Genomic DNA, 136,667 nt, shown 5'->3' on the forward strand with positions numbered 1-136,667 from the left:
GTTGCTGAGGTTGGACATCCCCTGAACTTTTAAGGCAATGCTGGCAATCCTGCTTCTGCAAACGTCCACCAATGAATCTGGATTAAATTTGGAAATCCCAATCCGTAGGAAATATCGGCGTTTTTCATCAAGGAGGGATTTTTTTTCTTTCTTTCGACAAAGCTCAACTTTATCCACAACTCCGAATGTTTCATTTCCTATTTTTTTTTTTTTAAATCAAATGCCAATAGTTCGCCGTTAGGGAAAAAAACCCATCCAAGACGGGTGAGATTTGCAACGGAGCTGTACGATTTTAAATAGCTGCTAATGCAATCCGGGCTGAATTTTAAGAATGGATCATTTTTTGATTTCCTGGAACTTTATTATATATATATATAACATATATATATATATGTATATTTTCCTGATCTCGGATGAAAATCAAACTCCTTGTATGTTGATTTTTTCAAATAAAAGAGCTATATTTATCGAGTTGTTTGGCTACCGGTCCTTCTTCTTTGGATTGGATTCATATCCTTGCTGGATTAGAAGCTGAACAGGATTTCTTTCCTTCCTTTCCTTTGAGGCTAATTACAAATATTTTCACATATTTTCACGGCATTGTGCAAAAACCGCCTCTGTTTCTACATCTCTATCCCACAATGTCTCTTCTATATTTCCATATTTGGCGTCTTTCCTTTCCCACCTTCGTACAATCCTAGGTTTATGCCACATAATTCGATTCCAAAGAATGATTTCTGCCTTTAAAACTTTTCTTTCTCTTCGCAATCTCCAGACATTTATCCCAGTTCCCAACCCTGCGCCTGATCTCTGGAAAATCCACTTTATTCTCCGCCACAAATATTTTTTTATCCGCCGGTCTTTTTTTATTGCTCGCAGGTGGCTTTTCCCCGTTTACCGCCTCCCTTTGCAGCATCTGGCCAAGCCTCGCAGTGACCACAAGAAAAGTATTAAAATCCCCATTTTCCCACCCGATTTCTCGGTGGGTGCTTCTCAGAGCAAAATGGATGACGTAAAATTCGCCTTCCCAGAAAACAGCACCCAACTTTGCCAAGATCCCAAAATAAGGGTGCCATTTTGTATCGTTGAGATGATTTTCATTCAGAAAATAAGATTTTAAAAAAAGAGTTGCATTTATACCCAGAACAAAATCATCCTCAATTCGACTGGTGCCTTTAGTTTGATGTCTCAAACTCTGGAATAATAACAATAACAATAATAACAACAGTAACAATAACAGTAATATTTTAATGCCACCTTTATCATTAGGTGTGATCTTCCCAAGCGTTTAATCCAGATTTTGGCTTATTTCGAGGTTCAATCTGGTTTATTAACCATGGTTTATGGGCCAGGCACTGCGGGGGCCCAGAATGTGGAAATCTCTTTCACCAAACTCTCATCAAGCCATCTTTGACCTTAGCTAACATCTCAAGCCAGCTTCTGCCTCTGAGAATATGCAGAGTACTTGTGCTGGATGGGGAAGGGGGGAGGGAGAGAGAAAGGGGTTGCCTTGTCTTGAAAGGGGTGGATTGAGGCAAGATAACAGAATAGGGACCTTGGAAGGTCATTTAGTCCAACCCACTGCTCAGGCAGGAGACCCTATCCCATTTCAGTCAAACGGTTGCCCGCTGTCTTCTTAAAAAACCTCCAGCCTTGGAGCACCCTACGACGCTTCTGGAGGGAAGCCTGATGCCCTCGAGGGTTCCCACTTCCCATTCCCGGCCCCTGACTCACAACAGTGGCTACACGAGACCCGTGGCCTCAGTTTCCCTTCTGTGGAAGACAAACAAAAGTGAGTCACCCTGGAGTGCATTCCTTCCCGGATACGTTGGTGAACTTTTGGGCTGGGTGTCAAGACGCTTAAAATGCCAGCTTTAATCTACGCGGGTGAGAATTGGAGATTTTTCCCCCCCTTCCTTTGCTTCTTTTCCTAAGCCGCTTATTAGGATGAAACCATCATCCAGCAGCTGGTGGGGAAGGAAGATCGACACCTTTTTTTATTTCCCCCTTGGGCAGGGAAGAGGAAAAATAAAACACATCCTTCTTCATTTTTGGCTTTAATGAATTAAAGACAGGGGGAAAAACCCCTGCAGAAAAATGACACACACAAATATTTTTTTCACCTATGTGTGTCATTGAAACTTTTAAACCAGGAGATTAAAAAACAATTGCAAACTAATATAAAGAAAGGAGAGGGGAGAAAACTCCCCCAAATCAAAAGCCTTCTATGTTGATTTTATAAAAAAAATAAATAATATTTTATAATAAAGGGGGAAAGAAAGAAAGTTGGAATGGGAGCGAAAGAAAACAGGTAGAAAATGGCTTCCCATCCCCTTCGCAGCAGTTATAAGTAGAAAAAAAAATTTAATCTTTCTTTTTTAAAGTTATGTCCCTCTTCTTTCCATCCTCTCTCCTGTCTAACTGCCCAATAATAATAAGCTCTTTATTTATTTTTATGCAAAAAAAGTGATGCAAGGAATTCCAAAGGAAAATGGCATTTATTCCTAGAATCTGGAGTTGTTGCACCCAAAGAAATTGGGGCCAAAAATAAAAAAAAAGGATCCAAAGCTATTATTCTCTGCCCCTTCCAATTCATCTCCAATCATAAAATTAATAAATGAATTAAAATGATACATTCATTAATTAAATAATCATAATAAAACTTGCTGCTTTAAGAAGGGGCCGAAAGATCTATCTGGAATTCAAAAATTCTAAAAGCTATCCGCCCCATGAAACGGAGCCTCCGTGTAAAGGAGCAGTGTACCTTTACGGGTTCAGAGCGCAAACAAAAGGCCATTGTTGCTCGCGTTTCCCAATTAGCCATTTCTCGTCATCGATGAGATCACTTCGTTCTTTTGTTTTAGAACCGAAGCACCATGTAAGTTTTGTGACAATGTTTTAACAACTTTCTTACGCAAATGCAACCTGTTGGGGATGTGACCTTGTCAGTTTCTCCATCTGGAATATTCCCCCAAGGCTTACAACCTGCGGCAGCCCAGGTGAATCGCAGCTCAGCTTAGACAAGGCAGGATAAGACATTGGAGGGGGTCATTGTCCTCCTTTCACCTGCTTACACAAGTGTGTGTCTCTGTGTGTGTGTGTGTGTGTTAAGACACACAGGTTGTCCCTGCGTCAAGGTTGGGAACTTTAGGGCGGCTCGGGTGCCAGCCCCTGCTGTGAAAACTCAGGCCCGGCATTTGTGTCTTTCTCTTGTTTGTGCAATAACTATGTGTGACGTCTGGCTAGAAAATCGTATTTTGGAAGAAGGAGGAGCAGGAGAAGAAGAAGAGAGGATGAAGGAGAAAGAAGGCGAGATGAAGGAGAAATAGAATGAGGAGGAAAAGGAGGAGGAGAGATGATAGAGAAGGGAAAACAGAATGAGGAGGAAGAGGAAGAAGGGATGAAAAAAAGGAGAGATGAAGGGGAGGAGGAAGAAAAGGAAGAGGAAGAAGAAGCGGAAAGAAGGAAGAGGAGGAGAAGGAGGAAGAATTGGAAGAGGAACGGGAAAGAGGAGGAGGAGGAAGAAGAGGAAGAGGAAAAAGGCGAAGAAGGAAGGAAGAAGGGAAGGAGAGAAGGAGGAAGGAAGAGAAAGAAAGAAAAGAAAAAGAAAGAAAGATCAAACAAGTTACAGATAAATTGCACTCTGCCAATGGAAACTGCCAATTCTCTCCTCCTTTTAGACCTCTGATCCTTTCCACTTTTCTACCAATTCTTTGTGATAATCAGATGCCCAGATTTCAGGGGGTGGGTGAGGGTGGGGCTCCTTCCTTTCCTGGTGGTTGGAGAAGAGCCACCTTAGCTTCAAAGAAAAGAAAAGAAAAAAAGGGGGGGAAAAAAGGCATCCTTGGCCCAGCCCCAGTTTTTATTTTAAGCTTTTAATCTCCTTGCTTTTCCCCAGACGGGTCGTTCAGCCAAGGTGTTCCCGGGCGCTTCCCGGGTTTCCCTTCTCTGCCAGCCCCGCCCAGGTGGTGATAAGAGAGAAAAACTCTCCTTCAATTGCTCAGCAAAATCGGCTCCTTCCTCCACTAACCCGGTTATCAGTCGCGGTGACTCAGCCGAAGGAGAAGCCGCCCGGAGGGTTCAAATCACCCCTTTTAATTCTCTTCTCCTCCTTCCCGGTCGCTTCCTCCCTCTCTCCGCAGCCACCCTGTTTCCTTCTCCCCATCCCTCCTTTCCCCCAAAGCCTCCAGATCCAACCGGGGGTGACACGTCAGGACAGAAGAGCTTCCCCTGGGAGACTTCAGCCTGTCGAGTCCTGATGGACTCTTTGGGCTCCGTTCAACCGAGTTCAGAAAAGCATAAAAGGACGCGAAGGATTTCCTCCCCTCCCGCTCCGGTGCCAGTGGTGGGTTGCTACCGGTTTGCCTGATAGCGGTAGCGACGTGAGGCTCCGCCCACCCGCATGAGCGAACCGCTAGCAAACGAAATTGAAACCCACCACTGCCTGGCGCTATGCCGTCCCATTTCGCCACGTTTTCTAAGTCACGTGCGTGCATGCAGGCCACGCGCGCTCACATTTTTGGTGCGTGGAGAACCGGTGGTAAAATTATGTGGAAACCCGCTCCTGCTTTGAGCCCAAGGTGGGAAAAAATTGGGGGAGACCGCATCTTTCTTGACTTGAGCGGAGCCCCCATGGGCAGGAGCAGTCTACAGTAGTCCTTGACTCGTGACAGAGCCCAAAATCTCTGTCGTTAAACCAAGACAGCTAAGTGATTCCCCCCCCCCCACACACAATTTTACAACCTTCCTCGCCGCAGTGAACCACAGCAGCTGTTAATTGAGTTACATGGCTGTTAAGCGAATCCGGCTTCCCCCTCCCCCCAGCCCCCCATTGACTCTGCTTATCAGAAGGCCACGAATCACGTGACACGTCATAAATGTGAGTCAGTTGCCAAAGCGTCTTGAGTTTTGATCACGTTGACCCCCGGGGGAAGCGGCGATGGTCGTAAATGTGAAAAATGGCCGTAAGTCACTTTTTTGAGGTGGTTAAGTGTGAAAAATGGTCCTAAGTCTCTTGTTTCAGCTCCGTTAATAACTTCGAACGGTCACTAAATGGACCGTTGTAAGTCGAGGACTACTTTCATAGGGAATTAGCCCCCAAAAAACAAGCTATTTGTCATGTTTTAGGATGGAAACACAACCCCCAGTGCTCGATTCCACCTCCGGGCACTTCACAGATACTCTGCCCTTGTACAGGGAGGCTCCATTTAACCCTTGAAATGCCCTGCCATTCTATACTTGGACAGTTCTCCCCACCACCCACTCCCCGCTCTGCTGAGAGGACAACCCCACATTGGCTTGGCTTGCAACAAGCCAGGTTGGCCATCCTTTCTTGCAAATCAGTTGCGTGTTATTGTGCTCCTTCCTTAATTCCCCGGAGAAAGGAGGGGGGCATCTCTGCCCAGTTTGGGGAGCCCAACTAGCTGCTCCAGCCACTGCTGGGCAAACAGGTGCTGGAGGAGGAGGAGGAGGAGGAGGAGGGCAGCTGCGCTGCTGCGGACGGGATGAGCTCACCGCTCAGGAACGTAGCAATTACGGCATCCTCAAGAAGAGGAGGAGGAGGAGGCCGAGCGACACACCTTGACGTGCAGGGATGGAGAGGTGGCGGAAGGACCGGCTGGGGAGCTTCGGCGGGCAGGTGAGACGATGGTGGTGCACGGAGGGCCTGAATCCCGGAGAAGCCCAGGAGCTCTGGGCACGGTCCAGGAGATTCTCCCTGCCGGCTGCGGCCTTGGGGAATCCACCTGGGCCCCCCCTCGCCGGTCCCGCCAGGGAAGAGAACAACAAGTGGTGGTGTATCCAGGTGAGTTTCAAGCACAGCATCCATGGAGAAAGAGAAAGTGTCTGTGTGTGTGTGTGTGTTTTGGAAGGGAGGCATGGACATTTCTGCCAATTTCTGGCACCAAGGTTGGCAGCTGGCAGCCTCTCTGCCCAGCCTGGCATGTATGGGGCCAAGACGGAAAAAAAAATATGGAATTATTCAAATAATTACGCTGCATCTCATTTCTTGTGTTGTTGTGCTTTTTGTTGGTCTCCAAACGGGCTTGTTCTTCCCTTGCTTTCCCGGATGGGAGTTTGATCCTAAACAGAGCCTCCTCCAGCAGTGCAGTCTATCCCCAAAAGTCCCGACCCTGCAGAGTTTCTCGCTCCGTATCTTTTGATTTCCAAATCCTTCTGGCTGTTTTCCCAAAATGTGTCTCCCTGGCTGTCGATTGGACGCTCGGTGAGAAAAATACCCTGCTCGTTGCATTCCCCCATCTGGCTGGAGAAACGACACCCCAGGCAGGTTGGACAGCCTAACTTGACGAAAATACCTTCCGTAAATGAAATTAACGAGTTTTCAAACTCTTCCCGGCTACTGTTACAACATCTTTGAAAGGAAAATAAACGACACAACTGCCTTTCAGTTGTTGTTGCGCTACGATTGTCACAACAACCCATGTTTTTCCAGAGAGAAAACAGATGCTGGCTGTTATTCACATCCGCTACCGTGTGAGAGGAGCCGATTTAAACGTTTGTAGCGGGCTCATTTGCCTGACATTTATTCCATTCCTCCTCGGTTAATGCAAATAAATTTGCATTTTGGCAGAACTGCCAGGCTGTTTTTCAAGTATCCAGGGAAAAGGCCAGAAGAGTTTAGACAACCATTTGTGTGAAATAACACCGGGACTCCTGCTTGAGCAGAGGGTTGGACTAGAAGACCTCTGAGGTCCCTTCCGAGTCTGTTATTTTTATGCTTATTTGGCTAAAATCCCAACGATTGAAGGAAAAATACTGTCTAGCATCCCTTGATTGTACGTCTGCTTTGCTCACAAGGCTCCATTAATGAGTGGGTAGGTATGTAGGTAGGTAGATAGAGAGGATGGATAGATAAATCGATAGAGAGAGATATGATAGATATAGAGGATGGATAGATGATAGATAGATAGATAGATAGATAGATAGATAGATAGATAGATAGATATAGAGGATGGATGGATGGATAGATAGATATGGATAAATGATAGATATAGAGGATGGATAGATGTAGAGGATGGATGGATAGATAGATATAGACGATGGATGGATGGATGGATGGATAGATAGATATGGATAAATGATAGATATAGAGGATGGATAGATAGATAGATGTAGAGGATGGATGGATGGATAGATAGAGATAGATAGATAGATAGATAGATGGATAGATAGAGATAGATAGATAGATAGATAGATAGATAGATATAGATAGATAAATAAAAAAACTATAGCCCAGTTTATTACAACCAACAATTTAGATGTGTTCAGATGCCTCAATGAAGGACCCAAAATCTTTGGAGAAAACCAATTTGGATCCCTTTGGAAAGAAAATTCAGCCCCGTTTGCTGACGGAACCCCTTGAGCGACGGGAAGGGAGGGACGGCATCTCGGTGGTGTCCGATATTCCTCCATTTTTTTAAAAAAAACCGTTCGGATGCCCGTCGTTCCGCTCGACCTGCACCGAGCCGTTCGCGAGCACAACCAATGCGACGTGCAGGCCAGCCGACAGAATCCGGTCGGACCCGTTGGGCAGGTTGTTTCTTGCACGGCTGCGAAGTGCAGCTTTATCCGCGAAGCTCTTACCTCCCCTTGGGATGAAAGCGGCCAAATGGCAAATAGGTCAACGCGTTGGCAGCCTCCGGCGTGCCCGGCGGTGAGAAAAATTAAAAGCGAGAAGGAGGGAACCAACGGCAGCCGCCGAGGGAGCGAGTAACTGGATTTACGCGTTCGTAGGAAGCCCCCGTGGTGCCGTTCAGTGGCCCTCGACTTAACGACCGCAATGGAGGTTAATTTTCAGTTGCTACGTCAGACGGTTGTTAAGTGAATTTGGCTCCCTTTTAATCCCCTTTCTTGCCAGCGTTGTTAAGCGAGTCCCTGCGCTTGTTCCAACTCGTTATCGAGGGGGTTGAGTTGAACCTCGCTTCCCCGGGACACTGCCACCGTCACAAATGTGAGTCGGTTGCCAAGCATCCGATTTTTAACCACGGTCGTAAGTGTGAAACACGGTTCCCTTTTTCCGTTGCCATTGTTCTTTGAATGGTCACTAAATGCATTTATGATGGTGGAAGCAAGCTTTTGACAAGCAACGTCGACGGGGAAGCCGGATTCGCTTTACGTCTGCACGGTTCACTTAACAACGGTGGCAAAAAGAAAAAAAAAGGTGGTGAAATCAATCTTAAATAACTCCGTTAACAACTCTTTTGCTTAGCAGAGGAAATTCCGGTCCCGATTGTGGCCGTAAATCGAGGACTCCCTGGCTTTGATGAACCCAGGTTAAGCAAACCATGGTTTAGGCTGTGCCCAAACCCTATCCATACGCAGAATAATCTTTACCACTTTCCCCAGTGTTGGAGGGCAGACAAGCTGTGTTTGAACAGCCATTACTGGCTTCGCAGGTGACCCCAAACTGGGTTTGATGCCTCGGTTGCCAAGGGGCTGGGCGTGTCCCCCGCTGAGCCACAAACCTAGGTTTACAAGCCGCAGCGCGAACCCAGCCAAACCATGAAGGGTGTGTTTGTGTTGTTTGTGGGAGCAAATGTTTGGAAAACTCGATTTTAAGGCTGGCATCGGACCAGAGGGTGGAGTTGGGCTGGGGGGAGATTTTTTTCCTCCCCCCCCCACTGGAGACGGAGCAGAAACCAGGATCTGTTTTCAGCAACGGGGAGATTTTGGCAGAGGGATCTCTGTAATTTGGCTGGCAACCCATCTTCTTCACACGCCCAGAGGACGGATTTAACAGGTGCTGCTTCAACCAGAGCAGAAAAACAAGCCCAGGAAAATACAAGGGCAGAGCCCAGCCCTCTCCCCCCTTTTCTTCGTCTCCCTGAGGACTAGCTCCTTTGTTGGCCTTTTCAACTTGGTCTGCATGGAGGTGATGTTTGCGCAAAGCTATCGTCCAGCTCAGTGAGAACCAAGAACATTTTTTGGCATCGTCCTTCTGAACATTGAAACTGTAAAGTTTCTCAACTTCGGTAGTTTTAAGATGGGGGGGGACTACAACTCCCAGAATTCCCCAGTCAGCATAGAATTCTGGGAGTTGAAGTCCACCCGTTTTAAAGCTGCTTAAGATTGCTAACACTGCCCTAGAGGAAGGTTAGAGAGAGAATTGCTCCCCTGGCATGGCCAAATGCACTTTGTCCATGCTCAGAGACCATTAGGACTCTCTTTCCGTTTTCATGTGTACATAATTCTTCCATATGGAAATGTTTTTGTTTTTAATCTCCCTTGCACGGCTTAAACCAGTGTTTCTCCCCATTGGTAGCTTAAAAACAGGTGGACTTCGACTCCCAGAATTCCCTAGCCTACTACCTTCATGGACTGCAACTCCCAGAGTTCCCCAGACAGCATGGAATTCTGGGAGTTGAAGTCCAACTGTTTCAAAACAGCCAAGGTTGGAAAAAAACACTGGCTCCAAGGGAGTTTTTTTTATAAAATTTAATTCCCTTTTATCCCGTTTCTATTGCCGCCCAATTCAGCTGAATGGGATTGAACTCGGGGCCTTTCTTAACCGCCGTAGGAATTGGGCGGCGAAGGATTTTTAAGAAATTATTGTTATTCCTGCAAAAAGCTGCTTTATTGTTATTGTTGTTGTTCTAGGCAGCACAGGAAATGGCGTTGCGGCTGACATTTCATGGAAAAAAGCAATAAAATTTAAAAACACCTGCATTTCTGGGCAGCCCAACCACACCTATCCGCTCTCAATAACCCCCCTGGGGGAAATTCTCCTTAGGGGTTTCCGTTGATGGGTTGTGGTTCTTTTTGACACAATTTTAACATAATGATGGACAGGCAGGAAGGAGTCTTTTTTTTTTTTTAAAAAAAGGGCCTTAATTACGATTTCCTATTTTTGGCACAGTTGTTTTTATTTTTATTTTATTTTTCCCCCTCTCCTTCTCCCCGCCCTTAACATCTGGGCGTTTTCGTAGCTTTTAAATGCATGGGTTACCTTGCCTCACCTCCATTATTTTGAAGCAATAATATATATGTATATATATAAATATATTTATTATATATATATATATAATAAATAATAAATAAATAAAAATGGATCATATTTATCAAATCCAATAAATACAAAAAAAATCCATCCATGGCAAGGGCCGCTCCTAAATAAAAAGTTCAGGCTTCTTTGGTAGAGGCTGGAGCAGATGGATGGCCCATAGCAGGCAGCTCTAGCTCCCATAATGCACAGCACCCCCCCCCCCAGCTGGCTGTGGACCATGGGCACTGTAGTCCAGCAGTTGAGTTAGGGAAATCAGCCAGCAGATTAGCCTCTCTTTTTTCTTCTTTTTCCTCCACCACCTCCACACTCCTATTTTCCTCCTTGCGCCCCCCCACCCCATTCACACCCGTTGCTAATTCCTTAGTTAATAAAGTTACTAAAAAAAAAAAAATTCAGGTAGACTACTAGAGGACAAGGCGCATGCGCGGGAGCAGAGAGTCGAAGGGGCGGAGCCCGAGGAGGCTCTTTTCCCCCCACCTCCTCCCAGGAAACCGGCCAACCACCTTCGAGCAGGGGCGTGGCCAGCCGCCGCTAGCGTGGAAGGAGAGAGGCGTGGTTTGGAGCGGTTCGGAACGCTGGGGGCGTCAGGAAAGGGGCGTGGCTGGTATATAAGCGGCGGGCGTGGCGGTCTCCGCCTCATTTGCGCCGGAGCGTCGCGGCGGACATGAGCGCTTCGCGCGGCCTTTGCACGCTGGTGCAGCTGCAGCCGGCGGACGAGCAGCCGGTAAGCGAGCATGTGCGGAGCCCCTGGACGGGGGGGGGAGGACGAGGAAGGGCCAATGCAGCTTCATTTTAACCGTTGCATTTTTTTTTGCATTGCTAAGTTTCTTTTGCTTTTGGTTTGAAAAGCGCAAAAATTAACACACCCCCCCCCCAAAAAAAAAAAAAGAAAAAGCAGCGCCGCTTTTGGCATGGGAAAAAGTCCTGGGAAGTGACGTGCATCAGATAAGGAGGGAGAAACACCCAAAGCAAAGCAAAGCAAAGCGCCTTTTGCAATATATGTTCTCTCTACATGGGGGAGATTGCAATAGGGATAAGATCCCTATTGCAATGTTGAATGGCCGCTCGGGAGCGTCCAAAAAAATTGGATTTTATTTTATTTTATTTTTAAAGTCAGCGCCGGCTGCCACCTTCCCTGAATTTATGTCTCTGCAGTGCAGCGTGGAGAGCCGCCAATCAAACCATCCCCAAGCTTGTTTGATGGCTGTGACTTATGGGAGTTGGAATCCTGCCTATGGAAAGGCCCCCTTTTTTTGCAATTGGTGTGTGTCTGTTGGGGGGGGTGTTTTAAAGATAGCACCCCCTTTTGGGGGGCTTTAAACCATGCTTTTTGGCTTGTTTTGGCACCAAACCTTAATCGTTGATGATAATTCATCAATACCTCTGATTGATGGGGGATGGATGGATGGATTTTTTTTTTCTTGCTGGCACCCCTTCTTCCCTGTGCAAAAGTTGTATTTTTCTCCTTGGAATGCATCCCAACTTCCCTCCCCTCCCCAGAAATGCATCATGGTTTAGGATATTAGTTAGGATAATATTCCTTGATCCTGCTGTTGGAACTTGTGAGATTGCAGAGGATTGTTAAAAGAGACCCACAAAAAAACAAACAAAACAACTTTATTTTTCAAAGGTGCTTCACTTAACCTCATGGAATGCTGCTTCTGTTTTTCCTTTTCAGTGTCTGTTCTGGATCCAAATTAATCTGAATCCAGAATTTGGTAGCAAAGCCTTTCAGGGGGTGGGGGGTGGGAGCGTGTAGAAATGTTGATCCCCGATAAATTCGCTTTTGGAGCCTTAAAAGAGGAAAATAATTCGGAATAAAGTGTGATGGATGCCTTGCTCAGTTGGTTCCGACATCCAGATCTCTGTGGCAGGCAGGCATGGATGGGTAGGCGGGCTGCAGCTGTCTTTTTACATAACATCTGAGAATTTGTGTGTGTGTGTGTATTTGTGTTTCCAGGCAGGGTGTGTGCAGATAACTCACACATCGGTCCCCGGCTCGGTTTGGAAAATTGAGGAGTCCTGTGGTTGAATTTTATTGAATTATTACATACATTTCCATTTGGTAGGCCTCCTGGAGAGCAAAGGAATTTTTATTTATTTTTACATTATTCATTTATCATATCTAAAACTCTCCCCCCCCATCTCCCTCTCTGAGGAGACCCTGTAAAATAAAATAATTCCTGAATAAACGAGACCCCTATGGCGTACACAAGGCAAAGTGTTTAGATGCAGCCCGAACTCTATAAATTAAAGATAGCTCTTTTGGTGCAGTACATACCATTGAGGTCTGTTAATTATATTTTTTTAATGTGTCTGTGGTTTGTAAAATAATTTAATTGTGCCTGAATTATTTCAAAGGATAAAAAAAAAAAAGAAAGATGACACTCTTAAACACATTTTGTATTAAGGATGGATTTTTCCCCCTCTATGGATGAACACAGTGATAGTTCATTGAATCTTACGAACAATCCCTTTGTTTTAATTTCACTTTTAAAATGATAACGAAGTACTTTTAGAGCAACCCGCTAGATTGATGCTCAAAACAAGGAAGGTTTTGAGTTTTGCAACAAACCTTAGAACAGTGTTTCTCAACCTTGGAAGCTTGAAGAAGGGTGGACTTCAACTCCCAGAATCCCCCAGCCAGCACTGCTGGCTGGGGGATTCTGGGAGCTGAAGTCCACCCATCTTCAAGCTCCCAAGGTTGAGAAACACTGCCTTAGAAGAATGTTTAAGGAGCATTGCAAACGAAACAGGTATCTGCAGTTTTTAAAAGCCTGCCCTTAAATGGAAATTTAAGGATTGAGCCGCCTGGTTTAGCAGCCAAGGTGTCAAGTTGCAATCTTTTGATTCAAGGAAAAAAACAGTTCTGAAAAAAAAATAACAAAGGTGATTAATTCTGAAGCCGCTACCTCACCAGGTGAAACTCACCCCCCACCTGGCTCAGAGGGAAAATAATGACACAATTTGGTGGTTAGGATTAAGGTTGGGGTGAGGCAGAATCGACGGAGACCCAATTACAGTGAGTCCTCGACTTACGACCCCAAATTTTCTGTTGCTAAGCGAGACATTTGTTAAGTGAAGCTTGCCCGATTTTATGACCATCATAAATCTGAGTCACTTGGCAGGAGTCTGGATTTTGACCATGTGACCACAGGGTTACCGCGAACCGTTGTGTGGAAAAAATGGTCATAACTCACTTTTTCCAGTGCCTGGTGACTTTGTACGGACACTAAGCGAACTGACATAAGTGGAGGACTCAGGACAGGAGTCTCAGTGTCTCTTCCCCAAGGTGGAGAAAATGCTCTCTTCTTTTTTTTTTTCCTTCTTTACAAAGATGCCAAAATCCAAAATTGGCTTTTTTTTTTTTTTTAAAAAGAAGTTGGGAAAAATTGGTCTGGCTGCATTGATTAAATTTTCTCCCACGGATAAAAGACAGATTGCAGAATTCCAGCCCCTCCTTAAAACTGGGGCTGATAAGCATATCTGGATAGTGTCATCTCCTGAAAATGTTGTGGGTGTTGCTTTTCTCTGTCTCTCTTCTCCCCCCCCCCTTTTTATTTTTCCTAGCCGTCTGCATTTTCCCACCCGGATTCTTGGAATATTTACAGACTCGGTGCCTCCAACTTTATCTCCGATTTCTTACAACTTGCCAAGAAAATTTACCTTCCGTTTTCCCCACTCTTCTTTCTAGAATTAATTGCAGACTATCCCTTCCTCCTCCTCCTCCTCCTCCTCCTCCTCCTTTTTCCTTGACAAAGTAAAAAAAAAAAAGACATCTGAACATGTACAGAGTGTTTGCTCTTTTCTCCTGTTCGGTGCCTGACATCCAGATCCAGGCGTTGCCCGCTTGAAAATAAAGAATTTATGGGTGGCCCAGTCCAATAAAGTTGAGCTGTTTTTATAGGCTTCGGGGGGTTTTTTTGGAAAGAAACTTTTTAAAAATAAAATAAAAAAATCTGAATAATTCAGCTCGTTGCCAGAATTATTAGCTGTAATTAGGAGACGAGAAAGAACAACTTTTTTAAAAAAAGAATGGGGCGATGAATTAAGGCTTTCAACAACGTTGGGTAGAAGTTTTTTTTTTTTTTTTAATATGCACCTTCTCTCGGCAGAGACTTTCAATCTGGGGATTTTAAAATTATAGTTGTTATCTCACAAAATAAACCAGTTCCCCAGTTGTGAAAGTATAGCCTTGTCTCCCTCCTCCTCCCTAAATTGTAGGAGTCTCTGGGTGCCCTTGTGAACTGAGGCAGATCACAAATTCACCTGGTCCTCGACTTAAAACCGTTCTTTTAGCCACCGTTCAAAGTTACGACGGCGCTGAAAAAAAGTGGCTTACGACTGCCTCCCTACGGTTGTGCGATTAAAATTCGGTCGCTTGGCAACGGGACGGGGGGGATTCACTTACCTTTGCTACTGGTTCGCAGACGTGAGCGCGCGTGCCACCTCTCCGTCCCCACATGCGCAGAGCGTCAAAAACGGGATGTGATGCCGTCCAGGTGGGTGGGCGGAGCCTCCTGCAGCCGCCACTACCGATTCGCCCAAACCGGATAGAACCAGCTGAATTCCACCACTGCTCGGCAACCAATGACGTATTTATGATGGCTGCAGCGTCCCGGCCTTGTGTGATCGCCACTTGCGGCCTTCCCAGCTGGCATTCCGATGAGCAAAACCCAATAGGGAAGCCGGATTCACTTAACGAGCACAATATTCCACTTTAAAGAACTGCAGCGGTTCGCTTACTTACTGTCCGCGGCACATAAAGGCAGTAAAATTGGATGTGGCTCGTTGAACAAGCACCCCTTGTTCAGGGATAGAAATTCAGTCCCGATTGTGTCGTAAGTCAAGGACTACCAGCAGTGTTTAAAAACGGGGGTGACATTGCCCCATTTTTGAAAGTCTTGCAGGACAACGAGGAAACACCAAGAGAAGATGATGTAATTTAAAAAAATATATATCAAATTTTAATAATAATTTGTTTCTGGAATTCTGCACTTTGATACGGCCCAAGGACTAATCAATAAAGATTGAATTGAATAAAAGAAAATTATTAGATTGCGCAGAAATGGATAGACTGACATTAAAGATAAAAGAGAAGGAAGATGCAGAATATTTTCAAATAATGGGATTTGTTTTTTTTTTTTTTTTAAATGGTTGGATAAATAGAATAGAAATTAGGAGATGGGAAAATTTTGTTATGTAAGCAACTGACTCAGACAATACACTGTTCACAAAACACATATATATGTTAATTGAAAATGTATAAATAAACTATATTTATTATATATTATATTTATTTTATATTATAAAATAATTTTATATTATAATATAAAATAAAAATAATATATAATAAATATATATAAAAAAGGAAGTCTTGTGTGACACATGCGAGTGGTTGGCTTGTAGGCCAATTTTTACTGGATAAAATTCTCTGCTGGCCAACCACATCTGATGAAGCTTCTTCTCTCCAAGTAATTTTGGGATGGTGGATCAATTTCCTGAGCCATCCAGAGGTCCCAGCCCTTGACTTCCCTTCCCTCTTGATGACTCATGCTTTTTATGAATCTTTCTGGAATGTAACTCAAGAATTATCTTTATAAGTCTCCCGGGAAGGGAAAACAACCCATATTTCTTTTAATCTCTGAAGAAGACCTTGGACTCTGATCTGGCTGGTTGATGGGTAAATATTATTGAGGAAACATCTCAGCAACTTATTGTTGAACTCAAGGCTGTTGAGTTTCTCGCTTTTGTGGTCCTTGCAATCTTGTGGGTGCTCCATCACTCAAGGTTTTCAAAGGCAGACCGGACAACCATTTGATCGGAGTGCTACTATAAGGTCTCTTGCCTTGAGCCAAAGGGGTTGGACTAGAAGGCCTCAAAAGTCCCTTCCAGCTCTAGGATTCTACCTGGAGTTGCAACCATGAATTTTTCTGCTGCTGGTTTGGAGCAAAGGAACCGTTCTCATATCTCCTAGACTTGATTAATTTTATTTTAACCTCCTATCAGCTGGGCTTCCCAATTGATTTATTTATCCATCATATTTAGGTTGCTCAACTGACCAGTGGAATAGCTTGCCTTCAGAAGTTGTAGGTACTCCATCCATCCATCCCGGGAAGCTTTCAAAAACAGACTGGACAACCATTTGTTCTATGCTCTTGGGGTCCAGTTAAGATAAGATAACCTTCATTGTTATTTTTTTCTCCACGCACAATGGCGGTGTGTGAAAAAAAAAAAAACAGGGTGGGTTGAGTGGAAACTTCTGGTGATCTTCTCTGGAAGGTCCTCCCCTCCGTCGCGAAGGCCTCCTGAAGAAGGAACGAGGCGTATTTTTCATTCTTCCCGGAACACCACGAGATAAAAGGCCTAATTGTGTTGACTTAATGTGTTCTTGGATGCTGTTGGTTTTTCTTCTCCGGCATCCGGCCAAAACTCTTCACCAAAAAAGAAGCCGATGGGCTTTCGGCAGAAGGTCAGACGAGGAGAAAAAAGGACTTTCTTTAGCTCAGGAAAACGAGGCCAATTTACACAATTTACACACACTGGCACCGGGGGTTGTCAGCTCTTCCGAACAGCCTCCTCCTCCTCCAAATTTATTGTCGCTGATCCTATCAGGAGTTGCGAAGGGTTAGACAACAGGGGTGTTTTGACAGCTCTGTTGGAAAGCAAAGTTGTCTTGCCAGTTTTGAAGAGCGAGATTGCAACCTTGGCTAGCCAGCTGCGTGCAGCAACAGCGAAAGGGTGTGTGAGTGTGTGTGAGAGAGAGAAGGAAATTCTGGAATGGCTCCTTGTGTTTTTTGTGTTGCGGTGGAGGGGCTGTGAAGGCCCCGTTTGCTATCAGTCGGTCGTACCAGGAGTAAAATCCAGCAGGTTCTGGAGAACTGGTAGCGGAAATTTTGAGTAGTTTGGAGAACCGGCAAATGCCACCTCTGGCTGGCCCCAGAGTGGGGTGGGAATGGGGATTTTGCAGTATCCTTCCTCTGGAGTGGGGTGGGAATGAAGATTTTGCAGTATCTTCCCCTGCCACGCCCACCAAGCCACGCCCACTGAACCGGTAGTAAAAAAAAAATTTTGATTTCACCACTGAGTCGTACCACCTTTGTCAAACCCGGTTTCTTCCAGTTGCCGGATGTAAGCTTCGATCTCTGGCGGAAAAATAATTAGAATTAGAAGAATAAGAAGAATAAGATATCCAAGACACTTTCTCTACTTTTGGGGTATGGAGGGGTGTCTGTTGGTGGCATCTTTGGTACGTTGCTGGTGGGAATGGATAGGGTAGAGATTTGCACTGGAAAGAAAGAAAGAAGGAAGGAAAGAAAGAAAGAAGAAAAAGAGAAAGGGAAGGAAGGAAAGCAAAGGAAGAAATAGAGAAAGGGGGGTGTGAGGAAGGAAGAGAAGAAAGGTAAAAGAGGAAGGAAGGAAAGGATGGAGGAAGAAAAGGAAAAGGTGTAAAGGAAGGAAGGAATGACATCCAGTTTTTTCAGGGCAGTAATATAAAAAATAATAATTATCTTCTTCATTATTTGCTCTGCATTATAACTTGTTTCTAGGACAACAAACTCATTCTGATCCTCAAAACTTTCATTCATTTCCCCCCCCCCCCCCCCCGTGTATGCAGGCTAAAGTTTCCAAGCAGAAAAGAACTTTAATGAAACTTTGGACTCGCGCTGGGTGGGGAATTCGGTAAAAGTTTATCCGAAGAAATCACTGCTGTTCTCGACCTTTGGCAGAGAAAACCCGACATTAGTGGTTACGCCACAAACCCACTTCTCGTATTTTGATCTCTCTGGTTAACGTAGGAAACCCTCAATGGGGCTTACTCTTGAGTCAACCTCCCGTGAATCGAGCCTGCAGGCTGCATAATTTTCTCGAGGGGGATTTCATCCTGACCACAGACCATTATGCTTGGAACAGAATACATTAAAAAATACCCTGCCTTTTTTTTTTCCTGTCTTTTTTTTTTACACCTCTGTTGGAAGGATTTACCCCTAAATAATAAAACTGGGCAAAAACAGCATCTCTTAAATCAGTGTTTTCTCAAACATGGGCCCTTTAAGAGGTGTGGACTTCAACACCCAGAATTCCCCAGCCAGGAATTCTGGGAGTCCACACCTCTTAAAGGGCCCACGTTTGAGAAACACGATCTTAACAAATGTCTGGAATTCTTCGCAGTTTCAGACTGTTACGGGTCGTTTTGGCTAAGGGTATCCGGCAGGGGAGCATGGGTCCCCCTGTGGCCACAAGTCTACCCTGCAAGGTGAGCGTTGCAAAACCGGGAAAAGTTTGCAAGAGAGTTGCTCTGAATTTGCTCTGCCAGCAGTCCTCCAAATTCCCAGGAATTCCTAGGTATTTCTCCGGGGGGGGGTGACCCCTGTTCTCCCTATATCATATCAAGGGGGGGCTTCCCCAGCTGTTCCCCCCTCACCCTCCTCCTCTTCCTCCACCTTCTCCTTGCTGTGGCCTGCAACCGGCTGCCACACCTCCAACGTGGCAGACAGCCGATAGGAATGACTCACCTATACCTGCCAGATCTTGGCTGGCTGCCTTTTCCGCTGCCATATTTGGCAAAGTTGCAGTATCCCACGTGTTAACTTTATTTGTTTGCCCGATGGTTTCTGGAGATACGGAGGCGATGACGCCGTTTAGAAGGTGTCATTCCATTACGGCTGAGGATAAGGAAAACTTGTCTACGTCTCTTCCCGCTCGAGCGTAGTTTTAAACGGGCACGAGGATTTTTTTTTTTCTTCCGCCTTCCTCATCTGGAGGTCAAAATGCTTTATGGAAGTCGCAACGGGGCAGTTGCTCCTAGATGGCCCTGGCCCCCTCTCTGCCTCCGATGCAGAGCCCTTGTCCGAGCCTTCTCCAGGCTCCAGGACTGGCCCACGTTCCTCCCCAGCCTCCTCACTGTCCAATTCCGCTGCCAGCGGACCACAACAGTAACCTGTGTCAGACTTGACAACCTGGTTGTTAAGTGAATCTGGCTTCCCCGTTAACTTTGCTTGTCAGAAGGTCGCCAAAGGGGGAGGGGGGGTCATGTGATTTCCGTCGAGAACTACCTGCATTAGCCATAATCAAGGGGTGGGCAGGAGCCGTAGGAAGCTGCGGGATCCATCAGCGTTGGATGAGAACATCTGGTGGGAGACACCTGGCACGCTAGGCAGCTCATTTGCATAGGGAAATGAGGTTCCCACGCCTAATTTCAGTCACGGCCTGATTTGAATATCATTTTTAATCTTGCCTTGGTTCTCCTCCGTCTCTCCCACCATTGGCGTGTTGCAAACGGCAAAGTCTTTGCCACGGAAAATTATCTTTTTTTGCATTCTCTTCCTCTCCCAGACCTAAACTATAGAGAAATATTTTCCCTTTCTGCTTAGAGACGCCCCCTGAGTGGAACAGCCGATAATTTAAAATAAATATGAATACATTTGCATGAGCCAAACGCTGCTAACTGCCTCTCTTTCCATCTCCCCCTTTATGGTGACTCCAGGACAGCGTCAAAGTCTTAAGGCTGACTCTGCAGAATGACCTTCCGGGAGACCGACCAGACCAAGTAAAGCAAAAGGTGAGTCTGTGCGCCAACCAGCCCTGCAAGGTAGGCTTGCCCCGTTTCTGCAACCTTCGTTCTGTTTTTGCCGAATTTCAGCAGCTGGAAAGCTCCGTCTCAGTCGAGGTGGTCCAAGCTGGGTCCCCTTTAAGACTTGTGGACTTCAACTCCCAGAATTCTTCAGTCCGGGGAATTCTGGGAGTTGAAGTCCACAAGACTTAAAGCGGCCGAGGTCGGACGCCGTTGGTCTAAACAAAATCGGGATGAGTTCCTTGCTCGCTCCAACCTGGAGGGTGGGGAAGGGGTGCATTTTGGGGTCTTTGCTGGCTTTGAACTGCCCCCTCTCTTATCTCCCGCCCCTTAACGCGCTCTCTGTGTTTTCTCACCGCAGCCGGTGGGAAGAGCCTTCGCCATGGTGGCCAACCGTCCCACGAGCAGCCACGCCCTGGCGTCCGAATGCGTCAAGTCTAACGAGGGGGACGAGGAGATAATTAAGGTGAGGGGCTTCCCGGGCGATGAGAACATGCCAGACCTCCTAACCCTTCCCTTCCTTCAGCCTTGTCCACCCATCTTCAAGCTTCCAAGGTTGAGAAACACTCGACTAAATGAACCGTTGTGTAAACCGAAGACTTCCCGCGTTTAATTTTTTTTAAAAAAAAAAAAAAAAGAAAAAAAGCCCAGGAAGAAAACAAAAGTTTTGTTTTTCTTTTCTTTTCTTTTCTTTCTGCCTCCTTCCTGGCTTTCCAGCTGGCTCTGGAGTTTCGCCTTCGAAACTTCTTGCAAAAAAGAGACGATTCTGCAAGGAAGGTTTTGTGTGTGTTGCGTTGAACGGCCCCCCTGGGGGTGCCATTTTGTTTGCAGAACCGGTGCAGCCTGCTTTTTCGGCTGCTCAGTGTGTGTGTGTTTTTTTCCAAGCTCCCTGCCTCCCGTTCTCTTAATTCCAAGTTTTGTGCACTGTTGCGGCACAACCCCAGGAAAAATCGGTCTTCCCAGTCTGGCTTCCCCCCCCCCTTTCCTCTCTCTCTCTCTCTCTCTTTCTCTCTCTCTCTCTTTTTCTCCTTCTCTCTTTCTCCTTCTCTCTCTCTCCTTCTCTCTTTTTCCTTCTCTCTCCCTTCTCTCTCTCTCTCTCCTTCTCTCTCTCTCCTTCTCTCTCTGTCTCTCTCCTCTCTTTCTCCTTCTCTCTCTCTCCTTCTCTCTCTCCTCTCTCTCTCTCTCTCTCTCTCTTCAATGGGTGTTTCTCTCCTGTTGTGACTCAGGTGTACCTGAAAGCCCGGGCCGAAGACAGGGCGAAGCACGAAAACGGGCCCCCTCCGTTGACAAACGACAACTGTCATCCGCCAGAGGTAATTTGACGCCTCTCGTCCTGGCACCCCAGCCAGCAAAACAGGGAGAGGCCGGCTGCCGATAGAAGCTGATGTTTGGAGGTGGGGGGGAAAAAAAATCTGAACTTCTCTTCCCTTGGCTGCTATGGACCAAGTTTGCAAACTTGTCCTGGCCTGCTGGTTAAAAACAAAATAAAATAAAAAATTATATCGCCTCCTGATGGAGAGGCTGAGCTCCGATCAGAACAAAAAATCAGAACCGACACAGAATAAGAGAGTTGGAAGGGGGCTTTGGAGGTCTTCTTGTCCAGCCCTCTGGTCAAGCAGGAGACCCTCCATTCATCTCAGAAAAACAGTTCTCCGATCTCTTCTTAAAAACCATCCAGTGAGGGAGCAGCCACAAATCCTAGTGGCAAGGTGTTCCACTGGTTAATTGCCCTCACGGTTAGGAAGTTTCTCATTTGATTCCAGGTTGCTTCTGCTTCTTTCTTGGTTACTTTCCATCCCTTGTTTCTTCTCCTGCCTTCAGGTGCTTTGGAGAACAGGTGGACCTCCCCTCCCCTCCCCTCCCCTCTTCTTTGTGGCACTTACACAACTTTGCTTGTCATTTTGGCTGCTTCGCCCCATCAAATCTTGCCGAAAAAAATGTCCTCTTTTGTGCTTGCAGCCAGCCTTTAAATTTTGCATCAAAGTGCCTGTTAAACTACTTCCCTTCCTAAGGGAAAGGTTTGCCCCCCTAAAATCGCTTGGGGGTTTTTTTTGGCACAAAAATACAGGCTTTTATTCCTGCCTGCCCCCCAAATCCATGCCTACTTTGACAGCCTGGGTCGAGTTGCTAAACCCTCCAGCTTTGCCCAGAAAGGATAATTCTCTCCCCCCCCCCCCCCCAAGCTTGGCAGGAGATGCTTTGCGTCTCCCTGGCACCAAAACTCAGCCTGCTTAGCCGGCTGATTCACTCCTCCTTTCCTTCGCCCAACCGTGCCCAGATGTTGGGCTGGCTGGCACAGCCTTATTGACTCTGTCTCTGCCTTGTGTTTCTTGGCATAGTCGCACACACACCGCGCCCAACGGTTCTGGAAAGGGGTAGTCCCTTCCGACTTCAGAATCGGGGGTTGGTGGTGGTGACAGTGAATAACCACAGTTAATATACTGACACACTGAGTTGTGGTAGTCTTTTACTTTTTGAAAAAAGTAAAGCAAAGTCCAATAACAACCCAAGTCATACACAGATAAGGCGATAATTAAAATATCAATTCAGGGATATTCCAAGTACAAAGTCTTCTTACCAGTTGTTGTCATTTCACAATAAAACAGTTCTTCTTGAGTTTCAGACAGGAACAAGTTCAGCATTAAAACATTCAATAAATAGTAGAAAAACTACAAGTAGCAATGATCAAACAGTGATTATGCAGTGAGACCAAGTAGAGAGTAACAGCAAATAAGCAGATAAAATGGTGTAGTGTCCTCAAGCCATGATTCAGGCTTCCTCTTAAGTACATTGGCTACAGAGCTTAGCCAATCAGGATACAGGATGATGCAATACAATCTTAAAGCAATATATGTATTGATAGTTTATATATTGCCTGACCAACTAGTTAGACAATAGCCATTTCCTAACAGGGTCCCCTCACCGTGTCTCCCTGGCCAAACTCGGCACCCCGTTTTTTGAGAGAATGGATTGGTGGCCTCGGTGGGTGCCATGCTGAATTGCATTTTTATTTTTCTTCTTCCTCCTTCTCCATTTCCGATAACGCAGTTTCCCCTCAATAAGTCAAACGGCTTCCAGCCTCTTCGGACAGTGACATACCGCACCGTATCCATAAGCCAGGTCAGTGCCCGGATTTTTAACTTTTCGTTATTTTAAATGCTTGCCTTTCCCTGTTTTTTATTCTTAATATTTGTGCACGTTTTTTAAGGTTATTGGTCCACCATCATCATCTTTTAACGACCGCATAATCTCTTTCGGGGTGGAGTCTGGGCAACTGAAGGGAGCCAGCAGAGTATTTTACGGGCCGGATGCTGTTCCTGTCGCCAGTGCGGAGTTTTGTTCGGCAGATACAGAGGTGGAGCTCTCGTCTTACAATCAGGAAGCTGTGAGTTCCATCCTAGGTAGAGGCAGATATTTCTCTCTCTCGGCACTCTGGGAATATATCTGCTGGACAAAACTCCGTACTGGCGACAGGAAGAGCATCCGGCCAAAAAAATACTCTGCTTGCTCCATTCAGATGCCCAGACTCCACCCCGCAAGGGGGTCATTAAAAGAAGATGATTGTTGTAAGTCGAGGTACTCCCTGTACTGTAAGAATACTGGCGTTATTCAAATGGATAATTAAAACCCCTTTCTGAGCTGCCTCGTGTGTTGAGCCAATGGGGTTCTCCACCCCCCGGGATTAAACCCCCCTCCTCTGCATTTAGGATGAACCCACCTATCCCACCGAGGACATCTCCGTCATGCGCGAGACGACCAAGAGGCTCTTTTCAAAACTTCAAGAGGCCGAGAAGAGGCACCAGTCCGATCGCGCAGCCTATGAGGTAGGTGAGCCTGAAGAGCAAAATATTGGGTTGCAAATGGAATTTCTTGCAAATTTGCCACATATATTCCTCTTGGTGCTCACTAAGAAAGGATTTTTCGAAATGACTATCGGGAGCATTAGTATTTCCTATATTATTATAACACGCTCTGATGCTAATTAGTTAGATTTTCTACTCCCCCTCCCCACCTGAAAAGAACTCTGTTCCAACTGCCAGTTGCTTTATATTAACATGCTCTGATGCTACCCCTTTGCTAAACCAGGCGTGGGTGTGGCCAGCGCGTGACTCATCTGGCCTGGATTGCCAGTATTGCGAGGCATTTGCACACTAGGATCTAGTCCTGTTTTATAAGCAGGGGGAAAAAGCTTTTTGGGGATCTCGGCAGCCCTGCATTATCCTGAGTTTCTAACTGGGCAGGAAGAGTGTTAAATCCGGATTTTCCTCTTGTGCTCAGACGTCCATCTCGCATTATCGGAGGGAAGCGGAACATTCGGGCATCGCCCTCCGGAAAGCCGAAACGGAAGTGGAAATGAAGGACCTTAAATTGGAAGAATTGCAACGGCTCCTTACCGGCATGGAGAAGGTATATATTCCTCCACCTCCATCTCCTCTTCCTTCCTTTCTTTTTTTTTCTTCCTTTTTCCTTCCTCCCTCCCTCCCTCCCTTCATCCTCCATCTCTTCCTTTTTCTTCCTTTTTTTGTTGTTCCTTCTTTCTTTTCCTTTCTCCTTCCTTCCTCCTCCCCCCCCCAATCTCCTCCTCTTTTCCCTTGTGCCCAGGAAGGGCCTTTCTCTCGTGGAATGGAGCCTCTGCTCCCTTCCAGGGATGGGAACTGTAGTCCAGGGTGACGGGGAGGAAGGGACAGTCTTGCATCCTGGAGGCTGCAAGCCCATCGAGATCCTTGCTGGATTACTCGGGGTGCAAACAGGCCCGTTTTGGGGATGTGCGAACCCCCCGAGCAAGATAACCAAGCGGGAACCGTCGTCCAAGTCTCTTTTGGAGAACTGACTTGGGCATTTTGAGAGAGCCGAGAGCACCTCTTCCCGCCTTCCGGCTCAGCCTCGCCATCCATCCGTCCATCTGTCCCACCCCACCTCCCTCTTCCTCCTCCCGCAGGAGCACCAGATCCTCCTGCAGAAAGTTCGAGACGGCGAAATGCAGCTGGAGGGCCTGCGGAACTCGGAGAAGGACAAGGCAGCCGAGCAGGAAAGGTGAGTGCCGCCGCGGAGCCTCGGGCTGGGGCGGGCCCCGAAATACACATCCCCAGCCGAGCCCCGGGAACTGATTTGGCAACCCCGCTAATGCCGTTCGGTACCCGTTTTCCCCCGTCGCAGGTCGGCCAAGTTAGAGAAGGAGGTGGCCGGTCTCCGGGAGAAGATCCACCACCTGGACGACATGCTGAAGAGTCAACAGCGGAAAGTCCGGCAGATGATCGAGCAGGTTGGTCCAGCGGCCGAGGACCGGAAGTTATCCGAGGGGGCGTCCGGTTGGGGATGGACACGGGGCTGAATCCGAATTCGGGTCTTTTCCCTTCAGCTGCAGAACTCCAAGACGGTGATCCAGTCGAAGGACGCCATCATTCACGAGCTCAAGGAGCGAGTGGCGTATCTGGAGGCCGAGGTGAGGAGCCGGTTCTCACTTGGCGACGCCGACTAGGTTCAAGGGGGTGGGGGGGGGGGAAGACACAGGACTGAGGGGGAGGGCTGTCCATAACCTTGTGCGGCAGCTGTCGATGGTGCTGCTGCATACCTGGAACAGTGAGGACTAGAATCTTTTCTAAGGATTTTGGGATTATCCTGCAGCCCCTCCTCTCCCCACCGTGTTTTGCAAAGCTGTGCTCTGCTGCCCCCTGGTGGAATGTTTGGGAACTGTTGGACTCTAGGCAGACACTCGATTATTCCAGAAAAGTTGTGTTTGTTTATTTAATTTTATTTATTTATTTAATTTTTTATGCCGCCCTTCTCCCGAAGGACTCAGGACGGTGAACAGTCAAAATAAACATATATATATAAAAATGTGAAATAGAAGCAATAAATAATAATTAACTCAATTTGGCTTATCAGTTAAGATCTTCAGAATAAAATTTACACCATTAGGAAAAGGAAAGAAAAAAATTAATTATGCCAGCCCGGCTTGGTGAAAGAGGAAGGTCTTAAGTGCCCGACGGAAAGGACGAAGATCTGGGATTATTCTTATCCCTGGGGGTATCCTGTTCCAAAGGGTAGATAAATAGGTTTATCCCATTTGTGTGTCAGAAAATGTGCTCTGCGTATGTGTGGGGGGGGGGGGGGCTGTTCTTGATGGATTGAGACCCAGATTTTTGGGGTGGAAACTTTTCTACAGCAATTTGACACCTTGGCTGCTAAACCAGGCGGCTCAATCCTTAAATTTCCATTTAAGGGCAGGCTTTTAAAAACTGCAGATACCTGGTTCGTTTGCAATCCTCCTTAAACATTCTTCTAAGGCAGTGTTTCTCAACCTTGGAAGCTTGAAGAGGGGTGGACTTCAACTCCCAGAATCCCCCAGCCAGCAGCGCTGGCTGGGGGATTCTGGGAGTTGAAGTCCACCCCTCTTCAAGCTTCCAAGGTTGAGAAACACTGCCTTAATGGCAATTTAGGTTTTCACTCTCCTGCGCTTCCCGGGGCGAGGAATTTCTCCCTTAAATCCCTTTTCTTCTTCTTTTTTTTCCTGCACGGAAGAATCTGGAAATGCACGACCGCATGGAACACCTGATCGAAAAGCAGGCCAGCCCCGGGACTTTGCACAGCCGCACCCGGTCCAAATCGGAGACGGTCAGCAGGTGAGCCTGACCAAGAATGTGGCTGGCGTGAAAAGTTGGCCGTTGTGTACTTCCGCTCTCTAGCTCAAGAGAGTTGGCTTTTGGGTTCGCCTGCAGACATTTTGTGACCCAGCTAGGTAACCTCCTCAGGACGAGGGAGGGTAGGGCTTGGCTGCCTAGGCAAAGCTTCACCCTTCCTTGCACGGATGTGGTTACTTAGCTGGGTCATGAAACGTTTCAGGAAAATGAGCTCAGAGAGCACTAAAACTCTCAGGGGCCAACTCCTTTTTCTATGACGGCTTTTTTCTATCTTCTTCCCCACCTCCTTCCCCCTCTTCTCTTCCTCCCCTTCCTTCCTTTCCTCCCTTTTCCTTCCTTCCTTTTCAATTCCTTCTTTCTTTCTTTCCCTCCCTCCCTCCCTGCCCTTTCTCCAATTCTCCTTCCTTCCCTTCTCTCCTTTTCCTTCCCTTCCCTTCCTACCTTTCCTTCCTCTCTCCTTTTTCTCCCCTCCCTCCCTCCCCTTCTCCAATTCTCCTCCCTCCCTCCATTCCTTCTTTCTTTCCTTCCTTCCTTCCTCTCTCCTTTTCCTTCCCTCCCTTCTCTAATTCTTTCCTCCCTCCCCTTCTCTCCTTTTCCTCCTTCCCTCCCTCCCTTTCTCCTCTCTACCTCCCTCTCTCCTTTTCCTTCTTTCCCTTCCTCCTTCCTCTAATTCTCCTTCCTTCCCTTCTTTCCTTCTTCTCTCCTTTTCCTTCCTTTCTTCCCTCCCTCCCCTTCTACAATTCTCCTCCCTCCCTTCTTTCTTTCCTTCTTCTCTCCTTTTCCTCCCCTCCCCTAATTCTCCTACCTCCCCTTCTCTCCTTTTCCTTCTTCCCTCCCTGCCTTTCTCCTCCCTACCTCCCTCTCTCCTTTTCCTTCTTTCCCTTCCTCCTTCCTCTAATTCTCCTTCCTTCCCTTCTTTCCTTCCTTCTTCTCTCCTTTTCCTTCCCTCCTTCCCTCCCCTAATTCTCCTACCTTCCTTCCCTCCCTCCCCTTCTCTCCTTTTCCTTCTTCCCTCCCTGCCTTTCTCCTCCCTCCCTCCCTTCATTTCTCTTTTCTTTCCCTCCCTTCAGCAAAAGGTTCACCAAGCCTCTGGGACCGAAACCTTTGCCCCTCATCCGAGTCTTGGAGACATGAAGAGGATTCGCGACTCTGCCTGGGAAGATGGCGCCCACCGCAGTCCCGCTGGATGTCGGCCGCTGCCTCTCGTTTATCGCTTTGTCCGCCCCCACGTTCCTCACCCCCTCCTGTGCCAAGGGAGGGTGTTGGCATGAGCAGGAAGGCCTCCCCAGGCCCTTAAAAGCCGTGAATTTTACCGGATCGAAGAGGAAAACGCGTGACTGCAGAAGAAAACGGGAGCGAGTGGATAGCGGGTTCATTTTAGAAAAAGGACAGTGCCTTTTTAAACTTCCCGACCACCCCAATTTCATAGCTTTGGTTCTCGTGCAAACTTATTTTGGGGTAGAGAGGGAGAAGGGGAAAGGAGCATTTAGTGGCTCTTCCAGTGAATAAAGCTTAATTTTAAAAAAAATACTTTTCTTCTTCTTTGCCTTCTGAGCAAGGCGCTTCCCAAGGTCTCCTCTTCACTGTGGAGAAACCCTGAATCCCTCCCCCTTATTTTAAAACCCATTTTGACTCCCCCAAAATAAAAACAAACGAAGCTGAAATCCCTGTTTGCCCAGGGAGCTTTGATTCCTGTAATTTAATCTAGAACCCGTTGTGTGTCTGTACATATTTATCTATGAAATAAATGCAAGAATGGTGTTTAAAGAAGTGCCTTTTTCCCACCCACCCTGTGTCTTAAACCATCTCACGATCCTGGTTTGTGTCAAAAAAAAAAAAAAAAGAACGAGATTGGGCTTTGTTTTTAGAGTGACTCATTGCAGAAAAATTCCGCTCGGTTGGCACCTAGATAAGGAGTAAACGCTTATTTATTAATCCCCTCGAATGCCATGTTTGCCATGTTTAAAGGTCGGCGATCTTAATGATCCAGGAAACGGGTTTGTTCAGCACCCTAAACTGGTTTAGCGTTAACTTGGTTTGTTCTTTTGTGCGTCTTCCCCTCGGGGGTGGGGGGTGGGGATAAATCCCACTTCATTGGACGGGTTAAAAGTTTCTGTGTATTCCAGAACTTTTAAAATGGGTTCATTCTGTAACCAGGTTTGACTGCAGCTCCTGGAGCCTGTTCGCGGCATGGTTACAAATTCTTTTTTTCCCATTTTTGCATTTGGATTAAAGGGAGTTTTGGGCTCCGATCATAAACAGGTTGGGAGCATTTGCAAACAAGTCCAGATGATGCAGGGGGGTGGACTAGAAGACCTCCAAGGTCCCTTCCAACTCAGCCATTATATAATAATTATTTATTGGAACTGGAATGGCACCTGGCTCCTAATGGGTGGCTCAGAACAATTCAATCCATGTTGCTTAGCCGAAAAGGGGTGGTTTTATTTCTTATCTGCTGGTGGAATTCTGGGACTTGGAAATCCACCCATCTGAAAAGTTGCCAAGGTTGAGAACTTGGGCTTTTTAGGAGAAAAATCTTGATAATTAGCGGGAAAACCCCAGGTTGGGAATCATCTGGGGGCTCCAAGATCAAACCCCACAAAGTTCTTTGGACTTTTTATTTTGGGGGGGAAGGGATCCACTTTCTACCCAGGCTGCAACTTCCAAGCTGCCATCAAGGGCTGCCCTGAAAGCAGGGCTCTGCAGTAGTCCAGCCTTAAGGATTTCCAGACTCCTCCTCCACCCCCTCCCCAAATGAGAACGAATTTTTCAATGCTGCTACACCAGATTGTCCCAAAGGTGCTTTTTTTTTTTCCCCTTCTTCCCCCCTCCCTTCAAGAATCCACTGGACTTTCTGGGTTTTTTTTCTTCATTTTGAAGACCTTTCGCTTCTCCTCCCAGAAGCTTCCTCAGCTCTACCAGGAACCTGGAGGACTCGAGAAAAAAACTCACTATTTATTTATTTATTTATTTATTTATTTACTTACTTACTTACTCTATTTATTTATTTATTTATTAAATTTATAAAATTATTATTAGTACTAATTACTATTAGTACTATAGCTATACAGGCACTCTAAATTTAAGTGGCTAATCCGGCGGGCTCAAGGACCGCGCGGGAGAACTCCCGGCCTCGCCGCCCGCGCCTGCGCGCTCGCCTCCTACCTCTGCGGCGGTGTCCCGGGCGGGAGGGCGGGGGAGGAAAGTGGCGAGTGGGCGGGGCGGGCCGGCCCGGCTACGGAAGCCGGGGAGAGAGTGGGGGGGCGTGGCCGGTCGCGTGACAGCGGCCGGTCGCACATGCGCGTGCGCGGGAGCGCGCGGAGTGCGTGTGGGGGGGAGGGCAGCTGTTTCAGAAGAGCGGCGGCGGCGGCGGCGGCGGCGGCGCCAAGATGGCGGAGGAGGCGGGCGAGGGGCTTCCGCGCTCGGTGCTGCCGGGCCCGCTGAGGGGCGGCGGGGGAGGCGGGGGGGTCCCGTCGTGCTCGCCCCCCCCGGCGGCGCCGCCGCCCCCCGCCGCGCTGCCCGGCGCCCCCCCCGCCCTGCCGGGCCCCCGCGTGGTCCGCATCGTCAAGTCCGAGTCCGGCTACGGCTTCAACGTGCGCGGGCAGGTCAGCGAGGGCGGGCAGCTGCGCAGCATCCACGGGGAGCTCTACGCGCCGCTGCAGCACGTCAGCGCCGTCCTGGGCGGAGGGGCGGCCGAGCGCGCCGGGGTCCGCAAGGGGGACCGCATCCTGGAGGTGTGAGTATCCCCCGGACTACAGGGCCCATCCTCCCCTCCAGCCCCGGATCCCTAACCCGTCATCCGTCAGCCTTCCTCCAGGACTGCGTGGCCCATCCTCCCCGCCTTCAAGGGGCGTGCCCCTCCCATCATCCGTAGCCTCCGGTCCTGACCCGGGAGGAGGGAAGGACTACACAGCCCATCCTCCTGGAAACCTAATCCGTTGGTTCCCCCCCCCCCGTCAGTCCAGGACTACAGTGCCCATCGTCCCCACCTTCAAGGGGTGTGCCTCTCCCATCAGCCTCCAGTCCTGGTCCGGGAGGAGGGAGCGACTACAGAGCCCATGCTCGTGGGATCCTAACCCATCATCCCTAGCCTCCCTGTCAGTCTTCGTCCAGGACTGCATGGTCCATCCTCCCCGCCTTCAAGGGGCGTGCCCGTCCCATCATCCGTAGCCTCCAGTCCTGACCCGGGAGGAGGGAATGACTACACAGCCCATCCTCCTCAGACCCTAGCCCGTCAGGCACGGTCTCCCCGTCAGTCCAGGATTACAGTGCCCATCCTCCCCGCCTTTAAGGGGTGTGCCCCTCCCAATCATCCGTAGCCTCCAGTCCTGGACCGGAAGGAGGGAAGTACTGCAGAGCCCATGCTTTTGGGAACCTAACCCATCATCCCTAGCCTCCCCATCATCTTCGTCCAGGAGTACAGTGCCCATCTTCCCCATCTTCACAGGGTGTGCTCCTCCCATCACCCTTAGCCTCCCCACCAGTCCTGGACCGGAAGGAGGGAAGGACTGCAGAGCCCATCCTTGTGGGACCCTAACCCATCATGCATGGTCTCCGCATACGTCTTTGTCCAGGACTAGAGTGCCCATCTTCCACCTCTCCTATCATGCATAGCCTCCCCAGGACTACAGTTCCCATCTGCTCCACCTTCACAGGGGGTGCCCCTCCCATCATCCATCACTTCCCAATCCGTGCTAGGATAGGACTGCAAAACCCATCCTCCCTGCCTTCACGGGGTGTATTCCCCCCCCCATCATACATAGTCTCCCTTGTCCCAGAAGAAGGACAGGACTACAGTGTCCATTCTCCCCACCTTTAGGGGCTGTGCCCCTCCCAATCATCCACAGTCTCCCTATCCATCCTGGCCCAGAACAGGGGGAGGACTACAGCGCCCATCTGCCCCACCTTCACGGGCCGCCGTTCCCATCCTCCACAGCCAGCTGGGACAGGAACCTTCTCTTCTGCAGCCGGTGGACGTCTTGACCTACGACACTCCCCCCCCCCACCTTCTGCGGAGATAGGCTTTGTAGTCCTTCTTTTAAAAGGGGGGTGTGAGCCTTTGGGGTGGGGCCGGTCTGATGATTCATTGAAGAGCAGAGAAGAAAAGGACTTTATCTGTATAAAACTTCCACATTTGGGGGAAAATGGGGGAATTTTCAGCACAATAATATTATTTATTATGGCAGGCAATGTACGGGAAGTCTTTCCTCTTTTCTTCTTCTCACCACCTAAGCATAATTATTTAGCACGATGGTCTGCGGGCTGCTAGCTTGTCAGTCTGGGATTACAACTCCCATAAGCCTTGCCCAGCCACCGTGTCAATCCTTCCAGGCACATTTTTTCCAGGCAGGGTTGAAAAATCTCCCCGGCTTTTAAATGTGGCCCATTTTTCCAAAGTCGACCGCATGTCGACCTAATTTTTCTTTTTTTCTTTTGCTCGTGCTTGGAAGCTTCACGCCCACCAGCTGCAAAGGAGGATGGGTGTTGTAGTTCCCAACCTCTGGAGGGAGGGGGGAGGGCCTGACGCTTGATGGAAATTAGATTTGGGTGTGTGTGTGTCTCCGAGAGGTTTTCTGTGTTGAGGTGAACTTGTTTGACTCAAACCCCGATCTTGAAAAGATTCCCCCCCCCATTTTATGTCCTTTCTTTCCACCACCGTTGTTAAGTGAATCACTGCGGCTGTTAAGTTACGAACACGGCTGTTAAACGAATCAACGGCTTCCCCCCCCCCGTTGACTTTGCTGGTCAGGAGGTTGCAAAAGGGGATTGCGTGACCCCCAGCACGCTGCCACTCGTCGTAACTACGAGTCGCCGAGCGTCCGAATTTCAATCGCGTGACCATGGGGCATGCCGCGGCCGTCGTAAATGTGAAAAGCGGCCATAAGTCGTAACTCCGAACGGTCACTAAACCAACTATTTGCAAGCCGAGGCCTGCCTGCATAGCTCCGTTGCCGTAAATCCTGAATACACAAAGCAGACTCACAATTGTGTAGACCCAGGCAAGGTTTCTCTGGTTTGACAACTGTTGGGAAGCCGGATTCGCCCCCACGGCCCGTTCTCTGTGTGACGCCCTCCCTTTGTTCGGTTTCCGTTTTGTGGTGTCTTTGTGTGTGTGTGTTTGTTTTTACTTTCAAAACAGTAGTCCCTTGTGGGTTTTTTTTTTTTTAATTCCTTGCTTGCTTGCTGTGCAGTGTTTCCTGGAGAGGTTAAAATAGCAATTTTTTGATTCTCTCTGGCACTCCAGCCTCCCAGATTCCCCTTGGCCTTTGTGTGTGAGTGTTTGTGTGTTTGTGTGTTTGTGTGCCTTCCTTGCAAGTTGTGGAACGAATCCCGTTGGCCGAAAAGAACGAGATAAGATAAACTTTTGCTGAGTCCCAGGTTGCAAGGGCAGAGTAGCTTTTAACCTGCGAAGTTTGAATAAAAAGCTGGTGGGTTGTTGTTTTTTTTGGGGGGGGGATGGTTCTTCCACGGCACTTCCAGGGGGTCCTCGCCTTACAACGGTTCGCTTTAGTGACCGTTCAAAGTTAACGGCCCTGGAAAAAAGGGGCCGCTTTTCACACTTAACGGCCGTCGCAGCTGCCCCCACCGTCACGTGATTTGCATTCGGACGCTCGACAGCCGACTCATACTTACGACAGTCGCATTTAATAACAGGCAAACATTTGAGCCGCCCTCTCTAGGAATCAGACGCTCTCAACTCCATGCTCCTTTTTTTGCAAGCCCTGGATGCTTCTGGGTGTTGTAGGCGTTTTGCAATCCCCCCCCCTCTTTCTGGTGGGGGTGGGCTGAAGGGGCCACTGTCACATGCCGCTTACTTAGACCCAGGCGCTGCCACTTGCTGGCTGCATGGAGGAAGTAAGGAAGCCCAGCACACACAGCCTGACTCAGTTTCCTTCCTGTTTTTTTTTTTTTTTTGTTTCCTTGTGACCGATGGGATGCACCAGGGCTGAGTAGAGGGTGCCACTTTGGGCTGAAGGCTGAAGGGTTGAAGGTTGCAGACCTCTGATCTCTATCTATCTATCTATCTATCTATCTATCTATCTATCTATCTATCTATCTATCTATCTATCTATCTATCTATCTATCATCTCCATCCATCCATTTATCTCTGGTCTGTCTGTCTATCGATCGATATCATCTACCTATCATTTATCTTTTGTCATCTATTTCTATCTGCTATCTGTCCCTCCCTCCCTCCCTCCCTCCCTCCCTCGTCCATCCATCCATCTATCTATCTATCGATCTATCATCTACCTATTTATCTTGTCATCTATTTCTATCGGCTATCTGTCCCTCCCTCCCTCCCTCCCTCCCTCCCTCCCTTCATGATCACGGGGATGACACAACAGTTGTAAGTCTGAAAAACGGTCCCAGGTCCCTTTTTCCAACTTCGAACGGTCACTAAAGAAGCTGCTGTAAGTCAAGGACTGCCTGTATAACCACCTAGATCAAGCTTGGACAAGGATTGGACTTCAACTCCCAGAATCCCCCAGCCTTTTTTCTTTTTTTCGTTTGCTTTTTGTGACTTGCTCACCCAACTGCCCTCAAATTGCAGTTCAGCCTTGGCCTGTCTCTTGTCAGCACCCGGGCCCTTACGGCGTCCCTCTTCCCTTCTCCTCCCCTCCCCCAGAAATGGCGTCAACGTGGAAGGGGCCACCCACAAGCAGGTGGTGGACCTGATCCGAGCCGGCGAGAAGGAGCTGATCCTGACCGTCTTGTCGGTGCCCCCGCACGAGGCCGACAGCCTGGACCCCGGCGACGACTCCCTGGGCCAGTCCTTCTACGACTACACGGAGAAGCAGGCCGTCCCCATCTCCATCCCCACCTACAAGCACGTGGAACAGAATGGCGAGAAGTTCGTGGTAAGTACCACCTTCCCAAACCCTCTCTCCCCCCCCTCTCCCCCGGCTCTTGGCCTGTCTGTCTAACTCCCTCACGCCCCTCCCATCACAAGGCAAAATTCAATTTAATAAAAAGAAGGACCGGGGGTGACATGATACCGTGTTTCCCCAAAAATAAAGACCCTGTCTTATATTTTTTTTAAACCTCAAAATAAGCGCTTTGTCAGGTTTCGAGGTCGTCTCAAATAAATTGCATTTCAAACAAAGTCTTTGAAGAAAACTATTTTATTAAGTATGACATTTTAGACCCGACTCCATCGAAGCCAACACTGACTTCCAGACCCAAAACCCTCCCTTTCCGTTCCCCACTCCCCTGCACTCATTGGCCATCTTCCAAGTCATTCTACCCCTAATCTACTGCTCCAGCTCAAAGGAATTTCCCCCCTCCCATCCCATCTCCTAGGGGATATTATCTCCAGGGAAAATAAGTAGGTGAAAAGTCGAACGTCCCTTTCCAGATGCCTCCGCTTCTCCTCCTTATGTCAGCACTAGAGTAAATGCAGCTTGAAGTGCTGACATGCTTGGCCTTATTTTCAGGGAGGTCTTATTATTTTGGGGCGCATGGAGCAAGACGGGGCTCCTCTTGCCATCTTACCTGATTTCCAGCTCTGCATTTAAATATTTTTGGGGCGTGCTTATTTTCGGGGGAGCAGGTGCTCAAAAGCCCAACCGGGCTTATTATCATCAGGGAATGTCTTATTTCGGGGAAGCAGGGTAGTGATGTTCCAATATTTGAAGGGCTGCCCGAAAGAAAAGGGGGTGTCAAACTATTCTCAAAAGCCCCTGAAGGCAGGAGAAGCAACAACGGATGGAAACTAATCAAGGAGAGAAGCAACCTAGAATCAAGGAGAAATTTCCTGACAGTGAGGATATTTGGCCAGTGGAACCGCTTGCCACCAGAAATTAGAGATGCTCCAACAGTGGAGGTTTTTAAGAGGAGACTGGACAAACATTTGTCCAGAACGGTGTACAATCTCCTGCTCGAGCAGAGGGTTGGACTAGAAGACCTCCAAGGGCCCTTCCAACTCTTGCCATTCATTCTCCATGGTCTCTTCCCTTTGTTCGTCCTTCCTTGGTGCTGGGTCTCTTCTCCAGTGTGTGTGTGTAAAATATATATATATATGTGCATATTCTCCTTTTCTAGGTTTACAATGTTTACATGGCAGGCCGGCAGCTCTGTTCGAAGCGTTATCGCGAGTTTGCCATCTTGCACCATAACCTGAAGCGGGAGTTTGCCAATTTTACTTTCCCTCGCCTGCCCGGGAAATGGCCCTTCTCCCTGTCGGAGCAGCAGCTGGACGCCCGGAGGAGGGGCCTGGAGGAGTACCTAGAGAAAGGTAGGCGGTGGGCCTTTGCCAGGGGGGTGGGGGGGTGGAGAGGGGGGGGCGTCCCTCCTTCAGGGCAGCCGGGGGGGGGGCTCTCTTTATGCTTAAAAGTGTGGCTTGGTGCCGTGAATAAGCCCAAACGCTAAGCAACGTTTTCTTCTTCTCTCAACATCCACTCGGAGTCGCCTGAAAGATGGGCAGCAAATTAATAATAATAGTACCGTTAATAGTAGTAGTAGTAATAATAATAATAATAATAATAATAATAATAATAATAATAATAATAATAATAATAATAATAATAATAATATTCTGACTTCCTTGGAACTGCCTGTATACTCAGATGATACCTTAACAGTTCCTTGGTTAGGACTTGGAACGGTTGTTTTCAGTCCCAGACTGTGAATCGAATTGAAGATTAAATAAATAAATAAATCTGTCATTAATAATAATGATGATGGTAACAACCTGGTTGGGAAGTTTAATTTGAAAGGGCCATTTGAATTCTTGTTTCTTTTCACCTCCTGGAAGGATGAAAAAAAGGCCCTCTTAACCTTTCAGACCCCCTCTCTTCTCTCACCCACTCCCCCCACCCCACCCCCCGAGACCCTCAACTCCACTCTGGTCCAATCACAGCTCTGCTTTCTCACCCCCCTCCCACCCCCCACAGTCTGCTCCATCCGGGTGATCGGGGAGAGCGACGTCATGCAAGAATTCCTCTCGGAATCGGACGAGGTAGGCCGGTCAGAGGGTGGGCTCTCCCAGGCTGACGCTCCCCCCCCCTCCAACCCCAAGAGGAAATCGCCTCCCTCAGTGGTTCATCCGGGCTGTTTCCCCCCCCCCCGCCCCCCCAGAACTTCAATGGAGTGTCGGATGTGGAGCTCCGGGTGGCCCTCCCTGATATCACGACCGTCACTGTCCGGGTGAAGAAGAACAGCACCACTGACCAGGTCTACCAGGTAGGAGGGGATCCTCCAGGGGTTTGGGGAGGGGGGTCTTCTCGGAGGCTTTGGAGATGTTGGGGGCGCAGGAGGGAACTTGCTCTCCAAATGCTGGGAAGGACAGAAGCTCCTGACAGAAGATTTGGCTTCTTAGGGTTTTTGGCTTCTAAAAACATTCTAGTTTTTAAAATGCATTTCCTCCCTCCCTCCCTCCTTTCCTTCCTTCCTCCCTCCCTCCCCTTCCTTCCTCTCTCTCTCTCCCCTTTTTTTAATTTCCTTCTTACTTCTGTCCCTTTTGTTTTCTCTTTCCTTCCTTCCTTCCCTTCCTCCCCCCTCCCCTCTCCCTTTCTTCCTCTCTTTCTCCCTTTTTTTAATTTCCTTCCTACTTCTGTCCCTTTCATTTTTCTTTCCTTCCTTCCTTCCTTCTCTCACTCCCCTCTCCTTCCCTCCATTTTCTTCCTTCCTCTTTCCCTCCCTTATTTTTTAATTTTCTTTCTCCTGTCTTTTTCTCCTTCCTTCCTTCTCTCCTTCCCTCCATTTCCTTCCTTCCTGCCTCTTTCTCTCCCTCCCTTTCTCTTTAATTTCCTTCCTTCCCTCTGTCCCTTTCTATTTCCCTCCGTCCCTCCCTTCCTCTCCAGGCTGTCGCTTCCAAGGTGGGGATGGATAGCACCACCGCTAACTACTTCGCCTTGTTTGAAGTGATCAACCATTCTTTCGGTAAGGAACATCCCTTACGCGGCCGCCTCCCCACCACCACCCCCTCCCCCTCTGCGTCTAGAAAGGTTTCCCAGTAGGAATCCGGGGGTTCCTTTAGCCACGCAAGCCAACGGGGTGACTTCGAGCCAGTCCTCACCCTAGCCCACCTCACAGGGCTGTTGTCCTGGGGGAAACAGGAGGGAGGGAGGACTGTATGAGGGACGTTTGCCACCTTGAGTTATTTACAAAATAATAGGATAAAATTCTAACATGCACATCAATAGAGAACATGTCTCCTATTGAGGGCAAACCTTCTCGGGGGGAAAACCGAGATGCCATTGAGGCTGGCGAGAAGATGGCGGGTGCCCTCCAGCCTCCTCTGCTGTGGGACTCGCCTCCGCCAACCCCATTTCTCTTCGTTTCCCCCCCCCACCTCTCCCAGTGAGGAAACTGGCGCCCAACGAATTCCCCCACAAGCTCTACGTGCAGAATTACACCTCGGCCGTGCCGGGAACGTGCCTGACGATCAGGAAGTGGCTGTTCACGACAGAGGAAGAGGTTCTTCTGAACGATAACGATTTGGCCGTCACCTACTTCTTCCACCAGGTGGGACCCCCTTCAGGTGACCCTCAGCTTCTCCTTCCACCCCCCCCCCTCCAAGGCGTGGGTGTCCTCTAGGGGGGAAGCCTAGTGGTCTCGTTCGGGGATCAGGGCAGGAGGGCGCCAGGAGCAGAAGAGCGAGGAAGGGAAGAGCGGATCCCTCTGCAAAGCCCTCCCTATTTCCAATTGGGACCCTCTTGAGCGAGGGCTGTTGAGTGTAAAAGCTTACTCAGCGTAAAAACTCTCAAGATTCAAAGGAGGATCGAGTGATCCCTCCCAGGAGATCAAGAATGGGGTTGAAGGAGCAGAATGAATCTTTCTACAGGAGGGCACTACCAGCTAATTAAGGACTACTAATGAGTTTTCTTAGTAATTTATTTATTTTATTTATTTTATTATTTATTTATTTATTTATTTATTTATTTATTTATTTATTTATTTATTATTTAAATTTGTATACCGCCCTTCTCCCGAAGGACTCAGGGCGGTGCACAGCCAAAATTAAAATACATGCAATACAAAATTTAAAATAATTTAAAAGCAGAATTAAATCGAATTGGCTTCCCAAAACATTAAAACCCATTACCCTTAAAATAACCCATTAAAATTTTAAGCCAGCCCAGCTTGCTGAAATAGGAAGGTCTTCAAAGCTCGACGGAAGGTCCGGAGGTCCGGGCTTAGTCGTATTCCTGGGGGTAGCTCGTTCCAGAGGGCGGGTGCCCCCACAGAGAAGGCTCTCCCCCTGGGGGTCGTCAGTCGGCATTGCTTGACCGACGGCACCCTAGTAGTTGTTCGAACACAAGCACAGTTTAAATCAGTCTTTTCTGAACAAGGGCTGTTCATTTAACTTCATTAACAGCCAACAAGAATCCAAAGAATAATAACTCAATTCTGAGGCACAGTATTTCAGATAACCGTAATCTTACTGTGCTTGGCCGAATGCCCAGAAGCAATTTGCAGGAAAACTGACCAGAAAGGAGCAAGAGCCGACGTTTCTGGAATCAAGACACAAAGGAATATGAACGAAGTTGTTTCCTGCAAATTGCCTCAGTCGTCGTCCTTCCTTAAATAGGCTAGGGGAGTGGCCAATTAGCCCCAAGCCTTACTCTCGAGGAGACCTCCTCCTGAGGAGCCACTCCTGCCTTTTAACAGTTCTGCATCGAGAAGAGGCTCCTCCTCTTCGTCTTAAGGGAGCTTCTGGAGGTCTGAAGTCCCTGGCTGAATCCCCGCCTCTGGCACCACATCTTCTCCAGCCTCCTCACTGTCTGACTCGAGTGCCAGCTGCACAGGCTGCTGGTGCATCACCGCACCAGCCTCCTCGTTGTCGGAATCAGCTACTAGCTGCACAAGCCGCTGACGGGCCACAACACAGCCAGAAGAAATTTAAGGGATCTTCTCCTTCCTCCTTCTTCAGCTCTTCTGACTTGATCGGCCACCTTCCGCCATGAGGACTGGAAGCTTGACGCAGTCACGGAGAAGGAGGAGGAGGAAGGAGGGATTGTAGGAAAGCAGGAAACCCCCTTCTTTTTTGGAATGGTCCCTTTACCCCATGTTTTCCCTCACCCAGGCGGTCGACGACGTGAAGAAAGGCTACATCAAAGCCGAGGAGAAGTCCTACCAGCTGCAGAAGCTTGGCGAGCAGAGGAAGATGGTCATGGTAAGGTCGTCTCCACTTCCGGTGGAAAACATCTGTGGAGATTCTGGGTCATCCAGGTCATGGTTGTCCCAAAGGTGCTGTCTTTCAAAAGGCGACTGGACTTTCTTGGGGTTTTTTTTTTTTTTAAGACTTCTCGCTCCTCATCCAGGAGGCTTCTTCAGGTTCTGGCGGAATGGCGGAGAGCAGAAGGATTTCTATTCCTTGCAGTCCTCTGGTCGTTGGCGCTCTCTCTGAGAGTCGTTGAGGCCGCTTGGAGGTCACCCGACTACAGGATTCAGGAGACCCTGAGGGCACAGGCCAACCTCCAAGAGTGCCAACGACCAGAGGACTGCAAGGAATAGAAATCCTTCCGTTCTCCCATCATTCCGTCAGAACCTGAAGAAGCTTCTTGGATGTGGAGCGACATGACTTAAAGGAAAACAAAGTTCAGTTGCCTTCTGAAAAAAAAAAGCATCTTTGGGATTTCTGGTAGGAAGCGTTTGAGTTACGGGCTCTTTCCACTAGTCTGTTAGGCGGCCAGAATCATGAAATACAAATAGTCCTCGACTTACAGCCGTTTATTTAGTGACCGTTCAAAGTCACTAAAGTGATTTACGGCCGGTTTTTTTCACACTTAACGACCATTGCAGTGGACCCCGCTTTTCACATGACCAAACCCCAGCTTGGCAACTGACCCCTATTTATGATGGTCGCAGTTGTCCCTGGGTCACGCGATCCCCTTTTTGCGACCCTTCCGACGAGCAAAAGTCAACGGGGGAAGCCAGATTCGCTTAACGACCCCGTCGCTAACTTAACAAGGGCAGCGATTCACTTGACAATCACTCTGGCAAGAAAGGCCGTGCAATGGGGCGAAACGACTCGCTTCACAACGGTCTCCCTCAGCAGCAGAAAATTGGGGGCTCCCTTGTGGTCGTACGTCGAGGACCGCCCGCCCGAGATGAGCGGCACATAAAACATTTCCCAAATAAATAAAGTTTTCTTGGCGCTCGTCTTGAGTTGCAACCCAGCCTGTTGCGGAGAGCTAACTTGGATTCCTGGGGAGGCCTGGTGGGTGAGGAGACCCCTTCCCCAAATCTTTCATCCCCCTCTCCCCTTCTACCCACTCCCTCTCCTCCCCCCCCCCTTCACAGTACCTGAACATGTTGCGGACGTGCGAGGGTTACAACGAGATTGTCTTCCCTCACTGCTCCTGCGACTCTCGCCGGAAGGGCCACGTCCTCACAGCCATCAGCATCCAGCACTTTAAGCTCCACGCTTGCACCGAGGAGGGCCAGCTCGAGGTCAGCCATGGGGGGACGGGTAGGTGGGTTGGTGGGTCGGCAAATGGGCCATTTCCGGCCTCCGGGCAGTTGGGGAAGGCTGTTTTCACCCTCCCCAGGCTCCTAGGGTGGCTCTGGAGTCTGGGGAGAGCAAAAAACGGACCTACGGGGCCCACCCAAAGCGTGGGGAGCATAGAATTATGGGTGCGGACACGCACACTTGTCACCCCCCGCGTTTCCCCTGGCGCTGGGGAATTCTGGGAGTTGAAGTCCACACCAAGGGTTTGGGAAGCCCCTGGTGCAGACAGGCTGAACCCTCGAAGCTTCCAACGTTTTCCCACCTCTGGATCCCCGGGGTTGTGGGGGGTGCTCCCTTCCGGATCCGGGCACTGATCCCGCTGAGATCCTTCCAGAATCAAGTCATAGCTTTCGAATGGGACGAGATGCAGCGATGGGACACGGACGAAGAAGGCATGGCGTTCTGCTTCGAATACGCGCGAGGCGAGAAGAAGCCGCGATGGGTCAAAATCTTCACCCCTTATGTAAGCGGAGACGGTGGCGGGCAAAGAGGAGGTAGGGCGGGGTGGGTCCCAGACCCCCGGCAAGAGGAAGGAGCTGGGTTAGAGCCCCAGGCCCTGAGTTCGGATTTTTTTCTCTCTCCTTGCAGTTCAACTACATGCACGAGTGTTTCGAGCGCATTTTCTGCGAACTGAAGTGGCGGAAGGAGGTGAAGGTGGGGAGGGCCAGGCGGGGGTGGGGAGGGCCGGTGCCGTCCAGTGGGAACCCCTTCCCTTCCCTCCCTCCCTATAGAAGCCAGGCGAGGCCTCCCATGGAAGGCAGGAGCCCTCTTGGCGCTAGAACTCCCTGCGCCCGGCCTGCCTCAACTCCTCCCGTGTTTTCCTTTGAAAGGTGGAAGAGGAAGCCACTGACAAGGACAACAAGAACTGCAGTAAAGACAGTCTGTGCAGCAAGGTGAGAAGCGGGGAAAAAAAGGATTGGCTGTTGTTCCTTTTTATTTTGTTTTATTTGTAGCCCCGCCCTTATTATTTCTATCAATAACTCAGTAAGACCTAACGCTCCTTCCTCCTCCTGTTTTCCCCACGACAACAACCCTGTGAGGCGGGCTGGCCTGGGCTGAGAGAGAGGGAGGGGCTGGGCCAAAGTTACCCAGCCGGCTTTCATGCCTGATGCAGGACTAGAACTCCCAGTCTGCTGGTGATCAGCCCAAAGTCACCCAGCCAGCTTTTATCCCTAAATCAAGACTAGAACTCTCAGTCTCCTAGTGATTGGTCCAAAATCTCCCAGCTGCCTTCCATGCCTAAATCAAGACTAGAACTCACAGTCTCCTAGTGATTGGCCCAGAGTCACCCAGCTGCCTTCCATGCCTAAATCAGGACTAGAACTCACAGTCTAAGTTCCGTACCTAAGTTGGGACTAGAACTCCCCATCTCCCAGTTTCTGCTCTGGCGCCTTAAACCACTGGACCAAACTGGCTCTCCTAGTAGACCACCTGGCACATTCTTCCCCTGGCCCTCGGAGTCTCCGACATCTGAAACGGGCCCCTCTCTGTTTGAAGGAAGGATGTGACCCCCATATCTGGGTCGGCGACAGAAGCCGTGGTCCGTGGTCCTTTCCACCTGTCCCCCCCGCCCCCGCAGTTTACATCCCCCTCCAGATGAGAGGGGCCAGCAACAGGAGGAGATTAGCTGTGATCCCCAGTGCTTTTCGGTGGAAGCACCCCGATTTCTTTGTGTGTTCCAGCATTTCAAGTGGGAGAGTCCCCACCAAAACCTCCTTAGAACACTCCTGTTCCCCCTCTCTCCGTGTCCCACTTTTTGGAGGAGCAGGTGGGGTGGGACAGCCTGTCTTGGAGGAAATAACATACCCCTCCAGAGCCACTCGCTCGTTTTCAACCTCTTCCCTTCATTCCCTCCTTTTTTTTTTTTTTCCTCTCCCAGAACATCTTCCAGTTAATGCGGACAGAGCAACGAGACATCGCGACTTGAAAACCGCTTCGGAAAAACCGACCAACCGAAAAACCGTATTATCCCCCCTTTTCCCCCCCACCCCAACCCCAAAACCCTTCCTGGAAAAACAAAACAAAACAAAAACAAATTAACACTTTTCAAAACGAGGAGAAAAGAAAAGAGAGAGAAGGAAGGAAAGAAAGAAAGAAAGAAAGAAAAGAGGGGAACGGTTTACTGTATTAAACTCATATTAATTCCATTTGTGAATGTCCTGTTAAGCGGGGGTGGGTGGGAGGGAGGGAGGGAGGGAGGGAGACCACCGTGATCCAGTACAAGGTTGTGGGGCACCCAGTTTCTTGTTTCCAGAAAATTTTTAATTTTTACTTTTGGGGGGTAGCCATTTTCGGAGTCACCTGTTGTTGAAAGATAAGACGGCGCTGAACAATTCCCCCCCCCCCGTTTTTCTTTTAACAACTGGATGGAGACCCCTACATCCGTTTGCACTGTCTGAAATATATATGTATGTATGTAAAAAAACAAAACAAAAGCAAATATATATATAGAGAGACAAACTTATCACGCCCTTATATATACATATATATATATAATTTTTTTTTCCATATTGAGGCTGTTACGTTAGAGGGACTTCTAAATCAGAGCTTCCCTTCTTGTGTCCCCCATCAGAGCTTCGGCGAGGCCTGAAACCCTGTTTTTAAAAACAAAAAACCCACCCAGATTTTGCAATCTTTTCTTGCAAGGAATTTGGATTTTGCAGCTTAAGAAACGTTGAAGTTTAAACTTGGAAAATGAGTTTTCTCGCCCAACCTTTGGATTTTACAAAAAACAAACAAAAGCGCAGCGGTGGAGAGGGGAAAAAACCACTCTTAAATCCTTTGTAAAAATTCAGCTTCCGTGCTTGTCGTTTTCCCCTTCCCCTCGTGGCGTTGAAAAGCTTCCTTGGTTTCGTAGCTTTGGCATTTCAGATTTTCTCTTGGGCTGAAGAAAGAGGAGAGAATTTAGTAGTTTTTCTCCTTTTCTGGGAGTCCAAAAGTAGAAATTGCAATTGGCTTCTAAGGTGTTGGATGGGGACTTGAGTTTGGCTCTCTGCCTGCAAAATTAAATCCCCCCCTCTGCTTTTAAAGCCCTTTTGCTAATTCGTTGCTCGGGAGCTGAGGCCTGGTTGCTAACCACAAAAACAGTCCCGCAGACAGACCAGGTTGCAGGAAGGGGGAAACGAGTGGGTCTAGTCACATAATTAGAGAAATGTGTGTGTTTTTCAGCATGGGGGGGACTATTTAGTGGTGGCACCTGCCTGGGACAGTAAAAAAGGCGTCCGCCGGACCTCAGAGGAGCAAGGGAGTAACGGTAACCATGTGCCCTCGAAGGACAGAGATGATGCTGATTGCACTAAAAAGCGTGCAATCGTTCCATGTCCAACAAAAGATCCTTCTGGACGTTTTATCAGAGCTTAGGATGTGCTTAGAAGGGCACATCTCCTTAAGGACTAGCCTCTTGCTTTAGCCCCGGGATGGTGAACTTATGGCACGGGTGCCAGAGGTGGCATGCAGAGGGCACGTGGCCATCGGCAGCTGCTCTTCTGGTTTCCGGCAGGCATGCTGGTCTTCGCAGGTGCCGGAGCGCCGGAAACAGCCTGAAAAATGGCCAAAAACAGGCCATTTTCCAGACTCTTTTCCAGGGTATTTTTGGGCTGTTTTTTGGGGCCATTTTCAGGCCGTTTCTGGCCCTGAAAACGGCCCCAAAAAACAGCCAAAAATGTGTGTGCACCAACCAGTTGCACTGGTGCCCAAAAGGTTCGCCGTCACTGCTTTAGCCCAAAGCCAACACCACCGAGAAAAAAACCCGAGAGTACGGGCATCCTCATTTCTACGTGCCAACTGGGCTGCGCAGAGTGCAAATTTGGCCGCCTTAGTAGACGGAAGGTATCCATTGGAAGTAATATATCTTTGAGAGTGCCAAAGCGGAAAAATACCTACCTCTCATTCTTAACAAGGATTTGGGGACGATGCCTTAGGAATGCTGGTCTGGCACACAACAGCCCTGCTAGGTTGACCCTGGGTGTGCAAACCATCGCAGGTTTCCGAGGGATGGGAGGGGTCCGAAGGGACTCGCAGATGGAGGATGAGGTGGGGGAGAAGGACCAACAGCTCTCAGCTGGGTAACAAAACTTCCAAAGAGTTTGTTTCTTCCATCAAAAACCGTGTTTTCGTGGCTTCGCTTCCCAGAGTTTTGAGTTGCAAAAATGACCCCGTTTCTGAGCGAATCAAATCTATGTGTAAGTGTATGTTTATTCCTCTAAGAATGCAACATTTTTAAAAAATCCAGCATTTCGTTGCGAAGAAAAACCCACAGGTGTGTTTTTTCCCCATCGCTGTTTTTTTTTAAAGGTTCCGAACTTCCGATTATTTCTTTCCGTTACAGGATTTGTGATTTGTTTTAACATCCCAGTCTGCTATCCAAAGAAAGGCTGGAAGGGGGGAAAAAAAATGTTTCCATGTCCCTCAAATTTCCTCTTTTTTCTTTTCTTTTTTTTTCTTTTAAAAATCTCCTTGGTTCAGGTTCAAAATATATATATAAATATATATATATTTATATATATATACATTTAAGCCCTGGGATCCCTGGTGCTCTCCGTGTGCGTCTCTCTCACTGTTTTAATTTATTTGACAGACTTCTAATTGTAATTTTTCACTGCATATTCCTCGTTATTTTTTTCTTTGTTTGTTTGTTTGCGATTTTGGGGTGTGAAGAAGGAATATCCTGGCGAAGAAGGAAGAAAGGGCTCGGAGAAATGGGGGCGGGGGACGGGGAGGCGGGTTAGGGCATTCTTCATCTTTAGAGCTAACTACTCTAAAACAAAAAAAAATTGTTTGGTAAGAATCAATTAGTACAACTAATTGTAACATATTCTTTTAAATAAATTGATTTATTCGATGAAACGGCCCCAGCCTTCATTTGGTTCGCTTTCTTCTATGTATGTAACAGCCCACAAAGGGATGGCAGTTGACATGATGGTTTACGTTTATTCAGCGAAAATCTTATCTATCTATCTATCTATCTATCTATCTATCTATCTATCTATCTATCCCTACCTACCTACCATCCATCCATCATCTCCTATCTATCTATCTATCTATCTATCTATCTATCTATCTATCTATCTATCATCTATCTATCTATCCCTACCTACCTACCATCCATCCATCATCTCCTATCTATCTATCTATCTATCTATCTATCTATCATCTATCTATCTCTACCTACCTATCATCCATCCATCCATCCATCATCTCCTATCTATCTATCTATCTATCTATCTATCTATCTATCTATCTATCTATCCCTACCTACCTACCATCCATCCATCATCTCCTATCTATCTATCTATCTATCTATCTATCTATCTATCTATCTATCTATCTATCATCTATCTATCTCTACCTACCTATCATCCATCCATCCATCCATCCATCATCTATCTATCTATCTATCATCTATCTATCTCTACCTACCTATCATCCATCCATCCATCATCTCGTATCTATCATCTATCTATCTATCTATCTATCTATCTATCTATCTATCTATCTATCTATCTATCTATCTATCTATATCATCTATATCTACCTACCTATCATCCATCCATCATCTCATATCTATCTCTATCTCTATCTCTTTATCTCTCATCTCTCTATATCTACCTACCTACCTATCTTCCATCCATCCATCCATCATCTATATCTATCTATCTTATCTATACATGCAGACAGACAGACACGGACAGATGGATCTCTCATACACACCATTGTGCAAATTGCAGATTTTTTAAAAATCCAGTTTTTGCTCAAGCGCCCGTGAGATTTCCAGCTTTGGGGGCAGAACAGGAAGCCTGGCTGAATTTCCATTAAATGGGTATTTTTTTTTTTTTTTTTGCCTGCTGGGCATTCTCCCCACACCCCCCATCCCTCCACATATCCCCCCCTCCCTCCTCCTGTGCCAAGAATCTACTTCCAACGAATGCTTTCACGCCCACGGGGGTGGAGGGGGGGGATCCTCGTGCCACGCAGGGTGAAAAACCATTCAAGGAAGCAAAAATGTTCTCTCCAGCACTGCAGCTGTTGTGGTTGAAAACCGGGGCTCGGTTTGGAAAACTTAACCGCCGTGTGGAAGAATCCCGGGTGGATGTGAGTGCGAGACTTTCCCACGTTCCCTTTTCCAGTTTATTTTAAAAAAACAACAAGAAGACTATTTGTGTGCATTTTAGCACAGAATATTGGAAACGGCCTCCTCACGTTGGGTCTGCTGAGCAAACAGATTGGCATCCAATCTCTTGGTCTCCTTTCCTTACATCTCGCTGACAACAGGGACTAGAAACTTGGCTGGTGGGGTTTTTTTTTTTAAAAAAAAATGTTTCAGCTCTAATCTTGGCCCTCGTTCCTTAAGGAAGCGAAGACAATATTCAAGGGAGGGGTGGATTTAAGAAGGTGAGGGACAAGAGAAAACAAGAGTCGGATCTTCCCGGCAAGTGGAGAAGGCATGATCCTTTTTTTTTAAAAAAAAATGAATTTTAGGACTCTTGCATTCACTTGCATAAAATGGAGAGAAATAATCCTCCCGCCCCCACACCCTCCATCGAGAAGCTAGCAAAGCACCTGCATGACCCCAGCATCTGCTAATTCCATAGCTGAAGGGGGGCTGGACTGGATGACCTCTAGGGCACCCCCTAGGCTGGCCCTGCCAGGCTTCGAGGAGCTTCCTGCTGGGATGGCAGCCTGGCCAAGCGAGCCTCTGGAGGATGGAAGCTGACTCTGTGGTCAGAGAGGGCTGGAGGAGGAGGTGGTCAGGGGTGGGGGGGGGGGCGATGGCCCAGTTATTTCCAGCCTGGCCTCTTCCTCCTCCTCCTCTTCCTCCTCCTCTAGGCTGGCTGGCTGCAGCCTCTCCATCTTGGCTGCCTGCAGACCCTCCCGCCTCCTTGTCCCTTCTCCAAGCCCACCCACACTTTTGCCTGCCTCTCTCATTCTGGGGGGGGGGGGTAGTGTGTGTGCGTTCCTCGGAAATGGGGAGGGGGTCTCCAGGAGAGAGAGAGAGAGATGCTTTAGGCCCCTCTGTAAAAGGGATGAAGGATGGCTGGAATGCAGTTTCTTTCTTTCTCTTTTTTTCTTCCTTTCCCTCCTTCCCTCCCTCCCTCTCTCCTCCTCTCCTGACGGTTTGATTTTCTGTCTTTGCTAAGCTGTACATCCTCTCTTCTCCTTCTCCTCCGCTCTCTGGTCCAAAGCAGGCAGGCAGGCAGGAAAGATTTGGGGGAATTTAAATCCTGTTTTTTTCCAAACCGACATGGATACGGATTCCTCCGCTCGCCTCCTCGCCTTCTTCTTCTTCCTCTTCTTCCCAGGTAAGGCTCTTCCTTCCTCTCCTTCCTCTTCCTCTCCAGCCACCCACCTGTCCTGCCCACGTCTCCTCACTGGCATCGTAACCTGGCAGGAGCAGGTGTGTGGCTTCAAAAGGCTTTGGGGGGGGAGCTAAAAACCCCTGGGGTTTAGGAAAGGGGTTTTATACCCCCCCCTTACGAATTCAGACCGTCTGCTTTGAAGGTTTCCAGAAACGCCAAATTCCATTTTTTTGCCCCCCATTTCAGGTCCAGCTTCAATGGGTAATATTGTTTGGGGGTTGGATAGCTGTCCTTCAGAATAGCCTTCTCATTGAGCCTCGGCTGGTGTGTGTTTGTGTTTGTGTGTCTGTGTGTGGATGTATGTGTGTTCTATTTTGCCACACTCTGCCTTCTGCCCCTTTTGTGCGTTTGTGTGTCGTTCTGCTTTGCGGGCACGCAAGCCCATGCATCCCTCTTCTCTGCCTACGGGAGTTAAATTTTTGCATGTTGCGTTGCTGCTTTGCTGAATGGGGAAGGGAGGGAGGGGGGGCGGGGAAGGGAGGGCTGGAGAGTTCCTTGAGGGCCTGGGGTGGGGTGGGGGGCACCTTTCCCCCCTCCTTCCATTCAAGATCCCTGCTGGCAGATTTGCATTAGCAGAGCCGTGGGGGGTGGGAGGGGGTGGCACGAGTTTTCTGACTCTTCTGTGATGCAATTTGTACGGGGCGGAAGGGGAGGGGGGGCAAGTCTTTGGGTCAGGGGATTTAAATCTGGGGTGAAAAGATCAGGTTGGGTTAGAGCAGGGGTCAGCAACCTGCGGCTCTGGAGCCGCATGTAGCTCTTTTACCCTTTTCCTGCGGCTCCCCGTCATTCAAAATATGTGTCATAACCGCCAATGTGCGACACACGCTGTCACGCGATTTATTGAGCATTTCAACCATGGATAAATCCAAGAAAAGAAAAGTTTCGGAAGAAGAAGGTTGAGCAGCACTCTTCTAACGGCTCAGAGGCACCCTTGTCTTTTAACCTTCAGGGCAAGCCAAGCAGCTCAGCACGGAGATGGACTTGCCAGAGCAGGAGATTCCAGGAAAAAACATCTCCCCAAATTCTGGATCTTGATGTTCTCCTCAACATTCATGTCCAACTCTTGGTTTGCAGACTCCGAAGGAGGCCTCCACCAGCGGCAACTGCTGAAGGACCTGATGGAAGACTACCTCCCCTTGGAGAGACCCGTGGGCGATGACGCCCAAGCCATCACTGTCCACTTCACCCTCAGTCTTATGCAGATCATGGACCTGGTAAGTTCTGGAGATGAACGCCGAAACATGGACATCTCCGGCAGGTTCCTGATTTTCCAGCTGAAGTCATCCCTCTACATTCCAAGATATTTTGGGCTCCACGCAAGGCTGAAATCCAGCAGGTTCTGGAGAACCGGTAGCGGAAATTTTGAGTAGTTCGGAGAACCGGCAAATACCACCTCTGGCTGGCCCCAGAGTGGGGTGGGAATGGGGATTTTGCAATACCCTTCCCCCAGGAGTGGGGTGGGAATGGGGAGTTTGCAATATCCTTCCCCCAGGAGTGGGGTGGGAATGGGGATTTTGTAATATCCTTCATCCCAGGCGTGGGGTGGGAATGGGGATTTTGTAATATCCTTCTCCCAGGAGTGGGGAAGGAATGGGGATTTTGCAATACCCTTCCCCCAGGAGTGGGGTGGGAATGGGGAGTTTGCAATACCCTTCCCCCAGGAGTGGGAAGGGAATGGGGAGTTTGCAATATCCTTCTCCCAGGAGTGGGGTGGGAATGGGGATTTTGCAATACCCTTCCCCCAGGAGTGGGAAGGGAATGGGGATTTTGTAATACCCTTCCCCCAGGAGTGGAGTGGGAATGGGGATTTTGCAATACCCTTCCCCCAGGAGTGGGGAAGGAATGGGGATTTTGCAATACCCTTCCCCCAGGAGTGGGAAGGGAATGGGGATTTTGTAATACCCTTCCCCCAGGAGTGGAGTGGGAATGGGGAGTTTGCAATATCCTTCTCCCAGGAGTGGGGTGGGAATGGGGATTTTGCAATATCCTTCTCCCAGGAGTGGGGAAGGAATGGGGATTAAAACGACCATTCAAATGTTAGAACCGCCAGGTAAATCCCCCTTTTCCATGTAGGTTGTAAGTTTGAATCGGTCGTAAATCGAGGACTGCTTTAGGATTAAACAAAATTGCCTGGAGCTAAGAGTGCTTTTTGAATTTTTAAAGAGTGTGAGGCTTTTTAGGTGTTTCTAAGAAACATTTTTTTTTTTTGCAGGACGAAAAGAATCAAGTCCTCATCACCAACGTCTGGCTGCAAATGGTACATTTTAAAAATACATACATACATACATATGTATGTATGTGTATACATATATATATATATATATATATGTATGTATGTATGTATGTATGTGTATACATATATATGTATGTATGTATGTATGTATGTGTATACATATATATGTATGTATGTATGTATGTATGTGTATACATATATATGTATGTATGTATGTATGTATGTATGTGTATACATATATATGTATGTATGTATGTGTATACATATATATGTATGTATGTATGTGTATACATATATATGTATGTATGTATGTATGTATGTGTATACATATATATGTATGTATGTATGTATGTATGTGTATACATATATATGTATGTATGTATGTATGTATGTATGTATATATATATATATCTATATCTATATCTATATATCTATATATCTATATATCTATATATCTATATATCTATATCTATATCTATCTATCTATCTATCTATCTATCTATCTATCTATCTATCTATCTATATATATATATATATATATATATATAATTTAAGGGTGATAAAAGATAAGGGAAAGGGCACCCCAAAATTAGGCGCCTTGTAAAACATGGCCTGCCTTTTTTTTTTAGTACTGGTACGATCACTATTTGCGATGGAACGAATCCGAATATCCCGGGGTGAAGACGCTACGTTTCTCGGCCGACCAGGTGTGGAAGCCGGACATCCTTCTGTACAACAGGTAAGGCAGTTAAGTCCAAAAATTGGGGGGGGGGGACACACTTGTGGGGTCCCTGGAGTGGATACAAAACCGGTTAAGAAAGATCTTGCAGAAGGGACAAAGCCGGTGGCAGTTGTGAAAACGTCTCGGCAGGCTTTAAATAATTATTTTATTTAAATAATTTAAATTCTTGGGGGAGGGGCTTTTGTGTTTTTTTTAGTTAAAGAGTTTAATTCTTGTTTCCCCCCCCCCCTCCATCTTGCAACCTTTGTTAGATTTCAAATTGTGGGTCAGGATTATTCTAGGCATCTCCAAATACGGCCACTTTTAAGACTTGTGGACTTCGACTCCCAGAATTCCCCAGCCAGCCACAAGGGAATGCTGGGAGTTGAAGTCCACCAGTCTTAAAGTCGCCATGTTGGAGACCCTGCCCTGGCCTAGGCTGTTATTGGGGGTGGGGGTCCTTTCTGCTCTCAGGAAGGGGTGAGGAGTGTAAATGTTTTGATTGCAGCTTGGAAATTTCTGACTCTGAAGTGTGTTTGTGTGTGTGGGGGGGATGTCCTTGTGTCCCCTTCCCCAATTTTTCTTCTCAGTGCCAACGAGGAATTCGACTCCACCCTTCACACCCATGTCTTGGTGAATTCCAGCGGTTACTGCCAGTGGCTGCCCCCAGGTGAGACGGGAAGGGTACAAAAAAGAAGATCTTTCTTTTTTTAAAAAAAATAAATAAAAAGAATAAAACCATTTGACCAGTCGGGTATATTGCATAGGGTTCGAATTGCCGAGCAGAATGGAGGTCTCTTATTTTACACAGAGGCTCCTGCGCGACTTTTCTACAAAAATAGTTCTAGATTTTAGAAAAGGAGTTTGAGATTTTGCTGCAGCCCAACCGTTTGAGGAAATCTTTTTATCCGAACACTGATGACGTTCCCTAGTTGGGTCGTGAAACGTCTGCAAGAAAACAATCAACCAGGACCCCACAGTCATCATCGTTGTCCTCTCCTTCTCCTTCTCTTCTCCTCCTCCTCTTCTTCTTCTCCTCCTTTCCTCCTGCTTCTCCTCCTCCTCCTCTCCCTCTTCTTCTTCATCCTCTTCTTCTTCCTCCTTTTCTCCTCCTCCTCCTTTCCTCCTGCTTCTCCTCCTCCTCCTCTTCCTCCTCTTCTTCTTCTTCTCCTCCTCCTCCTCCTCCTCCCCCCCCCTTCCCTTCTAGCACTGATGATGTTCCCTAGTTGGGTCATGAAATATCTCCAAGAAAACAACAAAGCTCAGCGGGGACCAATCACCCCACTTTTAACCTGTGCCATCCCTTACAATCTTCATTCCCCCCCTTCTCCCCCATTTCCTGCAGGGATCTTGAAAAGCACCTGTCGAATCGACGTCCGTTGGTTCCCCTTTGACACCCAAAAATGCGACCTCAAGTTCGGGTCCTGGACTCACGACGGCTGGCTGCTCGATCTCCGTATGCTGGAGAGCGACACGTCGGGCTACGTCTCCAATGGCGAGTGGGACCTTGTGGGTAAGAGTTAGGTCACCCTTCCCAATCCGGAAGCCCCTCTGGCATTGCTAGAGCCCCCCGTGTTCTGATCTAGGCTTCCCCAGCAGCACGAAACCGAGTCCTCGGCCCGATAAACCCCCTTTTATTTAATTGACAGTGAATTCCTCTCCAGCAAAGTTCTTTCCTCTCCCACAGTCTTTCAAGATAGTTCACCATTACCGACCTTTATCAGGTTTGGAGAGGGGCCAAGCCGATATCTTTCAGACGCCTGCAATACTTGGCAAGAATGCAGGAATGAACTAATTGCCTCCTGCAAACTCCACTCCCCTTTCGCTCCTCTTTTATTCCCTCTGGGAGGGACCATTCATCGTCCACCTGTGGCTTTACTCCTGAGTCGCCCCTTGTTCTTTAGCTGTTCCCTTCATCTGGCAGCTCTGGGAACAGGCTCCAGCTGTTCGTCTGCCTCACTGATGTCCGATTCCGAAGGCAGCTGACAACTGTCAGACAGCCCTGTACCCCTCTCTGCCTCCAACGCAGAGCCCTCATCAGAGCCCTCCCCAGACTCCAGGACTGGCCCAGGTTCCTCCCCAACCTCCTCACTGTCTGAATCTGCTGCCAGATCTGCTGGCGGGCCACAACACCAGGGCCCCCATAGAAGTGGACTTTTCCTCTCCATCCCACAGGTGTCCCTGGCAGCGAGAACCGAGTTTTCTACGACTGTTGCCGGGAGCCGTACCTGGATGTCACCTTCGTGGTCATTATGCGCCGCCGGACGCTGTACTACGCCCTGAATATGCTGGTGCCTTGCTTGCTCCTTTCGGCCGTGACGTTTTTGGTCTTCCTCTTGCCCGCCGATTCTGGGGAGAAGATTTCTCTGGGTAAAACTCATGGGCACAAGGAGCCGGGCGAGGGAGAGCGAAATTTTGAGAGATTTTTTTTTTTTTGCAAGTAGAAAAGGGAGAGGTAGAAAACCTTTTAGTCCGTGAAACAAACATCTTAAAACAAAATAGATTTTGTAGAGCAAGGACCCCGATAGTCTCCAACAGAAGTGGGGAACACGGGCCCTTTTATGACTTGTGGACTTCAACTCCCAGAATTCCTGAGCCAGCATGGCTAGCTGAGGAATGAAGAATAGAGTAGAGTAGAGTAGAATAATAATATAGAATATAATAGAGTAGAATGATAATATAGAATATATAGAATAATATAGAATAAAATAGTAGAATAATAATATAGAATATAGTAGAATAATAATAATATAGAATAGAGTAGAATAATAGTATAGAATAGAATAGAGTAGAATAGTAATATAGAATATAGAATAATAGTATAGAATAGAGTAGAATAATAATATAGAATAGAATAGAGTAGAATAGTAATATAGAATATAGAATAATAGTATAGAATAGAGTAGAATAATAATATAAAATATTGAATAGTAATAAAGAATATAGAATAATATAAAATATAGAATAATATAAAATAGAGTAGAATAATAGTATAGAATATAGAATAATATAGAATATAGTAGAATAATAATATAGAATATAGTAGAATAATAATATAGAATAGAAGAGTAGAATAGTAATATATAATATAGAATAATAGCATAGAATAAGTAGAATAATAATATAAAATATAGAATAGTAATATAGAATATAGAATAATATAAAATATAGAATAATAATATAATAGAGTAGAATAATAGTATAGAATATAGAATAATATAGAATATAGTAGAATAATAATAATATAGAATATAGTAGAATAATAATATAGAATAGAGTAGAATAGTAATATAGAATATAGAATAGTATAGAATAGAGTAGAATAATAATATAAAATATAGAATAGTAATATAGAATATAGAATAATATAAAATATAGAATAATAATATAAAATAGAGTAGAATAATAGTATAGAATATAGAATAATATAGAATATAGTAGAATAATAATATAGAATAGTATAGAGTAGAATAATAATATAGAATATAGAATAATATATTCCACTTTTTCCAGCAAGCCGGGCTGGCTTAAGAAGAAATTTTAAATGTTTTAATTGGTTTGTATTTTTAATTTTGGGCCAAATTTTAATTGTTTTTAATATTTGTATTCCATGTTTTTTAATTCTGGTTGTACACCGCCCTGAGTCCTCAGGGAGAAGGGCGGTATATAAATTTAAAATAAAATAAAATAAAATAAAATAATATAAAATATAGAATAATAATATAGAATAGAGTAGAATAGTAATAGAGAATATAGAATAATATAAAATATAGAATAATAATATAGAATATATAGAATAATATAGAATAGAATATTGTAGAATAATAATAATATAGAATATATAGAATAATATAGAATAGAATATTGTAGAATAATAATAATATAGAATAGAGAGATTCAGGGGTGGCTTAAACCTTTTTTGCCATCACGTGCCAGGAGAGGGGGGGGCGGGGGAGGGTCGCGCGCCCACGTGCCCACGCGCATGTGTGCGCAACCCCCTCCCCCCCGCCCCCCCCCCCCGGCCCCCGCTCCTGGCACAGGATGGCCCGGTAGGCCCGTTTTATTCCTCCTTACCTGGTTCCAGACCGTCTCTGTGCATCTGGGAACGGCGGGAACGGCCTCCCCCACTCCCTCGGAGGCCCTCCCAAGGCCTCAAACGGCCCATTCCCCAACTCCCGGTGGGACAGGAAGTGACGTTTTTTTGCTGTCCTCCCCAGCCTCCAGAACCTCTCTAGGAGTCTGTAGGAGCCTCTCTAGGAGTCTCTGGAGGCTGGGGACAGGAATAGAATAGAACAGTGGTAGAAAATATGAAATGGAATGGAATGGAATAGAATAATAATATAGAATAGAATAGAATAGAATAGAATAGAATAGAATAGAATAGAATAGAATAGAATTATGGAATGGAATGGAATAGAAAATATGGAATGGAATAGAATAGAATAGAATAGAATAGAATAGAATAGAATAGAATAGAATAATAATATAGAATAGAATAGAATAGAAAATATGGAATGGAATGGAATGGAATAAACAGAGTTGGGAGGGACCTTGGAGGTCATCTAGTCCAACCTCCTGCTTAGACCATTTCAGAGAAAGGATTATTCTGGGAGTTGAAGTCCCCAAGTCTTAAAAGTTGCCCAGTTGGGAGACGGAGCCTGGCTGGCTGAGGAATTCTGGGACCCCAAGTCCTCAAAAGGGCCATAATTCCCCACCCTTTGGTCTACGAGGACAAAAAGTAAAACTCCCTTCCCTCCTGTGCCAAAAAAACTGGTCTAAGCCTGATAGATTTGGAGGTCAGTCTCTAAGAACTCTCCCCATTTTGCAGACGGGAAGACTTGAGGCCGAGGCAGGTGGGGCTGACCCGGGGGCTCCCTCTTCAAGGAAAACTCCATGGGACAAACACCCCCCCCCACCTAACCTTTTGGGGTCTCCTTTCCTCCCCAGGCATCACCGTGCTGCTGTCGCTCACCGTCTTCATGTTGGTGGTGGCTGAAGTGATGCCAGCCACCTCTGACTCGGTGCCACTGATAGGTGAGGCTGGAAAAGGGGAATTTAATTTCAACAAGAGCACACACACACACACACACACACACACACCGGCCTTCCTCCCTCTCCCAAACTCGGGGTACGCCTGCGCCAACTCCGATTTTCTACCTTTGCAAGGAAGGTCAGTAAGGTCTCGACGGACACAGCCAAACTCTGGCACGAAGGAAGAAGCTGGTTGGGCTGTTGAGTTTTTGCTGGAAGGGCCCCTCCTCCTCCTCCTCCCATCCCCTCCCTTCTAGGACTGATGATGTTACCTAGTTGGGTCATGAAACGTCTCCACCAAGCTCAGAGAGCACCAAGGACCCCGCCCCTCTCCTCAAACCCCACTCCCTTCTAGGACTGATGATGTTACCTAGTTGGGTCATGCTTTTCTTGGGAGGCTGGTTGCAGCAGGTTCTGACCAGTTCTGGAGAACCGGTAGCGGAAATTTTGAGTAGTTTGGAGAACCGGTAAATACCACTTCTGATTGGACCCGCCCCCATCTATTCTCTGCCTCCCGAATCCCAACTGATCGGGAGGAAAAGGGGATTTTGCAGTAACTTTCCCCTGGAGTGGGGTGGGAATGGAGATTTTACAATATCCTTCCCCTGCCACGCCCACCAAGCCACACCCACAGAACTGGTGGTAAAAAAAACCCTGGCTGGTTTGTATTTGGGGTGGGGGTGGGGGAATCAAAGGCGGGATCCCACCGGGATTGCTCCAATCTGATTCCCTCCTGCAGGGCAGTATTTTGCCAGCACCATGGGGATGGTGGGTCTCTCCGTGATGACCACGGTCTTTGTCCTCCAGTATCATCACCACGATCCCGACGGCGGCTCCATGCCAAGATGGGTGAGTGCCACCTCCCGTTTTGAGATTTGGGGGTGTGCGGGTGAAACTTATCCCTGCTCTCTCCATCCATCGGGGGCCTCCTGGCAAACATTTCGGGATTAAAGATTATGAACTTTCCATAACTTCCTGCCAAAGGTATCATTTCTGTCTCCTGCTGTGGGGTGCCTCCCTTTGTGGATCTTGCCCCTTGGCTGGCATAATATGCCACCTTTTAAACCACCGGAGATGCACTTTCACCAACTTGAATGGCAGGTTCCTTGTCCTGGCGAGCTCTCCTATTTTTTTTTTTATAATTCTCTGTTTTGGGTGTGTTAAAAAGAAAGAAAAGAGTATGATTGTATTCTTACGTATGTGAGTTGGGGGCTTCCATCAAAACGTGGCACAGTCCAGAGCAGTGTTTCTCTATGCTGGCCACTTTAAGATGGGTGGACTTCAACTCCCAGAATCCCCCAGCCAGCATGCTTTTTTTAAATTTATTTATTTATATGCCGCCCTTCTCCGGAGACTCAGGGCGGCTTACAATGCGTTAAGCAATCGCCTTCATACTTTTGTATATTTTATACAAAGTCAGCTTATTGCCCCCACAATCCGGGTCCTCAATTTACCTACCTTAGAAAGGATGGAAGGCTGAGTCGACCTTGAGCCTGGTAAGATTCAAACCTGCAGAAATTGCAGGCAGCTGTGTTAATAACAGGGTGCATTAAACCACTGTACTACCAAGGCTCTTAAATGCTTTAAAGATGGGTGGACTTCAATTCCCAGAATTCCCCCGCCAGCATGTTTTATGATGTGCTGGCTGGGGAATTCTGGGAATTGAAGTCCCCAAATCTTCCCTTCCCCTTCTCCTTTGGTCCTTTCAGTGATCTCGACTCCAAGCGAGATTTGGGGTCCCCTTCTCTCATCCAGCAGCTTCTTCCACGCAGGTCCAGGTGCTGGTGCTGAACTGGGGCGCCTGGCTCTTGAGGATGCGCCAACCGGGAGAAGAACCCCAGGGGCGCCCCCCCTGCACCCCCAGTTTGCTGAGCTGCAGCTCGGACAACAGTGACGGAGCAGGCAGCCCGCCAACCCGTCCGGCTGGGCCCATCGCCAACGGCCACCTGGTCTACGCAGGGATCCCCATTGCTGCCGTCGCTCCTGCCCCCTTCCCCACCAAACCCCCCGACGTACCCCGTCCCTTCCTCTTCTCCCCGGAGCTTCCGTCCTCCATCCCGGAGGACCCTCTCTCTGCCCCCCACCTGAGCTCCATCCTGAAGGAGCTGAGATACGTGGCTCAACGCTTCCGCAGCCAAGACGTCTCCAGGGCCACCTGCAACCAGTGGAAGTTCGCCGGGGCCGTCATTGACCGACTCTGCCTGGTACTCTTTGTCCTCTTCCACATCGTCTGTTCCATCACCATCCTCATGGCGGCCCCCAACTTCGCCGAGGCCATCACCAAGGACTTCCTCTGACGCTCCGGAGCTCCACGTTTTCCGAGGACCTCCTTGAGATGGCGAGAAGGGCCACCCCTGGATGGAGAAAGACGGGGCTGGCCGGAGACCTTCCTCGTGTGCATGCTACCGACCCGGATTTTGTGGTGGGCACCAAGGTTTGCATGCAATAGTTGTGGAGCTCCTCCCGGGACAGAGGTCCCCGTTGGCCAGAGACAACAATGGGGCGGTGTCGTCTTGGACTGGTTCTCCTCCGAATCCCTCAAGCCGGTCTCCTTCAGCCCTCGGGATCACGTTGGACGTTCAGACTTCAAAAAGCTTGGATGAAAAAATTCTGGTGGACCGCGAGAACGTTCAGATTTCGGAGTGTTTGGACTCCAGCTGGACCAGGAGGCGAGGGGGCTTCCAGACCTACAAAGTCCTACCCAGAGGGAGCTGATTTTGGGGTGTGTTCCTCCCAAAGCCTCCATCCTTTCTCTCGGCAGCTGCTGGAGACCATGTCGTGACTCTGGACTCCCCCCAAAAATGGGTCTCTTCTCAGTTCCCTCTGGCAGGGCTGATCCCAGGACCAAACTCCAATCAAAATTGCTAAAAACTCTTTAAAAGGGGTCTTTTCCCTCACCCAAACCCCCAACTCATGTCCCGTTTCAACGTTTTAATGCCCAGATCCACCTCAGTTTTCACAGTGATGTGGTCCTCGACTTACGAGCATCCGTTTAGCAAACGTCCGAAGTTACAACACCCCTGAAAAAAAAATGACTTATGACAGGTTCTCGTCCTTATGGCTGTCGCATCTCCACGGTCACATGATCAAAATTTATGACCGCGGGGATCACGTGATCGCCGTTCCCGACCTTCCCCAGCCAGCTTACGAAAAGCAAAGTCAATGGGGGGGGGAGCCAAATTCACTTAATGACCATACAATGGCTAAGAATATATATATATATATTCTTAGCGTATCCTCACCATATCGCTCTTACGAGCCAAAGAGTAGATCGTCTCATTCTAGTTTTTCGCTTATTTTATTGAAACAGAAAAAGAAAAATAAATTATTCAAAGTAAACAGCAATAAATAATCAATAATTTAAGCCTTGATATTGTCTGAAAATCACTGTTCCCCACCCCTTTTTTTCCACTTCTTTGAACCCCCTTCTTCCCTTGGTCCTTCTAAACAAAATCACTATTAAACCCCCCTCCCAGCCCCCCCTCCCAAAGTGAAATAATCGAAGGAAGGAAAAGAAGAGGGGTAAAAAAAGAACAGGGAGACCCAACAAGAGACACAGAGAGAAAAACAGAGAGAGACAAAGAGAGAGAGACACACACAGAGAGACAGAGACAGAGAGACAGAGAGAGAAACAGAGAGAGACGGAGAAACAGAAAGAGACACACAGCGAGAGAGAGAGAGAGAGAGACAGAGGGACAGAGACGAGAGACAGAAAAAGAGAGCGAGACACACAGAGAGACAGAGAGAGAGAGAGACAGAGAGAAACAGAAAGAGACACACAGCGAGAAAGAGAGAGAGACAGAAGAACAGAGACAGAAAAAGAGAGCGAGACACAGAGAGAGGCAGAGAGAGAGACAGAGACAGAAAGAGAGAAAAAGGGACATGAGAGAGAAAGAGACAGAGAGAAAATGAAAGAAAAGAAGAAAATAAAAGAAAACAAAGTTTTGAAACTCTTCTAAGATCAGAAACGAGAAGAAGACCGAAGGATCGAAAATCCCTCCCCCCCCCCGAAAAAATATTAATTGCCGCTAAATCGCAATGGAATTATTTACAATTACTGGATCAGCAAAAGAGACTGTAAACATATTCTTTTTTCTGCTCTTTCTGGCGTTTTTTTTTTTTTAAAGGTGGGAAAAAGACGTTCGTCTTTTTAAAAAGACGAACGTTGCCGGCAGAGACACGCAGGTGAAACTCGCTTCCCCGGGAGGGGACAGAAATCTGATTATACTCCTTGGGTATAATTTTGTACACGCACCGAGCTATTCCAGAAAGTTGGGGAGCAAAGTTTTTTTGGGAGGGGAGGTGCGTAAAGAAAGTTGCAGATGAAGGGGTTGAGAAGAGTCCGGTCCTGATGCAATGGAGACATCCCCCCCCCCCAAAGAGAGTCCGGCACGACCGATCCGTCTTAACGCATCTGAAAGTTTTGCCTAAATTTTACGACGGAGCCTTCATAAGAGGGAGAAGTTCCGATCTTCGGCCAGCTGTCGTGTTACGGATGGGACTTCGCTTCCCCCTCCCCTTCATTTTTCCCTCATTCTCCTTCCCTTTGGTTTTTTTTTATTTTTTTTTTTATTTGTTTCTGTTTTTAAAAAAGAAGCATCCGTGTGATCCGTCCGTACGAAGGGGGGAAAAAAACCAGGACGGATGGACCGTTCTCTCGTGCCGTACGCCGGGCTGCTTCTTGGCCAAAATATTTTGGCTGCAGAAGAAGCTGAGAGGGTCGTAAAAGGAGTGGAAAGAAAATTTATATATATATATATATATATAATTTTTTTTCCCAAAGGGATTTTTTTCTTCCTGGGAAGAAGCGGAGATTTTGTAAGAGAGGCTCTGCCATCTTGGAAGAGAAGAAACAGACTCGGCCGGGCTGGTGAAAACGGAGAGAAATCCAGATTTTTTTTTTTTTCAGTCCAAGGATTCTCTCTTGGTTTCTTGGAGCTTCAGGACGGAGCGGTGGACGATGAGTTCTGTAGTCCTTTAAGGTTCACAACCCCCGAGAAGTCCTGGACCTCCGTAGGTCTGTTTCCCAAGGGCTCCCCTGCCCTCTCGCTTCAGCCTGGATCTCGTACATCTCGCAAGAGACGGCTTGTTGTATGATGCCAAAATAACCTCCGGCCACTTTGAATTTGTGTGTGTGGGTGTGTGTCTTATTTCACAACTTGGGACAGGGGCAGCCACACTAGTTCTATCCGCCCTCCTTCCCACCTCCCACTCCTCAAACTCCCTCCTTCGTCTGCCTCCCAATTCTCACGAGACCCCAGGGGAAAAAAAAAAAAGTTCGCCATTTTGGTTGTTTGAAACCGGGGTGCAAGATTCAATTCCTTCAGTTCGGCAGTTCGAATCCCTAGTCTCCTGTGTGGACTAAATGACCTCCAAAATCCCTTCCAACTCTGTTACTGTTACTTCTCTGCAGCAGAGAGAGAGAGAGAAAAATGATCATTTCAGCTTTCAAACTTCCAAAACTCATCTTTTTTTCAAAATTTTGGAAGCAAGCAAATGCCCCAAATCCAGAAAATAATCTGATAAGGAGGCTGGGGGAAGGAGAGAAAAAAAAAAAGAAGGCAATTATGTCAAACATGATTGACATTATTGGCAATTAATATTCAAAATTCCTCCACTACCTTCTGTGAGGAGTCGAGGGGGAGAAATTTCCTTCTCTAAGTTATTTGGGAGAAATTCCGCTTTGGCGATCATCAAACTTATCGTTTCAATAATCCGTCTTCGGGGAGCTTAGAAAAAAGATCGGGGGAACCTGTGGTTTTCTCAAACCTCCAGGACTACAATGCCCATCGACTCTGGCTAGCGTGGTTTAGGGTGAGGGAGGCTCAGGGAGGCCCCTTGGTAGCATCTGGAGAGCATGGGTTGCTCCCCCTCTTTTGCAAGGACCATCGCGTGGTTGAGATGTACAAAGTTAGAGGTAGCTGAATTTTGGCTTGGACCGTTGACGTCAACCCAACCTTCACCAATGCCTGTGAGAAGATGGTGTGGGCTGGGGAAAGTGGGGAGGGGGGGAGACGCTGTGAGTATGAGCCCCCCCCCCAAAAAAGTGGCTGCCTTCTGATCTTCAATCCACCTGTCTCAAGTAAGTCCATCTCAAATCCATCCAAAAATCAACGTCCTACTTCTTCCCAAGTCTCCACGCTCCATCGTTCCACCGTTGACCAAGAATGGACCTTCTTGAGACAGCTCTCCTCCCCCAACCTGGTTTTCCTCGGTTGGACCTAAAGGAGAGAGAGGCATGGATCCCACGCTGGAGAGGAGGCAGCAGGAGAAGAAGTTGGTCTGGTGGGACTCCATCCTTGAAGAAGTCTTGATGGCCCACAGGATCAAGTCATTGAGGAAAGCAATTGATGCCCAGAAGAAGCCGTTTTTTTAGGAGATGGATGAGGAGGAAGAAGAAGAAGAGCAGAGAGAAGAAGGAAACTGGGCCGTCGGAGGGTGGGCGACAAAAGTCAAGCGGAGATGGCTCCTATTTTGAGCTCCAGACCTAGAGAGGAGACAAGAGAACGGAAGCTACCTTAGATCTTTGCTCTTCTTGGCTTTTCCGCTGGATTATAGAGACTGGGAGGGAGTGGAGGCCAAGGACATGTAGGGAGGCCAGTCTAGCTGGGATCTTGGGTTCCCACCTGCCTCCCAAATCCACTCCTTCCTTTCTGGAGAGGAACATCTCCAGGCCAAAAAACCTTCCCGCCAAGGGTCTCCCTGCTCTCTTGCATGAAGAACCCCCCAATCCGTGGGTCTCCCCTTTTTAATTTCCTTTTGCCAGCACACATACCCCCTCCCCAAGATCCCAGCAGCCAGGCCTTCAAAGGCAAGGACCGTGTCAAGAAAAATCATCTTGGCATCCTTCCAGGTGTGTCTATAAGAGAGAACCAAGATGGCAGAGAAGCAGCTTTTGCTCAGGAGCTGGTTCAACTTACCAGTCTCTCTCTCTTCCTTGGTGCAAGGAAGGGTCAAAAGTTGCTTGCTTTGGCCAAAGTGGCTTGACTTTCCTTAAATAAACTAGGTTTATTATTAAACTAGGTTTGGTGGGACATTGAAGACCTTCTGCATTTATTCTATCTACTTCAACCTTCATCACGGCTAAAGTAGCTCAGCAGACTGATAGCATTGTGATTAACACCAGCTGTCTGCAATTACTGTAAGTTCGAATCCCGCCAGGCTCAAGGTTGACTCAGCCTTCCATCCTTTCTAAGGTAGGTAAACTGAGGACCCGGTTTGTGGGGGCAATAAGCTGACTTTGTATAAATATACAAAAGGATGGAGGCTATTGCTTAACGCATTGTAAGCCGCCCTGAGTCTCCGGAGAAGGGCGGCATATAAATCAAATTAAAAAAAAGAAAAAGGACTCGTGAAAGGGAAGAGAGAGAGAGACGCAGTCTTAATGACCTCTGGGCTTCCCTGCCGTCAGAAAATATTGCAAACAACCCCCCCCAAAAAAACTACACAAAATGGGTGGGTGGGATGCTGGACCCCACACCCATCCCTGTGACCAGAGTCTGGGCTTCAGTAGAGCCTCAAAACCACTACGCTTCCCGAGAACTGCCTTGTGGAGCTCCTCATCCAGACAATGCCACGTGACCACAAACACAAACACAAACGCACACAGGCACACACACACACACACACACCAACAAATACAGAGAGGAACGAGACACAGGAGAGACCCACAACAATGACAACCACAACGACAATGTTGACAACAAACCGGAATGAGGAGGAGACAGAGAGAGAGAGATAGAAAGAGATAGAAAGACACACACAGAGAGAGAGAGAGACAGAAAGAGATAGAGACAGACAAAAAGAAAGAGAGAGAGAAAGGGAAAGGGATAGATGGAGACAAAAGAGATAGAAACAGAGAGACAGAGAGAGAGAAAGACAGAGAGACAGAGAGACAAAGAGATAGAGACAGACAAAAAGAGAGAGAGAGAGAAAGAGAGAGAAAGAAGGGGATCGATGGAGACAAAAGAGATAGAAACAGATAAAGAGATAGACAGATAGACAAGACAGACTGATATAGAGATAGAGAAAGACAAAAAGAGAGAAAGACAGAGAGAAAGAGAAAGGGATAGATGAGACAAAAGAGAGAAACAGAGAGACAGAGAAAGATAGAGAGACACAGAGAGAGAGACAGACAGACAAAGAGATAGAGACAGACAAAAAGAGAGAGAAAGAGAAAGAGAAAGGGATAGATGGAGACAAGAGAGATAGAAACAGAGAGACAGAGAGAAAGGGATAGATGGAGACAAAAGAGATAGAAACAGAGAAAGAGCGAGAAAGATAGGCAAAAAGAAAGGGATAGGCAGAGACAAAAGAGATGGAGAGAGAGAGAGAGAAAAGGATGGTGAGATAGGAGGCCTTCAGAAAGTTCATACGATCTTCTTGGTAGGCCTTCCTTGGGGGCGGGCGTGAGGGACCTCCGTTGATGATGGGGGCCGAGAGAGCAGTTGTGGGCTCACACAGGGTCCCCCCAAAGGGTGAGAGAAGATGGACCTAAGAGTTCCATGCATCCCAGAATGAAGTGATGGGGAGAAGAAATTGCAAGCCGAGCTCCCCCCAGAATTGGCGTCCCTCCTTCAGAAGTTCCATCCCGGAGACGGTTGCATTTTGGACCCATCCTGGTGGGTCCAAAACACGAACCTCTTTGAATTCGCCAATTCCTGGCCAGTGGGCCTCTTAATGTGGACTAGGAACTTAGTTTTAGCTGTCCCTCTTGTGCACAAAGCAAGCTGTGCGGCCTTTAAAACCAGAATCTTTGATTCTGAAAAGACCCCTTTTTAAGGCTGATTTTTTGGGGGGGTGGGGGGAGTCTCTTCCCGACTTCCCTTCGAAATTGGCCGAGAAGCGTTAAATCCACCCGTGGCAACATCATCCGGTTCGTTCAATTTAGAGATTCCACCCTTAACGGCTTCCTTCTGGTCGTGGGAACCAAACAGGAAGCTTTTCCACGGGAAAGCTGAGAGGGGCAAGTCCCGTCTCTCGATTTTCAAACAGCCTGAATTTGGAATTTAGGACCCTGACCCCCGAATCCCCTCCCCCCCCCGAGGGTCTCTCAGGAGCTCGGCGGAGCAAAGGCAGAAGAAGGAGAAGGAGAAGAGGGCTGGGAAAAGTGGGGGGGGGACGAAAAAGCCGCCAGAGATTTGCACATGTGGTCACAGAGCATCACATAACTGACGTGTCGGAACAAACGAAAAAACAACCAGCACCACCATCCAGACGAGCAAGACACGGCACAGGCAAGAAGACGGCAAAAAAAGAGAGCACAGCCCGGGAGAGTTGACGGTGACGGCCACAACGGCATTCACACGGTGAGAAAGTGTGGAGGAAGGAAGAAAGAGGAGGGATGATATATCTATCTATCTATCTAGAGATCTAGATAGATGCAATTTGCACCAAATTCATTTGCAAGGGGAATTGAGGCCTCGTCGTTTCTGCAAGGGGGTCAGAGGGACGATTTGGGGTACGGCCGACTCGCCGCCGGACAATTCCACCATTAAATTTAATCATTTGAAAGAATTCTTAAAAATTGTTTTTGAGGTTTGTCATTCACGTTTTGTTTTGTCCCTCCTTTTGGCGTCCTTTCTTTAAAGAGTCTATTCCACTTTTTTTTTTTAATATATATACATTATGAAAGTCTTTTTCCCATCGTGAGTTGGCCATGGCGAGTTGTCATAGAACCCCTGTGCGCTTGTGTGTCGCAAGTGTTGTGTTGCGTGCACGCTTGGTCGGGAGGTAGAGAAAGAAAGAGGAGGAGAAAAGAGAGAGAGAGAGAGAAAGAAAGAAAGAGAAACAGACAGTAAGAGAAAGAGAGAAACAGAGTAAGAAAGAAAGAGAAAGAGAAAAAGAAAGAGAAAAAGAGAAAGAGAGTAAGAGAAAGAAAGAAAGAAACAGTAAGAAAGAAAAAGAGAGAGAAAGAGAAAGAGAGAGTGAAAGGGAGAGTAAGAGAAAGAAAGTAAGAGAAAGAGTGAGAGAGAAAAAGAAAGAGTGAGAAAGAAAGAGAAAGATAAGAGAGAAAGAGAAAGAGAGAAAAAGACAGTAAGAGAAAGAGAAAGAGAAACAGAGTAAGAAAGAAAGAGAAAGAGAGAAAGAGAAAAAGAGAAAGAGAAAGGGAGAGTAAGAGAAAGAAAAAGGGAGAGTAAGAGAAAGAAAAAAGAGAAAGAGAAAAAGAGAAAGAGAGAAAGGAGGAGTAAGAGAGAGTAAGAAAGAGAGAGAAAGAGTAAGAGAGAGAGAGAAAAAGAAAGAGTGAGAAAAAGAGTAAGAGAAAGAAAGAATAAGAGAGAAAGAAAGAGAGAAAGAGACAGTAAGAGAAAGAGAAAAAGAGAAACAGAGTAAGAAAGAAAAAGAGAGAAAGAGAGAAAGAGAAAGAGGGAGAGAAAGAGAGAGAAAGAGTAAGAAAGAAAGAGAAAGAGAGAAAGAGAAAAAAGAAAGAGAAAGGGAGAGTAAAAAAGAGAAAGAGAGAAAGGGAGAGAAAGAGAGTAACAGAAAGTGTGAGTAAGAGAAAGAGAGAAAAGAGAGAGAGAGAGAGAGAGAAAGAGACTAACAGAAAGAGAGAGTAAGGAAAAAAGAAAAGAAAAGAGGAAACAGCACTTCACCAAACGAGAAACTACAAACCAGGAACTCACAGCACATCCAAAGAAATGCTACTTCGTCATGCAAAACATAAAAATGAAAAGGTGCAACTCGGATTCACACGGACGGACGGACGGACGCCGGATTTGGCCTTTCCAAATCAAAGGAGGAAGAAGAGGAGGAGGAGGAGGAGGAGGAGAAAAGAAGACAACCAACTTTTAGTTTGTGTTCATTCCAAAGGATGCAACTTACAAGGGGGGCGGAGCTAGGTCTCCCGCGACAACGAAGGGTGGCTTAGCAACAGAGTCGTCTCAAGATATGATTGGCCCCCTGCCGAAGGGAGGGCGGGATTGCGGAGTTTTCGGACAGCAGAGAGAGAAAAGGGGGGGGGGAGTTTGGTTTTCTTCCTTTTTTATATTTTTTTTTTAAAAAAAATGTGTTTTTGCTAGACAAAATTAATAATTCTCCCACCCCCCCTTTCTTTTCTTTTTTTTTTCTTTTCTTTTTTTTAAAAAAAAGTTTCATTTTTTATTTCCGAACGAGATGATTTTTGTTTTTTTTGTTTTTTTTTTAAAAAAGAGACATTTATCCAAAGAAAATGACATAGCTACTTACACATTCAGAGAGACAAGACAGGAAGGTTTAAAGTTGAACACCTTAAACCGTCAGCCCCCTCCCCCTAATTTTTGGAGGGTGGGGGGAGGGAGGAGGGGGACACGGGGTCAATGGGGTAAGGAAACCCCATCAGGTCATAGCGCGAGTCTCCCCAAAGATATTTGCCAGCTTTACCGGAAGTCCTCGATTTACGACAATTGGTGCCAGAATTTCCACCCTTAAGCAAGGTGGCTATTCAGCCGTTTTACGACCGTTCCTGCTGCAGTCATTAAGCAAAACACTGCAGTTGTTAAACAGATCTGGTTTCCCCCTTTGACCGTTTGTCAGAAGCCAGTTAGCGATACCTGGGACTTTGCCACCCTTGTAAATTCATTTCCAAAAGCCTAAATTTTGTTCCCTGTGACCGTCGGGATACCGCAGCGGTCGTAAGGGTGAGGACTGACTCTAAGTCACTTTTTTGCTCCGAATGGTCGCTAAAACGCCGGCTTATCAGCGGAAGACTCCCTGTACATTTTTTTCGGGGTGACTTTTCGATGACTTTTAAGGACCCCACGAATGGCCGCAAAACGAGGCCGCCGCTAAATGAGGACTACCTCTAATGACTCAATTTTCTTTTTTTTTCATCTAGCTGCCGAACTCCGATGGAGATGCAACAGGAGGAAAACTATCCACCCACAGCAGCACACGCCAAGCCCGGCCCGTTGCAAATTCGAGATCCTTCCCGGGATAAAATTAGATTTTCTTCAGAAATGATTAGAAGGGAAGGCGCTGGTTAAAGCCGGAAAAAAGCGAACAGCTGAAGAAATCCCCCTTTTCCGACGGCGGGTGGAAACAGGGCCTGAGCCTGGGTCGTCCTTTTTTTTCCCCAAGTAGATTTTGAGAAACAAGCCAGGTTCAGAAAAGGGCCTTCGATACAGAGAACCTGGAAGAAACCTGAGCCCCGGGTTCGAATTTTCCGCGGCTGCTCGGTTGGCCGAGGACCCACCTGGCAGGCAGTGGCTCAATACGGCCGGTTGGCGTCTTTGGGGCGTTTCAACTGAACCTTCAACCGTTTCATCCCAATCTGGAAGCCGTTCATGGCTTGGATGGCGGCTTGCGCGCTGGCGGGATTGTCAAAACTTACGAATCCTGCAGAAGAGAGAGCGGGAGGGGGAAGGAGGGGGAGAAAAAGCAGGGCCAAGGGCCCGCTGAGACCCCACGGTGGAGGTGCATCAGCCCCCCCACCCACCCCGCGTGTATTTCCCAAGATGGGGCAGGAAGACCACTCAAGAAGTGGGATCCGGAGAAGATTAAACTTCCAAGAAAGCATTTCTCAACCCCGCTTGAAGACGGGCAGATTTCAACACAGGACGACAAAGTTGGGAAAGGACCTTGGAGGTCTTCTTAGTCCAACCCCCTGCCCTTCTCAAACTCCCAGAACCCCCCAGCCAGCATGGCCATTGCTAAGCATTCTGGGAGTTGGAAGTCCACCCATCTTCAAGCGGTTGAGATGGAAGAGACGCTGGTCTCCAGGCTTTGGTGGACAGCGGAAAGTACGATCTTCTTGAGATCTTAGTGCCCAAAATAGGATCTCTTCACCGGATACGAAATTGGGATTTACTCCCCTTGCTTGAGTCCTTAATACGATGAATAGACATCCTAAGACAGGAGTACAGATAGTCCTCGACATACGACCATAATTGAGCCCCAAATTTTGGGTTTTGCAAAGTGAAGCATCGGTTAAGTGAATTTGGGTCCCATTGTACAACCTCGCTTGCCTCACTGCAGCTGTTAAGTGAGTCCCACAGTTGTTAAGCGAATCCGGCTTCCCCACGGACCTTGCTTGTCAGAAGGTCGAAAAATGGGACCCTCCTGGGGACGCTGCGATTGTCATAGATACGAGACAGTTACACAAGCGTCCAAATTTTGATCACGTGACCACAGGGGTACCGCGGTTACCGGTCGTAAGTGTGTGAAAAACAGTCACAGTTTTTTTCAGTGCTGTTGTGACTTCGGTCACTAAATGAACCGTTGTAAGACGAGGACTAGCCGTACCCGCGTCCTTCTTCTCGTTCTGAAGCAGCTGGAGGTCCAGCTTCTTCAGTTGGAGAAGATCTGGTTTCGGTGTCCCAATCGGATCGGGGAACGGATTCCCGCACCCCCCCCTTTTGTGTCTGCGAGCCCTAAATTCAATCGCGCACCCCAAAAAAGTCTCGTCCTAATTCCCACCAAGCACTCTCAAGTTGGAGGAAGTCCACTTGATGGTCATTGAACCATAGAAGGAGAGACGGTGGAGGCCTCTAGGTTCAAACCACCGATCGGGGACCTTGGGACGTTTTCCGTACCGAAGCATTTACTCTGATTGGTCGCTCGGTCGACGAAAACTTTGGCCGAAATGACATTCCCGAAGGGGAGGAACATCTGTAAGATCTCCGAATCGGTGAATTCTTGCGGCAAGTGATAGATGAAGATGTTGCAACCTTCAGGACCTGCAAAAAAAAAAACATAAATTGTCGGGAAGGACGGACCGGTTGCGAAATGTCCTTGGCGTAACTCCAAACATGCGAGCGGCGTTTTCGCAACCAGGTTGCGAAAAAAACGTCTTGATATTTTTATTTTTTTTGTTTTGCTTGCCAAGGATTCTCCTCTTGTTTCTTCCCCGGGTCGTGCCCTTAAAATGGCAGCTGTAACTAGGTTAGAAGACAATACGATAAACCAGGTTGTGGCTTCTGGATTTTGTTTGTTTGTTTGTTTGCAAGGGGTGGAAGTTGGCATTGGGAGGTGCAGCTCAGCTGTGCAAAAACTCAACATTTCCGAAAGTTGTGTCTGCGTAAGAGGTGGAAAAACAGCGGGCAAGATGGAAATTTGGATGTTGTAGAAAAAATAGTCGTTTGCACTACTGGTACTAATTGCACACTTCTTGTTGCAACGATTTGGAAAAAACCCACGAAGACCCACAAGGGGGGATCGACCCTCGTGATAAAACCGTGGGGCGAATGATGTTAATCCCCCCCCCCCTTGGAGGAGTTTCTCAACCTTAGCAACTTGAAGAAGTGCGCGGACTTCAACTCCCAGAATCCCCTAACAAGCATGTTGACCGGGGAATTATGGGAACTGAAATCCACACATTTCCAAGGTGCTAAATTTGAGGGTTAAATTATAATTCTGCGTTAAAGCAATAAAAGCTTGTTAAAAATTCCAGATCTCCACCAGGGGGAAGCAAAACCTCCCCTTTGGACGCCCTCTAGTGGTTCCCGGGGTTACTGCAGCCCCAACGTGATCATCCCTGCTTTTTGGTTGCCGCTGGCATTTTGCAGCTGGGATGACCGCTGGCTTGATCTGGGGAGGAGTGGGGAATGGTGGGGGGGGGGGCTCCGGACCCCAACCTTACCTTCTCTCTGCTGGGGGGGCGCCTGCTGGGTGATGATGGCAGCGGGCTGCTGGGGAAAGGCGGTGCTGACCAGTCCGTAGGCTGTAGGATAGGCAGCTGTAGGAGGAAGCGTGGGAGAGGGAAGGGGGTCAGCTGGAAGAGGGGGAGGCGCGTGTCCAGAGCTGGAGGAGAGGGGGAGGGGGTACCTGGGTACCTGTTGTCAGGTTTCGATGTCGTCTCAAATAAAATAAATTGCATTTCCAAACAAATCGCCTTTGAAGAAATCTTTCGTTTTATTAAGCACGACAACCTGTCCCCGATTGTGGCGTAGCCAACAATGACTTCCTGACCCCCAAACCTTCCCTTTCCGTTCCCCAATTCTCTGCGTCTCATTGGCCCTCTTCCAAATCACTCTCCCCATATCTACTACTTCAGCTCCCAGGAATGTCCCCCCTCCCATCTCATCTCCTAGGGGATATTATCTTCAGGGAAAATAAGTAGGTGAGAAGGCAAGCGTCCTCTTGCCAGCTGCCCCCTCTTCTCCTCCTTATGTCAGCACTAGAGTAAATGCAGGTTGTAGTGCTGACACCTGTCCTTACCTGTGTAATGTTGCATCCCGGCGTAGGCCTGCTGTAAGGGATCCACAGGGGCGGCCGAGCTCTGTGCTGTGGCATTGGGGGTGAGGGAAGACGGGAAGACAACACACACTTAAAGACAGTTGCGATGGGTTCAACGTGTCCGAGCATGCCCTCCCCCCACCCCCACAAGGAAGAGTATCCAGGTGTCTCTGGGGGTGGGGGAGGGAGGCCACCACGAGCTTCGCTTTTCTCTAAGCCCCGTTTCTGAGTGTCAGAGGTAGACTGCCTTTGAATAGGGAGGCTCGAATAGGTATGGTTGAAATTTCAGCCTCTGTTCCAAAATTGGCCATGTTTTCTTAGCCGAGATTGTCCTCAGTCGGCTTAAAAAGCTACTCTTTTGAGCTTCAAGGATCTGAACTCGGTGGTTTAATCCCGGTGGAAAGAAATCCGGGTTTAAAAGGATTAAAATGGATTTAATCCGGTGTTTCTGAACTTCAACCTCTTGGGACTTCGACTCCCAGAATTCCGTAGCGTGCATGCAATTCAGGCACGGAATTCTGGGAGTTGAAGTCCAACCGTTTCAAAGCATGCTGCCTGGGGAATTCTGGGACTTGTAGTCCATACAACATAAAGCATGCTTAGAACTTCTAGGATTTGTAGCCCATGCATCTTGAAACTCCCTGGCTGGGGAATTCTGGAAATTGAAATCCGCCCATCTTCAAACTCTGGAGAGTTGGGACACGTGGCTCTTCCCACCCAACCCCAAATCACAGCAGGACGAGCAAACTCTCTTATTTTTTCTCCTCCTGCCCTCGGGAAAGACTCCAGCCAGGCTCTGGGTTCGAGTTCTACGCCTCACGTGAACCCCCCACAGGTGGAAGAAGACTCTAACTATTCGGGCTAAAATCGGAGACTCTGGGAAGCGGAAGCAAAACGTGGGAAGACCCGGGGGAGGGGAGGAAGGGGTGGGGTGGAGGGGTGGGGTGGGCAGAGGTACCTGGGAAGGGGTGGACGCCGTTGGTGTAGAGCCCCTCGGAGGCCGGCTGCCCCGTGCTCTGCGTGGGGACGGGGCTGTAGCCGTTGACGCTGAGGGTGGCTGGGATGGCAGAGACCGGGGTGGCCGCGAGGGTGGGCGGCGTGCTGCTTCCTGTGGGAGGGAGAGAGAAAGAGAGAGAGAGACCCCCACCCGGGAGCTGCAAGGGGGGCTCTCTCCTGCAGCCCCCAACCCTAACCCAGGTCTGCAACACATTCGGGCCAGAGGGGGGTTTCAGCAGGTTCTGACCAGTTCTGGAGAACCGGTAGCGGAAATTTTGAGTCGTTCGGAGAACCGGTAGTAAAAATTCTGACTGGCCCCATCGTCATCTATTCTCTGCCTCCCAAATCCCAGATGATCAGGAGGAAATGGAGATTTTGCAGTATCCTTCCCCTGGAGTGGGGTGGGAATGGAGATTTTACAGCATCCTTCCCCTGCCACGCCCAGCAAGCCACGCCCGCAGAACCGGTAGTAAAAAAAATTTGAAACCCACCACTGATTCCGACATGCGCCCTGCGCCCGGCTCCCCTTTGCTCCACTCAAAGCCCCAAAGTTCCAGACCCCACCCATTTCCCCGGGAGGTTTGGGGGGGGGTCTGTTGGGCCCCCATGGGGGAGCAAGGGACCCAATTTAGAAGCCCGCGGTGGATGGGGGAGAGGTTGTCCAGAAGAGAGGGGGTCTGTGGATCCTGCGGGATGGAGCCCCCCCCCCTGGGCGGAGTCTCTGCCCTCCTTACCTGAGGAGGGGGTGATGGGAGTGGCGATGAGCCCGTTGGGGGCCAGGGTAGCCATCTGCTGCATCTGCACGGCCGCCATGGGGTTGAGGTAGGCCGAGTGAGCGGCGACCAGAGCGGCTTGCTGGTGCATGAGCTGCGGAGGGCAGAGGAAGCCCTGAAGCCTCAAAGACCCCCCCCCCCAATTTCCACACTCCCTGACCCCCTCCCCACCGCCCTTCTTGGACCCCCAGAGCTGGGCTGGCAGCCGAGCGCAGCCCCCACTTCTTTCTGTCCTGCCCCACACCTGGGGGGGTGGCTGGGGGCAGCAGGAGGACCCCGGCCTGCTTACTGCCTGAGTGTAGGCGCTGTACGCTCCGAACTGCAGCGCGATGGGGCTGAACATGCCCAGTTGGTTGGCCACCTGCTGCATCCGCCTGAGTCCCCGCTCTTTCTCCGTGTCTGCGAATTTCACCACCAGGCTGGAAGAGGCGCCCTGGGGAGGGCGGGGAAGCCGAGAGGTTGGGAAGTGGTGGGCAGGAGAGACCCCCAGGCTGGGCTCTGGAAGGTGGGGAGACTCTCTCCCTCTCTCCCTCCCTCCCCTTCCTTCCTTCCTTCCTCACATTCCCATTTCCTTCCTTCCTCCTGTTCTTCATTTCCCCTCCCCTCCCCTCCCTTCCCTCCCCTTCCTCCCTCCCTCCCTCCATTATTCCTTCCTTCCTCTCCTCCCCATTCCCTTCCTTCCCCTCTCCCTTTCTTCCTTTCCCCTCCCCTCCCTTCTCCTTGCCTTCCTTCCTTCCTTCCTATTCCCATTCCCTCCCTCCCTCCATTATTCCTCCCTTCCTCTCCTCCCTTTCCCCTCCCCTCCCTTCTCCTTGCCTTCCTTCCTTCCCTCCTGCCTTCTTTCCTTCTGATTCCCATTTCCTTCCTTCCTTCCTCCCTCTCTCCCTTATTCCTTCCTTCCTCGCCTCCCCATTCCCTTTCTTTCCCCTCCCCTCCCTTCTTCTTGCCTTCCTTCCTTCTTTCCCTCCCTCCCTCCCTTCCTTTCTCGCTCCCTCCCTTATTCCTTCCTCCCTTCCTTCCTTCCCCTCTCCTCCCCTCCTTCAGAAGCTTTTCACTACACGGGGTGGATAAGCTGCAATGGAGCGCTGTGGCCACCGGAGGGCAGCGGAGTCCACCTTTCTCCAAACCCGCAGCGTTTTCCAACTTCAAACCGGCCAAAGCGTCTCTCAACCATAACCCCCCCCCCCAAAAAAAGGCCGCCAAGGGACTCACTGGCAGCGTGCGGCTTCCGTGCAGCGTGCTGATGGCTGCCTGGGCTTCTGCGTGCATTTGGAATTTCACAAAGGCGCAGCCTGTACGGAGGCGAACAGGGCGAGGGAAACGAATCCCGAAAGGAGAGAGAGAGATTTTGTTTTGCAGATAAATAAACCCTCTCGACTCAACCTTTCCCACCCGTGTTTCTCAACCCTTGGAGGCCTGAGGAGGAGTGGACTTCCACTCCCAGAATCCCCCCCCCAGCCAGCATGCAGGGAATTCTGGGAGCTGAAGTCCCACCCGTCTCCACGTTGCCAAGGTTGACAAAAAAAACCCTTTACATCCCTTGGTTCACCCCGGAAACAGGAGCAGGGAAGGCTGAGCAGCGGGCACTGCCCTGATGCCACCTCACCTTTGCTGGTGCCATCTGGACCTCGGAGTACCGTGCATTCATCGATGGTCCCGAAAGGCTCAAACATCTTCCGAACGTCTTCGTCCGTTTGCTGTTTCCCCAGCATTCCTACAAAGAGTTTCCGGTCTTCTGGAAGATACAAAAAGAGGCAGGAAGTGGCTCAAACAATCATAAATAAATAAATAAATAAATAAATAAATAAATAAAAAGGACAAACTCCCCCCTTGCAAAACGACCAGCACCCTGGTCCTTTAGCAGAACCCTCAGACTGACATTTCAGCTGGGAATTTCGGGGTTGCGCGCAATGCTAAATAAATAAATAAATAATCCAGACTTGGCAGAATCTGCAGGAAGCTTAATTGAATTTAATTTAATGAATTAATTAAATTAAAACTCCCAATGCTGAATTGTTTGAAGAATTGCAGAAATCAAAGATTAAAACCTGTGGATAAAATGCAGAAGTTGCAAACAATTCGGCATACCCTGCCCCTCAAAAAAAATAATACAGAAGGAAAGCATACCTCCCCTACTTTCGCTGTCTGCAGGTTTCACCTGAATCGGTCGGTTCATCTGAAAGAATAGGAAATGAATTTTAAGGCCAGAATATCAGAGGTTTTTTTTTTTTTTTTTGGGTTGCAAACGATCCATTGGGAATGGGCCTCAAAGCAACCATTAAGAGAGGGGACTTCAACAATTCCTGTCCCGTTCTTTTTTTTCCCTGGCCTTCGTTGTAGCTGGTTATCCACTTGTTTCATTCTGAGAAGCTAAAATAGACTGAAAAAGACTTTGCAGACGCTAACGAGGACCATCCCAAAGCCTTCCTTTCTGGAGGCTTTGAACAACACCTTCAAAATTTCCAATACCAGCTGGGCTGGTAGCTGTGGGCATCTTTGCCACTCAAAACAATTGTTTATTCTACTATTTTATTTTATTTTTTTTGATTTAGGCTTTTATGATATGATAAGCTGCCCAGAGTTGTTAGACCGTGAGATGGCAGGGAATCAATTTAATAAATAAGAATGGAATGGAATGGAATGGAATGGAATGGAATGGAATGGAATAGAATAGAATAGAATAGAATAGAATAGAATAGAATAGAATAGAATAGAATAGAATAGAATAGAATAGAATAGAATAGAATAATAGAATATTAGAATAGAGAATGGAATGGAATAGAATAGAATAGAATATTAGAATAGAGAATAGAATAGAATAGAATAGAATAGAATGGAATGGAATAGAATAGAATAGAGAATGGAATGGAATGGAATAGAATAGAATAGAATAGAATAGAATATTAGAATAGAGAATAGAATAGAATAGAATAGAATAGAATAGAATATTAGAATAGAGAATAGAATAGAATAGAATAGAATAGAATAGAATAGAATAGAATAGAATAGAATAGAATAGGACAGAGTTGGAAGGGACCTTGGAAGTCATCTAGTCCAACCCCTTAACCCCCCCCCCCGCAGGAGACCTATACTAGGGATTCGAACTGCCGACCTTTCTGATCAACAAGCTCAGCGTCTTAGCCACTGAGCCAAACAAACAGTGATAAGTCCGGAATTACTGCACAGTCATTTTAAATTTAAATTGGTAAATGGAATAGTAACGTAATCATTTAAATTAAAAAAAAAAAATACAGTATAGTCTTCTTTTTTAATAAAATGCAGATATAAAGGCCCTCTTTAGTTTAGTTTAGTTTTTTTAGTTTACTTTGTCCCTACCAATCCTGAAAATGTCTGCGTCCCCCTTGAGTTTTGGGGGTGGGGATGGGGGGAAATTTGCAAAAAAAACAACAACCCTCCATCCAAACTCCAAACTCCAAAGGAAACATTCAACTCTGTTGCCAGATGTGCAAAATCTTCCTAGCCGCCTCCTTCGTCCAGGAGAGGATGCCCAAAACTGCCGTCCTGCCTATCACAGCCCAAGAGGCAGGGATGGCGATGGGGTTGCCATGGCGCCCGAGGCCTGTATCTTCCTCCGCCTCCGGTTGCCAAGTTATGTCCTGTTGCCACAGTAACCGGAGCAGCTAAGAGGACCAGTGCGGCTTCTCCTTCCCCTTCCCTTCCCTTTCTCTTTTATGCCTCTCTGGATAGCATTAGCATCATGATGATTATTCTTCCAGAAAAATAGCAAGCTTATTTAATTGTTGTTGGGTATTTTTTTTTAAAAAAAAAACCTTTGCTCTTTCTTTCCACTCACAGATTTATAAAAACTCCACGCGCTGCAAAAGAGAAGGGAAAAAAAGAGAAATCCTCAACCTCTTTGATATCCTTTGCTTTAATCTGCTTTAATCTAATATCTGCTTGAATATAATTCATATGTGATAATAAACACAAAAGCAAGGCCAGGGGAAAAAAAGAAAAACCTCAAGGAAAGCTTGCCTTGTTGTTTTTTTAAAGTACAGAGTTATGTTTGAGTTAATTTATTGTGGTTAAGTGGATTTATTCTGATTTGCAACAAAAAAAAAAAACCGATCTGAATTTGCAAACGGAAAGAGCCACTGAGAAAGAGGACAGAGAACCTGGAAGAGAGAGAGAGAAAAAAAAAATCTGAATTTACTTCCTTTTATTTCCCAAAACTTCATTAAGAGTAGTAAGGATCACTCCATCCAGCCCAGGCAGTTAAACATGCAGTTTTTTTAAAAAAACAACGACTTTTTTAAAAAGAGCATTTGCAATCTTGCTAGTCGCACTGATGCAAAATTGAAAAATAAAAGGAAGGGGAAAAAGGCAGGGATCAACCTTGGCAAAAAAAAAAAAACCAAACAACTACATCCCTCCCTAATCTATTAAATTACAACTGTGCCTCTGGAGGAATATATAGATATATATAGATATATATTTAAAAGCGGAAAAATTATATAAAGTCTTAACTTCGGACAAGCTGTTTCCTTTACCATCATTTGAGGGAGAGGGAAAAAAAAATACTGTGTTAATTTAAAAATAAAAATAAAAATTGGGGGGTGGGGGGAGGAAGGAGGGGGTCTTCGAAAGAGCAGCCAGGAAGCAAATGCCTGGTCTCCATAGCAACTGGAGAAAATACTCCATGGCAACTACCCACTCATCTTTCCCTTTATCCCTTCCGGTTGCCATGGGAACCGTGCTGACATCATCACTTATCTCTATAAACAATGACCAGGAGCGTTTAGCGAAGGGGAGGGGAGATTTGGGGTGGGGGGGGGGAAGAGAAAAGAAATGGAGTGGCCTTGGTGGGCTCGGGGGAAGGAGGGGGGGGGCCTTGTTGGCAAAGCAACCCGAAGCAGATTTTAGAAAAAATTAAAAAAAGAAGCTCCTCTTGAAACTGCCCCCCCCCCACTGGCTCCCCCTCCTCCCATTTCTCTCTCCAAGGCCCCTTTTTTTTTAACCCACAGAATATATTTATTTTTAAATCTCTCGCACCGTTTAAATCGGGGCAGGCCTTGGAGACTTGGACCCGTGAGGTCGTCCCTTAAAGGTTTTCGACGAAGGGGGGTGGGGGGTGGGTGGGGAAATCACAAAATAAACATGGGAAATAATAACCCAGAGGAAGATTAGAGAGGAAGAAGAGAGGAGGAGTGGGGAAAGAGAGGAAAAAGGAGAAAATAAGATAAAAGAGTGGACTTTTGATGGGGTGTTTTTTTTTCCTTACGGATTTTCTCTCTCTTTCTTCATTAAAATGACAGTATAATAACCTTCTGCCCATGTTTAATCAGCACATCCATAAATCACTCCTTCCTTCTTTCCTTCCTCCCTTTTTCCCTTCCTTCCTTCCTTTCCGATCCCTCCCTTCCCCTCTCTCCCTTCTTTCCTTCATTTCTTCTCATTTTCTCTCCTTCTTCCTTTCTCTCCCTCTTTCTTTTTCTTTCTCTTTCTTCTTCCTCCCTTCCTCCCTTTTTCCTCCCTTTTTTCATTTTTCCCTTCCTTCCTTCCTTCCCGATCCTTCCCTTCCCCTCTCTCCCTTCTTTCCTTCATTTCTTCTCATTTTCTCTCCTTCCTTCCTTCCTTTCTCTCCCTCTTTCTTTTTCTTTCTCTTTCTTCTTCCTCCCTTCCTCCCTTTTTTCATTTTTCCCTTCCTTCCTTCCCGATCCCTCCCTTCCCCTCTCTCCCTTCTTTCCTTCACTTCTTCTCATTTTTCCTTCCTTCCTTCCTTCCTTCCTTCCTTCCTTCCTTCCTTCCTTCCTTCCTTCCTTCCTTCCTTCCTCTTTCCCTTCCTTCCTCGCTTTTTCCTTTCTTCTCATTTCCTTCCTTCCATCCTATATTTTTTTTTGCAAAGCAAAACTATCAAGTTCCTAGTCCCTAAGCTTCATCCCCCGGCTTGGAAGAAAGCCTGCAAGAAGGCCTCCAGCAAAGCCAGAGAGGACCCCCCCTGCCCTCTTTTTAAAGCCTCCATCTGAATTTGGCTTCTCTCCCAGCACCCATGTTCCTTTCGCCGTCCCACCACCTGCCTGCCTCGCAACCTCGTCGCTCGTTCTCTGCCCAGATGGGGCCATAAACCCCCCACCACCACCATATTGGCCCGGCCCCTCTCTCTCTGCCCAAGCAGCGGGTGAAAAATAAGACCGCCTGCCAGGCTGGGCTGGGTCGAGCGATGCCCGCCGGCCCCTTGCCCACCCCGGGTGCCATCCGGCCTCCCCTAGGTGGGCAGCGAGGAGGAGGCTGGCATGGGTGCGAAAGACGGCGCAAGGCCCAGGTCCCATTCTGCCCTTGGAGGCTGGCAGGCCTGGCCAGGTGTGTGTTTGCATCTGGACATCTTGGGGGGGAAAAAAAACAAACAAACATTGAACGGTCTCCAAACCACTAAGGAAAATGGAAAACGGTGGTTAGAGAGGGATTAGACAGGGATTAGCCACCTCACGAACATGGTTTAACGTGGCTCTGCCATCTGGAGCAGGGGAACCTCGAGTGCTCCCGGAGACCGGGGGGGGCGGGGGGGGAAGAGGGAGGCGTTGATTCCCCCCCTCCCGGCTGCTTTTTAAAGGGGGGGGGTGCAGCGGAAAGAAGGAAAGTCATGTGTGTGCATGGGTGCTAACTCCTGCGTTTAGGTGTGAATGAATTGCGGCCCACCAGGCTGCCTGGATTTGCTATCTGAAATAGTGTAGATTCTCCTGCTTGAAAGCAGCGGGCTGGACTAGAAGACCTCCAAGGTCCCTTCCAGCTCTATTCCTTATTCCCTATTCTGTTCTATTCTATTCTATTCTATTCTATTCTATTCTATTCTATTCTATTCTATTCTATTCTATTCTATTCTATTCTATTCTATTCTATTCTATTCCATTCCATTCCATTCTACTCTACTCTACTCTATTCTACTCTATTCTTCATTCCAATATTTATTCTATTCCATTCCATTCCATTCCATTCTATGTTTTCTATTCTATTCTATTCTATCCTATTCTATTCTATTCCATTCCATTCCATTCCTATTCTATTTCTATTATTTCTATTCTATTCTATTCTATTCTATTCTATTCTATTCTATTCTATTCTATTCTATTCTATTCTATTCTATTCTATTCTATTCCATTCCATTCCATTCCTATTCTATTTCTATTATTTCTATTCTATTCTATTCTATTCTATTCTATTCTATTCTATTCTATTCTATTCTATTCCAATTCCAATTCCAATTCCAATTCCAATTTCATTCTATTCTATTCTATTCATATTCTTATTCTTATTCTTATTCTTATTCTTATTCTTATTCTTATTCTTATTCTTATTCTTATTCTTATTCTTATTCTTATTCTTATTCTTATTCTTATTCTTATTCTTATTCTTATTCTTATTCTTATTCTTATTCTTATCCTATCCTATCCTATCCTATCCTATCCTATCCTATCCTATTTCTATTTCTACTCTTATTCTATTCTTTATTTTGCCCCCTCCTCCCCAAATGGAAAAAATCTTGATTTTTTATTTTTTAAAAAAATTTCAATTAAAAAAAAAAAAACTAAGAGGAAAATGGCTTTTGGGGGGGGGGGGGCTCGTTTTGCGATTTATTTATTCGTGATAAATAAACCTACCAAAGAGCCAGTCTCACAGGCAACTTGAAAAATGAATCTTTTCCAACTCCTGCCCCCCACACCTTCCACACACTCTGCTTTCTCCCCCAGGACCAAGGACAGCTCCTTGGTGGTGGTGGTGGGGGGGTTTCATCCCACGAAAATACCCCCAGTTTAAACAACCCTAACCCTGACCCTGCAGAGAGAAACTGTTCTGCCTCCTTAGATCTACCCCCCTCGGAGGCTGAGTGGTAGACATGTCCTGAATATGGAGGCTCTACTGCAGACGTCTCCCGCCCACCCACCCAAAAAAAAGGAGCAAGAACTACTAACCCCCTTTGGCATCAATTTCTCAGAGAACCACCCCCCCCCAAAAATTTCTGCAATACCAAACTGAATGCTGGGATTTTTTTTTCATGCGTCTCCTTGCCCCCCCCCCCCGGATGGCATCTTCCCGTCCTTGTGCCCGGCCTGGGGGTGGGGGAGGAAGGGGGAAAGGGCTGAAGATCAGAAGGTATAGATGCCCCCTCCCCTAATCCAGCTTTGCCTGCCTCCTCCTTCCCCCCCTTCCAGCTCGGCCTGCCCGAGACTAAATCTGGAGATAATCCACCAAATTCCAGATCTCCTGGTACGTGTGCCGAGGGGGAGCGGCTGCAAATTCGCGGTTTGTGGGGCATCTGGGTCCAGGAGTGGGGGACACACAGCCTTCAGGGTTAGGGGCTACAATGAGGTGGGGAATAACGGAATAACAGAGTTGGAAGGGGCCTTGGAGGTCTTCTAGTCTAACCCTCTGCTCAAACAGGAGATTCTATAGCGGTTCAGACAACTGGTTGTCCAATCTCTTTCTGAAAAGCCTCGACTGATGGGGCAGCCACAACTTCTGGAGGCAAGCAGTTCCACGGGTTAATTGTTCTAACTGTCAGGAAATGGAAGAGGAGGAGGAGGAGGAGGAGAAGGAAAAGAAAAAGGAGGAGGAGAAGGAAGGAAGGAAGGAAGGAAGGAAGGAAGGAAGGAAGGAAGGAAGGAAGGAAGGAAGGAAGGAAGGAAAATGGAGACAGGAGGAGGAGATGGAGGAGGAGGAGGAGGAGGAGAAGGGAAGGAAGAGATGGAGGAGGAAGAGAAAGAAGAGAAGGAGGAGGGAAGGAGGAGGGAAGGAGGAGGAGGAGGAGAAGGAAAAGAAGAAGGAAGGAAGGAAGATGGAGACAGGAGGAGGAGATGGAGGAGGAGGAGGAGAAGGAAAAGGAAGGAAGGAAGGAAGGAAGATGGAGACAGGAGAAGGAGAAGGAGAAGGAGAAGAAGAAGAAGAAGAAGAAGAAGAAGAAGAAGAAGAAGAAGAAGAAGAAGAAGAAGAAGAAGAAGAAGAAGAAGAAGAAGAAGAAGAAGAAGAATTCAGATCGCATGGATGTAACAGGAAAAACGAAGGAATGGAAAAGGGAAAAAAAGGGAGGGAAGGAAGATGGAGAGGAGAAAGAGACCAAGATGGATAAACCAGCATTGTAGGGTTACTAGTCTGCCTTGTGCTAAATTTCCAGCTCTCACCCACACGACCACATCTGGATTCTTGCTGGAATATTTTCCTTTCCGCAAACTCATCACAAAAGTTGGGCCGTTTCTTCCCTGCCCAATTAAAGGGGCTGTTTCGCTTCACCGATAAATATAAAAAGATTAGGAAATGTTATTATTATGCCTGCCGTGGAATCTCACTCAGGTTGCGGGTGTTTTTTTTGAAGGGAAGGAGAGAGGCCAAGGGAAGAAGGGAGAGCAGGCCAGACAGGGGCAATCCATAGGTGAGCTTCCCCCTGCCAAGGCAGTCTACCTGAGGATGTAAGAATTGCAACCTTCCCTCTGAGGCATTTAACAAGCCGCAGGGGTGACTCGTCCCCTGCAATGAATTTGCAATTTTTTTTTTTTTTTGGGTAAAGAATACAATTGGTGTCAATTTTCGTGGAGCCCCGTGTGTAGGAGCAGTCTACCTCCAGATGCTGGGGAGAGAAATAAGACCAGATCCTGGACTTGTGCGCTCCAATTTTTGAGGCCCATTTGGGAAGAACGGCTGTCTGTGGTGGGCGTCGATGGGCATGGGGCTTTTTTCCTGATTTTTCTTGATTTTCCAATTTTCCCTTTGCAGGCAGCCTCTCCCCACCCTCACCCACCCCCCCACAGGCAGCCGAAGGTGAATTTCAATCCTGCCCCCCACCCCCCCACTCCGAGGCCTTGGCAGGAGGCGGTGCCAGGGAGCAAGGTAAGAGCTTGCAGCTCTGCGACAGCTGGCAAAACACCTGCTCCTTTCCACGGCCCCTCCTTGGACAAATAGCTGGCAGGAAAGCAGTGAGTGAGCAGAAGGGGGGCCTGGCCCAGGAGGGCAGGTGGGCTGGTGGGGGTGGGGGGGTTTAGGAACGGAGATGCACCTTCCTGAACACCGGAAAGAAGAAAGGAAAGAAAAAAAGAAAAGAAAAGAAGGAAAAAGAGAAAGAAAGGGAAAGAAAGAGAGAGGAAGAAGGAAGGAAAGACAGAGGGAGAAAGAAAGAGAGAGAGAGAAAGGGAAGGCGAGAAGAGAGGGAGGGAGGAAAGAAGAAAGGAAGGAAGGAAGGAAGGAAAGAAAAAAAGAAAAGAAAAGAAGGAAAAAGAGAAAGAAAGGGAAAGAAAGAGAGAGAAAGAAGGAAGGAAGGAAAGACAGAGGGAGAAAGAAAGAAAGAGAGAGAAAGGGAAGGCAAGAAGAGAGGGAGGGAGGAAAGAAGAAAGGAAGGAAAGAAAAAAGGAAAGAAAAGAAGGAAAAAGAGAAAGAAAGGGAAAGAAAGAGAGAGGAAGAAGGAAAGACAGAGGGAGAAAGAAAGAGAGAGAGAGAAAGGGAAGGCGAGAAGAGAGGGAGGGAGGAAAGAAGAAAGGAAGGAAAGAAAAAAGGAAAGAAAAAAATAAAAGAAAAGAAGGAAAAAGAGAAAGAAAGGGAAAGAAAGAGAGAGGAAGAAGGAAGGAAAGACAGAGAGAGAAAGAAAGAAAGAGAGAGAAAGGGAAGGAGAGAAGAGAGGGAGGGAGGAAAGAAGAAAGGAAGGAAAGAAGGAAGGAAGAAAAGAATAGAATAGAATAGAATAGAATAGAATAGAATAGAATAGAATAGAATAGAATAGAATAGGAATAGGACAAATGGAAAGGAAGGGGGGACAATGGAGGGAAGGAGGGAAAGAAGGAAGGGAGGAGGAACAAATGTTGAGGAAGAAAGGAAGGCAGGAAAGAAAGAATAAAGGAAGGAAGGAAGGAAGGAAGGAGGGACAATGGAGGGAGGGAGGGAAAGAAGGAGGGAAGGAAAAAGGAGGGACAAATGGACGGAGGAAGGAAGGAAGGAAAAGAAGGATGAAAGAAGGAAGGAAGGAAGGACGGGACAAATGGAGGGAGGAAGAAAGGAAGGAAGAAAAGAAAGAAAGAAGAAAGGAAAGAAGGACTCAGTCTTTGGCCAAAGCACTTCCGAGCAACCCACCCACTTCCCATCCCCCAAATAATAATAATAATAAAATAATAAACCCCTCTACTACTCCATCCGCAGGCTCAAAACTCTCCCTGGGCCATTTCCGCGGAATCCCTTGCCAGGATTAAACCTGGTTTGGCTCCTTCCTAAACCCAGGTGGAGGCCTTCTCCTAGCCTCTTCCTGCTGCTCCCTAGCCCTCCCTCCCCCCCTCTCTGCCAGGGCGGATGCCAGCCTCCCCTCCCCTCCCCTCCCTCCGGGGTCTCCTGACCTCTCCGGTTTCACTGAGCCAGGGCCAAGGCTGATCCGATTCCGTAATCCTATTTACTACCAGCCCTTTCTCCTCGGCGGGCAGGACTGACCGCCTCTCTCCGGCTATTTTATCCCCCACTGCAGCCGTAGCAAACGAGGTTAAGTCAAGAGTTAATGCCTCGGACAAGAAGCAAATCTGCTTAAGCCTGAGAACGATCCCCTCCCCCTCCCCCCCTTCTCCTTGCAGGTTTTACTCGAAGCGCTGAGGACTAGAAACCTGCCTGCTCCTTTTAAAACCATTTCATTTTTCTCCAAATTCTGCACTCGGGGTGTCACATTTGGTGTAGACAAGCTGCTAATAATGCTAATAAAAGCCACAGGGTGACTTTCTACTTATGTAAAAACTTAAAAACAACAACTGTTATCTTGTAAAAAAGAAAACACACCACCAGGACAGGCAGAGAACCTCCTCCTCCCCCTAAAATAAACAACCCCTTTTAATTCCCAGGTTTGAACACGGATTCCCAGATTTCAGTTTCTTCCTAGGGACTCAGAAGGGCCAATCCCACTGCTGACACCAAAAGGGGTTGGTGAACCCCTTGTCTAGTCTGTTTCCCCGAAAATAAAACCCAACCGGAAAATAAGTCCTAGCATGATTTTTCGAGGATGCTCGTAATATAAGCCCTACCCCCCAAAATAAGCCCCAGTTATGATCGTCAGCTAGAGGGGTGCATTTAGTACCTTATTCCCCCCCCAAAATAAGACCTAACCAGAAAATAATCCCTAATGCGTCTTTTGGAGCAAAAAATTAATATAAGACCCGGTCTTATTTTTGGGAAAACACGGTACGTTGAGACCCCACCCCAAATGCTGAGCCGAGAGGCACAAACTTCGATTCCCAGCTGTTGGCTACGACCTTTGGAATCTGCGCCCCCCCCCGAGATGGCTTCGCAAGGCCGCAGATTTTTCAAGAAAGTCATATACCTTTGACTAAATACCCCCCGTCTACTAGTAGATCCAGAAAATGCTCCGAGCGAACCCAAACGCTGGCGAATTCAAAAAGGAACTGTCCTTAAGCACATCCAACTTCTCTTTTAACGCCTTAAAATAACCCAGGATTCGAAATCATCCAGCCGGGGAGAAACCCGGCTTCTGCAAACAACGGAAAGAGATCGGCAAACAAGGACCGAAGCGGGATCGAAGCACGCGGGGACACCTGCACAGACGGTGTTTGCCGCTGGAGGCCATCTGCTCCGGGTTGCAACGGGCGATAAGGCCCCTGGCATAGCGGGCGGGCACCGTCTTTGGACTTACCCCTGGCAGAGTCTTCTGCTCATGCAGCGCGCTTTGGGCCTTGAGGGCTGATTCCCGGGCACAGTAAGTCAGGAAGGCGCATCCTGGAGGAGGAAAAAACACGGGTTCAAACACAGCTCGCCAAAGATATCCCGCTTCCGGCGCCATTTTGCGTCCAAATCTGCAGGCCCATTTCCCCAAACCGGTCCTTGAAAGCAGCTTGAAACCGGTTTCCTAGCTCTAAAAGATCCATCTCATTCTGGGCACCCCCCCCCCACTTTTTTTTTTGAACTATTACCATCTGGCAGCCGGTACAGGATACTAAAAACAAGGACGAATAGGCTGAAAAACAGCTTCTATCCCAGGGCAATAACCATATTGAATTCTACGGTATAGTGCAACATCGGGTTTTCAATTTCAATTATATAGAATGTCAAGGATGTATGGTTGTGTTTTTATTTTTATAGTTATAATGTACACTGAAGATGGCATTTAATTTCTAACTAAACTACCTAACTAAATTCCTGCAAGGAAGACCCCCTAAACTGGCAGGAAACAGATGTTCAAAACTCAAAATCCAAAGAGCTCGGTGTTCAGAGGCAGTCTACCTTAAGGTGTCACCTCTGGGATAGGCACCGCAGTGGGTGACTGCCTCTCCAGCTATGCTTCAGGCTAACATCTGGGCAGCTCGGGCAGGATGGCAGACACATACAGAGGAGTGCTAACTTTAAACGGCCGTTAAATTATAACCAAACTTCCTCTCGATGTGATTCACCGCGTGTCAAAACTTTAAACACGCGTCAAGCATTTGGGGGATTCAGAGATCCCCAAATTGGGGACAAAAAAAAAAAAAAAAAAAAGAGAGAGAGAGAGATTTTACGCTGGAAACAAACCAGGTTTAGAAAGCTGGCTTGTTAATTTACGGGTTAAATGTTTGTACCGCAGACATTTTTTTTTTCCTTCCAGAAACTTCATGGAACTTAAGCCATGGAGTGCAAAGTGGGCACATTTGTGCCATCTCAAGACTACAAAGCCCATCTGCCTCGGCTCCCTTTCCCTCTGGCCAGTTTTTAAGAAAAGAGAGAAGTTTTTTTCGACGTGATGCCCGCCCATCCCACCCACTCGCCCCCCCCCCCCTCAACCCGGTCTCCTTTTCTCTGCCAATCATTAACTTTTATTTTATTTTTTTTTTCAAAAATTTTCATCAGCAAAATATGCTCCATTTCTTTCCCGGCTTCGGCGCAGGGCCTATATTTAGCCCCTGCCTGTCACAACAGGCAACGAAGTGGAAAAGCTAAGCCATTCACGCTCCAGCAGTTCGGCCTGATGGTGCCACGTCAGCCCAGCCCCGCGAGCTGCCAGCGGGGGCTTTCTGGAGTGGGGGGGGGGTTGATGCCCCCCCCCTTGAAAGCAGGAAAAGATGCCACGGGGCAAAAAGAGATCCCTTCCCCTCTGCCCACCCAGCTGACTTTCTCCAAATCAATGCAGGAGGAAGGAGGAAGGAAGGAGGAAGGGAGATGGAAGAAGGAAGGAAGAAGGAAGAAAGGAAGAAGAGGAAGAAAGAAAGGAAGAAGGAAGAAAGGAAGAAGAGGAAGAAGAAAGGAAGGGAGATGAAGGAAGAAGGACGAAGGAAGAAGGAAGAAGAAATAAGATGGGAAGAAGGAAGAAAGGAGGAAGGACGATGGGAGATGGAAGGAGGAAGAAGAAAGAAGACAGGAAGAAGGAGGAAAGAAAGAAGGAAGGAGGAAGAAGGAAGGAAGAAGAAAAGAAGGAAAAAGAAAGAAAAGAAAGGAAGAGATGAAGGAGAAAGAAGGAAGGAAGGAAGGAAAGAAAGAAAGAAAATGAATGAATGAATTTGGAGGCTTCTTATGGGCTTCCTGTCCATTCCCACATTTGGGGTGACTCTCTTTTGGTGCTGCTTCCCATGAGACGGGTAGCCCTCTAAAATTTATTTTATAATATTTTTTAAAAAGATATTTAAATATGGATTTAAAAAATCCATATTCTCAGCCCTCCTTTGCATCTTAACGGGCTGTTTTCCCTTCGCCTCGATTTTTGCTCTGCGTCGGGTGCATCGTGCCCCGATCCTTCCAAATTTTCTTGGGGGGGAAAAAAATAAGCCCAGTTCTTCCTTCTTTAATTTATTTAAAATTCCCCTGTTTACACAAGGACAGGTCGAAAGCCTCCAAGAACCCATCCATGTTCTTTAGCTACATCTTGAATTTTTTCCTCTTTGCTTCCTCCTTTTCCTTAAGGAAAAAAGTGAAAGTTTCAAAGATTTTTTTGGATCTGCTAACTGCACCCACTGCTGAACCTGCAGGTTGCATCTACTCTGCGTTCCCTTGCAGCCCACTCTCCTCATTTTAAACCCTCTTATTTTTTTAAAAAAATCCCAAACACCTCCAAAATACGTCCATCCGTCCTCAACCAGCGACTTTTGAGGGGTTCCTGGTTGCAGCCGCAGAATAGGGGGCCTGGCCTTAGCATTCGCAAGGGAGGCCTTTGGGTGGGGTGAGGGTGGAGAATAACAGAAAGCATATAAATTTAATAAATAAAATAAAACCAAGCTCAACTCTGGGGAGATAAAGCCCCCACCCCAAACTTCCCAACTCTTCCAAGCTACAAATCCTTCCAAAAGCCAATTTATTTGATACGAGGGCTCAAGCAGACCCTTGGCAAATTCAGAATAATTCTCGAAAGACGGCACCCCAAAACCTAAACCCTAAAGGAGTTTTTTTTTCTGCCCTTCTGCCTGAATTAAAAATGCCTTTTTTTTTCCCCCTTCTCCTGGTCTGTATCAGCACACCGTGATGTGCAAACTGGCCACAATTTTAACTTAAGCTTTCGCTACATACAACCTGGCATTTTTGCAAAAGTCACTTTTTCCTGTGGATTCCTTAAAGCTGGCATATTTTTTTTTTTGCCTTTCGGCGATCCGAAGCAACCCCCGTTTGGGTCGAGGGTAGAATTTTTTTTTTCCACCCCCGGTGAGACCGCAAACGATGAGAGTGAAACCGCATTGGCAGCCACTCGTGCCATGCCTAAGGACTGGCACGTGCTCCAAATTGGCAGCTAGAGAGAGAGAGGGTGACAAGGCACGCAGGGCGTTTGAAAGTGGAAGGCTGCGACGCTCCAAAGAAACCCTAATTAAATGCTGGTTTGAAAACCCGGATTTCCCTAAAAGTACAGAGAGGTTTGGAAGTGGAAAGAAGCAGACTGAATATTTGCAAAGAAACAGATTTTTCTGCCACTTTGCATGAAATATATATATATATATATCTTTGACTATTTTTCCATTGATGTTTTTAATTAAATATCTATATCGTTTTGAGAAACACAGCCACCATTCCCCCCCCCCCCATGTTACTTTATTACCCCCAACTCAACCCAAATCTGAGCCTTTCTGTAAGTTGCTAACTTAGGAGCAGAGGTGAGGAGTCCATTCTCTTGAGGACTAGTAACCTGCCACGCTGAATTTTTGCCCTGCTACGGGGAAAGTAGATCCTTCCTATTCTCAGCTCTTAATCCTGAGTCACTGACGGTTTGCCATGTTGTTGTTGTTGTTTTAGATCAAAACATCCTCAGATTTGGAAGAGGTTCTCTCGGGCTGCAAATGTTGAAATTTGCAGAAATTTATTTGAGGAATAAATTTATTCGAGGAATAAATACCAGTTGTAACTTAACACCGCTGGGCGTGAAATTCTCAAATCTTCGTTTGCTTTAGTGCCTCTTGCAAAAATTCTTGTTTTCCAAGAGTTTGTGTGTGAACGCAGCCTCACCCCCAACGCCATCCTAAAAAAACGGTTCCGTAGATTTATTTCCATATCCCACCAAGTTTTCATCGAGGGGCCGTCTCTGCAGTTTGAAAATAATACCTTGCGCCACTTAGAAGCGGATGAAACCGCTCTTCCGAATCAAAACCGATCAAAAAGGCGTCCAAAAATGGAAGGACAATTTGCATTTTTTAAATTAAAAAAAAAAAAAAAAGGAAGGGGAAAAAAAACCCACCCCAGAATACAGATGCTAAAAAAACATACCCAATTTCGCAGAACCTATCCAAACCCCCCGACCAAAGGGATCTGGGTCACATCAGCCCCTTTCAAAGCTGTCAAATGGGTCATCGATTCCCTGCAAAACAAACTAAGATTCTAGTCCTCAGTGCTTCTTGGAAAAAACAGACACACACACACACAAACAAGGGGGGCCGATTGAAACTTGAACCTATATCAAACGTCCATCGCTCAATTCTGCTACTGCAGCTGTTTTAAGAGAAATATCTTTTTTTTCCCCCCTCCCAACTCAGTTTTTTGGAGAACGCACGAGGTGCCTAAGAGCCCTTCTGTTTTCCTGGATTTTAAAGTGAGAATTGACTCAGCAAAGGCTGCATGACTGCTCCCCCCACCCCCCTCTCTCTTCCTGGTCCCTTCCCAGTTCCTTTTCCAGAGCCAAAAATTGTCCACAACACGACACAGTGCACACCTGCCAGACTGCTCCATCCATCACAATTGGGATCAGCCAACCTAGATCAAAACAAGCCTCTCTCCCTCCCTCTCTCCCCCTCCCTGCCTTTCCTTGGCTTGATCCCCAAAAGTTGGGGGCGGTGGGGGGGGGAAGGGAATGGGAGAAGGCAAGGTTGTGGATTTAACCCAGATTAAAGGGAACCCAGAGTTGGAGATGAATCCTGATGTGTTTTTTCTTTCTTTCTTTCTTTCTTTCTTTCTTTCTTTCAGCCTCTTTTAACTTTCCTTTAGTACCGTGGTGTTAATTAATTTTATTCTTAGCTGACTTGGCTCTGGGGAATTGCGTCTTGCTTTTGGCTCCTTTGAAAATCAGGGGGATGTTTACAAACCAATGCAGATTATCCTGGTGTTGAAGGGGAGAAAATCCTTCCTTCCTTCCCTATTCCTTCCTCTCTCCCTCTTCTGTCTATTTCTTCCCTTCCTTCCTTCCTTCCTTCCTTCCTTCCTTCCTTCCTTCCTTCTTTCCTTTCCTTCCCCCTCCTTCCCTTCCTATCCTTCTCCCTCCCTTCTTATCCTTCTCTGTTCCTTCCTTCCTTCTCCCTTTCTATCCTTTTCCCTTCCTTCCTTCCTATCCTTCTCTATTCCTTCCTTCCCTATTCCTTCTTTCCTCTTTATCCTTCTATTCCTCCCTCCCTCCCTCTATCCTTCTCCCTTCCTTCCTTCCTTCTCCTTCCCTTCCTATCCTTCTCTATTCTTTCCTTCCTCCCTTCCTTCTCCCTCTCTTCCTCCCTATCCTTCTCTATTCCTTTTTTCCTTCTCCCTTCCTATCCTTTTCCCTTCCTTCCTTCCTATCCTTCTCTATTCCTTCCTTCCCCTCTATTCCTTCCTTCCTTCTCCCTCCCTCCCTATCCTTCTCTACTCTTTTCTTCCTTCCTTCCTTCCCTCCCTCCATTTCTTATTTTCCTTCCTTCTTTCCTCCCTCCCTCCTATCCTTCTCTATCCTTTCTTTCCTTCCTTCTTTCCTTCTTCCCTCCCTCCCCTCGTCCAAATATCAAAGTTTGAGGTGCTTTCCCCAACACCCACTGAGTGCCCACCCCCCCACCCCCGGTCTCCCCAATTCCCACCCCCCCATCTCCAGAGAGCCGAGCCAAACTCACGTCCCCTCCTGGAGTTACGGCGGGCAGGCCAAGCCGCTCTCGGGCAGCTCCGGGGGAGCATCGGGCATGCCAGCCAAAGGCGGGCTGGCGGGCAGGCAGCCTTCCCTTTCGGAAGCCAAAAAAGCAGCCGGAGCTGAGTCAAGCTTGGCTTCTTTCGCTTTGGAAAGCCTGGCGTGGCAGGTTCCCCCAGCGCCAAGGCCAGGCTGGGCTAAAAATACCCCGATATTTCCTCTTTGTTCCCTCAAGAGCGCCGGCAGCCTTGCCAGGCCCCCCAACGGCCTCCCGTGACCATCTCCTCCTCCTCCTCCCCCCCTGGGCATCGGTGCCCCAGACTCTCTCCCGGGCCAGACGAGCCTCGGTCTAATCCCAGCTTGTTTTGATCTCCGACAAACCAAGGACCAACCTTGCGCCTGGCACAAAAAAAACAACGCTCCATCGACCCCCCCCCCAAACCCTTGCCCGGGGGTCCCGCCAGCCTGCTTAACCAAGGCACCTTTCTAACCCCCCCCTCCAACCCCCAACCCCACCCCTGCTTCTGACCCCCCCCATCCCTGATCGCATCGCCCCCCCCTTGTTTGCACCTTCCCAACTCTTCGCAAGCCTCCCCCCCCTCTTTTTTTAACGGGGCCCTCTCGGCTTCTGCCATGCCCTGCGAAGGAGGGAAGGAAGGAAGGAAAGGAGGAGAGGAGAGGAGGGGGGGTTCCTTCCCCCCCACTTTCTAATTCATGCAAATCTCCCAGCTCAGTCTCCTGCCATCTGCTGTGCCCCCCCACCCCCCCACCCCGTCGGCCGCAACCCAACACCCACCCACCCACGCCTCCCCATCGCTTCTCCGCCCCCCACCCGGCTGAGTTTCCACGGCCTCCCCCCTACCTGGGAAGGGAGCCCCATAGATTTATGGGGGACCCCCCTCTTTTAAAGGTCTTTGGAGTTAGGGGGGTGTCGGTGCCCACCCGCCCTCCCCCCCCACAACCAACCAGCCATCCTCGACTCCCCCCCCATTTCTCCCCCCCCACACCGTCTCCTTACCTTTGTGCATGCCGGTGTATTTATCTTTGATGACTGTCAATTCGTAGATTTTCCCAAATTGTTCGAAAATCGGCCTCAGGTCCTTCTCGTCTAAATTCCGAGGGATTTGTCCAATGAAAAGTTTGATAGCATCCGGTTCCTTCATTGGTCCAAAAGGCGCAGAACCCGGAGCGGAGCCTCAAATTCGGAAACGCGGAGCCCCCCTCCCCCCCTCCTCAATAACAGCGATGGGGTGTTTTTTTTTTAAAAAAAAAAAAGACAAAAAACAAAAAAACAAAAAACCCAGAATAATCAGGAGAATTTAAGCGCAAAAAAGGATTTGCCCAATAAAAGAAAAAGGGGAAATCGCCCCACTTGGCAGCGGGAGACAAAAGATGAAAGGCGACGGGCAGTTTCAGAGTGGGGGGGGGGTTGGGGAGTTGGGGGGGAGAAACAGGAGGTGGGGGGGGGAAGAGCCCCTCCGGTCTGGATTTAATTGAATGGCATGTCCGCTTTTTTTTTTTTCTCTCCCCTTCCCGCCGAGCTTCCTTCGCCAGGAAAACAAAAAACAAAAAATTCGATTCGGCTTTTCAAAAAAATAAGAATAAAAATAAGAATAATAAAGGGAATGCAATCGTCTCTCTTTTGCTGGTTATTTATTTGGTCCTCTTTTCCTTTCCCCGACGGCCGCTTAAAACCCGGAGTTGCAAAGGCAAAGGCGGCCCTCTTCCTCACGAGTTTTCGCTCCGACCCCTCATCCTGACGCTTCGGGGTTGGGGTGGGGGGGCTGCGATTGCCAAGCCGGGAGGAAGAGGAGGAGGAGGAAGGTGGGAGGGGGGAAAAATAGTGCCCTTAAATGAAGTTTTAACGGATCAACTTTTGTTGGCTGGAGGCTTCGCGGTGGTTAATCCTCACCTCCGTCTGTCTCTCGTCTTCTTTTCTTTTCTTTCCTTCTTTCTTTCCTTCTTTCTTCTTCTTCTTCTTGGGGCTGGGTTTTTCTCCGGGGTCCCCCCACCACCTTCTCGGGCCCCCTTCTTCTCTGGGCTTCTTCCCGGCCCCCCCCCCAACCCTCCTGAAGCTCAGGTCCGGCAGTGTGGGGCAGGTCGGAGTCGCCTCCTCCGCTTCTCCAGCCCTTTTTTCCCTTCCACCCAACGAAGCCTTCAAGCTCTTTTCCCTTGACTAATAACCGTGTCACAGTTAGGGACGGGCCACAAAGTGCCAACTCGGGAGAAAAACGCACAAGGCTGCCAGACCGGCTGTTTTCTCCTCTTCCCTGCAAGATCCGGAGGGGGGGGGGTGGAAGGGGAAGGGGGAGGGGGGAAGAGGATGACAGCTAAATCCTCGATTTACCACAGTTCATTTAGTGACCGTTCAAAGTTACGACGGCTCTGGGAAAAAGGGGACTTAGGAACGACTTGAAGCATGTGCACAATGACGGGGATCGAAATTCGGACACTTGGACAGTGATCCGTATTTATGACGGTCGCAGAATCTCCCGGGCTCACGTGATCAAAATTCGGACACTTGGCTAGTGGTTCATAGTTATGACGGTCGCAGAATCTCCCGGGCTCAGAATCGGTCGCACCCGATCTCCCGGGTGATCAAAATTCGGACATTTGGTCAGTGGTTCATATTTATGACGGTCGCAAAAGGGGAATCTTGAGATCCAGGGTCACTTTGAGCGTCATAAATACGAGTCCGTGGCCGAGGGTCTGAATTTTGAGCAGGCGATCAAGGGGATGCTGAAACAGTTGTGGGAAAATTGGTCGTAGGAGACCTTTTTTCAGTGCTTTGAATGGATATGAAACACGGCAATATTGTATATATTTTATATTATATATAAATATAATATTTTCTATAATATTTTAAACATTGGAAGCTGCCCAGAGTTACCCTATGATCCGATGGGCAGAAAATGAAATTTAACCAAGTGAGCAGTAAATAAATTAAGATTTGAACGTGGCTTCCAGCACAGGGCTAGGCAATGTTGACGAAATGCAATTGCTACAGGTATTTTTCAGGCCCGGGAGTGATTTTACTGCATTTTTAAAAAAACTTCAGATCCTGGTCTAGAAATCCCATCCTGGCTAGCAAGAATTAAACACGGGTTATGGATTCAGACAGCCCAGAATCTGAACCAAAAAGGGGTTTTTTTAAGCAGTGATGCCAGTCAAAAAAGAATATTGTTTTTTCAGCCTTAGGCAGGAATGTACATCTAAGATCGGAAGGAATTAAAATAATGATAATAATAATAATAATACAAGACCGTCTCAAATGGTGAAAGGAAAGACACCCAAACGACCTTAGAAAACTCCATGGCAGCAAACAAAAATTAAAATGCCAGTTTTGTTTCACCCATTCAGGGGCCACGAAGATGCTTCGGAGAAACAGCTGTGATTTCCCTTTTCTATTTATCCCAAAGGGTAGACTATCTCTGAATAGAGAAGCTCCATTGCACCATTCTGGGCGGCACAGGGCTGTCAACAAATCTCCTTGGATATTTCAATTTTTTTTTTTTTTTAGAAAAGAACAAAACAAAACAAAACAGCCGCACCTCTAAACTAAACAGCCACCATTATTCTCCGTTTTTTGAGTCACATCAACAGCCGAGAAATTTCACTATTCTTCCCCGGAATATATAACCGAAAAAGTTTGTTTGTGGGGGTGGTGGGTAGTGATATAAATCCCTATAAATTCGAGCAAATTTCCAAGCTGCTCAATTCCCACCCTCAATTCTCGGTTGGAAGAGCAGGCAACTCAAATAAACATCTTTTCTAAATCTTTTTTTTTTTTTTTTTAATTTCACCGAACTGTCTTATTTTTCCTGGCTCTCCCACTACCAATTTCAGAGGGAAAACGTTGGGGTCCAGTTTGGGGGGGGGAGGGGAAAGGGGTGCCCAAAATAATAATAAAAAACCCCTCGAAACTCATCACTCCCTATTTCTGCATCTCAGGCTGTTCTAAGTTGCGTTTGCTTGGCACCCTCCGGGAGGGTTAAAACCCGACAATCACAATAACAACGATCACAGACTGCATTGCCACAAAATGCAAGAGAGACTGAAATAAATATCAACCTAACCTGCCCCGTCCTGTAACTTCCCTTCTTAACACCCCACGTTCCTTGAACCAAAAACCCGGCCTGGGAGCCCACCAATGTGGGACTGGAAAAGGGGTCAACGTGTTTGTAAATTTGGGCCTGGGACAGCCTGACCCAGAATTTATTCTAAGGGGAAAAACAATCAGGAAACTGGTGAAAAAGGATGATTTAAACCCAAAAAGCCTTCGAGGTGACCCCTCCCCTAAAGGACACAAGGACAGGGAGGGGATGGAAGTGGTGGTGGGGGAGACCCAGAGATGGAGGGGGGGGGCTGGAATGGAGAGGGGGAGTTGCCCCGCCCTCGCCCCCTTCTTCCCTCCTCCCCTCCCTCCTCCCCTCCCTCCTTCTTTCCTTCCTTCCTTCTCCCAGGTCGGAATTTGCAGAGAGCCCCTAAGTGCCAGCGCGGTTCCATTGTTCAGGAGCTGTCCGCGGTGCTGAAACACAGCTGGCCAGATCACAATTAGAAGAAAGAGGGAGGAGAGGTTGGGGGAGGAAGGAGGGAAGGGAAGGGGAAGGGAAGGGGTGGCACAGCCGCTTGCCAGCTCTGGCCTTAAAGGAGGCCGGAAGAGCGGGTCAACCCATATGCAGGTTTTCCTCCAGGCCTTCCTTTGAACCCCTTGAGGGCCTCCAGCCAGCCAGCGTGGCAAAGACGCGGGTGCATCTCTGAGCATGCACAGAGGTCTCTCCAGGCCGGGGGTGGGGGTGGGGGGTGGAAAGGCAGTCCACAAACCCAACCTGTTTCTTCTCTTTCCCCTCCCCTCCCCTCAAGACAGGACCCCCAACTTCTCAACCTCTCCATCTGTATCTATCGCCCCCCCCACCCTCTCATTTCTCTATCTAGCTAGCCAACTTTCTCTACTCATCTCTCTCGCCTGCCTGCCTGCCTTATTCATCCATCCATCATCCATCCATCCTATCCATTCGCTCTATCGCTCTCATCTTTCTGTCTCTCTATTCTTTCTTTCCCTCTGTCCCTATCTTTCTATTTCTATCATCTATCTATCTATCTATCCATTCTCTCTCTCTCGCACCTCCCTCTTTATTCTTTCTCTCTATCCCTATCCATCTCTCTATCCCTCTCTATCAACCAATCATTTATCCACCCATCCACCCATCCTTTCTCGCACATCTCCCTCTCTATTCTCTATCCCTATCCATCTATCTATCCATCTGTCTGTCCGTCTGTCCATCCATCCGTCCATCCATCCATCCATCTGTATCATCCAAATGGATAGCCTTTTGCTTCTGCATTCCATGCAACTCAGGACTTTTAGCTGAGTGGTGAGAGGCCTTTGCTGTCCCCAGGATGACGTCTTCAGTAAACCACAGCCGAGGGGGCTTTGGCCTCCTTCCGCACAGGCAGCCCCAAGCTCATTTTGCCCAGAGTTGAGAAATTGGGGATCTTCCTTCCAGGACTCGGGTTCCCACGACACCTGGCCAGCAGGGCCAATGGCAAAGGATGCTGGGAGCTGTAGTCCTGTCGCTCTCACTGAACCCTCAGGAGGCGGCAAGGCCTGCCGAGATCCTGCCCGCGATGGGCACCCGGGGACCTGAACTCCGGCGCGGGAAAGTTGGCCTGTCCCAAATATTGGCTAAACCTCCCAACGTTAAAAGATTCATGTTCCAACCAGCTGGCGGCCCTCGGTGCCTCTTCCTTGGAAGACCGAGATGCTGGCCGACGTAATATATATTGACATCTGTCGAGAATGCGTGCCCTGTTTGTGGATATCAGAGATGGCAGGATGATTTAAGAATCTGCTCCGTTTCCACGATGACCTCATCCCTGGAGGAGATGGGAAGGGGGACACCGTCTCCTTCCCGCCTTTGTGCAAACGCACACACACACACACACACACACACAGAGGTGGTGAAAATGTGCACACCGAGACAGCAGAGGCACACCCAGGGCCTGGTTCTACATCCTCCCTTTGTTTCGTGGAGTCAGGGCATTTTTTTAAGGAACTGGACATCCAGGAGCTGAGGGTTGTGGGTTATTGTAAAATAGGAGAAGGAAGGATGGAAGGAAGGAAGGAAGACAAGCAGAGGAAAGAAGGAAAAGAGAGAAAAGGAAAAGAGAAGGAAATTAAGAGAGAAGGGAGAAAAACAGGAAGGAAGGAAGATAAGCAGAGGAATGGAAAAGAGAAAAAAGGAAAAGAGAAGGAAATTAAAAGAGAGAAGGAAGAAAAACAGGAAGGAAGGAAGGGAAGGAGGGAGGGAGGGAGGAAGACAAGCAGAGAAAAGGAAAAGAGAAAAAAGGAAAAGAGAAGGAAATTAAAAGAGAGGAGGAAGAAAAACAGGAAGGAAGGAAGACAAGCAGAGGAAAGGAAAAGAGAAAAAAGGAAAAGAGAAGGAAATTAAAAGAGAGAAGGAAGAAAAACAGGAAGGAAGGAAGGAAGACAAGCAGAGGAAAGGAAAAGAGAAAAAAGGAAAAGAGAAGGAAATTAAAAGAGAGGAGGAAGAAAAACAGGAAGGAAGGAAGGAAGGAAGACAAGCAGAGGAAAGGAAAAGAGAAAAAAGGAAAAGAGAAGGAAATTAAAAGAGAGAAGGAAGAAAAACAGGAAGGAAGGAAGGAAGACAAGCAGAGGAAAGGAAAAGAGAAAAAAGGAAAAGAGAAGGAAATTAAAAGAGAGGAGGAAGAAAAACAGGAAGGAAGGAAGGAAGGAAGACAAGCAGAGGAAAGGAAAAGAGAAAAAAGGAAAAGAGAAGGAAATTAAAAGAGAGAAGGAAGAAAAACAGGAAGGAAGGAAGGAAGACAAGCAGAGGAAAGGAAAAGAGAAAAAAGGAAAAGAGAAGGAAATTAAAAGAGAGGAGGAAGAAAAACAGGAAGGAAGGAAGGAAGGAAGGAAGAGGGAGGGAGGGAAGAGAGAAAGAGGAAGGGAAGGAGGGAGGGAGAACAGGAAGAAAAGCAGAAGGAAATAAAATAAATAATCCGAAAAGAAAAGAAAAGAAATAAAGAGGAGAGGAAAGAAGGAAGGAGGGAGGGAGGGAAGGAAGGGTGGAAGGAAGGCCAGAGTTTGGGTGCCTTCTCTGAATGAGGGCCTCTGCCTGTTTATTGACAAATCAACCTGGGCACCCCCTCCCCCCCCACCCCCCCCCTGGCTATTCCTCATGCATTTATTTTGGGAGTGAGACAGGCTGGATTCTTACAAAGTGCTCTGCCCATCAAGGAAACAGGAGGCTGTGCTTGCCAAAAAATAAAAATAAAAATAAAAATCAAATCCATTATTGGAAAACCCAGAGAAACCGAGTCCACGGCCACCTGCTTTTGTGCATCGTGGTTTCTCTTTAACCCCGGCTTGTGGCAGAAGATACGACTGAGCGGGCCGGCCCGGTGGGCTTCATTGCCAGGGCCATCCCGGTGGGCTTCGAATCCTGCCCAACACCCAGCCTGCAAAGGATCAAATCGGCCCCCTCCTCCCTTTTAAGGCCTTTGTGCAAGTCACAACTGCAGGGGGTGGATTATGAGGAAGAATTCAACGGAATTGGGTTTTTTTTGGGGGGGGGGGGGTTGAGGAGCCCAAATGCAACCAAACTGCACCTCAGGACCGGCTGCAGCAAAATTAATGCAACCCCCCCAACTCAATTCACACACTGCCCCATCCACGGCTTCTCTTCAAATGCCTTTGGAATTTGCTTTTCCCTTGCAAAGTCAGGTGTGGAAATTGAAAGCAGGAAAAAAAGGGGGGGGGGGAGAGATTAAAAAAAAAAATCAAGCAAAACATAAATGGGGGGGGGGAAACAGGCCTGGCTCTGCGGGCAAGGCCTTGCAACCGCTAGCAACTGTCCCCATGGCAACAGCGCCAACAGCCGCTCCTGCCAGGGACGGACGGACGGACGGACGGACGGACGGAAGCTGCTGCTGCCACCCAGCGAAATGGCTGATGTCACGACAGGTCTGGAAAACCTGGATGCGGGGGCCCTCTACCCCCCTCAGCAGCTTCAGCTCATGACCTACAAGGTAGGGTGGGGAGGGGGGGGCAGGCCCGGAGAGGCCAAAGGGACCCCCCCCCTCCCTTGCTTTCCAAAGCTGAACGAAAGGATGGTCTCCGCAGCCTTGCAAAGGTCTTGCAAAGGACCAAGCTGCCCATTTCTCTTTGCAGGGAAAATTCCAGCCCCCTCCCCGAAAAGTTTAATCTTAAGACCCCCCTCCCCACCATAAACAAAAGGAAAGAAGCTTCTTGGCTTCCTCGAGGGGGCTTTCCCCCCCCCAAAACTAGCCAGCTTCCTAAAACTAGCCGAGATCACAAAGAGACACCACCACCACCACCCCGGATGTGCAAAACCGAGATGGCAAAATCGGACCGAGGCCGGTGCCAATCCGGGCTGAGATTTGGGGTTCAAATGTGGGTCAGCTTGAATTTAGGATTTGGTTTCTGGATTCGAGAGAGAAGAAAGTTCTGACTCTTTTTTTTTTTTGTGCATGCAGATTTAAATCCTTCCCCCCCCTTTTCCATTCCTTCGTTTTTCCTGTTACATCCATGCAATCTTTCTTCTTCTTCTTCTACTCCTCTTCTCCTTCCCTCTTCTCCTTTTACTCTTCCTCCTCTTCTCCTCCTTCCCTCTTCTCTTCCTTTTACTCCTCTTCCTCTTCTCCTCCTTCCCTCTTCTCCTTCTCCTTTTACTCCTCTTCCTCCACTTCTCCTCCTTCCCTCTTCTCCTTCTCCTCCTTTTACTCCTCTTCCTCCTCTCCTCCTTTCCTCTTCTCCTTCTCCTCCTTTTACTCCTCTTCCTCCACTTCTCCTTCCCTCTTCTTTTACTCCTCTTCCTCTTCTCCTCCTTCCCTCTTCTCCTTCTCCTCCTTTTACTCTTCTTCCACTTCTCCTCCTTTCCTCTTCTCCTTCTTCTTTTACTCCTCTTCCTCCTCTTCTCCTCCTTCCCTCTTCTCCTTCTCCTCCTTTTACTCCTCTTCCTCCACTTCTCCTTCCCTCTTCTTTTACTCCTCTTTCTCTTCTCCCCTCTTCTCCTTTTACTCCTTTCTTTTACTCCTCTTCCTCCTCTTCTCCTTATATTATTATTATTTATTGTTGTTATTATTATTATTATTGGCTGCCACAAACACACCGACACACAAAACAACAGGCAAAAAAACTAGGAAAAATCCCTGTCCGGAAAACACGCCCAGCGAGTGCCGGCGTTAGACTGCAGAATATAATTTCCTTAGGAGATCTGAAGCCTCCGATGCGGTTTTACCATTTCTATCTTCCACACAACCCTGCAGGGTAGGCTGGCTTTGTAAGGGAAGGGGGAAACCACCAAACGTGCAATTTTAGGAATATAATCGTTTCGAACCAAGCCGGGCCCGAGAGATCTTTCAAATCACTGGGACCTTTTTTGTGTCTTCCTTTTGTATCTGTTCCCCCTCAGATCAACACCAAAATTAACAATGAAAAATATCTCCGGGCTCACACCGAAATTGAGGTTCTGCTGTCCGGATTTCTCAGGTTGGTTTCCAGGAACGAGCGAAAAGAGGATTTAAAAAAAACATTTTCTTCCTCAAGGCAGCTCACTTTTTTCTTGCTCAACTGATTGCAGGTAATCCTTGATTTACAACCGTTTAGCGACCGTTTGAAGTCAAAAGAATAACAAAAGTTGGAAGGGACCTTGGAGGTCTTCTAGTCCAACCCTCCAAGGCCCAGGAAAAAGGTGATTTATGAATGTTTCTCACATGAACTTTGCAGCATCTCCCGAGTCACGTGACCAACATTGGGCCCTGACTCATATTTATGACGGTTGCAGCATCCCAGGGGTCTCGTGATTCTCTTTTGCGACCTTCTGACCATGGGGGAAAGCCAGATTCACTTAACAACCGTGCGACTAATTTAAGAACGGTGGCGATTCACGGAGCAACCGTGGCAAGAAAGCTCATAAAATGAGCCAACGCTCACTTAGCAGCTGTCTCACTTAGCGACAGAGAATCCGGGCTCAGTTGCGGTCGTTAAGTCGAGGACAACCTGTAATAACGGATGTGCGGCTTCTCCCACTTAGTGGCCAATTCGCCACGATTCTAGAATTGAACCGGCTTTCAGATCGACGTGGCTTTTCTCCTTTCCTTCCTCGGTTCAATTTAGAATAGAATTGAGCTGGAAGGGACCCTGGAGGTCTTCTAGTCCAGCCCCCTGTTCAAGCAGGAGTCCCTACATCATTCCAGACAACTGACTGTCCAGTCTCTTCTTAAAAACCTCCAGCAATGGAGCACCCACAACCTCTAGTGGCAAGTGGTTCCACTGGTGAATTGTCCTGTTAGGAAGTTTCTCCTTAATTCCAGGTTGCTTCTCTCTTTGATTAATTTCCATCCATCGCTTCTTGACCTGCCTTCTGGTGCTTTGGAGAATAATTTGACCCCCTCTTCTTTGGGGCAGCCCCTCAAATACATGTCCCCCCCTAATTCTTCTTTTCTCTAGACTGGCCAAACCCAAATCCTGAAGCCGTCCTTCGTACGTTTTAGTCTCCAGGCTTTTGATCATCTTACTCTTCTCTACACTTTTTCCAAAGTCTCGAAATCCTTTTTATTTTTTTTGGATAGTGTGGTGACCAAAATTGGTTGCAGGATTCCAGGTGTGGCCTTACTAAGGTTTTATAAAACGGTAAATTTCTTTTAACCAACTTTTTTTTTAAAAAAAAACAAACCTCGGTTTCTGGAGCTCTTTGCTAATTGCTTTATCGATTCCTGAACGGTGTAGTTGCAACTGTTCAGACAAAAAAAAAGAAGGTATTTTTAATTGTTATAAATATTTCCTCGGCCGGCTGACTCTCGTAAGGCCTTTTCGGAGGGTTTTAATTTTCCCATCGAAAGCTCCGCTCGGGCCCCCAGACCCGTTTTTATTTTCCTGCCGGCCGCAGAACGAGGGCAGATATAAATTAAACGTTTCTCCTGTGTCTCTAATTGCCTTATCGATTCTCGATAAGGGAAGGGGGGGTCATTTACCAATTTGACAAGGGACGAGGCCGGCCGGCCAGGGTGGGAGATTCAGGGGGGGGGGTGTCTTCAGGAAAAAAAAAAGTCTTTGAAAATCTGTTTTTCTGTTGTTTCCCCCCCCTCCTCCTCCTCCTCGCCCTTTGGTGATTTCCAGAGACGTCTTGATGAAACGTCCGGAGAATATCCGAGAATTTGCAGCAGGTGAGAATTAAAATTTATTTCAACAACACCCCATTGGGGAGATCTGGAGTGTCGGTGTCCAATCGACGCGCGTGCAAAACACAACAGCCTGGGCTGCCGATTGGCTGGGATCGGATGGGCACCGTGGAAAAAATTCTGATTTTATTTTTGGCCAGACGGCTTCGTGGCCCCCTCCAATGTTCTCCCTTCACCGCAAGGATGTCTCCTCCTGCCCGGATCAGATGCCCAACCCCGGAGCTTTAATGTGGATTATTTTGGACCCCCGATTAATCCTTCCGTCGGGAGGGATCCCTGGAGAGAGGGCCGAGCAAGCAGGGCTTAAATAAAATAAAAATAAAAAGCAAAGCAGAACCCGCTCCCAAGCTCAGTAAGGTTTCAAGAAAGGGGCCTAACTCTGTTGCGATTAATTAATAATAACTTGCTGATTGTTCAGACTAAAATCAATGGCCGCTTAAATTCAACTTCTGAAGGTTCTGCATCGAAAAGGATCTTGAAAGTTGATTCGGCTGTTTTAAACTTTATACTTCCTCCCTTCCCTTATTTTTTCTTTCCTTTTTCTTCCTTCCTTCTTCTTCCCTTTCTTTTCCTTCCTTCCCATTTTTCTTTCCCTTCCTTCCTTCCCTTTCTTTCCTTTCCTTTCTTCCTCTTTTCTTTCTTTCCTTTTTCTTCCTTCCTTCCCATTTCTTTTCCTTCCTTCCTTTTTCCTTCCCATTTTTCTTTCTCTTCCTTCCTTCTTTTCTTCCTTTCCTTCCTTGCTTCCCTTTTTTCTCTCTTCCTTCCTTCTTTTTCTTCCTCCCTTCCCTTTTTTCTCCCTTCCCTCTTTTCCTTCCTTCCTTCCCTTTTTTCTTTTTCTTCTTTCTCTTCTTTAAATAATATTTTCTTTGCAAGGATGTTTCTAAATCAGCACCGCCTTGCAAGAGAAATGTTTAGCTTCTAAGGACAGACAGAGCCCCGAGGGAGAATAGCGTCAGGCAAAGAGAGACCCAGAGGCGTGCGACACCATCCCCTGACCATGTGCAGAGTGCTTCCCTCTGCCGTTTGCGCACCTGGGATCTGGCACACAAGAGACACACTCCCCAGGAGCAAAAGCGCAAAGCAGAGAAACCAACTAGGCTAAATAAATCCCAGATTTGCAATCGAGGGGAAACACAGAATCCTAGGGCTGGGAGGGACTTTGGAGGTCACCTAGTCCAACCCTCCCTGGCCGAAAGTTCCATCCTGGACAAAGAGACGTCCAATCTTTTTCTTGAAAACCTCCAGTGAGAAAAAGCTCATCCAGGGATAACACCGTCACGTCCACAGGGGGCCCCCGAGTTCGAGTCGCGGTGCCAGAGGCCTTTCCCTTGCTTTGATCCACAGGATTCCCGATTCCTGTGGCCGCCTACACAGCAGGGCTGGTGTTAAACCCCGTTTCCCTCCCCATTTCACCTTCCAGACTATTTCACCAACCCGGAGCTGCCGAAAAAGATCCAGCAACAGATGATGGAGAAGCTAAACCAGGCCACTTAAGGGCCTCCTGCTTTGAAAATTTAAATAATCCCCCCCCCTCCAATTATTATATTTCTTGGAATCTCTTTCCTTTTCATCAGTTGTTAATAAACCCACAAAATGCATGAAAATTGCTCATTTTTTCCCCACCTGGTGGGGGTTTGAAACGCCAGGCAATTCCAGGCATGGTTGCATCCTGTACAGGCAGTCCTCGAACTTACGGTTCATTTAGTGACGGTTCAAAGCTACAGCGTCGCTGGAAAAAGTGACTTAGAGCCGCTTTTCACACTTACGACCATTGTAGATCCCTGTGGTCAGGTGATCAAAATCCAGCCAGTTGGCAACGGACTCGCATTTACGACGATTGCTGGGGGGGGGTCTCATAATCCCCGTTTGCGAACTTCTGACCAGCGAAGTCAATGGGGAAATCAGATCCGCTGAACAACTGTGCCACTAACGTTAACCCCTGCAGTGAGCCGTAACACGCGGGGTGAAAAATGCACTTAACGAATGTCTCCCTTAGCAACGGGAACGTGGAGCTCCATTGCAGTCGTTAAGCCGAGGACTGTGGCTTACTAACCGGTTGTGCTAAGTTGCTAGTCAAAAGTCCGGGGGGGGAGGGGGCAAGGGGGACGACAGGAATACCCCCACCCCACGGCTGCTCCACCATCATGGAAAATGCCCTTTTGCCCCATGCCACGCGCAAAGGTGGCATTTGTGGCAGAGCCGACGGGGCAGCCAAGACAAGCAAGAGCTGGATTTGCAACGCTGAGTATGTCGGGGTTCAGAAGACCCCTGTGCCACCCTCCCCTGCAGAGACCCCCTTTACCCAGGTCTGCAACTCACAGAACCTGCAACGGGCACCCTGATACCTAACCCCTTTTGGAAGGCTGCCTTTCCACCTCTCCTTCCTTGCAGACCCCATCAGACGACTCTTGGGAGACCCTCCCACATCCAGGGCCGCCGTGCCCGCAGTCTCTCCCCCCCCTCGCTCCCATCCCAGGCCTGGCAAGCTCTGCCGACATTATCTCAGCAGTCACCTTGATAAGGTGGGACGTCAAGCCCGCCGTAATGGATGGCTCTTCTGCAGCAGGCGCAGCTCCGCGTGAATATTCATGCCCTGCTCCGCCGGAGCATCCCGGACGGACCCCCCTCCCTTCCCCCAGCATCCTCATGTAGGGCCCTAATGAGATTGTTGGCAGCCGTCCCTCCTCTGCTCTTAAGAGCGGGGGCTGGCGGGCAAACTTTTCCCGTTATCTTCCCCGATGGACGACACTGGGAGGGGTGTGTGGGTTGGCCCTCGGAAGGGCCTGGCAGCTTTTGTGTTCCCTTGTGGTGGTGGTGGGGGGAGACAGGGAGGAGGAGAGGCATGGGTGGGCATAAATTAACCGGCAGCAGACCCATCGTGGTGCCAAGGGACAGGACACCGACCGGGGGCAGCTTGTTCCAGTCGGTGCCGAGACGGGACTGTTAATGCAATGAGGGACAATTGTGCAACAGCAGCTTCGCGATGTCTGAAACATTGTCGCAAACAGGACATTCTGGGATGTGCCCCCGTCGTTTCCCGCAAGAAGCCTGGCACACTGGGAGGAGCAGTGAAGCTAAGAAACAGGCAGTGAAGATGAGCGAAAACGCCCCCCCTCCCCAAATAAAGAGAGAAAACAGTCCCTTTCACTAACTGTTGCGAGTCTCGAGTTCGGATCTAGACCTCTTTGTGGGAAAACTCTTCCTGGGTTTTTGTTTTTGCCTTTTTGCAACTAAGTTTAGCCGAATAATTAGCGGCGCTTCAAGCATTAGGGGACTTAAAAAAACCGAGCAGAAGCAGGTTTGATTTAAGCTATCGACCCGCCGCCCCGTCCTGCCGATTTTAAACTCAGGAACTGCAGATCTTTTTAGCGGGTAATTCTTTTTGAGTTTTAATGAATAGTTCTTTGAATTTTAATGGATAATTCTTTTGAGTTTGCTCGAGTTGCTTGCAAAGTCACCGCCGCGTTTCTGCTTCTAACACCCACTTTGGTATTCGGCCTCCGGGTAATCTAGCCGAAGTCGAGTTTCCCCGTTACGTTGCTGGGCGAGTCCCGGAAAAAATAAATGACATCCCCCACCCCCTTGAACAAGGGATCGGAAGCCACTCAATTCAAGCCATCAGGCCTGCTCTTATCAACCACAAACCCCTTTCAACAGGCAGGACTATGGATTTTGCCTACCATTAAAACCTCTAAAAGGCGCAGCTCTTCTTTCTAAGGGGGCCTTACAAACTGCTCATCGCCACGAAAAAGCAAATATTAATAGGTGGATGGTTTATTCACCGGTTCCTGCAGTCCCTCCCCGTTTCTGGGCAGAGTTGCTGGCCGGAGCACCCCAAACAGGATCCCCTCGTGTCCCCCCACGAGGTTTTAAGAGACGGGAAGAGCAGCGGGCTTCACCCACCCGTGCTCAGCTCAAGGAAATCCCCCCCCCCTCCTAAAAGGAGTTTTTGGCTAGAAAAAAAATATCCTAAGCTCCGATTTTGGAGCCGCAGAGAAAAGTCCCTTTCCCAGCCTCTCTTCCGCGAAGGCCTCAAGGTTTTCCCGCTTCTCTGTCAGCGACTTCCGGTTCCTTCTGGGCGAGCCAAAGCCGTTGGCTGTTGGATTTCGGTTCGGCAAACAGCTGTACCGAGAGGGGGACGCGGACGGTGTCGAGCCCATTCACCTGCAACGCAGGAGGAAGGGAAGAGAAGAGGAGAGCAGCCCCGGAAGACCAACGTGAGTAAATTGGGAGTTCCTAGTACGAAAACTCAACTTCTCTGTTGGACGGCAGGTGCTTTAGGCATTCAGCGTTCTCTTTGGAGAAAGTGGGGTAAGGATTTTAGCCTTGGGGTGCCCACCCCCGGATGCTCCATTCTGACTACCTGGGCAGGTCTGGAAGCCAGGGAGGGGAGGGAAAAAAACCCCAAAGTTTCCATTGTTTTTCCTGAAGACATTTCATTACCGAATTAGGCAACGCTATCAGTGCTAATCTAACTTGGGTAACATCTGCAAGAAAACCAAGTTTGGAAAGCACCAAGGATCTCCCAGTCCTCCTCTTTTTCTACACAAACCTCTTTCCCTTCTAGCACTGATAATGTTACCTAGTTGGGTCATGAAACTCTGCAAGGAAACCACCCAGCTCGGAGGGCTGCCACAGAGGGAAGACAAAAAGGCAACCTCTCCCTGGTTATCTGCCCTCCACTGCTATCCACAGGTAGACTATTCCTGCACAAAGAGGCTCCTTTGCTAATGGGCCCCTGTTTTGTTTAATTTTTTCATTTTTTCCCCCCTTTCTATGATATCGTCAAATCTCCCCGTTTGGCGCACCGCAGATTGCCAAGCCACAAAACCTCGCAGGAAGTCCAAGAGGGAGCTTACCGTAACGTCGCACCAGTAACTGCCCAGTTTGGTGATGGGTTCTTCCGGGAGAGTCAGCGCCTGGGGGGGCACTACAACTCCCAACTGGGGGGGGGAAACAGAAGAAGGGGGGGGACACATACAGCTCCTTAAAAATAGGGTTGCAAATGCGTTTCAAAGTTGCGTTTCAATCTAAGACGAGGTGGAATTTTGATCACACATCACCGAGGGGATGTTGTAACTGAAAAACGGTCATAAGTCAGTGCCATTGTAACTTTGATAGTCACTCAACGAACTGTTGTAAGTCAAGGACTTACCTGTATTAAGGTTGACGTCTCCATTAGTCTCACGTGAAATGAACACAAACAGATAAAACATCTCACCAGCAACTACCACACCAATGAGCAGAGATTAACACCACAATCAACACTAGCACTCTTGACAATACCCCAATCAAGGAATTACCACTGCAAACAGATAGACTAACAACAAACCATCACTTAATCAAGAAATCACCAAGGCTCCTCCCACCGACACAGGACAAGCCACCAGTATATAAAAATAAGAGCAAACCCTTCTAGCACTGATAGTGTTACGTAGTTGGGTAACAAGACGTCTGCAAGAAAACCACCAAGCTGAGAGAGACCCAAGGACCCCCACAAATGTATAAACTCACGTTTCGGAGGAAATGCCGGCAGACAATTTCTTTCGTCAGCTCCCACTGGTCACACTCGTTCACGCCGATCTCCAGGGTGCAATTCTTCAGGAACCGGACAGTCTAAAGAAAAGGGAAATCTTTAAATCAGTTGGTCAACTAAGGGAAGGAGAGATGGGAACTCAGCCGTTTTAGCTGAAGTTCCTCCAAAGCATGATCAGAAATGATAAAAAACAAAAACAAAACTTAAGTGTATGTATATATATTTATATATATATAAATTTATATATTAACCGCTCTGGATTTGCTAGCTTAGGTTTTGGGAGAAAGGAGGGAATAGGAGTAAAATTCAAATTTTGGGAGAGAATATATCTGATGAAATAAACTCCGCACTGGCGACAGGAAAGGCATCCGGCCAGTAAACACTCACTCAGCTCCATTCAGTTACCCAGACTCCACACCAATGCAAGGGATTATAGGGTCGTTAAAAGAGGATGATAGATTGGATAGATATAGATAAGATAGATAGATGGATGGATGGATGGATGGATTGCAGCTTCTTCTCCACAATTCAGCTTTCAAATAAAGCTCACTCATCAATAATATTCGGAAAACGTCCTGCCAATTATCCTCCCGAAACAGGACTATTTCCCCATTAATTCTTCCCAGCCTCACCTTCATACCGCTGTGAGTTTGTAATCTCGGCAGCTTCCCTTCTTCGCGTAACTAAAACAGAAGAGGAGATGCAGAAAAAAACAAAAAATCAGATTTTTTTTCCCTCTCATTTTCCGGCTGCATACGGGAGCCTAGATCCTGGTGGAGCAAACTTACTCGGTTTTCCTCTTCGAAAAACTTCTTGTTTTCTGGAGAGGCGTAAACGGCCCGGTGGTGGAACAGGAGATGGTTACGCCCAAAAGATCTGTGGACGAAGACGGTTTCGCCCCGGTTTCCAACGTCTGAAAATCGAGATACGGAGAAAAAATTAGACCCAGGCTTTCGTGTGTGTGTATTGTCCTTGGCTCCTGCCCATGTACAGGTAGTCCTCGACTTACAATGTCACTAAACGACTGTTCAGTTACCACGGCACCGAAAAAAGGGGCAGGAGAGGCCGTGAAACGCGGCAAAACTCAACTTAGGAAAACGTTCCTGTCTTAACCCAGGGACGTTGGGCTCCCTTATGGTCGCAGGTCGAGGACTACACCGGTGTGGAGGTCAGCGGCCGGAGGGTCTCGTACCTTCCACCGGTTCGGTGAGGATGAGTTCGAGGGGCTCTTTGGGGCAGTGCTTGAGGTCCTCCACCAGACGGAAGACGCGGTAACGGGGGTGTTTGATGCGAGGCTCTCGGTCTTTCTTGCCTAGAGGGACCTTCCACCAGCGCTCCACGATGACCGTCTCCTGCAAGGCAGAGAAGTTGGGGAAGGGTTCGGACACGGGCCGTCTGGTCCCATCCCGTTCCCCCAAACAAAGAGGGATTTATTTAACCGAGATTTTTAGTTGCTTTGGGGGAAATGCAGGACTTGCCACATGTATATGAAACAGCCGGGCCAAAATCCCGGGATGGTGGGGCTGGAAGAGGCTTTCTGAAGCATTTCCTTTTTCTTCTTTCTCTTCCTTCCTTCCTTCCCTCCATCTTTCCTTTCTTTTTCCTTTCATCCTTCCGTCTTCCCTCCCTCCCTTCCTATTTTTCCTTTTCTCTTCCCTCCTTTTCCTCCTCTTTCTCTACTTCTTTCCATGCAACCATTTCTCCTTTTCACTTTCGTTCCTCCTTCTCTCCTTTTCTTTTCCTTTTTTCTTTCACCTTTCCCTCACCCTTTTCTTCCCTTCCTACCTCCGTCTTTTTCCTTCCTTCCCTTCCTCTTCCCTATCTATCCATCCATCTCCTTCCTTCCTTCTTCCCTCCTCTCCCTCTTTTTTTCTCTTCCTTCCATCTTCTTTCCTCCTCTCCCTTTTTCCTTCCTTCCCTATTTACCCATCCATCTCCTTCCTTCCTTCCTTCCAACAATCTCTCTCCTTTCCCTCCCTCTTTTTCCTTTTTCTCTTCTTTCCCCTTTTCTCTTCCTTCCTTCCTTCCCATATTATCCGTGTCCAGGCAGCCCATTCAGACGACCCACCCACCCCCCTCTTTGGCCTTGGGCAGCGCCAGTTCTCTCCTGGTGGTCCCCCATCCCTTCCTCCTACCCACCTCCCAGCCAGCCAGGGCTACCCCGCCCTTCCCCGCCAGAACGGACCCCGAAGGGTCCTTCCCGGCCCGGCCCTGCCGCGCTCACCCGCGGGGCCGAGAGGTGCAGCAGCCCCCTGGGCAGGAGAAGCGGGAGAGACCCCGCCGGAGACCCCCGCGCCGCCCGCCACAGCCCCGCCGCCATCATGGCTCCCGCCGCCCTGCTGCAGGCCCCGCCCCCCGACGACCGCGCAGGCGCCGAGACCCGCCAGGCCGCGATTAAGCCCCGGCCTCGCGTAGCGCCGCCTACCGGGCATGGCTCTCTTCCCGCGGGCGGCGGCGCCACGACAGCCCCCGGCTTTTGGCTCGGCCGGGCCGAAGGGATACCGAGGTGGTGGTGGTGGGGGGGTGCTGCCTCTCAATACAGGGCTCTTGGGGCTGAGTGTGGCCAGAGCGCCTCTTCCCCTCCCCAAAGCTTTAATGGGGTGAAAATGAAGGGGTTTCTGAGCATGTGAAGAGGGCTGTGTCACCAGCGAAGGCATCCTGCCTCCCAGCCATGGATGCAAAGTTGTAATAGCGTGGCAGCCTTTTGAGCATGCACAGAGGGCTCTCTGCCGAACAGAAGAGAACACAGTGCCTCTGAGCATGCACAGAGAGCTTTTCCTCCTGAACACGAGAAACGCCCCAAAGATCCTCTAATTTGGGTGAGTGGGTGGGTGAGAGGGTACAAAAAGCTTCTTCCCTTCCAGCGCAGAAAGAATTCCCCAAAGGCGCCGTGCCTCTGAGCATGTACAGAGTGTTTTCTTTCCCACAACCCCCAATGTCTTAATCTTTAAAAACAAGTCACCCAAGTGGCTATAAATGGGGTTATAAACGGGGGTGACACATCAAGCAATCCCAGCTCCCCATAAACCAGTTTCGAGGGGGGGGCATGTAGACAAGCCACTATGGGAGGGGCCAGAAGTGGGAGGAGCTTAGCATTATGGTCACAATGGGTGGGTGGTCTGTTGTGCCTCCGGTTGCCAGTGTGGGTCACAATGGGTCCCTTGACTTGGGTCCCTTGCCCCTCAGGGGCCACTCATCCCTGGGCAGATGCCACCCAAGAGCCAGAGATCATCCAGGGACCTCGCTGCCTGCTTTGGGGCGACGCTAAGCCTGCTTGGGCCCCCCCCTTAGAGCTTCATCTGAACTTCGCACTCGAGGAAAAATGACCCCCTCAAACAGCGAGTGAGCCTCCGCAGCGCCATCTGGGCACCGCTGCCCGTCACAACTGGCTCACTCGAGGCTAAGCCAACAATCGTGGCTTGCTGACCCCTGGTGGCCAAACCTGGCAGACCCAGATCCTTTCCCGTTCAGGCCCCAGGCCGACTCATTTGGGTCCCTGGGATGCTCGCTGGCAGAGGAAAACTTTAAAACTTCCTGCTAAAATTTTACACTCCGGTTGTTGTGCCAGCCCGACGGTCCGCGATGGCTTGTTCTTGGATAACCCAAGATCACCCGGAAGGCGAGAGAAATGGGAAACCATTTCAACTTTGGCCTTTGCATTTTGCACACGCTTTGCAAACCTTCTTTTACTCAGTTTGCAAACTTGTTCACGTTTGCAGCTTGGGGGTTAAATAAATATAATTTTTTCCCCCAAAAATGTAAAGGATGGAAAAATGTCACTTTCTCTCTTCTCCTCTTGCCAGGGCGACCCTTGCCCGCCCCGAAACTTTGAGTACCCGTCCTCGCTACTGCCCGCAGTGCTCCTGAGTTCGAGGGTGCCAGCCCCAACCGGTCTGGCCCCAGCAGCCCGGCAGACTGGCCTAGCCCGACTGAGATCTACAAGGTAAGGAATCCCCGACATTATATCTGACATCAGTACAATTGAGTGGATTTGAAATCCAGCCATCTTAAAAGTTGTCAATTTAGATGACACAGAGTAAATGAAAAAGGGGCTTGGGGGGGAAAGAAAGAAGATAATAAGAATGTACAATTATGATAATACTGATAGAATAAAACCTGAAAAGAAATTGAAAGAAAGTATGTACTATTAGAATACAGGAGTTGCTCGGATACCAAACAAGGAGAATATTCCACAGCAAAGAAGATAGAAAGGAGAGAGGAGTAGAGGGTAGGAAGAGGAGAGGGAGAGGAATGGAAGAAAGGGAAAAGGAGAGGAAGGAAGGGTAGGGGAGTAGGAGAGAAGGGGGAAAAGGAGTGGGAGAAAGGAAGAGAAGTAGGATGAGGTAGGAGAGGAGGAAGGAGAAAGTAGGAGAGGAGAGGAGAGAGGGAAGGGAAAGAGAAGGGTTGTTATGAAATGAAGGAAGAAAGGGTTAAATTAAAACGCCTTATTTTGATGCTTTAAGGAAAACATGTATAGGTAGGATTAATTATGCATAAGAAAATGTACATTTTATGTTATCAGAAATAAAATAAAAAACTTAAAAAAAAAAGTTGCCAATTTGAAAAAAAAAACCACTATTTATACTGCCAGACTATTACGGTTCTCCCTTAGAAGCAGACAAGCGCTTTAAAGAAAAAGGAAATATTTAATGTAGAAGCGTGCAACTTTTCACTGCAACGTCTGAATCGCCTAACCGGTGTTTCATGCTTCCTTAAACAGGCTGCCAACCTCACTGTTTTTGCTAGCGACCCTCAACAGCCCGGCTGGCCAGCGTGTCTGGATTTTCACTTCACCCGTGGCAGCCAGGGTGCCAGTCATTGGCATGGTCTTCTGCAGGGACGTACCCTTTTCCTGGACACCCCTCGGCTGGCGCTGGATTTCAACAGCCGGGAAAGGTGAGGCGGCAAAAATCCGTGTTTAAAACGCAGAAAAAAAGAGGTGGCATTTTGGACCAACGTTCGGCATTCCAGAAGGAAGGAAAGTTTGGTTTAAAAAATAGGAAGCAAATTGCTAGTTCTCAAGAACCAACAGGAATCCGGAAAGCAAGTTGATTCTTGCTCCTTACTGCTAGTTTCTCTGGAGTTAACAGGTTAGTCCTCGATTTACAACCATGTTTAGTGACCAAGGCTACGACACTGAAAAAAGTGACTTGCAATCAGTCCTCAGATTTACAACCATCTCAGCATCCCCATGGGATCAAAATTCAGATCAGCAGCCTGTATTTATGACGGTTGCAATGTCCTGTGGTTGCAGGAACTGGGCATGGCTAGTCTAGTGAAGAGAAGGACCAGGGGAGGCATGATAGCAGCCTTCCAATATTTGAGGGGCTTCCAGAGGGGAAGGGGTCAACCTATTGTCCAAGCCACCTGAAGGCCAGACAAGGAACTGAACTAGGAGAGATTCAACCTGAAAAGAACGGAGACATTTTCTGACGGTGAGAACAATCAACCCATGGAACGGAAGTTGCCTTGGAAGTTGTGAGAGCTTCCATCCCTGGAGGCTTTCAAGAAGAGACTGGACTGCCATTGGTCAGAAATGGTGTAGGGTCTCCTGCTTAGGCAGAGGGGGGTTGGACTAGATGACCTACAAGGTCCCTTCCAACTCTGTTAATCTGATTCGATCAGGACAGTCAGAAATCTTTTCTTTGCAAGGTTGGGTTATTATAAAACTTGGAATTGCTGACCGTCTGTCTGATCCTATAGCTTGACCGCCACGCTGGAATACATCGAAGAAAAAACGGGCGCAGAGCAGGTGCTGGTCAACTTCCGTAAGGCTCGGCGAGACCGAGGTAATATAAGTTTTTTGAACTTTTATCCTGGTGGTTTTGTCTGGGAGCAAATTTTCAAGCCTCGGGGGGGAAAAAAAATATGGGTTGAGAATGCCTCCTTATTAATCCCAATTATAAAAGAAAAAAGGAGAATTTTAAGAATGAAATTGGAAGAAGAAATTTTGATTGTGTGGCCGTGGGGGAAACGCTGAAACGGTAAGTCTGAAAAAAAAAACGATCCTATGTCGCTTCTCTTAGTGCCGCTGTAGCATCAAACCATCACTAAACGAACTGTTGTCTACCTGTACCTTCCCAACAGGCCAACACCTTGCCAAGAGGGGCAAAAGGGCATAAAGTAATAAACCCTGATTGATAAAACCCTGATTGAATCTGAGCTGCAAATCTATACTCCGCCAAGCAGCTCAGGTCATCCCTGCACCCGCTAATCCTGCTTTCCCCTTCTCTCTTCAGGCAACTTGCTACGAGCTTTCGGCTTCCTGGGTTTCGAACTCGTGACCCCCGACCACCCCGGCCTGCCCCCCTGGGAAGACACCATCTTCATGGCTTATCCCTTGGAACGCGATCTCGGCTGGAACCCCCAACGAAAGCAAGAATGACGCTCGTGGGGCCCGGAGGCAGGAAAGGCTGGTGCCGATGGGGGAAACCTCCGCCCCCAACCCCCCCCCCGGTTCGGAGCAGTGTGATTTCAGAGCCCCCCCCCAAAAAAGGCATTAAAGTGGCATGAAAGCGTAGCAACTTATGAGACGAAGGAGGGAGGGAGGGGTTAGAAGTTATGGAAGGGGAGAACCTCATCCTTCCTGCCCTCCCACTTTTTTCCCCCACCCCACAATTCTGCCCCCCCCCCCACGGGCTGAAATCTCCCCCCTCCCCTCCCGGCTGCATTTTTGACTCGGGAAAGGAACTGCTAAACACTAGCCTTTTATTTCAGACAAAATATATATATATAAACCGAGACATCTTGGTGGCTGCAGCTGTCTCATCGCTGCCCTTCGCGTTTTTAACGCTTTGTGTCGCTTTCCAAAACAGACCTCTTGCCAAACAAACTCTCCCTCTAATATATTATCCCTGTCCATTTAGACCCCCGTTTCCCCCCCCCCCCTCCACCAGGGTTGTCTGGCACTGTGGCTTAAGGCCAATGAAACGCAAGGCCGCCCCAACCTTTCCAGTCAGGTGGGGACCCAAAAAAAACGAGGGATGGACTCAGGGTCTTAACAGCCCAACGTGAACGTAAACTCAGGTTTGGGGGGGCAGAAACAGAGCCAGCCCCCTCCCGTCTTTCTGTGCAACTTCCCAGAGAAATGGCGACACAAAAGCGGCTGAAATTTGATTAAAACTCAGCTCGCCGTTCAAAAGCTACCCAGCGCAGCCAAACAGTGCTATAGTAGAAGTCCCTTTTTTGGGGGGGGTGCTGAGGGATTGCTGGGGGGGCTGGCGTGTCCCCCAAAGATTCCAAACGGTCCCTCCGGCGGGTGGGATTTTTCTGCGGTCCCTTCCAAGAAACAAATCTTTCCATCTGCAGCAAAGGAAAGGGAAAACATGGGCAGAAGTTTTAAGATCCGCTCACTGGGGAAAAAAAAAAAAAACGAAAAAACCCACTCCCTTCCAAAGGGGTTGGATCTGGGATGCGAATCGCAATTAAGCCAGCCCCCAAATTCCAGGGCTGAGGAACCTGGTTTACACCAAGCCATCATGGATTAAATTTTTCTAAATGGTAGATGGACACGGCCACATTGAGAAGTTGGAAGGATCTTGAACGCCCCCAAATGGCTCTGAAAATAACTCCCCGCTGCCGAGGACTTTTGAGAAAGCTATTAAATCTGGACTGGGAGGTCTGCAAAATTCAAAGCCCCCAGATTGGGACCAAGCAATCCAAGCCCTCCCCACAACTTATTCTTGGTGCACAATCACCCAACATTTTACTCCTCACCTGCCTGCCTTCGGAGGCTCTCATAGCATCACCGAGTTCTCCTCCCCTTCCGACACAGAGGCCATCTCTACGGGATCAAGAGACAAGATTGGCATTTTGGGTGGGGGTGGGAGGGTAGGAAAAGGGGGGTGGGGGGTGCAGGGAGAGAGAAGGATCCCAAAGGAGGCCAGGAGTTTGTTTATAGCCAGCAGGGAAAACATAAAATAGGTTGAAAGAAAAACGCCAGTTGATTTTGAGAGAATAAGAAACTCAGCAATCATTTTGGGGGGTGGGGGTGGATTTTGAGCCCCTTTGTCTGATCCAACCGGGGGAAGGTCGCATGGCCCTCTGCAGTTGTGGGTCTTTAGGATCTGGTTGTCGAAAGACCACACGCAGGCTGGGGCAGGACATCTCCTCAGGACTCTTGTTGCGTACCGGATAAATTCTCCAACGACATCCCTGCAGAGTTTCTCTAGGGAGACAAGCAGAGAAAGGTTTTGCAAGGGGTGGGAATTAATATTGTAATAATATATTAAATCGATATTCAAAGGAGGGGGGAAGATAACATGTATATATGTATTGTTTTTTTTTTTTTTTAAACGCAACTTTTAAAAAAAGTTTTGTGTTTTGTTTCTTTCGTTCTGAGGTTTTTGTTTTTTGGACTTTTGGAAGTTTGGTGTTTTAACTTACTATTGAATAAAATAAAAATCTGGAGGGGGGGAAGGAAGCCCCCCCCTCCAAATATCTTTGCACGATCGATGGCAGATCTTTGTAGCCCCCCAACAGGCAACCCCCCCAGCTCTTCTCCTTTTACTCATGATGCATCTCCTTTCCTTCTTTCCTTTCCTCTTTTCCCTTCCTTTCCTTCTTTCCTATTCCTTATCCTACCCTAATCCAGTCCTTCTCCTATCCTCATCCGCAGCAACATAGACCTCATGTGGACTAGCCACAGAGCCACTGCCTGCCAAATCAGCCAACCCAAAAAAAGAGGCCGGCTCCACATCCCGATTACCAACCAGGTTTCCGGGCAGTTCCATCGAGGCGTCCCCATCTTCGTCCGACAGCTTCCGCACCGCGTAGCCCAACCGGATCAGTTCCTCTCCCACGTCGATAAACTGGGGAAGAGAAGCCGGATTGAAAAGCTGCCCTCCGTGAACCAAATCTCACCCCGAAAGCCGTTTTGGTTTCTTCCCTTTGAAGATCCAAGCCGGGGATTGGTCTCTCACCTGCCCGTCGGTGGCCTTGAACAAACGGACGTACGGCCGCACGCTGCTGCCCACGGGCACGTAGGTGCAGATCTTGCAAAATACCGATTTCCATTGGGCGCAGTGGGTCAGGCGGTCAAACTCATCCAGGGCGGCCTCTTCCCAACGTGGCCCTAGAGGAGGAAGCCATCAAAGGTCAAAGAAGTTGAATTAAACTTCTATCATTCTGCCCTTGGGGGCAGCTTAATTGCAAAAGCTCAGTGGCTCTGGATGCCCCAGAATTCTCCAGCCAGCGGATAAACTTTCAAGATGGGTGGACTTCAACTCCCAGAATTCCCCAGAAAGGAATAAGATGGAGAAACTCACCCCCAGTAGGGGCCACACCGGCCAAGCTGCACTCAATGGCCTGGAAGGGGAGGCCTAGGAAATCACCCCTTCACCCCCCACGAAAAAAAAAAGGGAGGGAAAAAAAAGGAGGTTAAAAGGAGGAGTAGAAGACCCCAATCCCGGCCACCAGATCCCAGTTCTCGCCCCAATATTCTGTCGCTCGGTTGTTCTTTGCCTCAAAAGGATGAACTTTCTCGCCGCAGTCGCTAAGTGAGCCATGGCGGCTGTTAAGTTAGTTACACGGTTGTAAACTGAATCTGGGTCCCCCTATTGACAGAAGGTCGCAAAAGGCAATCACACGTCATAAATATGAACTAATTGCCAAACACGAGCAGGGGACAACTTCTCGCTCTCGGCCACGACCACCGAGGAACCCCGGGACCTGAATTTCCAGATCCCTCGTTAGGCGGGACTACGACACCCCAGGTCCGCCCCTTACCGCAACAGCCGCACCTTCTCCAGGGGCGCCTCGCCGTTGTCCCCAAAATCTACGTAATAAATATCCAGATTGCCGTTGTCCAAGGTCCCCAGGACCTCGGCCCGATACCAGGAACGGTCTTCGGGGTAGTAGGTGGCTACAATGTCCCCCACCTGCACGCTTTCCAGCTGGGGGGAGGGGGGGGGAAAGACGAGAACAGGGGTGACGTCTGGGGGGACAGAAAGCTACGCAGCCTTCCCGCGTTGGGGTTCCCCCCAGTTCCCCACTTCCGGAAGGGCCCTCACCTCGCCGCCATCGTTGTTCTCGTAGTATTTTGTCATCTCCTGGACAAGTTTATCTAGACGGAGAGCTTTGACGCCGATAATCTGGATCCAGAAATGGCTGGGGTTTTCCGAGGCCGAGACGTAGACCTCCAGGTGATCCTTGCCATGGAGGCTGAAATCCGGGCTGGGGACTGAGAGGCAAGGCAGATGGGTTAGGGAGTCATGGACTTTACCTGTATGTGTCGAAGGCTGATGGGTTGAAGGCCCTCGGGTAGCTCTCTGAAAGTGGGAAAATGAACCGTGTTTCAAAATACAGGTTAGGTCCTCGTCTTATGGCCGCAATTGAGCCCTGCATTTTTGCTGTTAAGGGAGACATGGGGTTCCGTGAGTTTTGCCCCATTTTACGGCCTTCCTCGCCATGGATGTTAAGCGAATCGGTGCGGCTGATAAATTAGCCTCCCGGTTGTTAAATGAATCCGTCTTTCCCCCGCTGATTTCCTGAGGTCGCAAAACGGGATCGCTGCAACCGTCATAAACACGAGACAGTTGCCAAGCGTCTAAATTTCAACCACGGGGAAGGCTGCAACGGTTGTGTGAAAAACGGTCGCAAGTTGCTTTTTTTTTTCACGGCCGTTAACTTCCAACAGTCACTAAGTGAACTGTCACATTAAGTGGCGAGAAGACCTGGCCCGATCCTCCATGTCCCGAAGCAGTCTACCCTCCATTTTGTTGCTCACCTTCAAAGACGGAGCTCAGCGCAGGCCAGGGGTTTATCGGGGACCCTGCTCCGCTCGACTCGGGGGGATCCCCCGAGCGATAATCCGGTGGCCCGTCGCCAGCCTCTCGGCGGAGGTGCCCAACTTCCGGCATCCGACTGCGAGGTTCCGTGTGCGAGTAAGGCCGCTGTCCTGAGTCGCCGGCCGCTGCCATCTCCCTCCGGGTGCCCAGCGGCTGCTTGCGCTGCACACGTGCCGACACCGACTGCAACAACTTACTGCGGAAAGCTTCGTCCTCCGATAGTTTCTCGCGGATCGATTCCTGCCGGCAGAAAATGGGTCAGGTGGAGAGTCTGCTCCCAAGCTCCCTGGGGCCCCTAATTTCTATTCTCCATGGGCCCTGGATTCTCTCCAGCCGGGCCATCTGAGGATGATGGGAACTGTAGCCTCAATTACCTAGAGGAAACAGCGTGTGCTGTGTTTTGCACAACGCCCTTACGAGGTAGGCTACATCACTTCCCAGAGGAGGCTCAGGAAGGTAACTCCCCGTGCCATTCTCAAACGAGGGAGGGGGCAACCTCAGCAACCCCTTCCCTAAGGGGTCCAGCATTGCAAGGGGCCCAAAGTTGTAAATTTAATAGTCTCCAACACAATTCAATGAAGTGGATTATATGATTCTCTTTTGTGACCTTCTGATCAGCAAATTCGTTGGGGGAAGCCGGATTCACTTTAACAACCGTGTTCCTAACTTAACTGGAGCGATTCGCTTAACAACCGTGGCAAGAAAAGTCAGAAAATTTGAGTGGTGCGGTGGCCTAGAGGTGGAGCTCTCGCCTCACAGTCAGGAGGCTGTGAGTTTGATTCTAAGTAGAGGCAGATATTTCTCTCTCTGGGGCACATAGAGAATATATCTGCCGGACAAAACTCCGCACTGGCGACAAGAAGGGCATCTGGCCAGTAAATACTCAGCTCCATTCAGTTGCCCAGACTCCACCCCGCAAGGGGTTATGCGGTCGTTAAAAGAAGATGAAAAAGAAGTCAGAGATTGGGCAACAAATGTCTCGCTTAGCATCAGAAATTTCGGGATCGATTGTGGCCGTAGGTCGAGGACTATCTGAACCATAAGCTACAACACTTTTCCACCCCGTCTCGGGTTCGAGATCCGCTGGTTCAAGTCCCAGACTTGGGGAAGAGAGAAACCCAGCCCGGCTTAAGGGGCAAAACTCTCACCTTGGCAGCCTGGACTTCCTTGCGAGTCCCGGAAAGGGTGACGACGCGGGTGAGCGACAGGGCACCCTCCCCGTCGTGGTTGCAGTCAATCTTGGCCCCGGTGTTCCGGCATATGGCCCTCACCGTCTCGCCACCCTTTCCTGGAGGAAGAGGAAGAGCGACAGCAGCAGTGAGGGACAAAGAAGGGGGGATGAAGCGTCTGGGAATAATCCCCCTCCGTGGGATCCACAGTGCTCTCTGAGCTGAGTTGGTCTTCCTTGCAGACGTTCCATGACCCAAGTGGGGAATGGCATCAGTGCTAGAAGGCAGGGGAGGTTTGGAGAAGGAGAATAAGAACGATGAGAAGCAGAAGAGGAAGAAAAGGACTGTGGGGCCCTTGGTGCTGAGCTGGGTCGTTTCCTTGCAGAGCTTTCATGACCCAACTGGGGAACAGCATCAGTGCCAGAAGAGTTTGCAAGGATGAGGACTGGGGGGGGGGGGGTTTTCTGGCAAGGCGTTTAATTACCAAACTAGGCAACGTCATCAGCGCTACACTCCTCACCCCTCCCAAATCCCAGCTCTCCCGTTGCCGACTTTCCCCAAACCAGGCAAAAATCGGCCCTCCTAGGAAGCTCAGCGCGGCCTCAGGGCCTCCAGGGTGGGCCGGCTAAAGACCGCCAACCCTTGCGGCCCCCCTCCCTACAAGGAAAGCTTTGGAGGGCTCCGGCGAGAGAAAGCGGTACCGATGATGCGGCCGATGGCCCGATTGGGCACCGAGATCTTCTCCACCACGGGCAGGCTCTCCTCCAGGATCTGGTGGATGGCGGCTTTGGCCTTGCACACCTGGACGGGGGATCCCGAGATCCGGATCATCCGCTCCTCGCCGGATTCCTCCAGGTCGACGTTGATGCGGGCGTGGGTGTCCTTCCGCAGCTGCGGGAGGAAGAGGAGAGGAGGGAAATATTTGCGGGGGGGGCTCGTCCAGCTTCCCCGGTTCCCTTGCAAAAGGAGGAAGGGAGGGGGGTTCTCTCCACCCCACCAGCCCCCTCCCCTCTTCTTCCACTTGCCTGGTTCACTTTTGCCCCCTGCCGCCCGAGGAGGAACTTCACCGCCTCTTGGGGCACCTTCAGCACGAATTCGATTTCTTCCTCCCCCACGAAAGTGATCCGTTCTTCTGCGGGGCCACCGAGGAAGAAACGAAAGCCGAAGAACTTGAGATATCCCTCTCCCCACTTCAGGAGGTACCTAAACCTCCTGAAGAATGAAGGTGTAAAAAAGCCCCACCCTCTCCCAGCCCATGAACCATGTGCAAACCTGTTAGAGACCAGCTCGTCTTTTCCAAAAATTAAAACCTGGTGGGCCTTCCTATTTTATTTATATTTACATCCTGCCTTTATTATTTTTACACATAACTCATAGCGGGGAACATATCCGCTCCTTCCGTCGGGACTTGAAGACTTGGCTTTTCAAACAAATAGGCTGAGACTGATTCTGGGCTTTATTATTTACTACTAATTAATTATTTGGATTAAATTATGATTTTATTGTACTTGTTTCTTAACTTGTGTTCGCCACCCTGAGTCCTTCGGGAGAACGGCGGCATATAAATACATGTAATAAATAAATAAATAAATAAATATCCAACATGTCTTCCTCCTATCCCCGACCCCCAACAACCACCCTCCGAGGTGGGCTGGGAGAGAGAGGGGGACTGGCCCTAAGCCACCCAACCGTTTTTTTGTGCCTAAAGTGGGACTAGAACTCACAGTCTCCTAGTGACTGGCTTCAAGTCACCCAGCCGGCTTTCATGGCTAAAGCAAGACTAGAATTCACTGTCTCCTAGTGACCGGCCCTAAGCTACCCAACCAGTTTTCGTGCCTAAAGTGGGACTAGAACTCACAGTCTCCTAGTGACTGGGCCCAAGTCACCCAGCTGGCTTTCATGGCTAAAGCAAGACTAGAATTCACAGTCTCCTAGTGACTGGGTCCAAGTCGCTCAGCCAGCTTTCATGGCAACACTAGAATTCTTTCATGGCAATACTAGAATTCACTGTCTCCCCGTTTCTAGCCAGCTGCCTTAATCCCTAGACCAAACTGGCTCTTCCTTCCAGACCAGGCTGCACACAACCCCCTCCTCTTTTTCTACTCCACCCCGCCCTCTTCCTTCTCAAAGCCCCCACCTCAGCAAGACCCCCTCCTCTCCCCCAAGGAAGGGAGGGACGGACACGAGTGAATCCCTTGTTCAGCAGGAAAGTCAAGGTTTGACTGCTGACCATCCACCCAGGGCTTCAGTTGGGGGTGGGGGGTTTTCAATATTGCAAGGTGAGGGTGGGGTGGGGTGGGGCTGGCACGCTCACCTTGGTCCTCCCGGTACCGGCAGTACAAGATGTAGAGGATGGCAGCGCTGGCTGGGATGCCAAGGCCCAGGGCAACCTTTTGCAGACCGGTCAAGCCTCCGCTCCAAGAGCTGCGTTGGTCAGCCATGGCTCTGCAACCTCCAAGGGGGGGGGGATTTGTGTGGGGGTTCAGAGCTTTGGGCGGGGGGGGGGGAGGCAGAAAAAACCCAGTTAGGTTGCTTGCAAAGAGTTTGGCTTCCCAGCCGCTTAAAGGGATGGGGGTGGGGGGTGTCCCTCTTCTGGCCTCCCCCAGGGAGGGAAAGAAGAAAGCCAGCAGCTCCGACTATCCTCCCTCCTTTGCAGATCTCCAAGGAATCCACCCAAGGAAGCCTGGATCCCCCCCCCGCCCCAACAGCTGCAGAACAAAACAGAACATCTCTTTTATTGCAATTCTGGCTTTCCCCCCCCTTTTTTGCAAATCCTGCCGAAAAGATGAACCCCAGAAACCCCGAAAAAAAGCAACAAGGGTGGAGGTGGGGCTCTAATGCAAAGCCACGCGTGGGCGCCCTCCCCCCACCGGGGAAATATCCCCCCCTCTGCCCCCCCCTTTACTAATCCTCTAAATTCCAAACCCTTCGCAATTAGGAAGTTTTTGCTCTCGTTTCTGGGGGGGGGTGGGCGCAGGAGTGGGGGTTGGGCCCTTGCTTGCAGCCCTCCGTTTGGCTATTTCCTCTCTTCTCTCTTTGGAACCCCGATAGACTGCTCCTGCCTCTGGAAGCTCCATTCCACACACCCCCCATTGCAAATGAGAAAGGGAAGCTTTTTTTTTTTTTAACCCCTGGCCTGTTTTGGGGGTGGGTGGGTGCCTTAGCCGCTCTTTCTCTCCCTCCCCACTTTCTCCTCCTTTTAAGGGTGCAGAGATATTGGGGAGAGGGGGGGGGTCCTCCCCACTTAATTGGGATTTAACTCTAATGAACCCCACCTTTCTATTTGCACGCCCAATAATGCAAACCCGGCTTGAGGTCGTCTCTTATTCCGAGAGGGCTGGGCTTGCAAAACAAGCGCATCCCGCTCGGACAAGCCAAGTCCTCCCCGCGGTCATCCCCCTCTCCGCCCCGCCCGCAGGGCGAGCCCCTACCTCCCCAACCGCCTCCTCTCGCCGTCCCCGCGCTCCGCCTCTGCGGGACCCGGTATTTATAACCTCTCGCCCCGCCCTCTTTCCCCCCCCTCCGCGCGCGAGCCCTTCACAGCCAATCGGCGGAGAGCGAGCTACCTGCCGACGGGTGGGGGAGTCGGGAAGGAGCGGCCAATCGGGGAAACGAACGAAGAGCGGGAAGGGTGGCATTGGCCCCTAGTTTAACCAATAGGAAGATAGAGAGGGGGTTTTAACTGTCGCTCCCGCACGTCGCGAGCGGCACGTGGTTTCTTAGCAACATCGAGGTGTTCCCAGAATGCATTGCGCTCTGCTGAGACGCCATGATTACCCATAATGCCCTAATGAGCAAACCCATGATTGACAGTTGCAAAGGGATGCTTTGAACTTAATATTCAAAGTTTTAGCAGTTTGCACACACAAAAAATGGACCCTGCTGAATTTATTCATAATCCTTTTATCTTAAAATTGACAATTTAATCAATTTTTTTTTCCATTTTGGGTGCCAAAATATAAACTTCTCGGTCCAGCTCAGTTGGCAACTTGACTGCCCTTTGCAAAAACACCACCACCACCCCCCAAATAATTCTATGTGCATGGATTGAGAAAAGTACTAACCGCAGTTTGCACAACAAACCATCATATCTTGGATTGTTGCCTTGCACGAAACCTTTATGAAGGTTCGTGGCTGCCAGGCCAACCCTAACAAGCCTAAAGGTGGACTTTGGCGGGAGGGAGTGCCCCCAAACTTCCCCATCTCATTAGTCTGAAAAGTTAGGAACCGAAGTGGATAATGGGTAAGGGAATCCTAAAACAAATCTCCCAAAGAAGGATCCTTACAGAAAACGTTGCAACCAATCTCTTGAATTTATTCATTTATTTATCATAATACCAACCAGATCCCCAAAATCATCTGGCTTCGTTAAATCTCCCATTCCATTGTGTGGCTCTTGTATCAAATTCAAATTAAATGATCGGCATAGCTTCTCAATTAATTTGTTTGCAATCCAATCTCTGAAACTATCTATTCAGGTACAAAATGCTTTCTCCCATCAACTGGTACCACGGAAGATACACAAAATTGCATTTTGATGGGTAGTTTTTTTAAAACCGCCCCGAGTCCTTCGGGAGAGGGGGCGGTATAAAAATCTAATAAATAAATAAATAAATAAATAAATAAATAAATAAATAAAAACCTGCTTTGAATTTCAACACCTGGGGCAAAATATTAAAGAGTTTAAAGCCTGATTTTCATTTGAATTGCTCGATCGGCAATATCCCAATAGTTCTCGAGGAGGAAAACATCAGCCACGGAGAATTTGGTCTAATACCGGCACCACAATGGAGCCCCAATATTCCTGTGGTTAGGCAAGACAGTTGTGAAGTGAGTTTGGCCCTGTTTTACGACCTTCCTTGACTCTGTTGTTAAGGGAGTCACTGCACCTGGGATAACACGGCCATCATAAATACGAATCCGTTGCCAAGTGTCTGAATTTGAATACTGCAACGGTTGTAAGTGTGAAAAATGGTCATAAGCCAATTTTTTAGTACATTTGTAGCTTTGGTCACTAAGCAAACTTTTTGTAAGTCGAGGATGGTTTCCTAAAGACGATTGATCATCGAAAACGTCTGATCCGTCTTCCTCAAGAACTAAAACACGGTTGCCAAAAGAGAAGAAGAAACGAGAAAGACGAGAAGGCGTAGAGAATGTAACTGCGTGTATTGAGAAAGACAGATAACATTACAAACGAGCAAAGCAATCCATAAATAAGATTTTAAAAACAACAAGGACTGCAGATATGTTAGTTTTTAACAAGAGGCTAGGATTTTGCAAGCTGCTGTTTTAATCATGTACACAGAGTGATAATAATTGCAGAAATTGGACAGAATTTTGCTGGGCAATTCTGTATTGGAAAGGATGATAATGAAGTCTTCAAATCGCAGATTATTAGCAACAATTCTCTCTTTATTTCATGTTAAATCCATTTCCTTCTCCTTCCCCCTTTTTCCCTGGAATATGTCTCTGCTTTTCTATTATTACGCTGGGAAAAAATGGTTTTCTATTGTTTCTTGTTTTCCAGAAAAGCTTTTCAGACTTTAATGTCAGGACCTTCGAAAAGATGGCACAGAAATATGTGCAGGCTTCAGGGATTTTAATCCGTGGTGGAAGATTTAAAGGGAGATGGGCTAAATTTAATTGAACAGCATTCAGGTGGACTGAAGCTCTCTTGTCTGGTTTTTCTCTGGGATCAAAAGATATATAACTTTAACAAAAAAAAAAGTGTTAGGCGTTTGCTCTTTTGCACAAAGAGGAATTAATTTTCATTCATGTGAATGTATGTCTTGTAGCAAAGACAGCTTAAATCACTTCTGCGGGCAGATTTCTTATTATTTCTATATTTTTTAAAAAAAAATCCATAAAAATAATTCTGAAAACAAATAGATCATTCCTGTTTGTATAATAAAAGATCCTGAGCGTGAAAAGGGGAGATTTTGTAAGGAGATCATCTACTCCAGCCCACAGCTCAAACCTTGTTCTGCTACTTAAGATGCAGCTGGAGCAATTTCTTTCATTTATATCTTGATCCAGGAGCTCAAATGTGGGGTAGCTTAGGCCGAGAGAGGGGGGGAAACAAACGGGGCCAAGTCCAGGGAGCTGTGGCATCTGGATTCGAATACAGACCTTTGCTCTTCCAATACGTTCACCCTTGAACTACTAGATCAAACTCCCTGAGTGATGGCTGACACCTTCTGCTTAACTGAATAACAGAGTTGGAAGGGACCCTGGAGGTCTTCTAGTCCAACCCTGCTCAAGCAGGAGACCTATACCACTTCAAATAGCTGTCCAACCTACCTTTTTATACACGATTTACCTATACATGATTTATCTCTCATAAAAATGGAAATATACTGATGAGAGCCACCAATGAACTACCACTTCCTGTTTCCCGGTGCACAATTCTTCTGTATAGAGCTGAATTTGGCAGTAGCTTTTTTTTTTTTTTTAGCAAATCTGTGATACAGTAGGCTCGATAATATGATTCAGCCAGAGAGCCTTTGAGAAAATAGAAATCGTTACCCATCGGAGTTTAGAAGCCCCCAGAGTTAATCCATGGAAAGTCCACGGTGGAACAACTGGACACACAGACACACAAAGCAGTTTAGAAGTTGTCACATTGGATGCAGCCCAGCTTGGTGCAAACATACTTCCTGGATGCGATGCCTTGGTGCTTAACTGGAATCAAAACCTGTGTCGCACAACTCAAAATGGACATTTGCTACTATCGAGTGATTCTCGTAGCCGACGGATCCAACTCGCTTATAAAATATAATTAAATACGATTCCATTTTTTTTCCTTTCCGGCCACAGATGCATCTCCAAGTCTTTAAAGGTTACGTTTTCTTATTATATCGGAGGAATGTCGGTGCAAAAATAAGATTTTTGGAGTCCGGGTGTGAGTTGAACCCTTGCCGCAAATTTAAAAAAAAACGCCGAAGTTGTGAATGCTATTTTTCTACACTTTTCTCCCTTTGAACTAAAAGTCATCACTGGCTCGGATCTTTGTGGCCATTTTTTTTTTCTTAAAAAAATTGCAGTTGCGTAGCACACATGCAACATGAAGAGTTAAAAAGACAGGATAAGACCTCATGCCCGGAATATATTTCTTGCAAAAAACCTGGAAATATTTTGATCTTCAATCAAAGCTGGAAGGAAACCGAGTCGGCGAAGGTCACCAGGTAGCCAAATGAGACCCTCATTCCTTAGAGGGACTTCCTTAAATTTCATTTCCAGATCAGAATAAACTCATCTGTCGCTTTATCTCCCCAGGAAGAACCCCCCCCACATTTATTTTCCTGGCACCCGTAAGTGCCACCTCCTACCACCTACCCGTACCACTCCTACCCGTAAGTGCTACTCTCCTACCACCAACAATTCTTCTGCTCTTCTGGAAATGACAAACCTTGTGTCTACGGTTGGACAGCCTGGTGACCCGGGTGGGGTGGGGTGGGGGATCAAAAAACGCACGTGCGAAGCTGCCAGACGGAGACCCGGGTCTCTCTCCTGGAATTTGGGGTCCTCGGTATGGCCGAGAGCATCGGTAGGAGCGGCTCGATGTATCCAAAGCCAATTCTTTTTTTTTTTAAATTTAAAAAAAGGACAGCGATGGAAAAAAGATTTTTTTTTGGCAGTGTGATGGGATCCGCTCCTAGCTACGGATCTGGTGATCTATAGCAAGAGGATCGTGATGGCGAGGAACGCGGTGCCAGAAAGCATCAGAGCGAGCTCCGGAATGACTCCGCTACTCAGAGTGACCTCAAAACCCATAATTTCCTCCTTGTAGCCTTTTTCTCTAGCCGTGCACTTGAAGACGCCTTCGTCGATCGGCGTGTGCTGCCCAAAGCGAAGCGTGCAGGATTGGTCCTCCATGGCACAGGGGTAAACCTTCTTGTCCTTGACCCAGCTGTAGCTGGCGTGGTGGGACTTCAGCGGGCAGGGCAGGTAGATGTAAGCCGTGCGATCTACGCTGACTTTCTTGATGGCGTCCTCAGCTAATTTTTCTACCGGGTCCGGCATTTAAGGAGAGAGAAAGAGTAAGGCAGAGAGAGAGAGAGAGAGACATTCAACACAATGACAAGGAATAGCTTTAAGCTCCCTGACCAGGATGGTCGAGTTGAAAAGCTTGCAACGATGGGCTGGAGGACAGGCCGTGACCCACCTCAACCTTTCTCCATTGCATTGCCCAAAATCTTAAGGGCAAGGATGCAGAAGGGACGATCCAAACGACCATACGTGGCTTAGGAAGGCTTTGAATCAGAGGTGGGTTTCAGCCGGTTCTGGAGAACCGGTAGCGGAAATTTTGAGTAGTTCAGAGAACCAGCAAATACCACCTCTGATTGGCCCCGCCCCCATCTATTTGCTGCCTCCCGAGTCCCAGCTGATTGGGAGGAAAAGGGGATTTTGCAGTGACCTTCCCTGAAGTAGAGTGGGAATGGGGATTTTACAATAACCTTTCCAGAGAGTGGGGTGGGAATGGAGATTTTACAATATCCTTCCCCTGGTGTGGGATGGGAATGGGGATTTTGTAGTATCCTTCCCCTGGAGTGGGGTGGGAATGGGGATTTTACAGTATCCTTCCCCTGGAGTGGGGTGGGAATGGAGATTTTGCAGTATCCTTCCCCTGCCATGTCCACCAAGCCACACCACGCCCACAGAACCGGTAGTAAAAAAAAATTGAATCCCACCAGTGCTTTGAATACCTTCCATGTGAGGAAAAGGCATATAAAATACACATTTAATCAAGCCAACGTCTTCCCTCGTTCTCCATTTGAGATCAACCTCCTGTGACAAGAGGGAGGGCCCCTCCTTAAGGCCACCTCCACCCTTCCACCAACACTCCGAGTTCCTGCAAGGGGACAGAGTTACCTTCCGCTGCTTTGCAAGCCTGAGTGGTGCTGGATAAATCCAGGTTCTGAATCAACCTGTTGAAGGACAAAGTGGGAACATCTCAAGAACTTTGCTGCATCAAGCCAAAGCACCCCCTAGTCCTGTACTTCGTTTCTCCCTAGTCAATGACCCCATACTTGGTGTTAACTAAACCCTTCGGTCATAAAAGTGTGTCAGAAGCTCATGCACACAACGTTCTCCCTCCCCTCTTGGCTTTTGACCCACCTGTTGGTGTGGTTTTCCTGGGAGACGGCGGAACAAGTCTTTCCAGCTGCATCCCACCCACAGTAAGGGTCCCGGGCCAAGATGCAGTTCCAGCAATTTCCATTATATTGGCTGCAGTCTTGCAAGGGTAGACGCGTGACTTCAAACTCGGTGCTCACGTAGAGATGGCCCTACCAGAGACAAAATGGGTTCTAGTGCAAGGGGGAAGAAAGGAACTCGGTGAAGGAGGCTGTGGAGATCTTCTCTGGTCCTAGGAAAGGAGACACCAGTTCCCTTCCTACGTTGACTTCTCTGCGGTGGACAGAGTTCCTTTGGCAAGGGATGAAGTTCACAAAGATGATTCCTCAGCCATGGGAGTAAAAAACGTATTAGGAAGGAACTCTCTATTCTTCTCACTATCTAGGACCACCAACAGATCTGGAAAATGTATAGTTAACGTTAAGGATTCCTTGACATTCCTAGCTATGTATCTTCACCTTGTTTCAGGAGGTGGAATTCAAATAACAATTCTTGTCTTTGTTGGCCACACAACCAAATAAGCTGGGAGATATTACCTCCCATGGTGCCTGCTCAGCTCCCAGCATTTGCCCCCCGAATGTTGCACACAACCAACAGGTCTATTCTTTATCTTACCGTGGTGGCATCCAGGATCATCTGGGTGATGGGTGCTTCAGCCTTGAAGGGACTTAACTCAGCAATGATCACCGTCTGTTCTTTGCTTCGGAGGACTTTATGGATCTTCCCTTTGGCTGTCACCGCAAAAAAACCCCCCCAGAACTCTGGTTAGGTGGAAGGAGACCACAACGGTTGTTGTCTTTGTGATAGACGCAGGACGTCTTGCTAGAAAAACCTTGGGTCCATCCATCCATCCATGGGGTGAGGATGGCTTGCCTTTAAGGATGGGGAAGGAGCAGGGCTTAATTTGAGACTGGATGCACAAATGAATCAAGAACCTCAATAGATTCCTTCAAAGTCTAGTCTCATTCCTGTCACTAGAGTTGAAGACTCTAGAAAGAGTGCAGAGAAGAGCAACCAAGATGATGAGGGGACTAGAGGCTAAAACATATGAAGGCTGCAGGAACCCGCTCCCCTCTCCTGGCACGCGATGGCAAAAAGGTTAGCCATCACTGGTATAGGGCTTCCTGCCTAAGCAAAGGGTTGGACTAGAAGATCTCCAAAGTCCCTCCCAACTCCCTCATTCTCTTCTTCTGCTGTGTTTAGGTTTTGTGGGTCACCCACTTCCTTACACAACAAACCCACCAGTTCCAAGGAAGAGGACATCACGGGAGACATTGTTGGCATCTCGGGCCTTGTCCACCACCACCTGAGTGTACGTATCGTTCATCTGAAGGACATACAGAGGCTGCTCCTCATCTGGATAGACCACGGCTTCTAACTCTGGGTGGTCCTTAATGAAGGCCAGCATTTTGGCCAAGGAAGAGCTGGAATCTGGCGGAACACACTGTGGTTGGAGAAGGAAGGAGGCATGAGACATTCGTGGGGAGAAGGACATCCCGAATTTTAACCCAAATTCTGTCTGATCATGCAGAAAAGTCATTTCCTTCAGTTATTCTACAGAGGAATCATTGAGTCTGTCATCTGCACATCCTCTATGACTGTCTGGTTTGGCTCTGCAACCCAACAAGACAGACACGGACTTCAGAGGATAATTAGAACTGCAGAGAAAACAATGGCTACCAACCTGCCTTCCATTGAGGACCTGTGTACTGCACGAGTCAAAAAGAGGGCTGGGAAAATATTGACAGACCCCTCGCATCCTGGACATAAATTGTTTCAACTCCTACCCTCAAAACGACGCTATAGAGCACTGCACACCAGAACAACTAGACACAAGGACAGTTTTTTCCCCAAACGCCATCGCCCTGCTAAACAAATAATTCCTTCAACTCTATCAAACTATTCACTTAGTCTGCATTACTATTAATCTTCTCATCTTCTCATCGTTCCTATCACCCATCTCCTCCCACTTATGACTGTATGACTGTAACCTTGTTGCTGGTATCCTTAAGATTTATATGTTTCCTAATATGATTCGATTGCTTATTTGTTCCCTACGACTATCATTAAGTGTTGTACCTTACGATTCTTGATGAATGTATCTTTTCTTTTACATACACCGAGAGCGTCTGCACCAAAGACAAATTCCTTGTGTGTCCAATCACACTTGAACAATAAAGAATTCTATTCTATCTATTATTTTCCTGGCCCATTAATTCCAAAAGGCATTTTTAGAAATAACCTCTTGATCTTAACTCGCAAATGCCAAATATTTTTACATAATCATTGAATATAGCAGAATTGTTCAGGGCAGTGGGAAGTAAACAAAATTAAGTGGCAATCAGACACTTCGAATCCTGTTTGAAAACAGTAACAACAAAGTCACCGAAAGGCAGAGTCTCCAATAAACCGTACCGTGCCAGGTCTAGGATGAGGGACGGAGCCCGGAGCATCCTTGAATTTGGAAGTTTCAAAATAGGAGCTGATCCGATTCATCGAGTAGGAACAAACCGCAGAGGAGCCCCTTGGAAGAAATAAAGCAGATATATATATATATATTAAAAATAATATTGGGTGTTGAGTTTTGCATCAGTGTATCCTGGTTCCAAGTCACAATTGGGATTGTGCACATAAGGAACACAGCCTGGGAATTTCAGTACCATGGACAGCACCCAAGCAGAATATAGGTAGTCCTTGACTCAACAACAGTTCGTTTAGTGACAGCTCAAAGATACGACGGCACAGAAAAAGGTGATTTAGATCCATTTTTCACGCTAGGGATCCTGCTGTCATGTGATCCAAATTCAGAGCAATTAGCAACTGACTCACATTTACGACAGTTGCAGTGTCGTGTGATCACCAACTGCACCCTTCCGACGAGCCAAGTCAAGGGGGAAGCCAGATTCACTTAGCAACCGTGTTACTAACTTAATGACCGCAGGCATTCCCTGAACAGCTGTGGCAAGGAAGGTCGTAAAATGGGGCAAAATTCACTTGAGAAACGTCTTGCTTAGCAACAGAAATTTTGGGGTTAGTTGGGGTCGTCAGTCAAGGACTACCTGTATCAGCCTGGGGAATTCAGGACTATGGACAGCACCCAAGCAGGCTCACAGCCTGGGAATTTTAGGACCACGGACAGCACCCAAGTAGACAAGTTGCTCCAGCAGGGAATGGATTTAAAGGCAATGCTGAAAAGATTCTTTCTTTTGGTTGAACTTGAAGTATTTCCTCCTTAGGGTCCAGATTAAATCTCCCATCCCCCTGCCCCCCCAAAGTGAATTCCAGCATAAGCACCATCCCAAGCCCAGAAGACCTTATTGATTGGATGCATCCTCAACCGCGATAGGATTCCAGATCCAACTTCCCGTTGACCTGTAGGCCGTATCTCACCACTCACCATGGGCTGGAGAAGACCCCGTACAACGTTGTCTCGGCCTGGCCCTCCTCTCTGAAAACGAAGGTGTCCTCCAGGTGGTGGAAAAGCAGAGGTTGGTGGGGGTTTCCACACACCAGCCTAGCTTTGAGGAAGGTGCTCCAGAAATCCCCCGAGGCTGGTTTCTCTCCCTGATCCATCTGGACCCCCCCAAGAGATAAAAAGACACACCCTGAATCTCAATTCTTGAGATTTTCATTCCTTTCCATCCCATAAAAGAGAACATCACTTCCTACGATCTGGAAACGAATTCAACCTTCTTTAAGCTAGGATTGGTTTTCCTTAGATGCTCTCATCTGCCCATATTTTCCAAAGATGCTTGGGTCAATCATGGACCATCTTGACCCTACAGATGAGGTGGGACCCCCCCTTCCCCCCCCTTTCCTGGCCTTCCAGAAAAAACATCAAGACCTGGAACTGCCAACTAGCATGGGGAAGGGGGTTGCTTGTCTAAGACCATCATGCAACCCTGGGGGCTGTTGGTATCTGGAGGGCACTTCCTCCACCTTCTTAAACACTTAAATCTTCGTGGTTCTTAACTTTTTAAACTCTGTTTTTAATACAGTTTTATTAATTAATTCAATGTAGATGCTGCCCGCCTGACTATTGAATAGACTAAAATAACAGAACCGGAAGGGACCTTGGAGGTCTTCTAGTCCAACCCCCTGCTTAGGCAGGAAACCCCTACAGCACTCCAGACAAATGGTTGTCCAATCTCCTCTTAAAAACTTCCAGTGTTGGAGCATTCACAACTTCTGGTGGCAAGTTGTTCCACTGGTTAATTGTTCTAACTGTCAGGAAATCTCTCCTTAGTTCTAGGTTGCTTCTCTCCTTGATTATCAAGTGACTCCGTGCAGCCTATAAATTTAATAAATGAATAAACAGACTACAAACAGAGTTTGAAAGTCAAGCAGGACGAAAGTTTTTTTAAAAAGTTTTGATTTGGTTCTGATTGGGAAACTGCCCAGAGTCATTCAGGTAAAGATGGGCGGTGCAGAAATTTGATTGATTGATCAATCAACCAATCAAAATGTCATTCTATACACTGCTTTACCAATCCCTGACACTTGCCCCCTGCGCCCTCGATAAGACAGAAAACTCCTCCTTTTCCCAACCTTGCACACACGTCCAAGCCAAACTTTGTACAGCTCCTCATCCAGACCGGCTGACCGGTTGACCTCATTGTAGAAGAAGAAAATTTCGTCTTTCCTTCGGTCTTTATGCGGGAAGAGGGTTGCTCCTTCAAACTCAGCATCTAGGACAGAAAATTCAGGATGAGAGAGAGAGAAAAAAAAAAACCCCAGCCCAGCAGGTTTTATAATATATAATATAATATAAAAATAATTAATAAATAATATATTTATTATTAAATATATAATTAATATAATTAATAATGTAATATAAAATAAAAAACATGGGAAAAAAAGTTAGTCACATCATTGTTTAAGTGAATCTGGGTTTCCCATTGACTTGGCTTGTCAGGAGGTCGCAAAAGGGGATCCCCTGATCCGCCCCCCCCCGGGACACTGCGACCGTCATAAATGTGAGCCAGTGGCCAAGTGTTCAAATGTTGTGACCACGGGGATGCTACAAAGGTCATACGTATGAAAAACTGGTCATAAACGTGAAAAATGGTCATAAGTCCCCTTTTTCAGTGCCATCGTAACTTTGAATGGTCACTAAATGAACCATGGTAAGCCGAGGACTCCCTGTACTCCATTTTCAGGAAAGTGGGAAAAGGATCAAGGAATTTTTCTTACTGCTGAGCCAACTGTCCCTCGTCTTGATCCCTTTTTTCCGTCCGTAACTCCTCTGGAAGGAACTTTTATTCCCGGACAAGGCGGAGTAGAGGCTGTCTTCTGAAATAAGGAAAAAAGCCAGAGCTGAAATCTGTTTTTTTAATATAGAAATGTTGAATGTGTCACGCGTGATGCTGATTTGATTTCTTTTGCCTAACCTCCGAGTTGATCCTGCTATTAGGAGGGAAAATAGAATAGAGTAACAGAGTTGGAAGGGACCTTGGAGGTCTTCTAGTCCAACCCTCTGCTTAGGCAGGAAATCCTACACCACTTCAGACAAATGGTTATTCAATCTCCTCTTAAAAACTTCCAGTGTTGGAGCATTCACAACTTCTGAAGGCAAGTTGTTCCACTGCTTAATTGTTCTTAACTGTCAGGAAATTTCTCCTTAGTTCTAGGTTGCTTCTCTCCTTGGTTAGTTTCCACCCATTGCTTCTTGTCCTGCCTTCAGGTGCTTTGCAGAATAGCTTGACTCCCTCTTCTTTGGGACAGCCGCTGATATATATATATATATATTATTATTTATATATATATATATATATATATATTATTTCTATATATAATATATATATATATATATATAAATATATTATATATATTATTTCTATATATATATAGAAATAAAATAACAAACTTGAGATTTGGAAAGACATTTTAAAAAAAGGAATTTTGGCTTGTTCCGGAGCCCCTTACCGATGGCGACGGTGACGGCATTTTGCAAGGGTGAGGATGAGACGACATTCTCCCCCAGCATGGTGAAAATTTGGCCCTGGCTGCTTCTCTGCAGTGTTGTGTTGACCTGAAAGAAAAAGGGAACCAGAGATCAGCCTGCCCATAAAAGCAATTCAATGATACCCTACAGATTCTTACGGTTGCTCAAAGCCCCTCCTATATTGGTTGCCTAGCCCCTTACCAGAATCCAGCATTTGGGAGAGCCTGCATTCGTGCCACAGACCAGGGTTTTATCTTCTATCCTTTCAATCATCTGGATGAAGTTGTCACAGTTGCCCTACGAATGGCAGAACAGGGAAATTAAACTTATCCAACTCAACCCAACCCAGCCCAGCACAACCCAACCCATCCAGCACAACCCAACCCAACCCAGCACAACCCAATAAAATCCAATCCAACCCAACCCAACAAAACCCAATCCAACCCTATGCATCCCATCCCATCCTACCCCATCTCATCCAACCCAACTCAACCCAACCCAATAAAACCCAATCCAACCTTATGCATCCCATCCTATCCTATCCCACCTCATCCAACCCAACCCAACCCAACCCAACCCAATAAAACCCAACCCAACCCAGCCCAACAAAACTAAACCCAACACAACAGAACCCATCCAACCCAACCCAACAAAACTAAACCCAACACAACAAAACACAACCCAACACAACCCAACAAAACTAAACCCAACCCAACCCAACCCAACCCAACCCAATAAAACCCAACCCAACCCAGCCCAACCCAATAAAATCCAACCCAACCCACCCAACCCAACCCAATAAAACCCAACCCAACCCATCCCAACCCAACCCAACAAAACCCAGTCCAACCCTATGCATCCCATCCCATCCTACCCTATCTCATCCAACCCAACCCAATAAGACCCAATCCAACCTTATGCATCCCATCCTATCCTACCCCATCTCATCCAACCCAACCCAACCCAACCCAATAAAACCCAACCTAACCCACCCAACCCAATCCAATCCACCCAACCCAACCCAATAAAACCCAACCCAACCCAACCCATCCAGCCCAACCCAACCCAACCCAACCCATCCAACCCAACCCAACCCAACCCAATAAAACCCAATCCAACCCTATGCATCCCATCCTGTCCTATCCCACCTCATCCAACCCAACCCATCCCATCCAACCCATCCCAACTCAACTCAAGTGAACTCAGCCCAATCCAACCCAACCCTAGCTAAGTCTTCTCTGGGGGTCGCTCTGTGCCTGGAAATGGAAGTAACTGGAGGAAATAAAAGTCCTGTCAAGCTATCAGTTTAAGTTGGCTTAAGGAGTTGGTTCTCACCAACTAGCCAAGACTGGGTCATATGTTGGATTTGAGGAGATGGAAACTGTCTCTGTTCAGATGCAAAGCCTCTCCAACATCTCCCTTCCCTTGGAGAAAACATCCATCCCTTTTCAACCTGAGCGGCCAGCTCACCTTCTCTGCTCTCTTACAATCCTTCTCGGCCTTCTCTTCGACACGCACTGGCACCTGGGCACCAGACAGGGAGAGAGAGACACACACACACACACACACCTTGAGCTTTGTGAATTTGTTATCACGGTCATTAAGCAAATCACTCAGCCAATCTGGCTTTGTTTATCGGAAGCTGGCTGGCAAGACCCCACAACCGTCGAAAATCTGAACCGGTTGCCAAC

General features: G+C 48.0%; 9 protein-coding genes and 1 long non-coding RNA gene across 24 annotated transcripts in view; 5 read left to right on the forward strand and 5 right to left on the reverse strand.

Moving 5' to 3' along the window:
• The first annotated feature begins 5,578 nt into the window (after window positions 1-5,578).
• On the forward strand, window positions 5,579-28,003 carry TUFT1 (tuftelin 1). 2 transcript variants are annotated; one of them, XM_087881201.1, is made up of 12 exons: window positions 5,579-5,803; window positions 19,509-19,583; window positions 19,957-20,061; window positions 20,822-20,908; window positions 22,644-22,715; window positions 23,303-23,419; window positions 23,874-24,002; window positions 24,535-24,629; window positions 24,753-24,858; window positions 24,955-25,038; window positions 26,118-26,218; window positions 27,307-28,003. In XM_087881201.1, the coding sequence occupies exons 1-12, from the start codon at window positions 5,594-5,596 to the stop codon at window positions 27,368-27,370; spliced, it is 1,245 nt and encodes a 414-aa protein (XP_087737327.1). In that variant the 5' UTR covers window positions 5,579-5,593; the 3' UTR covers window positions 27,371-28,003. The 2 variants fall into 2 exon arrangements, with proteins under 2 accessions (XP_087737327.1, XP_087737328.1); XM_087881202.1 differs by lacking the exon at window positions 5,579-5,803 and adding an exon at window positions 10,664-10,745.
• A 1,607-nt stretch (window positions 28,004-29,610) lies between these two features.
• SNX27 (sorting nexin 27) lies at window positions 29,611-42,841 on the forward strand. 4 transcript variants are annotated; one of them, XM_087881192.1, is made up of 13 exons: window positions 29,611-29,972; window positions 33,867-34,098; window positions 35,282-35,474; window positions 36,133-36,197; window positions 36,317-36,421; window positions 37,042-37,120; window positions 37,542-37,705; window positions 39,267-39,356; window positions 40,487-40,636; window positions 41,029-41,188; window positions 41,283-41,348; window positions 41,525-41,587; window positions 42,574-42,841. In XM_087881192.1, the coding sequence occupies exons 1-12, from the start codon at window positions 29,626-29,628 to the stop codon at window positions 41,542-41,544; spliced, it is 1,671 nt and encodes a 556-aa protein (XP_087737318.1). In that variant the 5' UTR covers window positions 29,611-29,625; the 3' UTR covers window positions 41,545-41,587; window positions 42,574-42,841. The 4 variants fall into 4 exon arrangements, with proteins under 4 accessions (XP_087737318.1, XP_087737319.1, XP_087737316.1 ...); XM_087881193.1 differs by having other exon boundaries at window positions 41,283-41,342; XM_087881190.1 differs by having other exon boundaries at window positions 41,029-41,157.
• A 325-nt stretch (window positions 42,842-43,166) lies between these two features.
• On the reverse strand, window positions 43,167-55,194 carry LOC132712522 (uncharacterized). Of its 2 annotated transcripts, XR_015730439.1 has the most exons (5): window positions 55,078-55,194; window positions 53,232-53,352; window positions 52,365-52,509; window positions 46,109-49,388; window positions 43,167-46,037 (listed from the first exon to the last, which is right to left on the reverse strand). It is a non-coding gene; the product is annotated as an uncharacterized LOC132712522 (long non-coding RNA). The 2 variants fall into 2 exon arrangements; XR_015730440.1 differs by lacking the exon at window positions 46,109-49,388 and having other exon boundaries at window positions 43,167-43,578.
• LOC132712532 (neuronal acetylcholine receptor subunit alpha-7-like) lies at window positions 47,871-59,403 on the forward strand. The gene is made up of 10 exons (XM_087881194.1): window positions 47,871-47,992; window positions 49,124-49,263; window positions 50,262-50,306; window positions 50,912-51,021; window positions 51,594-51,673; window positions 52,349-52,516; window positions 53,179-53,373; window positions 55,951-56,037; window positions 56,774-56,883; window positions 57,807-59,403. The coding sequence occupies exons 1-10, from the start codon at window positions 47,935-47,937 to the stop codon at window positions 58,329-58,331; spliced, it is 1,518 nt and encodes a 505-aa protein (XP_087737320.1). The 5' UTR covers window positions 47,871-47,934; the 3' UTR covers window positions 58,332-59,403.
• Window positions 59,314-93,442, reverse strand: CELF3 (CUGBP Elav-like family member 3). 7 transcript variants are annotated; one of them, XR_015730438.1, is made up of 14 exons: window positions 92,198-93,442; window positions 85,573-85,655; window positions 75,081-75,129; window positions 74,560-74,688; window positions 74,166-74,245; window positions 73,243-73,386; window positions 72,915-73,047; window positions 72,143-72,292; window positions 71,167-71,274; window positions 70,589-70,684; window positions 69,543-69,686; window positions 68,204-68,346; window positions 66,856-66,933; window positions 59,314-62,521 (listed from the first exon to the last, which is right to left on the reverse strand). XR_015730438.1 is itself a non-coding variant. In XM_087881196.1 (13 exons), exons 1-12 carry the CDS (start codon window positions 92,340-92,342, stop codon window positions 68,219-68,221), a joined length of 1,386 nt encoding a protein of 461 aa, XP_087737322.1. In that variant the 5' UTR covers window positions 92,343-93,442; the 3' UTR covers window positions 59,314-62,521; window positions 68,204-68,218. The 7 variants fall into 7 exon arrangements, 6 of the variants coding, with proteins under 6 accessions (XP_087737322.1, XP_087737324.1, XP_087737321.1 ...); XM_087881196.1 differs by lacking the exon at window positions 66,856-66,933 and having other exon boundaries at window positions 74,560-74,685; XM_087881198.1 differs by lacking the exon at window positions 66,856-66,933 and having other exon boundaries at window positions 71,167-71,232; window positions 74,560-74,685; window positions 92,198-93,440.
• Window positions 93,443-99,052: 5,610 nt separating this feature from the next.
• On the forward strand, window positions 99,053-104,009 carry RIIAD1 (regulatory subunit of type II PKA R-subunit domain containing 1). Of its 2 annotated transcripts, none has more exons than XR_015730441.1 (4): window positions 99,053-99,231; window positions 100,638-100,805; window positions 102,344-102,390; window positions 103,826-104,009. XR_015730441.1 is itself a non-coding variant. In XM_087881205.1 (4 exons), exons 1-4 carry the CDS (start codon window positions 99,148-99,150, stop codon window positions 103,897-103,899), a joined length of 282 nt encoding a protein of 93 aa, XP_087737331.1. In that variant the 5' UTR covers window positions 99,062-99,147; the 3' UTR covers window positions 103,900-104,009. The 2 variants fall into 2 exon arrangements, 1 of the variants encoding a protein (XP_087737331.1); XM_087881205.1 differs by having other exon boundaries at window positions 99,062-99,231; window positions 100,638-100,714.
• Window positions 104,010-106,158: 2,149 nt separating this feature from the next.
• On the reverse strand, window positions 106,159-110,296 carry MRPL9 (mitochondrial ribosomal protein L9). The gene is made up of 7 exons (XM_034435683.2): window positions 110,166-110,296; window positions 109,134-109,293; window positions 108,730-108,854; window positions 108,574-108,624; window positions 107,920-108,021; window positions 107,265-107,348; window positions 106,159-106,569 (listed from the first exon to the last, which is right to left on the reverse strand). Exons 1-7 carry the CDS (start codon window positions 110,262-110,264, stop codon window positions 106,438-106,440), a joined length of 753 nt encoding a protein of 250 aa, XP_034291574.2. The 5' UTR covers window positions 110,265-110,296; the 3' UTR covers window positions 106,159-106,437.
• OAZ3 (ornithine decarboxylase antizyme 3) lies at window positions 110,263-114,461 on the forward strand. Its single transcript, XM_060694302.2, is given in 6 exon segments — window positions 110,263-110,447; window positions 111,745-111,805; window positions 111,807-111,884; window positions 112,662-112,837; window positions 113,645-113,730; window positions 114,181-114,461. Coding segments are annotated over 6 exon segments (732 nt in total). The 3' UTR covers window positions 114,327-114,461.
• A 171-nt stretch (window positions 114,462-114,632) lies between these two features.
• TDRKH (tudor and KH domain containing) lies at window positions 114,633-123,410 on the reverse strand. Of its 3 annotated transcripts, none has more exons than XM_087881203.1 (14): window positions 123,329-123,410; window positions 122,212-122,385; window positions 120,923-121,029; window positions 120,599-120,788; window positions 119,877-120,016; window positions 118,668-118,968; window positions 117,952-118,121; window positions 117,668-117,834; window positions 117,208-117,275; window positions 116,863-117,014; window positions 116,653-116,751; window positions 116,072-116,108; window positions 115,658-115,724; window positions 114,633-115,243 (listed from the first exon to the last, which is right to left on the reverse strand). In XM_087881203.1, the coding sequence occupies exons 2-13, from the start codon at window positions 122,336-122,338 to the stop codon at window positions 115,678-115,680; spliced, it is 1,605 nt and encodes a 534-aa protein (XP_087737329.1). In that variant the 5' UTR covers window positions 122,339-122,385; window positions 123,329-123,410; the 3' UTR covers window positions 114,633-115,243; window positions 115,658-115,677. The 3 variants fall into 3 exon arrangements, with proteins under 3 accessions (XP_087737329.1, XP_087737330.1, XP_034291572.1); XM_087881204.1 differs by having other exon boundaries at window positions 123,173-123,357; XM_034435681.3 differs by having other exon boundaries at window positions 122,212-122,349; window positions 123,329-123,353.
• A 1,634-nt stretch (window positions 123,411-125,044) lies between these two features.
• LOC117676294 (semaphorin-7A-like) overlaps window positions 125,045-136,667 on the reverse strand; it is a 17,311-nt gene continuing 5,688 nt past the window's right edge. The window contains exons 3-14 of the mRNA XM_034435680.3: window positions 136,447-136,500; window positions 135,178-135,273; window positions 134,958-135,063; window positions 134,226-134,324; window positions 133,581-133,720; window positions 132,430-132,605; window positions 131,448-131,556; window positions 130,275-130,476; window positions 129,648-129,763; window positions 129,015-129,184; window positions 128,769-128,824; window positions 125,045-127,903 (exon numbers count right to left, since the gene is read on the reverse strand). Of these exons, the coding sequence (XP_034291571.2) occupies window positions 127,572-127,903; window positions 128,769-128,824; window positions 129,015-129,184; window positions 129,648-129,763; window positions 130,275-130,476; window positions 131,448-131,556; window positions 132,430-132,605; window positions 133,581-133,720; window positions 134,226-134,324; window positions 134,958-135,063; window positions 135,178-135,273; window positions 136,447-136,500 (1,656 nt within the window). The 3' untranslated portion in view covers window positions 125,045-127,571. The remainder of the gene's footprint in view (window positions 127,904-128,768; window positions 128,825-129,014; window positions 129,185-129,647; window positions 129,764-130,274; window positions 130,477-131,447; window positions 131,557-132,429; window positions 132,606-133,580; window positions 133,721-134,225; window positions 134,325-134,957; window positions 135,064-135,177; window positions 135,274-136,446; window positions 136,501-136,667) is intronic.

Source organism: Pantherophis guttatus, chromosome 18, assembly GCF_059756535.1.
Source record: "Pantherophis guttatus breed Tessera chromosome 18, ASM5975653v1, whole genome shotgun sequence".
Classification (NCBI taxonomy): domain Eukaryota; kingdom Metazoa; phylum Chordata; class Lepidosauria; order Squamata; family Colubridae; genus Pantherophis; species Pantherophis guttatus.

Bases quoted from the DNA above. Each gene is read 5' to 3' on its own strand.
- TUFT1 (XM_087881201.1), top strand. From the start codon at position 5,594: ATGGAGAGGTGGCGGAAGGACCGGCTGGGGAGCTTCGGCGGGCAGGTG. The intron at 19,584-19,956 runs GTGAGTCTGTGC...TTCTCACCGCAG, and splicing joins CAGACCAAGTAAAGCAAAAG to CCGGTGGGAAGAGCCTTCGC. The intron at 22,716-23,302 runs GTCAGTGCCCGG...CTCTGCATTTAG, and splicing joins GCACCGTATCCATAAGCCAG to GATGAACCCACCTATCCCAC.
- MRPL9 (XM_034435683.2), bottom strand. From the start codon at position 110,264: ATGATGGCGGCGGGGCTGTGGCGGGCGGCGCGGGGGTCTCCGGCGGGG. The intron at 108,855-109,133 runs GTACGAGACCCT...CTCGATTTTCAG, and splicing joins CCTCACCGAACCGGTGGAAG to ACGTTGGAAACCGGGGCGAA. The intron at 108,625-108,729 runs GTAAGTTTGCTC...CTTCTGTTTTAG, and splicing joins TTTTCGAAGAGGAAAACCGA to TTACGCGAAGAAGGGAAGCT.
- SNX27 (XM_087881190.1), top strand. From the start codon at position 29,626: ATGGCGGAGGAGGCGGGCGAGGGGCTTCCGCGCTCGGTGCTGCCGGGC. The intron at 29,973-33,866 runs GTGAGTATCCCC...CCCCTCCCCCAG, and splicing joins GGGGACCGCATCCTGGAGGT to AAATGGCGTCAACGTGGAAG. The intron at 41,588-42,573 runs GTGAGAAGCGGG...TTCCTCTCCCAG, and splicing joins AAGACAGTCTGTGCAGCAAG to AACATCTTCCAGTTAATGCG.
- CELF3 (XM_087881195.1), bottom strand. From the start codon at position 92,342: ATGAAGGAACCGGATGCTATCAAACTTTTCATTGGACAAATCCCTCGG. The intron at 75,130-85,572 runs GTAAGTCCAAAG...CTATTCTTTCAG, and splicing joins AGCAGAAGACTCTGCCAGGG to ATGAACCGACCGATTCAGGT. The intron at 69,687-70,588 runs GTAAGGTTGGGG...TTTTTTTTGCAG, and splicing joins GCCCCCCCAGCAGAGAGAAG to GTCCTGAAGGTTGCAACATC.
- RIIAD1 (XM_087881205.1), top strand. From the start codon at position 99,148: ATGGCTGATGTCACGACAGGTCTGGAAAACCTGGATGCGGGGGCCCTC. The intron at 99,232-100,637 runs GTAGGGTGGGGA...GTTCCCCCTCAG, and splicing joins TTCAGCTCATGACCTACAAG to ATCAACACCAAAATTAACAA. The intron at 102,391-103,825 runs GTGAGAATTAAA...TTCACCTTCCAG, and splicing joins TATCCGAGAATTTGCAGCAG to ACTATTTCACCAACCCGGAG.
- TDRKH (XM_087881203.1), bottom strand. From the start codon at position 122,338: ATGGCTGACCAACGCAGCTCTTGGAGCGGAGGCTTGACCGGTCTGCAA. The intron at 117,276-117,667 runs GTAAGGGGCGGA...TGGGGGGTGAAG, and splicing joins GAGAAGGTGCGGCTGTTGCG to GGGTGATTTCCTAGGCCTCC. The intron at 116,752-116,862 runs GTGAGAGACCAA...TCTCTTCCCCAG, and splicing joins TCAAGGCCACCGACGGGCAG to TTTATCGACGTGGGAGAGGA.
- LOC132712532 (XM_087881194.1), top strand. From the start codon at position 47,935: ATGGATACGGATTCCTCCGCTCGCCTCCTCGCCTTCTTCTTCTTCCTC. The intron at 49,264-50,261 runs GTAAGTTCTGGA...TTTTTTTTGCAG, and splicing joins TTATGCAGATCATGGACCTG to GACGAAAAGAATCAAGTCCT. The intron at 56,038-56,773 runs GTGAGGCTGGAA...TCCCTCCTGCAG, and splicing joins TGACTCGGTGCCACTGATAG to GGCAGTATTTTGCCAGCACC.